Genomic DNA, 144,179 nt, shown 5'->3' on the forward strand with positions numbered 1-144,179 from the left:
CTCTTAGAGCCCACATTTATAAGGATCTTGCTTTTTTATCTGGTCTATCAATCTCTGTCTTTCAATGGAGTGTTTAGTCTATTCACACTTAATGTGATTATTGATATGGCTGGAGTTACATTTTCCATTTTGCTATTTGTTTTCTATGTGTCTCTTATCTTTCCCCCACTTACACTTCTCCACTGCTTTCTTTTTCACTACATAAATTTTTTATTGTGCATATTAATTCCTTGTTAATTTTGTAACTACATTTTTAGTTACTTTATTAGTGTTGCTGTATTAGTAAGAGTTCTCCAGAAAAACAGAGCTAATAGGAGAGAGAGAGAGGTTTATTATGAGGGATTGGCTCACACAGTTATGGACCCTGAGAAGTCCCATGATCTGCTGTCCATAAGCTGGAGACCCAGGAGAGCTGGTGGTATACTTCAGTCTGAGTCTGAAGGCCTGAGAACCAGGGGAGCTGATGGTGTAAATCCCAGTCTCAGGGCAGGAGAACACCAATATCACAAGTCAAGCAGGCAGGCAAGAAGGAAACAGGGGCAAATTCCTCCTTCCTCTGCCTTTTGTTCTATTCAGGCTCTCAACAGGGTGGATGATGCCCACCCATGCTGGGGAGGGCGATTTACTTTACCGAGTCCACAGATTCAAATGCTAATCTCATCCAGAAGCAGCCTCACAGACTCACCCAGAAATAATGTTTAGTCTGGGTACTCCACAGCCAGTCAAGTTGACACATAAAATTAACCATCATAGTTGCTATAATGATTACAATATGCATCTTAACTCGCCTGAATCTATTTCAGATTAATATCAATTTAAGTATGGTAAAATAGAGAAATTCCTCCAATATAGCTCCATTAACTTTCCCTCTTTTGTGCCATTATTGTCACTTTTATTACATCTCTATGATAGAAACCCATGAATACAATGTTTTAATTAATACTTTATACATTCTTAAGCCTTTTTAATTCAATTAGTAGAAGAGAGAAAATATATTTATGCAGTCATTTATAGTTACCTTTGTATTTATCATTCTTTGCTCTACCATCTAATATCATTTTGATTGAATTTGATTTACCATCTAATATCATTTCCTTTCACACTGAAAGACTTTCTTTAGTATATCTTATAAGGCAGGATTGCTAGCCATGAATTGTCTCAGTCTTTATCTGGAAATGCCCTCATTTCAATTTCATTTTTGAAGCATAATTTGGCTGAATATAGAATTCTTGGTTGATAGATTTTTTTCTCTCAGCACTTTGAATATTTCATCCCACTGTTCTCCATTTTTTTCTGCTAAGGAGTCAGCTATTAATCGGAATGTTCTTTCATATGATCATCATATATATCAAGAGTCTCTCTTGGTCTTTGTCTTCTAATGGGTTGACTTCGATGTTTCCAAACATAAATTTCTTTGGTTTATCCTACTTGGAGTTTGTTGAGCTTCTTGAATTTTCAGATTATTATAATATTATTTTTCATCAAATTTGGAAAGTTATCATTATGCATATATTGATATGTTTAATGGTGTCCCACAGATCTCTGAGGCTCTGTTCATTTTTCTTCATTTTTTTCTCTTTCAGTTTTTCGGATTGTCTAAGTCCTACTGATCTATCTTCAAGTTCATTTGTTCTTTCTTCTGCTGTTTTGAATCTTCTGTTGAAACTCTCTAGTGAGTTTTTAATTTTCATTATTGTAGTCTTCCACTACAGACTTTCTACTTGGTTCTTGTCTTATAATTTGTCTCTTTATTAATGTTTTCTATTTGAAGAGTCATTATCATCATACTTTCCTTTAATTCTTTAAACATGGTTCCTTTCCAATTTCTGGACATATTTATAATAGATGCTTTGAAGTCTTAGTCTGGTAAGTCCAATATCTGGACCCCATCCTGTTCTTATTTTATGGTTTTCACTTTCTTATCTCTTAATTTTTTTATTGAAAATTGGATATTTTAGAAAAAAATACTGCATCTGTTCTTAACTCTGATTTGCATCCTACCTCCTAAAGTTGTTGCTGTTCCTTCTTTTTAGTAATTTTCCTGGACTAATTATGTGGTGTCTGTCTCCCTTGTGGTATGCAGTAACTGATGTCTCTGTTCAGGTTTTTGTTTTTAAAAATTCTTACTTTTATATTTAAGCCTGGCTTTCTGGGGTCACTCTTGTGCTGGCATAGCTTAGTAGTTGCTCAGAGGTTACACTAAAACACCTTGAGTCCATAAGATTTTCATCCTTTTTCAATGAATCTGTGTGTGGGTTGGGGAATGCATTCAAAGTTTAGGCTGTTTATAAGTCTTTCTAGTTTTTACTTTCTGCTAGACCCCCTCCTGTCTCCTCCATGCCTGCACATGGCCTTACATTCCACCAGGGATATGTAGATAACTGAGGTTGTCTCCAATTTCTCCCCAGCATGCAGGCAGCCTTGCACCTGTCCAGACGACCAAGGATATGTGGGAGTTTATTATGGCCCACTATGGCAGTCTCATTTTTCAAATCTGTCTGTTAAATTTTTGGTTAGTCTGCCAGTCTGCTGTTAACCTCAACTAGGACCATGACCTCAGGCTATCTGCAATGGTGCCATTCCTTATTGGTTCCCACCAAAATTGCTACTGTTCCTGACAATGGCCAAAGGTGTTGGTATTTCAGAGTTCTGCTCCAAATCAAGTCAGACCTCTGCAGCAGTGAAACTTGCAGCTTTCACAGCTTGCCCCACCCTAGTAAAACTACTGTTGCTGATGGAGCCAGGGAAGGGGGTGTTGGTATGAGCTGCCACAGGCAATAATGCCACAGGGAACTCCCACTGTTATTGCTTGAGGTTCAGTAGTTTTCTGTTTTTTTTGTTTTTACTTCAATAAACACTTCTCGATTTGTGGATGCTCTAGTCAATTTTTAGAGTTCTGAAATGGTTGCTTTTGATAATTTTGCCCAGTTTTATCATTGCCTTTCAGGGAGAGGATTTCATGAGCTCCTCATGCCATTATTCCAGAAATCCCACCATTTCTCCTTAATTTCTCGCCTATCAAGAATGAATATTTTTAAGTATCCACATATAGCACATGCCAGACATCATGTTTCCTGTCCACCCAGACACTGCTGAGAGTCCTTCCTAGTCCCCTCTACCCTGTCTTGGGATTCTAAATCTCCTCTATGCCACACACTGTATCACCCTCCAAGCATCCTTTATGCCCACTTTGCCTTGCCTTCCAGACTCCGGTGCCCAGACACTCCAGAGAATCTCTCTAAGCATTCTGTGTCTCCAGTCACTCCAATGACTCCTCCAGATATCCTGTGGCCCCTGATGCTGCTACGACTGCTTACCAGTGTCTAGTACCTCCTGACATTCCAGAGATTCCTTCCAAGTCTCCCACACCACCAGTCAGTCCTCAACTCCAACTCTTTCCAAGTTCCTGTGTCCTCAGATACCCCTGAGACTATTTTCAAGTCACCCGTACCTGTGCTGAGTACTCTCTCCAAGTCTCCGTGCCCGGGCCCTCCACATGTCCTTCCCTGGCCTCTGTGCACCCAGACACCCCCACTACTCCTTCCAAGTCACCTGTGCCCTCAGGAAGTTCTGCAGCTCCTTCCAATGCTCTGTGTCCTAGACACCACTGACTTTCCTTCCAAGTCTCCATGCCCCAAACACTCCAGCACTTCCCTCCAGACCACCAGTTTCCCAGATATCCTGCAAATGCTTTCAAGCCCTCTGTGCTCCCAGACATTCCAGCAGCTACTCCCATGTCTCCTGTTCACCTAGGCACCATTGGGATTCTTTCCAAGGCACCTGTTCCTCCAGACACTCCCACAAAGCTTCCAAGATTCCTCTGTCCCAGATACTCCTACGGCTCTTTCAAGGGTCATTTGCCCATAGACATACCAGAGACTCATTCCAAGTGCTCTGTCCCCAGACACTCTCACAAGTCCTTCCATTTCTTGTTTGCTCTTAGAGCCTTGCACTATCCCTCTTAATTTCCCAGTGTGCCCAGACTCTACTAAGATTACTACCAGACCTTCGGTGCCTCCAAAACCCTTCTGTAACTCCTTCCAGTCTCCAGTGCTCACAGATGCTCCTGCATGTGCTTCCCAGTCCTGTGTGCCCCCAGACACTTGGGCGACACCTTCCAGATTCCTGTGCCCCCGCCCCCAGACACTACTTGGCAACCTTTCAAGTGTCCTCTATGCCCAGATGCTTCTCCAATTCCTCCTTTCAAGTGTCCTCTATGCCCAGATGCTTCTCCAATTCCTCCAAAGTCACCTGTGTCCTCTTGATTCCTCACAACCCTTTCCAAGGACCTTGGGCCCTTAGACGTCCCAGTGACTCCTTCCAAGTCTCTATGCCCTAAGACATTCCAGTAACTCCTTGCAAGACTCCTGTGGCCCTAGACACTACTGTGACTTCTTCCAATTCTCTTGTGTCCCCAGACACTCCTGTGGATACCACCAAGTGAACTGTGCCCACTATCCACTTTTGCAACTTTCTTCAAGGCTTCTGTAACCCAGACATCCTTGCAACTCTTTCCAGGTCTTCTCTACCCCAGACTCTTACATCCCTTTCCAAGATTGTTACTCCCCTCGACACTAACATCACTCCATTCAAGTCCCTTATTCCCCTAGACACTCTGTAGTGTAAGCCATGACAGTTGGTTTTTCTTTTTTGTAATGCAAGTGCCTGACTCAAGCTTTGATTGCCGAGGCATGCACTTCAAAGACGGCTATCTCGAATAACCACGTTGCCAGCCACATGACTAAATAGATAAAGAGCCAGCCCCTTCCCCCCAAAGGCTTCTTTGTATTTGAGATCTTGGTTGATTTTGACAACTCACCGTTTGGACCACTTGTTTTTCTCTTCCTGTGCTTTAAATTTCCACTCTTCTGTTCTAAATTTACCAATAAAGAGTGAGCCTGCAAAACTCTAGGCCCCCACCCTCAACCCCAATAAAAGCAGAACCCAGACCCCTGCGCTCTCTCTCTACCTGTGACCTCACTGTGGGCCCAGGGGTGCTGTGTGCTTTCCAGGACTTGTAAGTAATAAACTTTGTCTCTTTCAAAGTTTCCTGATGGTTATTGCTGAGAGTGTCTTGCAATCATAACACGCACAAGGGCCACAACACTCTTACTGAGGGGCCGAGACCGGCACATGACTCTCTTGAGACTTCTTCCAAGCCTCTGCTCACCCAGACATCTTTGAGATTCTTTGCAAGTACACTGTGTCTCGAGAAACTCCCAAGACTCTTTCCAAAGAGTCTGCTATAGCCTCTAGATGCCCCTGTGAATATTTGCAGGAGTCTTGTGCCCTTCCAGATACTCCTGCAATTCCTTCCAAGTCTCCACTTGGAAGGACAAATAAGTCCTTCCAAACAAATAAATAAACACCAAATAGAAAAGCCCTCCACCCCTAGATGCTCCTACAAATCTCTCTCTGACTCCTCAGCCCCCAAGATGAGTGTGATGACTTCCTGTTTCCCCGTGTCCCTCAGGGACTCCCTCCAGTCTCCCGTTTCCCCAGAATATCTCGTGACTTGTTCCATGTCCCTGGTTGGCAGTTTCTTTGATAAGCATACACTTAACAAGTACTCAGCATCACACTCCTGGGCAGAAAAATGAAAACTATGTCTATGCAAAAACCTGTACATGAATGTTCATAGCAGCTTTATTTGTAAATAAATATTTGTCTTCAATGAGTAAATGATCGTACAAACTGTGGTATATTCATACGCCAAATACTACTCAGCAATAAAAAGGAACAAATTGATGTATACAACTTGGAAGGATCTCAAGGGAATTTTGCTGAATGACGTCATTTATATAACATTCCATTTACATAAAATTACATTTATATAACATTTTTATGATTCTGTTTACATGGCATTCTCAAAATGACAAGGTTATAGAGATGGAAAGCAAATTACTGGTTGCCAGGGGAGGACAGATTGGTGTGTCTATACAGGGTAGCATTAGATATTGTCATGGTGATAGAACAGTTCCGTATCTTTATTGTTGTGGTGGTTATAAGAATCGACATGTTACAAAATTTCATAGAACTATAGACAAACACACAAATGAGTACATATAGAACCGTTGAAATCTGAATGAATTCTGTGGATGGCACCAATATACTAATTTGTGTTTTCATCCTATTAATACGGTCTTTGCAGAACAAAAGTTTTTAATTTTGTTAAAGTCCAGTTTATCAATTTTTCATTTTGTGGATCATGTTTCTGGTGTCATGTCTAAGAAAGCTTTGCCTAAGTCTAAATTATGAAGATTTTCTCCTTTTTTCTTTGAAAGATTTACAGTTTTATGTTTTACATTTAGATATAGTATCTATTTCGAATTCATCTTTGTATAAGGTGAGGTTTAGGTGGAGGTTCATTTTTTTTCCTTGGATATTCAGTCATTTCAATCCATTTGTTAAAACAATTCTTTCTCCATTAAAGTGCTTTTGCTCTTTTGTCAAAACCAGTTTGCTGTCTTCATGTTTCTGTGTATGCCTGTGATTTTTTGTTGCAAATTGATTATTATAACGTGGTAACTCTGGAAATAAAATTTTATCCCTTCCCCAGGGTTTGCTATGTTTTTGTGTGCATGTGTGGTTTTTTTTTATTGTTGAAGGCTATAGTAACTAGTACATTTGTTTTAAAACTTCTCTAATTTTTTGTGTGTGTGTGAGGAAGATTGGCCCTGAGCTAACATCTGTGCCCATCTTCCTCTATTTTGTATGTGGGTCGCCGCCACAGCAGCACTTGGTGAGTGGTGTGTAGGTCCACGCCAGGGATCCGAACCTGTGAACCTGGGCCACTGAAGCCGAGCACACCCAGCTTAACCACTATGCCACCAGGCCGGCCTCAATCTTTTTTTTTTTTTTTTCTGCAAAGACTATTCCTTGTTGAGTGTGATCACTGAAGTCTTTGCTCCTTTAATTCATGTTCACCTTATGTTTTGACAAAGATTTCCTTGAATTTCAGGAGCAGAAACAAATAAGTAAACACCAAATAGAAAATAAAGAGGGAACAGCCACCTCCCCTAGTTACTGCAGATTGGCTCTGTGCTGTGGCACCTGCCCACCACTCAGCGAGGCTGGCTCTGAGCCTGGGGCTCAGCCCGATGCGAAAGCTCCGTGGCTTTCTAAATATACAGGCTGGTGTTCAAAGGCCTCATTTCCCAGAGTCTCAGCCCAGCTTCTCCCCTGGGCTTTAAAGGGTCTGTTGTATGTCTCCACCCAGAATCTCTTGCTCCAGGCATCTGTTGGTTTGGAGTTGCCTTGTAGATGTTATGAGCAGTGCCTGCCATTTTCCCATCTGTGTTCTGAGTTATACAAAACAGAGAGGAGCATCTTACTTCAGGCCTTCAGGTATCCCCCAGACAGGTCAGAACAGTGGTACACAATCATTTGTAAATAAGGTCTGCTCTGCTCCCTCTGGTTCCAGGAGGGGAACTGGGAACTGGGCTGCCCCTGGCTCAAGGCTAAGATCACTGCCATGCTGGGAGGGGTGGGACAAGTGCTGATACACATGCCATAAAACTTTCCTATCTTTCTGAAGATGGTTTTTCTTGATTGGGCATTTGCTTGGTCACTGGAAACCTTTGACTATTTTCCAGAGCTCCTACAAAGTCGGTTCAGAAGCTTCTGGTTGTTTTTATGTTTCTGTGAGGAAACAAGAGCTTGGAACTTACTAGTCTGATGTTTTGCTGGGGTCAGTCTTCCTTTACCTTTTGATATAAATTTTAGAATAAGTTCATCTATTTTGACAAAAAGAAAAGTCCTATTGGGAGTTGACAGGAATTACTTTAAAGCCTATAGATCAATTTGGGAAGAATTAACATTTTACATGAGTCTTCCAATCCATGAAAGCAGTATGTCTCTGCACTTATTTAGGACTTGTTTGTTTTCATTAGAGTTTTATAGGTTTTATTGTATGGATCATCTACAACTTTAGACTCGTACCAAACATCTCATTTTGGAGGGGATTATTCTATATGTTTTAGTTTGGTTTCCTACTGTTCATTGCTAGTATATAGAAATATGATTAATGTTGTACATTAATATTTATATATGATCTTGTATTTTGAGGCCTTGCTAAAGTAATTTATTAAAATTTATTATGAGTTTTCATGTAGATTCCTTGGAATTTTCTATGTAGACAATTATGCCACATGTAGATAATGACAGTTATATTTTTCCTTTCTAATCTGTATGCCTTTATTTCCTTTTCTTGCTATACTCCACTGATTAGAACCTACCATACTAAGTTGAAAAAAGAGATGGGAGTGGACATTCTAACCTTGCTTTTGAGCTCAGAGAAGCATTCATTCTTTCACCATTAAGTAAGACATTAGCTGTGGTTTTTTGTAGATGTTCTTTATTAGGTTGAGGTAGTGCCCTCTGTCCCTAGTTTTCTGAGCATTTTTAACATAAATGGGTGTTGAATTTTGTTAAATGCTTTTTCTTCATTAATTGATGTGACTGTGTGGATTTTCTTCTTTAGACTCTTAATATGATGGATTATATTGATGATTTTTGAATTTTGAACCGAGCTTGCATTCCTGGAATAAATTCCACTTGGTCATAGTATATTATTCATGTGAGTTCTTATGGTCGGTATTCTTGTGGATTCTTGTAGGAGGCTAAATAATGGTTCCCAAAAGAGGTCCATGTCTAAGCCCTTAAATGGCAGTATGTGAGTGTTACTTTGTATGGCAAAAGGGACTTTGCAGATGTGACTAAGTTAAAGATCTTGAGAGGAGGAGAGTATCATAAATTTTCTGGGTGAACTTGATACAACCACAGGAGGAGTCAGAGTCAGAGTCAGAGAGACCAGATGATGACAGAGGCAGAGACTGAAGTGATGTACCTGTTGGAGGGCAGGTGGTCAGAACATTCTGGCACACAATGGTTTAGTTACAAAGGGGCTCTGTGTGTCTTGGGAATCCCTCTAGGTGATGATCTGTCTGCTTCCTGCTACCTGTGACTTCCTCACAGGCTCTCTGTGAGCCCCTGGGAACTGCAGGGGTGAAGCACCAGAGAGTGCCGAGCTCACAAGGAGCGTCTGCTGTGTGAGCATCATGATTCCCATATTTGATGTAACTCTAGAGTTCTGACAGCAGAGCTTTCAGCATGAGCTACTTGTCTGTGACTGGATGGCAAGAGTAAAGTGGCCGCTGCCCTCTCCTTGGCTTGGCATAAAGCCCGAGGCCAGTGTAACCCGCACTTCATCACAGGCGTGCCCACAGAGGGAGAGGAAGCACTTTTGTGTGTCTTCTGTATTCAGTATGGGACTGATTTCAACACACTTAACATTGCCCTTATGAGAACCACAGCCTCTAACAAGAATGTTCATCCAGCATCATTTTTGTGCCTATCTAGTAATGTGGCAAATTTTAACTAAAAGTGATTTAGAATTACAACGTCCACTTTGGGAAACTAAAATTCAACATGGCTTTAAACATGCAGAAGTTCTGGAATAAAAGGAGAAACAAAAATAAAATTTTACCAACATAATGCTTTTCAGTCAATCATAAAAATTTCTAGGATGTAGAAGAAAATCAATCAGTTTACAAACTCTTTTAAAATCTACAATTGCTCTTGTGCTGATTGGTTTTTCAAACCAAAAAGTTCTTTAACAATTTTACATGAACTCAACACTTTCCAAAAGAAAAACAGAAAAAAATCAATGCATAATGGCTCCTTAAAGAAAATTCCTCCTGCAGCTGCAGGGTGCAGTACAGAAGCACAGCTGTGGGTTATGTGAATGGCCTTAGACACTGGATTGCGAGAGAAGAAAGAATGCTGGGCATTCGCTGCTTTTAAACAATTTAAAAAATTTTAAGGACTTGGTCCATAAATGTAAAAGGGAGACATTTTCAACATCAATCAGCATAAATCCTTGGAAATTAGACAACTTTCATAATATATCATCTCCATGATTTTATGGCCATGTAAAAGTAATGTTAGCATAATATACTTTATGCACAACTTGGTTTACTTTCTTGCAAAAAGTCTAATTAATCTAAGCATCTTAAATTTCCTATATATCTTTTATGGTCACATAACACAAGTTACTTTTTTTAAGTTTAAGATAAAAATATAAACATGCATTAAATTAATCAGAATAACCAGCAGTTCAATAATGTGTAGAGAGTGCTGCAAATCAGATCAATCTACAGAGCTATTTACAAAAAGTCTATGTAAATTCTGAAAATGTATTTCACTGAGGATTTTAACATCAAGATTGACACATTGTTCTTTAGAGTTGATTTGAATTTAATACATAAAGTCTTTGACTAAAACCTTGAAAATCACTAATGAATATGTTTTAGCTAACATTTTCCTATAGAAATCAGAATTTTTAAATCGAGTGAACAAACATACTCAGTTGTCATGCAATAATTTTACTTACATTCTTTCCTACAAATATCAGGGGTCAGCAAACTTCTTCCGTAAAGGTCCACACAGTAAACATTTTAGGCTTTAAAGGCTATACGGTCTCTGTTGCAAACAATCAACTCTGCTGTAGCATGAAAGCAACCACAGACAACACAAAACAAACAGGTGTGACCGTGTTACAACAAAACTTTATTTACAGGAACAGGTGGTGGGCCAGATTGGACCCACAGGCAGGGGCCTGCCAACCCCTGGATACATAAACACCTCTGGTCTTTAAAAGTCTAAATTCTGGAATTTACATTATCAGTGTGGAACTGACATGATCTTAATATGCTAAGTTTAATTTTATTCATAAGCTTCAAATATCTCACATTTCTTATGTGTGACTCTAGAATGTGTACATACATACACTGGAGTGATGATACTGAGAAGAAAAGAAGCTCCACTATGAACAGAGAGGACATGAACTATGACTTTATGTGTGCCATCTGTGCTCCACATGAAGAGATAAATAAATATTGTTGTCCTCTGTATACTCAGGAAAATAAGCTTTACTTTGCCTCACTTGTAAGAATACTTTCAATTTCCAAGAGTCTTTTGTGTTTTGATGCTGCCTATAACCCTACTCCTCAGGCTTGTTTTTTTTGGGAAAAAAACAGTTTTTACTACACTCTACTTTGCAGTGGCTGTGTTCCCAAGCTATGGAGTACAATTTCAGAGATGTACTCCTGTTGGTGTAGTTTTGCAGAATGAAGAGCAGTAGTGATACAATGATAAAATGATGTAAAACATCAAATCAACTGAAGTCTACCGAGGGTCCTCTCATCAGACACATGTTCAAGACAGGCAGCTGAGATGTGTTGTCATGAAATGGTAAGTAAACCACCTCCTGTTGCGGGGAGGTGGTCAGAACATTCTGGCACACAAATGTTTAGTTACAAAGGGGCTCCATGTGCTGGGAATCCCTCTGGGTGATGATCTGTCTGCTTCCTGCTACCTGAGGTCTATATGCTCCTATCCCAGCCCCAAACCCTCCTTAAATTCCCACAACCATGCTAGCAGTAAGATTCCAGTCTCGATCACATGAATTGTGGAGACAGCTCATCAGTGGAGAGAGAATTCCATTTCCTATCATCTCTCTACATTCTAGCAATTTCCCTCAAGGATGGGGATTAATTCATAAACTTAACAAATCTCACCCCCCATTTCTTTACCTGATCTTTCTCACAAAGAGAAAAACATGGGACTGAAAGAAGCTAAGGGAGAGACAGGGCGAGAGAAAATGAAAACAAACTCATAATGCCCTAGAATACCACCTTGAGTCCAAAGCAGGCCATACAAAGTGATGAGGCAAGAGGAGGGGAAAAAGAGGGGGAGCTAGAAAGCACAGAAATATAAAGTGTATTAGTCAGGGTTCTCCAGGGAAACAGAATCAACAGGATGTGTATATGCACAGACATGGATTAAAACTAGTGACTCTATTCCATCAGGCACTCCTCCCACGTAGCAGGAACACGTGAGTTTCCACCAACTCCAATACTGTAAAACTTACAAAACAAAAAAGACCTAAAATGTATCTTAAAAATTCTGCTCTAACTCTGATGGGATTGGAGACATCGGATTATACCAGGAATCTCTACATAATTTTCATGGCTTAAAATTTACCTTTGTTCTTTGATCTCAGATGTTTCCTTTTTTAATTAAACTTTTTGAGATAATTGTACATTCGCATATAATTGTAAGAAATAATACATAGAGATCCTGTGTATCCGTCACAGTTTTCTCCAACGGCAACATCTTGCAAAACAACAGTACAAGAATTTAATAATGATATTCACATTGATCCAATCCATTAATCTTATTCAGATTTCCCAGCTTTACATCTATGAATTTGTGTGCGCACGTGTGTATTTACTTCAAGCAATTTTGTCACGTGTGTGTTCACGTATCCACCAGCAGAGTAAAGACACAGAAGTCTCATTACCACAAGGATCCTGCATGTTGCCCTTTTATAGTCACACTCACCCCTCTCCTCTCCCCTTAACCTCATCACCAACCCATGGGAACCACTAATCTGTTCTTCATAATTTTGTCATGTCAAGAATGTTATATAAATGGAATCATACAGCATGTAATCTCTTGGGATTGGCTTTTTTTACTCAGCATAAATTTCTGGAAATTCATCCAGGTTGTTGCTTTTATCAGTGGTTCTTTCCTTGTCATTGCTGAGTTCCTAATATTGAACCAGCCTAGCGTATGTGGAATAAATTCTACATGGTCATGAGGTATAATTCTTTTTATACATGCTGGGATTCGATTTCCTTTTTTTTTTTTTTTTGAGGATTTTTGCATCCATCTGCATGAGAGATATTGGTCTGTAGTTTTACATTTTACATGTTGTCTGCTTTTGGTATCAGGGTAGTATTAGCCTCATAAAATAAGGTAGAAAATGTTCTTTTCTCTTCTGTTTTCTGGAAGAGATTGTGCAAAATTGATACAAACTCTTCTTCCAATGTTTAGTAGAATATTCCAGTGAAACTATCTGGGCTTGGAGATTTCTTTTTCAGGAACGTGTATATTGTGATTCAGTTTCCTCAATAGTTATGTAACTATTCAGATTATCTATTTTTTTGAGTTTTGGTATGTGGTTTTTGAGGAATTGGTCCATTTCTTCTAAGATACAGAATTCAAAAGCATAGTAAAATTGTTCGTATTATTCCGTTATTACCCTTTTAATGGCTACAGGATCTGTAGTAATATTGTCTGTTTCATCCCTGACATTGATGATTTGTATCTTTTCTCTTGTTTTTGTTATTCTTATAAGAGGTTAATTAATTTTATTTTACTTTTTGAAGAACCAACCTTTTGTCTCCTTGATTTATTGTTTTTCTGTATGAACTACATTGATTTCTGCTCTTATCTTTATTATTTCCATCCCTCTGCTTCCTTTGGGTTTATTTTGCTCCACTTTTTCAAGTTTTTTGAGATATAAATTTAGATTACTGATTTGAGACTTTTTTATGCATAATGTGAGCATTATGTTTTATCTTCCTGGCGGATTGATTCCTATATTATTGTGTAATGTACCTCTTTGTCTCTAGTAAATTTCTTTGCTCTGAAGTCTACTGTATCTGACATTAATACAGAAACTTCTTTTTAAAATTAATGATTGCATGGTATAACTTTTCCCACCCTTTTACTTTCAATCTATGTCACTGAATTTGATAAACAGCTTATAGTTGGGTTATGTTTTTTTATCGACCCTCACAATTTCTTTTGATTGATGTTATTAGAACCAATTTTAAGGTAATTATGGTAATTTCTGATATCTTAGGTCTTAAGTTGGCCCTTGTATTATTTATTTTACATTTATTTCCTTTCGGTCTCATTGTTCTATTTCTCTTTTCTTGTTTTTCTGTGGGTTATTTTTTTATTGTTTAAGATTCCATTTGGATTCATTCTTAGTGTTTTTTAGTGTATCTCTTTGTACAGTTTTCTTAGCTGTCACTCTGGGTATTACATATACACATGTTCCTTACCACAGTCTAACAATATCTTACCACTCAGAGTGAAGTGTGAAAACATTTTCATTTAGGTCCCTTTACCTTTCCCACTTTCAAATATCACTGTCTAGCGTAACAAAAGGTATTATAATTTTTGCTTCAATCATCACACTTTAAAAATTTGCGGGTAGAAGAATAGTCTAATGTATGCACTCATATTTGTGCTCTTCTCATTGTTTTTTTCCTTCCTTTCTGATGCTCCAGTCTTCTTTATCATTTTCTTCCATTTGAAGAACTTCCTTTAGCCATTGTTTAACGGTAGGTCTGCTAGCAACAAATTCTTTTAGTTTTCTTTCATCTGAGAATGTGTTCACTGTGCCTTTGTTTCTGAAGGACAGTTTTGCCAGATAGTCAACCCGCAGTTGATGATCTTTTCTTTCAGCACTTGAAGAAAAATGTGCTACCTCCTTGTGACCCCGGTGGTTTCATATGAGAAATCAGCTGCCATTTGAATTGGTGTCCCCCTGTAGATAATGAGTCATTTCTCTCTGGCTGCTTTCAAGATTTTTTCTTAGTTTTTAGTTTTTAGAATTTTAATTATGATGTCTTGGTGTGGATTTCTTAGGATTTATTTCATTAGTATTCATTTGGTTTCTTGAATCTGCACATTTATGTCTCTTTCCAAATATGGGAAGTTGTCAGTCATTATTTCTTCAAATATTTTTTCAATCCCACTTCCATTCTCTTTCTGGGACTCTGATGACACAAATGTTAGCTTTTTTGTTCTTGTCTCAGAGATTCTAGGTTTTTTTTTTTTTCCAGTCTATTTTCTCTCTGTTGTTCAGATTTGCTAAATTCTATTGATCTGTCCTCAAATTCTCTGATTCCATTTTGTCAAATCAACTTTACCATTGAGCCCATCTAATGAGTTTTTAAATTTCTTTTCTATTTTTTAGTTCTATAATTTCCACTTGATTGTTGATATGACTTCTATTTTTTTTGAGATTTTGTACTTTTTCATTTCTTTCAAGAGAACTTGTAATTGCTTGAAGCATTTTTTATGATGCTTGCTTTAATATCCCTGTCAGATAATTCCAATGTCATATTCATCTCAGTGTTAGTGTCAGTTGACTGTCTTTTCTCACTTAAGTTGTGATCTCCTGGTATTTGGTATGACAGGTAATTTTCTATTGTATCCTGCACATTTAGCTATGATATTGAGAGACTGGGGGTCCATTTAAATATTTCATTTTAGCAGGCAGTCACCCTGTTTTTAGGTTAGCTCCCAGATCCTAAGTCTACTTTTGTGGGCTGTGTTTGTTCCAATGACAACGTAATTTTCAGAGCTCTTGCAATGCTATTTAGGTCTGCTTGGCTTATTTGATACCACTATTGCTCCTACTTTTCCCTGCTGGTGTTGTTGGAGAATGTGAAGATGCTTCCCTAAAACAGGCTGCTTGGTTCTCTCAGTAGGGGAAGGGATGCTCTGGTCCAAAAGGGAGGAAAAAGCTTCACAGGTTGAGCTGCTGCTGTGTGAGGATCCCCCTTTCCAGTGCCTCCTGGCCACCTGGTACCTGTAAGTAAGGGAGGGGAGCCTCTTCCTGGGCTGGGCAGTTTAGGGGGGATGCCCTTGCTGTGCCACCTGGCTGCCAGGTGCCTTGCATCTAGGTGGGAAGTCTCAGGTCTGTGGAGATAAAGAGTATTTCCTAGGACAGGTATTTCTGTGGCAGGATCCCCCTGACTGGTGTCACCCATCTGCCTGGTGTCTCTAGGTGAGGAGAGAGGAGTCTTAGCCCACTGAGAAAAGAAAGCACTTCCCTTCACCACTTACTGTTAGCAGGGGTCCTAAGTGATCTCACCTGCTGGCCCTGCTGGGCTCACTGGTGTTGTCAGCAGGACTTCCATGCCATCCAGGGAGGAATGAACCTACCTGGGCTTCTTTTGCTAGTTTGGGAGCTGGGAAATGCCATGTCACTTTCTTCTGTGGGGTAGGGGGATGTAAGAAGCACTGTCACTGTGGTGTTCTTCTAGTCACAAGGTCCATTCTCCAGGGGATAGAGCTGAATTCCCCTTCCTTGGAATATGGGCTGGACTTAAAGATTACTTCTAACAAATAGGGTAAGGAAAGAGAAAAATGGTATGTCTACAGTGGAGAATCCCAGAAGACACCACCTTTACCAAATGATCAAGGTTAACATCACCACGAATAAGTCATGTTTGTATCATGTACCCCTTCATATGATACAATAAGGACAGTTCCCTTCTGTGGTATTCTTCCAAAAAGTGCATAATGCAAATCTAATAATGAGAAAACAGACAATCCCCAGTTTAGAGGCATTCTATAAAATACCTGACCAGCTCTCAAGTGTCAAGATCATGAAAGAGAAAGAAAAGCTGAGAAACTGTCACAGATTAGAGACTAAAGAGCCATGATGACTAAATGCAATGTGGGATCCTACACTGGATCCTAGATCATAAAAAGGACAATAGTGGAAAACCCAAATACAGTCTGTAGTTGTTAATAGTGTCGTTCCAATGTTAATTTCTTAGCTTTGATAAATGTACCATGATTACATAAGACGTTAATATTAGGAGGAAAAATGAAGTCACCAGTTGGCCCTGGGCATTCTATTATAAGCAACAGACTTCATTTATTTATTTACTATTGTTATAGATTCATAAGTTTCTCTTTGTTTTTCCCCAATGGTTTATAAGTTATTAGTGTCCTCAGTTTGATGCTCAAATTGTCCCAGACTTGGCCAGTGGGTGGGAAACCCTTCAAACTGGCTCTGTGTCCTAGTGTCATGCTCCACCATGTTTTTTAGCACTTCCTTACTTTGGCATTACAAGATGTTCTGGGATCATCTCGTACCTACTCTACTCTAACCATGGAAGCAGCCATTAATCCAAGAAGCCATGGTTCCCACTAATGGAAAATGGCGCTAGAGACTAAAATCTGGACACCAGATGTTCTCACTGCTACTGGAGTGTCCTTGCTTCTTGGTCTTTTCAGCAGACAAAGGTAGAAAACATATATGTGTATCTACACATACACACAAATATACATACACATGCACACAAATACGCATGTGCACATAAACATGTACAGACACACACGTACAAATCTTAGGAATCTTAAGTTCACACCAATACTTCTGATTCCAGCGCATGCTCACAGGATTCTTTCTTGCTTTGTCTCATTTGTATGACTTGCTTTGTCCCATTCCACATTTGTATGACTTTCCTTCCACAGTAAGAACCTTGGGTCCCAACAACACAGAACATGTACTTAATCGCTCAGCCCTATAATGCATCCAAAATAGTTTCAGAATCGCTTCACCATACTGCTACAAGAAACAAACCTACTAGAGTTTAGGATTTGTTTGTAATTCTAACATACATATAAAAATAAACTCTGCCCAAGACTGAGGATATATAATCAAACACTATGGTCAATTATTAAGTTATTGTGAAATTCTCTCAATAAGGCTTATACCATTCCGCATTCTCACCAACAAAGTATGAAAAGACCTGTTTCTCCACAGCCCCATCAATACGGAGAATTGTCAAGCTTTTGAATTTTTGCCGAGCTGATAGGTGAGAAATGGTATTGCACTGTAGTTGTAATTTGTTTCTCTTATCATGAGTAAAGTTAAACATCTCATTGGCTTATATTTCTTCTGCTAACCTGTCTGATCATGTCTTTTGCCCACTTTTCTATAGGATTTCTGGTCTTTTCCCCTTGATCTTTAAAAGTTCTTATACAATGGGGATATTAACCTTTTATCTGTGAAATATGTTCATATCATTTTCTTCCAGTCATTTGTCTTTTGATATTACTTATATATGTTTTGCCAAGCAAAAGTTTTTAAATTTTGTTTACTCAACTTTATTAATCTTTGATTACTTCTAGATTTTAAGCCAGCAAAGCCTCTGAGCCTGGGGAAATGATCTTGTAGTGACCAGTCAGTGCCCAAGGCAAGGGGACATGGCCAGTCGTGGGCTGGGCACTTGTCAGCTCTGCGACATTTGTGCTCTGGGGATTAGAGAGAGCGAGAGGCAATAGCTAAAGGGATAGTGCCTTGGCCTGGATACAAAGGCAGGTGCTCCAGATCCTGAGCCCGACTGGAGGACTGGGGAGGGTTGTGGCTGACGGCCCTGAGTCCTTGGGCTGGATCACGGGCATGCATGCACAGCTAATGGGAGGGCCCCGGGCTGCGGGGGTGAGTACTAACAGCTGTCCTTTGGTCTGCTGTTGGGGTAGCTGAGTGTGTGGCTTGGGGACTTCAGAAGGGGGGAGGACGACGACCATTACAATACTGCTTTCCCCTCACACAGGACCAGAGTCCAGAACAAAGACATAGTGACTCCCCCACGTCTCCCAAGAGGTTGAATACCTTAGGGTTCCTGATAGACGAGTGAATGAGGTACATAACTAGTTGTGCAGCTTTGTAAAGAAGCGGTTTATTAAAACAAAAGGCCATCTAATATAGAGAAGGACTGCTGCTTAGAAAGTAAACCATAAACCAACTATCTCATGAATACTGAAAGAAAGCAACGTTTTTTTCCTCCATTCCATTTCAAGAAAGCAGAACATTTCCTAATGATTTCTGCCATCTTCACACTCACAGGGAAAGGAAAGGTCAGAACAGCCCTTGTGGCAGGAGGTGATGGCCAGACTTGGTCTTCCTATGTCTGTGGAGGTGCGACTTCTGGCTAAAGCCACGACCACACTCCCTGCACACGTACGGCTTCTCTCCCGAATGGGTCCGCTGGTGTCTGATGAGAGCTGACTTGAAGCCAAAGCCACGCCCACACTCACCACACACGCACGGCTTCTCTCCCAAGTGTGTCCTCTGGTCAGAGGTAAGGTGGGACTTCTGGCCAAGTCCTTGCTCACACACTCCGTACACATCAGCCACCTCCCCTGAGTGTGTCCTCTGGTGTCTCGTGAGGAGTGACTTGAAGCCAAATGTACGTCCACACTCAGGGCACAGGTACGGCTTCTCCCCTGTGTGCGTCCTCTGGTGTCTGATGAGGGTGACCTTCTGACCAAAGCCACGCCCACACTCGGGGCACACGTAAGGCTTCTCCCCTGTGTGCGTCCTCTGGTGTCCCATGAGGGAGACCTTCTGGCTGAAGCCGCGCCCACACTCAGGGCACAGGTAAGGTTTCTCCCCTGTGTGCGTCCTCTGGTGTCTGATGAGGGTGACCTTCTGGCGAAAGCTGTGCCCACAATCGGCACAGACATAAGGCTTTTCCCCTGAGTGTGTGACCTGGTGACTGAGGAGCAGCGACTGTTGCCTGAAGCCACGCCCACACTCAAGGCACAGGAAGGGCCTCTCACCCGAATGTGAGCTCTGGTGCTGGAGGAGCGAGGCCTTCTGGCAAAAGCCTCTCCCACAGTCGGGACACACGAAGGGCTTCTCCTCCAGGTGTGTCCTCTGGTGCAGGATGAGGGCAATCTTTTGGCGAAAGCCTCGCCCACACTCCTGACATACAAAGGGTCTCTCCCCGGAGTGTATCCTCTTGTGGTTCGTGAGCGAGGACGTGTACCTGAAGTGTCGCCCGCACTCCCTGCACACATAAGGCTTCTCCCCGGAGTGTTTCCTCTGGTGGATGGTGAGGGAGGACTTCCGGCCAAAGCCTCGCCCACACTCTCTGCAGCTATAAGGCTTCTCCCCTGAGTGTGTCCTCCGGTGCTTGATGAGGTCTGACCTCTGGCAGAAGCCTCTGCCACATTCGGGGCACACATGATGCTTCTGGAGGCTACAGAGGCTTGATTTTGTCCTAAGTCCTAATCCACATTTTCCACATAGGACTGCTCCGGGTTCTGAGATGTCTGCTCCTGTCAACATGGTGTCTACCTCCTCAGGGCTCACCCCCTGGGTTGGGTCATGGTCTATTACTCCACCTCTGTTGCCTTCCACCCAGTCTACTGGCTGACCTTGAGATGGGCTGAAGAATGTCCTTGAAGTCCCGCTCAGCCGCAGGCTCCTGAACACAGTACCAGAGCCTCCTCTCTCTCCATCTTCTACTTTTTCACTCAAGCAGTGAGGAGCTTCTAGTGGGAAGTGGCTTCCTGCAGATGAGCTTGGGACGATCTGAGGGGGGTGACCGCACAGCACATATTGTCTGAGGAACTGCGGACTGGAAAAGGCTACCGGGCAGGAGAGACAGGGCCAGAATTCTGTCCTTGGTTCTGTTGGAGAGAAAGTCTCAGTCAGAATCACCACAGGTACCTTATGGACGGTAACACTTGCCCAGCAGTCATTCCTCAGATGTTCACACAACAGAGACTTCCTTTCCAGACTTACCTTCTAGCCCACAGTGACACATTAGCACATCTCCTGTTGTAACACAGAAAATCCACATGGCAAGCCAGCTCTAAACATCAGCCTGACTAAAATAGTTTCAAGAAAGCATCACAGGCATCTCCAGCCCTATATTGCTGCCATTAGAGCTACACATTTTCCCCCATACAATGATCTCACCAGCCACGGTCATTAACACTGAGGTAAACATTATCCACAAATACATGCTTTCACTGTCAGTTAAACTATATGACTCATTACAAATTTCTTTTAGTGACTTTTCCTACAAGAAAGGGATGGGGTCACCACAGGGAGTCACTCGACCCAGAGGTGCCAGGGGGAAGGCAGTCTAAAGGAGAAGTCGGAGCCCCCTGTGGGATATGAACTGGTGTCTCCTGAAGAAGGATCTCCGAGAGGACCATGTGCTGGTTCTCTGTCAGGAAGTGGGGACTCGGCAGTGAAACACAGACACGGTCTAGGCCTGCAACCCTTTAAAGGGTTCTGGCTCCTGATGACCCCAATGAGTCCAAGACCCGCTTTTCTCAGTTTCCTACAAATTATTGTAAAAGGAAAAATTTCCGCCTACAACAGCTCTTGCCTAGGAGATGTCAAATTTGTATGCCCCATTCCATGGGGCATACATGTTTCTATCCTAGTTCTATCCACCTGAAGCTGAAGAAAAATACCCTGAACCTTAAATAAACTCTGCATACCAGGCCTTTCCAGACCTACCTGACTCTCTCCTCACCAACCAAAAAGAGATGTATTTTATGGAGCATCTATGACAGGGGTCAGCAAACACAGCCTGCCAGGTGTTTTGTCATCAAGGTCTATGGACCACAGCCACACTCACTCTTTAGGCAGTGTCTGTGGCAGCTTTCACACACAACAGCAAAGCTGAGCAGCTGAGACAAAGAACATAAAGGCCACAAGGACTAAAACACCTACTATCTGGCTCTTTACAGAAAATGTTTCCCAAAGCCTGATCCACAGCACTGACTCGGTCCATCTGGTCCAAGACGCCAGCTTTCAGTACTAACAATAACCACCTCTTCCTAACACTTACACCCCCCACTTCCTCCTCAGCAAACTACTCGATAAACTTGGTTCTCTCTGTCTGTGTGTGTCTGTGTGTGTGTGTGTGTGTGTGCGCGTACTGCTAGATCTAGAGGCTCCTGTGAAATGGCCTCGATAATCACTCACAAGTGCTGACCCCACTGGACTTCCTGATGTGAAAGTGGACATCTTTTCAGTCTTGGGAGACAGTTCTGGCCATCAGGGGTCCCACTGTGGTTGGCCTCTCATCACAAATGTGCTCTAGTTCAGCTCACTAAACTGTCCGTGAGTTTATTTTGTTAAGCTAGGCTGTCCACGTTATCAAAACTTGTGGCAGGTGTGTACATTTCCGGTGAGCAGTTTCCAGTAAACACTTTGTTATAATTCTAGAGTTCTGACAGCAGAGCTTTCAGCATGAGCTACTTGTCTGTGACTGGATGGCAAGAGTAAAGTGGCCGCTGCCCTCTCCTTGGCTTGGCATAAAGCCCGAGGCCAGTGTAACCCGCACTTCATCACAGGCGTGCCCACAGCGGGAGAGGAAGCACTTTTGTGTGTCTTCTGTATTCAGTATGGGACTGATTTCAACACACTTAACATCGCCCTTATGAGAACCACAGCCTCTAACAAGAATGTTCATCCAGCATCATTTTTGTGCCTATCTAGTAATGTGGCAAATTTTAACTAAAAGTGATTTAGAATTACAACGTCCACTTTGGGAAACTAAAATTCAACATGGCTTTAACACACAGAAGTTCTGGAATAAAAGAAGAAATAGAAATAAAATTTTACCAACATAATGCTTTTCAGTCAATCGTAAAAATTTCCAGGATGTAGAAGAAAATCAGTTTATAAACTCTTTTAAAGTCTACAACTGCTCTTGTGCTGACTGGTTTTTCAGACCCAAAAGTAATTCAATAATTGTACATAAACTCAACACTTGCCAAAACTAAGAGAAAAAAAAATCAATGCCCAATGGTGCCTTAAAGAAACTTCCTCCTGCAGCTGCTGGGTGTGGTACAGAAGCACAGCTGTGGGTTACGTGAATGGCCTTCGACCCTGGACTTCAAGAGAAGAATGCTGGGCATTCACTGCTTTCAAACACTTTAAAGAATTTTAAGACTTGGTCCATGGACATAAAAGGGGAATGTTTTCAACTTAATCAGAATTAATCCTTGGAAACTGGACAATTTTCATAATATGTCATCTCCATGATTTTATGACAATATAAAAGAAATGTTAGCACATGTGATAGTTAATTTTGTGTCAACTTGGCTGGCCACGGGTTGCCCATTTAATCAAACACCATTCTGGGTGTTTCTGTGAGGGTGTTTTTGGATGACTTTAACATTTACATGGAGGGACTGAGTAAAGCAGATTGCCCTCCCTAACGTGGGTGGCCCTCATCCAACCAGTTGAAGGGGTGAATAGAACAAAAGACTGACCCTCTCCCAAATAAGAGGGAATTCCTCCAGCCCGATTGCCTTCAAGCTGGGACATGGGGGTGGGGATTGTTTCTGTTTATCTTGCTTTTGCACTCTAACTGAAACATCAGTTCTTCCTGGGTGTCGAGCCTGCTAGCACTACACTATAGACACTTCTAGGTCTTCATCTTTCTGACTGTGGATGTTGGGGCTTCTCAACCTCTGTAATTGTGTGAGCCAATTCCTTATAACACATCTCACCACGCGTGTGTGTGTGTATGTGCATATATGTGTGTATATATATACGCACATACACACACATCCTATTGGTTCTGTTACTCTGGATAACTGTAATACTGATTTTGGTACTGAGAAGTGGGGTGCAGCTGTAACAAACACCTAAAATTGTGTAATTAGCTTTGGAACTAGCTGATAGTAGGGGCCACAAGTTATGAGGTGCATGCTAGAAAAAGCCTCGACTGATGAGAAGGGACTGTCGCTAGAAACATGGTTGTTAAAGGTGACTTTGGTGAGGACCCAGAAAGAAAGGAGCAGAACTGGTGAGAAAGCGTCCATCTTATTAGAATGTTCATAAATATGAATTGACTAGTATTCTACAGAACAGATTTTCGAATGTTAAGCCTTGCATCTGTGAATAAATTCCACTGAGGCATGGTGTGTAATTCTTTTTAAACATGGTTGGATTCAATTTGGAATATTTTTATCACATGTGTAGGTTCCTGGCTCCACCACCAACTTAATTACTTTAATAAATGTAGCATTACTCAGATTTTGTTAGTAGTATTTTTTAAGGAATCCATTCATTTCATATGAGTTATTAAACTTGTTAGTACTAACTTGTTCAGACTTTATCATCCTTTTAAAGTCTGAAGGATATGTACTGATAACTTCCCTTTCATTCCTGAATTGATTACTCATGTCTTCTTTCTTTTCTCCTTGGTTCATCTACCTAGTGATATATAATTTTGTTGATCTTTTCAGAGAATCAACATTTGGCTTTGCAAATTTTTCTGTTGTTAATCAGTGTTACATTTCATTGATTTCTGCTCTTAATTTCATTATTCCCTTCCTTTTACTCACTTTGCATTTACTTTGCTCTTCTTTAAGGTAAAAGCTTAAGTCACTTATCATATAGACCTTTCTTTTCTAATATGAGCACATAAGGCTATAAATTTCCCCCTAAGCATCTCACAAATTTTTATTTTGCTGAGAAGGATTTTAAAAGATCTAGGTAGTGGGTTGTAAAACCTGATACTGGTAAGAAATAATTTCTCCTCCAAGTCATCTGTGGATACACTAAAATCTCAATAATAAATATAAGCCAGGTTTTCTTTTTCTTTCTTTTTTTTTTTATGAGAAGCTGATCCTAAAATTTAAGCAGAAATGCAGAGAACCAAGACTATCGAAAGCAATCTTGAAAAAGAAAAACAAAGGGAAAGGAATTGCACTACTTGACTTCAAGACTTCCTATGATCTTACAGTAATACAGATGGTGTGGCTTGGTTTAACAGAACAGAGTGTAAAATAGACCCACACTTAGCCAGTCATTGGATTTTCAACAAAGTAAATCCAATGAGGGAACAGCAAGACTTTTCAACAAATGGTGCTAGAGCAACTGGGTATCCATATGCAAAGAAAAATAAGAGGAAGATGGGCACAGATGTTAGCCCAGGGTCAATCTTCCTCAGCAAAAAGAGGAGGATTGGCAACAGATGTTAGCTCAGAGCTAATGTTCCCCACCAAAAAAACAAAAAATAAAAAGAAACTCTGATCCCAGTCTCACATCCTACACAAAAGTTAATTCAACATGGATCACAGACTTAAATGTAAAAGCTAAAATTATACAGCATTTAGAAGAAAATATAGGAGATTATCTTCATGATAGTAAAAATTTAAAAAGAGAAAGAAAAATTAGACTTCCTCAAAGTAAACATCTGCTCATCAAAAGTTGTTGTTAAACAAATGAACAGAAAGTTGCAGACTGAGAGAAAAATATTTGCAAAACGTACACATGACAAAGCACTGGTATCCAAGATTAATAAAGAACTCAAAGAACTCAACAACAAAAAGAAAAACAATACAATAAAAAACTGGAAAAAGATTTGAATGGATACTTCACAAAGTAAGTTATATGATATGTAGGAATGATCAAAAAGCACACAGAAAGTGCTCAACATCATTAACCATCAGGGAAATGGAAATTAAAACCCCCATGAGATACCACTCCACATCCATCACCAGAGATAAAATGAAAACTGTTGAGCAGGATGTGAGGCAACAGGAATTCTCATATGTTGTTCATGGAAGTGAAAAATGGTATAACCACTTTGGAAAAGGTCTGGTCATTTCTTATAAAACTTCACAGTTACTCTATGACCGAGTGCACTGGGTTGAGTAATGTTCCACCCAAACTCATGTCTACCTGGAACATGTGAGTGTGGCCTTATTTCGAAACCGAGTCTTTGCAGATGTAATCAAGCTAAGATGAGGTTATACGGGACTAGGTGAGCCTTAACCCAATGACTGGTATCCTTACAAGGAGAGGGAGATTTGGATACAGAGACACACAGAAGGAAGAGGGCTATGTGACCACGGAGGCAGAGGTGGGAGGGACGCAGCTACAAGCCAAGGAAGGTTAAGGATTGCCAGCACCACCAGAAGCTAGGAGAGAGGCAAGGAACAGATTCTTTCTCAGAACCTCCAGAAGGAATCAACCCAACATTTATGTTGGACTTATGGCTTCTGAACTGTTGAGAGAATAAGTTTGTGTTGTTTTAAGCCTCTCAGTTTGTGGTAATTTGTTACAGCAACCCTAGGAAACTACAATACCTAGCATATACCCTAGGTATTTATCCAAAGGAAATGAAGACACAGGTCTACCAGAAACAAACAAAGAAACCAAAAACCCAGCATAAGAATGTTAATGGCAGATTTTTCAAAATAACTAAAAACTGGAAGTCATCAAGGTGTCTATCAAGGAGAATGGATAACAGTTGTATATTCATATGACAGGATGCTACTTGGTATTAAAAAGGAACAGACTACTGATGTATGCAACATAGATGAAACTTAAAAACTTTATACTGAGTGAAAGAAGCCTTACACAAAAGAGTACATATGATTCCATTTATGCAAAATTATATAGCAGGCAAAAAAATCAGACAAGTGGTACCTCTGAGGGATAGGTATGGGGTTTGCTGGGATGGGCCAAAAGGGAACTATCTGAGATGACAGTAATGATCTGTATTTTGATAAAGTTTGGTTTGTAGGGGGGTATGCATTGTTTGAACTCATAGACTAGTACACTTAAGATTTTGCATTTCCTGTAAGTAAATTCTACCTAAAAAGACAAAATAAACAACTCTAGGAATGATATGTATGCTATGCATTACTCCTGGGGCCAACCACCTTTAATGGGGACCCCCCCCAGCTGAGATGAACTGCCAGGGATTGGCCCTCTTAAACTGCAGTGTCTAGAAACACTCAAATGGACACCCTGGACCTGAGTTTGTGGTCCCCCACCTGCCAGACCATCTGTATGAGCCGACCCAGGAGGACATTACCCCCTGCCTCTCACCACACATTTCTGTGGTGGTGAGATCATCATCATCATCTTTGCCAGGACCACTCGATGGTCAGATCAGATCTAAACACATACTCACCCCTGCCAACCCCTCTGAGGGATAGAGATCACCTGAGGAGAATGAGCAGATGCTAAGGACATGCCATGAAGATCTCACAAAGTGACAGCAATAACCACCCATGAACAGGGCCTCATAAGCTCTTTACCTACCCATAGGGAGAATACCAGCTTCTTTTCCAAGAAGAGTAAGGCCTTGAAACAGTACACTTACTCAGATATGCTCAGCTACTCATCTCTCCCAGAGAGGAACTCCTTACTCTTACCAACCTAGGAGATGGCGCTAGAAATCTGTCAGAATGGCCAAAATAAAACATAGCGCTAATACCAAATGCTGGCAAGGATGAGAGAAACTGGATCACTCAAACATTGCTGGTGGGAATATAAAATGGTACAGCCATTCTGGAAATGAATATGACACTTTTTTTACAAAACTAAATATGTGTTTACCATATGACCCAGCAACTGCACTCCTGGGCATGTACCCCAGAAATGAAAACCTTATGTTCACACAAAAATCTGTACACAAATGTTCACAGCAGCTTTATTTATAATAGCCCCAAACTATAAACAACACAAATGTCCTCCAGTGGGTGAATGGTTTAACAAACTGGTATGTTCATAACATGGAACACTACTCAGCAGTAAACGGAATGAAGTATTGATACATGCAACAATTTGGATGGAGCTCAAGAGAATTATGCTGAATGAAAAAAGGCAATCCCAAAAGGTGACATGATTTCTTTTATATAACATTCTTGAAATGACAAAATAATAGAGACAGAGAACAGATTAGTGGTTGCCAGAGGGAAGAGAAGGGAGGGGGAGGGAGTTGGCTGTGGTTATAGAAGGGTAGCACAACGGATCCCTGTGATGGAACTGTTCTGTATCTTTGAATATGGTAGCGGTTACATGAGTCTACATGGGATAAAATGTCATAGAACTAAATAAACATACACATGAAGGGCTGAAGGTAAAACTGGTAAAATCTGAATAAGGTCAGTGCATTGTATTAACAGAAACACAAGGCTAGTTTAACAACAAAAAAACAATCAATGTAATTGACCATATTAGAAGACTAAAAAAGAAAAACACATACGATCATTTCAAAAGATGCCAAAAAAACATTTGACAAAATCCAACATCCATTTCCAATAAAAACTCTCATCAAACAAGGAATAGAAGAGAAGTCTGTCAAGCTGATAAAGGGCAGCTATAAAAAATTTATACTTAGGAAGAAAGCACTCCCCCTAAGATCAGGAACAAGGAAAAGATGTCCACTCTCACCATTTAAATTCATCGTTGCACTGGGTGTTCTCGCTGGTGCAATGAGGCAAGAAAAAGAGAGTAAACACATACTGACTGGAAAGACAGAAATAAAAACTATACTTATTCACAAATAACATGATTATTTACGTAGAAAATCCTAGAGAATCCACAAAAAAGCTACTGGGACTAAGAAGTTAAGTTTTGCAAGATTACCAGATATAAGATCACTATACATAAATTAATTGTATTTCTATGTACTATCTACAAACAATTTAAAATTAAAATTTAAAAATAGCTTAATTTAAATAGCATCAAAAATATGAAATACAGAGGATAAATCTGACAAGAGATGCATAAGACCTGTATACTAAACACTACAAAACGATGCTGACAAAAATTAAAGTCCCACACAAATAGAGAGCTTTACTGTGCTCATGTATTGGATGACACAGTACTATCTACATAAGTTCTCTGCATACTGATGTAGATTCAACTCAATCCCAATCAAAATCCCAGCAGCCTTTTTTTGTGAAAATTGCCAAGCTGATTCTAAAATCCATATGGAAATGTAAAGAATCTAGAATAACTATAACAACTTGGAAAAAGAAAAAATGTTGGAGGATTTATACCAGCTGAGTTCCAGACTTAATATAAAGCTACAGTAATCAAGACTATGTGGTATTGGCATCAAGACAGAGCAAGAGAGGAGTGGGAAAAAAACAGTCCAGATACAGGCCCATATACATACAGGTCAAGTGATTCACCACAAAGGTACATAGATAATCCAGCAAAAACAGGGTTATCTTTGCAATAAATGGAGCTGGAAAAACTGGGTGTCTGTATGCAAAAAAACGTACTTAAATCCAGATCTGGTATCAAATATAAAAAGTTACTCAAAATAGGTTATAGACCTAAATGTAAAATAAAAATTATAAAACTTCTAAAAGAAAAAATATATGAAAACCTTTTTGACTTAGTTTAGGCAAAGATTTCTTAAATACATCACCAAAAGTGCAATTCATGAGAGAAAAAATTGAAACTTGGACTTCAAAATTAAGACTTTCTCTTTGAAAGACCCTATTAAGAGAATGAAAAGAAAGCCACACAGAAAATATTTATAAATCAAATAAATGATAAAGACTTTTATACAGAATATATGAAAAACTTTCAAAACTCAATAATAAAAAAAAATAAGAAACCAATTTTTTAAATGGGCAAAAGATTTGAAAAGACACTTCACTAAAGAAGATATCCAGATGGCAAATAAGCACATAAAAAGATTCTCAACATCATCAGTCATTAGCAAAATGTCAAGTAAAACCACAGTGAGATGCTACTACACAGCCATGAGAATGTCTAAAATTAAAATAATAATACCAAGTGTTGACAAAGATGCGTTGCATCTGTAACTGGCATACACTGCTGGTGGGAATACGAAATGGTACAGCCACTTTGGAAAACAATTTGTGAGTTTCCTAAAAAGTTAAATATATACTGTATCATACAACCCAGCCATTCCAGTCCCAAGTATTGTCCAAAAGAAATGAAAACATACGTCCAAAGAATTGTCATGAATGTTCATATAGGCTTTACTTGTATTCGTCAAACACTGGGGACTACCCAAATGTCTCTCAACAGGTGAATGGTTAAAGAAATTGTGATCTATCTATATAATGAAACACTACTCAGCAATAAAAAAATGAACTATTGATACATATAACATTATGGATGGAACTCAAAATAATCATGTTGAGTGAAAGAATCCAGTATGTATTCTGTATGATTCAATATACATAAATTCTAGAAAATGCAAACCAATCCATAACGATAGAAAGCAGATCAGTGATTGCCTAGGTAGGGGAGGAGAGGGAGGTGAGGGAGGGGTGGGAGGTAGCGATTACAATGAGACACAACGAGACTTCAAGGTGATAGGTATTCTCGGTATTTGGATTGTGGTGATGGTTTCGTGGCTGTATACATATGTCAAAACTTACCAAATTTTTCACTTTAAATACATGCAGGTTATTATACTTTAGTAATATCCCTTATAATGATCCCTTACTTATTATACCATAATAATACCTTATAGCATAATAACACTTTTCTATTTTACCATAATTATACCTTATATAATAATTCTTTTTTCAAAAAGACAAAAGCAGAGTTTGCTGTAAAGTACAAGTCCAGATATATGGTTGTATTTAGAAGAAAAAAAATAACAAAACAAAAATAAAATGCCAGTAATGTGAAAAAAAAAAAAGAATGAAAAAAGATAAATCAGGCAAAAATTTATCCTTGTATCCCAAAATTCACATAATATTAATTCCAGTTGGATTAAAGACCTAAACGTTTCCGGAATTTATATGGAATTTCTACAAATCAATAACAGAAAGAAACAGCCCAGTTTAAAAGTAGGTGTTTCCTCGAGCAGTCAGATCGGAGAAGGGAGCGCCAGTGGCTGACCAGCTCGGGAAAGACGTTCACGCTCACGGGAGAGCACGTGAGGCTCTATGAGATTCACCCCAAACCGAAGAGGGGAGAAACGAGGTCTGACGATACCTAAATCAATACTGACAACAATACTGTCGACACTGACAATACCAGTGTTGGTGAGGTGTGGAACAAGAGCTCTCGTCACTGTGGGGGGCATGTGAAGTGGCCTACCAGCCCCGGAACACGACGTGGTGCAACCTAGTCAGGTTGAGTCTACACATGCCTATGAACCAGCTACTGCATCCTGGGCATGCATCTTGAGAGAAACTCGCAAGGAAGTAACAAGAATATACAGTAGCAACATTATTTAATAGCCAAAAATTGGAAATAACTTAAATGTCCAAAAGAAAGGAACTGACAATTCAACTGCATTAAAATAGAAATATTCCTATCGTGTAACAGTTTTAAAAAGTATAAACTAAACCTACGCACTTTAACATGAATGAATCTCACATAAAGTCAGTGAACAGTCATGTTCCAGAAGGAAGTGTACAATATACTATGTGCAGAGAAGTTTACAAACATGCAAAACAACACCTCTACGGCTGAAGGACCCATTGAGTAGGAAAAAGGATGAAGGCAGTCACGGGCATGCTACTGCAGAAACGGAATTCCCAGGGGCAGGTGGGGGAGCAGGACACAACCAGGAAGGTACGGGGCTGTCACCAGGTCTTACAACATTCTATTTCTCAGGCTGCAGGCTGGCACACTGGCACTCACATAATTCTCCACACCTTGTTGTAATCTTAAATAATCCATCACAAAATAAAAGAAACAAATGGGAGTTTATGGGGTAGAATCGACGTACAAAAAAGTTATCAGGTTAAGAACAGAAACTGGACAGTCTCTAGCAGGTGCCACTGACTTAGTCTCAGAGGCAAATGCTATGTTGAAGATCAGGCCGACCAACAAAAGCCCAGGAACGGGGAGATCCTAGATGCGCTGGAGAGGGGACGCCAAATGAGCGGAGGGAGGCTCCCTGGGGGAGGAGGGTGGCGGACGCCAGAGAAGCCCTGTCTAGGGTGAGCACGATGGCATGAAGGGAGGCCTGGAGAAGGCTTCCTCCCTAGGAGCTCTCAGGCGCTCCTCCTTCCTCACCTGCTGAGGACCCTACTGCCCTCTCCTTGTGCGCCCACTGCTTCCCACTCACCTGGACAAAGGTCCAGCAGACGTTCGCTCTCCTCTCTCCAGGGCTCGTCCTCTTGCTCCAGTTGTGTGATGAGTTTGGGTTTGGAAAAGGCAATTCCTTTTGGGAATTGAAACAGGGAAAGAAACTGAGGTGACCTTGGGTTAGAGGCTTAAGAGGCTATCAGAGCACTCAGAGTCAACGGGGGAATGCAATAATCCAGAAGTGGGTTGGGAAGCATGGAGGGGCGGCAAAGGCTCTCTGAACGCTGAGAAAGGATGTCTAAGGAGTGGGGGTATCCTGGATCTAAAGGCAGTGTACTGATTCTCCCCTGTGCTCGAGTGAATATAAATACTCCCCCATTTGAAGCAAGATCACTTCAGAGGAGGAGCCCAGCCTGGGGAGAAGCCTGAAAATGCAGTGTCAGATACCACACACACACACACAACTTCATTATTTTCAACTCTATAGAATCCAGACACTCTCTGGGGGTATAGGGAAAATACGTTTTTCTTTCTGAGCCAAAAGCATGACAGCTGCTACATAAAATCTTAAGACGCCCACAGGCAGAGTCTCAGACCCGAGACAGGCCATCCTTACCCAGTGACACCAAGTGGCTGTAGTTCTCCAGCATTACATCCCGATACAGGGTCCTCTGAGCAGGGCTCAGGAGCTTCCACTCCTTCTGGGTGAAGGCCACAGCCACGTCCCTGAAGGCCATTAATGCCTGTAACACAAACACATCCCTGCTCACCCAGGAGCCAGCCATGCCCACCAGTCAACTCAGCCTTAGCCACCAACCAGGGCTGAGGCAGCAAGAAGGCTGGCGTGGGGTATCCAGGTGAGATCCATAGATCCTGCTTTTAACCTGAACCCTGGTGCCATGTGTTCAAGACTATTAATCCCCTTCACATTTGCTGGTGGGTCTGTCTTGGGGTTCTCTATTCTGTTCTATTGATCTCTACATCCACAACACTGTCAAAAACACAGTTTTGATTACCGAAGCTATATAGTAGGTCTTGAAATCAGGTAGACTGATTCCTCTCACATTATTCTTCATTTTAAAGGTTATTTTAGCTATTCTAGGGCATGTGCCTTTCCATACACATTTTAGAATAATCTTGTCTACATCTACCAAAAAAACTTTGCTGGAATTTTGACAAGATTTGCGTTAAACCTGTCTATCAATTTGGGGAGAACTAACATCTTCACTATGTTGACTCTTCAAATCCATGGACATGATATGTCTCTCCATTTATTGAGATGTTCTTTGATTTCTTTCATTAGCATTTTGTGGTTTTCAGCATACAAATCCTATATATGTTTTGTTGAATTGACACCTAAGAATTTCTTCATTTTTTTTTTTTTAGTGATTTTTAATGGTATTGTATTTTTAGTTTTAGTGACATTTTCATTGCTATGATACAGAAATACAATTGTCTGTATGTTTATCTTGACTCCTGCAACCTGGCTGAACTCACTTACTAGGTCTAGGGGTTTTTTTTTCTCCTAGGTTCCTTGAGATTTTTTACACAAACAATCATATTGTCTGCATATAGGGACAGTTTTATTTCTTCCTTTATAATCTGTATGCATTTTATTTCATTTTCCTGCCTTATTGTAGAACTTCTAGCACAATAATGAGTAAGAGGGGTGAGAGCAGACATGCTTGCCCTGTTCTTGATACGAGGAAGAAAGCATTATGTCTCACAGCATTAAGAATACTGTTCTACAATGAGATAACACATCCCACCCATTAGGAGAGCTATCACCAAAGAAATGGAAAACAACAAGTCTGGGCAGGGTGTGGAGAAATTGCAACCTTTGTGCATTGCTGGCTGGAAAAGTAACATGGTGCAGTTTCTGTGGAAAAGAGTTCAGTGAAAGTTCCTCAAAAAGTTAAACATACAATTTACCATATGATCTAGCAATTCCACTCCTAGGAATTGAAAGCAGGGACTCAAACAGATACTTGTACACCAATGTCCATAACAGCATTATTCACAATAACTCAAAGGTGGAAACAATCCAAATGTCCATCAATAGATAAAGAAAATGTATAGTAATATGCACACAATTGTGTACTATTTGGCCTTAAAAAGGAAAGAAATTGTCATACATGCTACATCAGAGATTAGCCTTGAAAACATTACGCTCAGTGAAATAAGCCAGTCACAAAAAGACAAATATTGTTTGATTCTACTTGCAGGAGGTACCTAGAATAGGCAAAGTCATGGGGACAGAAAGTAAAATAGAGGTTACCAGCAGCTAGGGGAGTGGGGAATGGGAGTTAGTGTTAACGGATATAGAGTTTCAGTTTGGGAAGATAAAATAGTTCTGGAAATGGATGATGACAATGGTGGCACAACACTGTGAATGCACTTAATGCCACTCAACCGTACACTTCAAAATCGTTAAAATGGTAAATTTTATGTTGTGTATATGTTAACGATAAAAAAAAGAATGTTAGCTACAGATTTTTTGTGGATGTCCCTAATCAAGTAGAGGAGTTCCCCTCTGTTCCTATTGGTTAAGATTTTTTTCCCCACAAATAGTTGTTGAATTCTATCAAATGCTTTTACTGCATCAACTGATATAATCATGTGGTTTTTCTTCTTTAGGCTGTTAATATGGTGGATTACACTCATTGAGTCAAACATAGAACCAGTCCTGCATCCCTGGAGTAAACTGTACTTGGTACAGTACAGTTTGGTAATGGTGGTACTGGTGTATAATTATATTTATATATTGTTGAATTCAATTTGCTAATATTTTGTTAAAGATTTACATGTCTATATTCATGAGATATTGATCTATTTTCGTTTCTACTGTCCTTGTCTGGTTTGGGTAATACCTTGTCTGGCTTGGTATCAGGGTAATACCTACTCCATAAAGTAAATTGGAAAGTGTTCCCCCCTCTTCTATTTTCTGTAAGAAATTATGTAGCATTGGTGTTAAGTCGTCTTTAAACATTTGGCAGAATTCTACAGTAAAATCACCTGGGCCTACAGATTTCTTCTGTGGGAGTTTTTAAATTACAAATTGGACTTCCTTAATAGTTATAGGGCTATTCAAATTATCCATTCTACATTGGGTGTGTTAAGGTACTTTGTATTTTTCAAGGAATTGGTCCATTTCATTTAAGCTGTCAAATTTATGGGTGTAGAGCTGTTTATAATATTCTCTTATTATTCTTTTGATGGCTACAGAGTATACAGGTATATCCCTTGTTTCATTCCTGATACTGGTAATTTGTGTCTACTCTTTTTCTTAGTCTTGCTAGAGGTTTGTCAACTTTATTGTTTTCAAAGCAGCAGCTCTGTTTCACTGATTTTCTATTTTTGTTTTTCAATTTCATTGATTTCTGCCTGTACCACTATTATTTCCTTCTATTTGTTTCCTTTGAGTTTTTTGCACTTATTTTTCTAGGTTCTTGACGCAGAAGCTTAGATTATTGACTTGAGACTGTGCCTCTTTTCTAACATATGCTTTTAGTGTTACAGGTTTGCCTCTTGGGACTTCTTTAGCTGCATCCCATATACTCTGATATACTGGATTTTCCTTTTCATTCACTTTCATGATTGTTTTTATTTCCCTTGAGGCTTCATTTTTGGTGCATGGATCATTGAGAAGTATGTTGCTTATTTTCCAAGTGTTTGGCGATTTTTCTGTTAACTTTTTCTTACTGATTTCAAGTTCGATTCCATTGTGGTCAGAGAATCTGTATAATTTCAATTCTTTTCATTTGTTAGAGTAAACAAACTTTTATGTTTTATGTGTTGTATTATGTATGTATTCTGATTTATGGCCCAGGATATGTCTATCTTGGTATATGTGTCCACTGGCACTTGAAAAGCATGTGCACTCTGTTATTGTTGGGTGGAATGGTCTATAAATATTGATTCAATTCTGTTGGTTGATGGTATTGATGAGTTCCTACTGATTTTTGGTCTAATTATTCTATCGATCATATAGAGAAGGGTGTTGAAGTCTCAATTAATTGTTGATTTGTCTATTTCTCCATTCAGTTTTCCTTTCACATATTTTAAAGCTGTTATTTGATGTAAGCACAATGCGGATCTCTAATCTTCCTGGTGAGCTGACCCATTTATCACCCTCTCTGTCTGGTAACCTTCTTTGCTTTGAAGTCTACCTTACCTGACATGAATACAGCCACTCTTCTTTCTTTTGATTAATGTTTGCATGATGTGTCTTTTTAAACCCTTTTACTTTTAACCTGCCTACACTGTAGTATTCAAAGTGAGTTTCATTTAGACAGGATATAGGGTTTCTTTAATCCACTGTGTCAGTCTCTCTTTTTAGCTGGCCTATTGAAACCACTTTATTTTGTTCGTTTTCTTTGCTTTTGCTTCTCAGTTTTCTTACTATTGACTTCTTGTGGGTTATTTGAACTTTTTAGAATTCCATTTTGATTTATCTAGTGTTTTCTAGTAGATCTCTTTGTATAGCTTTTTTAGCGGTTGCTCTAGGTGCTACATTACATATACATAACTTATCAGTGTACTGGGGACGTTATCGTACCAGTTTGAATGAAGTATAGAAACTTTACATCCCATACATTCTCTCCCCTTCCTGTTTAAAATATAATTCTCTCCTCCTTCCAGAGCTGCAAGGGCACAAATGTTAGATATTTTGTCATACTCCCACAGTTCTTAACTCTATTCATTCTCTTCCCAGTATATTTTCTCCCTGTTGTATAGAATGCATAACTTCTATTGTTCTGTCTTCTAGTTCACTGATTTCTCTGTTACCTCTAATCTGCTGGTAAGCCCATCTACTACTGAGCCTTTTCTTTCAGGTATGTATTTTTCAGTTGTAATATTTCCATATATGTAATCGCAATATCTTCTATTTCTTTGCAGAGGCTTTCTAATTTTTCATTTATCTCCAGTGTGTTCTTTTGGCTGTGGATACCCAGTTGTCCGAGCACCATTTGTATAAAGACTGTACTTTTCCAATTGAATGGTCTTGGCAACCTTGTCAAAAATCAATTGACTGTATATGTGAGGGTTTTTTTTTTCTGGGTTCTCAATTTTATTCCATTGATCTATATGTCTAACCTTCTACCAGGACAACACTGTTTTCGTTACTGTCGCTTTGTACTTAGCATTGAAATCAGGCAGTGTGAGTCCTCCAACTTTGTTTTTGTTTTTTTCCGCTAAGATTCTTTTGGCTATTCAGGTTCCTGTGAGATTCCAAATGGATTTTAGGATAGGCTTTTCTATTTCTGTAATAAACAAAAATGGGATTTTGATAGGAATTGTATTGAATCTACACATCACTTTGGGTAGTACTGTCATCTTAGCAATATGAAGTCTTCTAAACCATAAGCCTGGGAGGTCTTTCCATTAATTTAGGTCTTCCTTAATTTCCTTCAGCAATGTTTTGTAGTTTTCAGTGAAGAAGTCTTTTGCCTCCTTGGTTAAATTTATTGCTGAGTATTTTATTCTTCTTGATGCTGTTGTAAATGGAATTTTAAAGAATACTTGCTGTTTGGATAGTTCATTGGAAATGTACAGAAATACAACTCACTTTTGCATGTTGATTTTGTATCCTGCAACTTTGTTGAATTCGTTTATTAGCTCTAACAATTTTTTTTTGTGTGTGGATTCTAGGGTTTTGTAGATATGAGATAATGTCTTCAGTGAAGAGATAATTTTACTACTTTACAATTTGGATGTCTTTTTTTTTTCTTGCCTAATTACTCTAGTTAAACTGCCAGTACCATGTTGAACAGATGTGGCAAAAGCAGGCATCCTATCTTGTTCCTGTGCTTCAGGGGAAAGCTTTCAGTCTTTCACCATTAAGAACAATGTTAGTGTCGATTTTTTATACATGGCCTTTATCGTGTTAAAGATGTTTCCTTGTATTCCTAGTTTACTGAATTTTTTTGTGTGGGGAAGATTAGCCCTGAGCTAACATATGCTGCCAATCCTCCTCTTTTCGCTGAGGAAGATTGGTCCTGGGCTAACATTCGTGCCCATCTTCCTCTACTTTATACGTGGGACGCCTGCCACAGCATGGCTTGATAAATGGTGCATAGGTCCACACCCAAGATCCAAACCTGTGAACCCGGGGCCGCCGAAGCGGAGAGTGCGAACTTAACCACTACATCACTGGGCCAGCCCTTACTGAATGTTTTTTATGGTGAAAGGATGTTCAATTTTGTCAAATGCTTTCTCAGCATCAATTGAGATGATCACGTTGTTTTTATCCTTCATTCTCTTAATGTGGTGTATTACAGGATTGATTTTACTATGTTGAAACATCCTTGCATTCTGGGAGTAAATCTTACTTGGTCATGAGGTACAATCCTTTTAATATGCTGCTGAATCAGGTATGGGAGTATTTTGGTGAGGATTTTTGCATCTATATTCTTAACGGATATTAGCCTGTAGTTTTCTTTTCTTGTAATGTCTTTGTCTGACACCTCTGGTCTCAGAGTAACATTGTCCTCACAGAATGAATTAGGACATCTCCTCTCCAATATTTTGGAATACTTTGAGAAAGGTTCATGTTAATTCCTTTTTTTATGTTTGGTAGAATTAGCAAGTGAAGCCATGTTGTCAAGAGATTTTCTCTGCTGGGAGGTTATTACTGATTCAATATCCTCACTAGTTATAGGTCTATTCAGAATTTCTATTTTTTCCTGAGTCAGTTTAGATATACGTGTGTTTCTAGAAATTTGTCCATTTTGCCTTGGGTAGCCAATTTGTTGGCATGTATCTGTATTCCCTTATAATCCTTCTTTATTTTTAAAAAATTGACAGTAATGTCTCCAATTTCATTTCTGACTTTAGTAATTTGAGTCTTCTGTTTTTTTGTTAGTCAGTCTAGATAAAAGGTTTGTTAATTTTTTTAAGGAACCAACTTTAGGTTTCATTGATTGCTCTCTCATTTTTCTATTCTCTATTTTATTTTACCTTTGTTCTAACCTTTATTATTTCCTTCCTTCTGCTAGCTTGGGATTAGTTTGTTCTTCTTTTTCTAGTTATTTAAGGTATGCAATTAGGTTATCGATTTGAGATCTTTCTTCCATTTTAGTGTATGCATTTACAGCTATAAATTTCCCTCCAAGCATTGCTTTCACTGTATTCCATAAGTTTTGGTATATCATGTTTTCATTTTCATTCATTTCAAGGTATTTTCTTTCTCTTGTGATTTCCTCTCTGATACATTGGTTGTTTAAGAATGTGCTACTTACTTTCCACATACTTGTGAATTTTCCAGAGTTCCTTCTGTTATTCATTTCTAGTTTCATTCCACTGTGATCAAAAAAGTTACCTTGTATGATTTCAATAATTTCAAACTTATTAAGACTTACCTTGTGGCCGAACATATGGTCCATCCTAAAGAATGTTCTATGTGCACTTGAGTAGAAAGTATATTTTACAGTTCTTGGGTGGAATGTTCTGTATATATCTGTTAGGTGCAATTGATATATAGTGTAGTTCAAGTTCTATATTTCCTTATTGATCTGTCTGGCTGCCCTATTCATTATAGAAAGTCAGATTTTAAAGTCTTCAACCATTATTGTAGAACTACTTTTCTCTTCAATTCTGTCCATTTTTACTTCATATATTTTGAGACCACATTGTTAGGTATGTACAGATTTATAATTGTTATATCTTCTTTCTGTAGTCAACGTTTTATCAACATATGATGTCCTTCTTAATCTCTTGTAACCTTTTTTTGATTTAAAGTCTATTTTGTCTCACAACACAGCCATTCCAGCTCTCTTTTGGTTACTATTTGTATGGAATATCTTTTCCTATCCTTTTACGTCCAACCTCTTTATGTCCTTATATCTAAAGTTAGTCTGGTGTAGGCAGCATACACACAGATCTTGGTTTTTTATAATCCAGTCTGCTAATCTATGCCTTTGATTGGGGAGTTCATCTCATTTACATTAAATGTGATTACTGAAAAGGATTTACTTCTGCCCTTTAGCTGTTTTCTGTCTTTTATATCTTTTGTTCCTCAATTCCTCCATTACTGCCCTTTTTTTAAATAATTTATTGTTTTTTTCTAATATGTAACACTTTTATTCCTTTCTTTCCTTTTCTGTATATTTTTCAGTATTTTCTTAGTGGTTTTCTTGCGGACTACAATTAACACATTAAACTTGTAAAATCTACCAACTTAGTTTCAAGAGTATATAAACATTCTGCTCCTATACTTTTGTAACCCTCTCTATTTTTTAATTTTAAAATTTTACCTTAATACCTACATATTTTCATTGCAAATAAGTGATCAATAAAAGGTTTTTAAAACATAAAAAGTATTACATTTGGAAAACCTTTTACGGGAGAGTAGAACATAAAATAAGTTAGGGATGATAAAAGAACAATGTGGAATTACCAAATGTTAAAGAGCTCATTCCTGTAATTTTATTTTATTCTTATTTATTTTTATTGAGGTAACATTGGTTTATAACATTATATAAATTTCAGGTGTATATCATTATATTTCTATTTCTGTGTAGATCACATCATGTTCACCACCCAAAGACCAATTACCATCCAGCACCATACACATGTGCCTAGTCACCCCTTTTGCCCTCCTCCCTCCCCCTTCCCCTCTGGTAACCACTAATCTAATTTCTGTATCTATGTTTGTTGTTGTTGTTGTTGTTATCTTCTATTTATGAATGAGATCATACAGTATTTGACTTTTTCCCTCTGACTTATTTTGCTCAGCATAATACCCTCAAGGTCCATCCATGTTGTCACAAATGGCAAGATTTCATCTTTTTTATGGCTGAGGAGTATTCCATTGTGTATATATACTACACTTTTATCCATTTGTTCCTTGATGGGCACTTGGGTTGTTTCCAAGTCTTGGCTATTGTGAATAACGCCACAGTGAACATAGGGGTGCATATATCTTTACGCATTCACGTTTTCATGATCTTTGGATAAATGCCCAGTAGTGGAATAGCTGGACCATATGGCAGTTCTGTTCTTAATTTTTTGAGGAATCTCCATACTGCTTTCCATAGAGGCTGCACCAGTTTGTATTCCCACCAGCAGTGTATGAGAGTTCCCTTTTCTCCACATCCTCTCCAACATTTGTTATTTCTTGTCTTGTTAATTATAGCCATTCTGATGGGCATCAGGTGGTATCTCACTGTAGTTTCGATTTGCATTTCCCTAATACTTAGTGATGTTAAACATCTTTTCATGTGCCTGTTGGCCCTCTGTATATCTTTGTTGGAAAAATGTCTGTGCCTATTTTTTTGCCCATTTTTTAATTGGGTTGTTAGTTTTTTGTTGTTGAGATCTCCTCTTATTTTATAATTGTCACATTACATCTTTATATTTTGTATGCCCATTAACATAAATTTATAATTACTTTGTGCATTTGCCTTAAATCATATAAGGAAAAGCAGAAATTACAAACCAAACAAAACCTACAATACTGGCTTTTATATTTACCTATGAAGTCAACTTTCTTAGTGTTCATTTTTCTTTTTTATAGTTTAGAGTTACAGTCTAGTGTCTTTTCATTTCAGCCTAACGCATTCTTTGCAGAGTGGGTCCACTGTTGATGAGCTCTCTCAGGTTTTATCTGGAAACATCTTTAATTTCTCCTTCATTCTTGACGGATAATTTGCTGGATACAGAATTCTTAGTTGATAGTTTTTCTTACAAGACCTTAAATATGTCATCCCACTGACTGGTGGCCTCCACGGTTTCTGATGAGAAATCAGCTGTTTAATCTCATTGAGGATCCTATGTAGGTAACAAATAACTTCTCACTTGCTGATTTCAAAATTCGGTCTTTGTCTTTGGGTTTTGACATTTTGACTATAATATGTTTAGGTGTGGATCTTTTCAGTTTATCCTGTTTGGAGTTTCTTGAGCTTCTTGGACGTACAAGATTTATGTCTTTCATCAAATTTGGGAAGTTTCTGGAAATTATTCTTAGAAATTTTCTTTCTCTCTCCTTTCCCTCTGCAATTCCCATCACAGGTATGTAAGTACACCTGATGGTGTGTCACAGGTCTCTTAAGCTCTGTTCATTTTTCATTATTCTTTTCTCTTTCTGTCCCTTAGAACTGATCATCTCAATTGAACTATTTTCAAGTTCACTGACTCTATTATGCCTGCTTAAATATGTCACTGAACTCCCATAATGAATTTTTCACAGTAGTTATTACACTTTGCAGCTCAAGGATGTCTATATGGTTCCTTTTTATAATTTCTCTTTACTAACATTCTCTATTTGTTCAAACATTGTTGACCTAGTTCCTTTAGTCCCATGTCCAGGGTTTCCTTTAGCTCTTCGTGCATATTTAAGATAGTGGATATAGAGTTTTGTGCCCAAACTTCCTCATGGACACTCAGCAGGCAGGAAGTTTAAAATGCTACAGCATTCTCCTGCCACAAAGTCAGAGCTTCTTTCTTCACCACATCTTCCAGTTTTGACTAGATTCCAAAGTTCTACAAAAGTTAATTCTGACAGTTTTTGGCAGCTCAATTAGTTGCTTTTGGGCTGGTAGAGAGCCATGAATTTCCCTACTCAGCCATTTTTGATGATACAAGGATTTTTAATTGTATGATCCCATTTATATGAAATATCTACAAAAGGTAAATCCAGAGAGACAAAGCAGGTTAGTGGTTGCCAGTGTCTGGGGAGAGGAGCAAATGGGGAGTGACTGCTTAATGACAACTTTGGGAGTACTAAAAAATGCTGGTATTAGAGAGAGGTGATGGTTGCACAGCATTGTCAATGTACTAAATGCCACTGAATTGTACATTTAATAATGGTTAATTTTATGTTATGTGAAAGTCACATCAATAAAATTTTTTAAGTCACTTCAAGGAGATGTGTTTCCAAGGGCACTTTCTATAACATGGCCCAGAATACCAATACTTTCAACAAATTAGAAACAGAGTATTCACAGGGCTCTCACCACCCTATGTACATTCACTGAGTATCATCAGAACTTCCCCCATGTTCCTTACTCTTCTTAGTGTTAATACGCTGATGCGGAGTCAGGCTCCATGTGGGTGTAGCACATGGAAGCTTCCTGTATGTCACTCGTATGTATGACCTATCTCCCTCTATCAATTCTCTGATACTGAAATCTACAGTTTCACATTCAATGTATTTATAGAGTTCTTTCCACATCTGTGAATTTTCACTTGTGGATTATCTGATGCTTGTAGTGAATTTTGACTAAAGGTTTTTCCACATTCAACACATTTATGGAGTACTATGGACTGAACTGTGTCCTTCAAAAATTAATATGCTGAAGCTCTAACCCCCAATAGGTCTATATTTGGAGATAGGGCCTCTAAGGAAGGAAGGAAGGAAGGTTAAAGGAGGTCATAAAGGTAGGACCCTGACACAATAGGGCTGGTGCCTCATAAGAAGAGAAACAGACTAGAGCTCACGCTCTCTGTCTCTGCCATGTGAGCACACAGCAAGAAGGCAGATATCTGCAAACCAGGATGAGAGTGCTCACCAGGAACCAAATCAGCTGGCACCTTGATATTAGACTTCTCAGTGTCAATAACTGTGAGAAATAAATTTCTGTTGTTTAAACCACTAGTTTATGGTATTTTGTTATGGCAGCCATAGCACACCAATACAGACTTTGGTACTGAGTGGGGTGCTGCTGTAACAAAACCTAAAACTGTGGACATGGCTTTGGAACTGTGTGAGGGGTAGAGGCTGGAAGAACTATGAGGTGCATGCTAGAGAACCAAAGATAGACATGAAAGTACTGTTGGTAGAAATACAGACATTAAAGGTGATTTTGATGAAGGCTAAGAAACAGGAGAACTAGAGAGAAAATATAGATAATCATGAACAGAATGTTAGTAGAAATATAGACATTAAAGGCCATTCTGGCAATGTCTCAGATGGAAATGAGGAACAGTTACTGGAAACAGGAGGAAAGGTGACCCTTGTTATAAAGTGGCAAAGAACTTGACTGAACTATGTTCTAGTGTTTTGTGGAAGGCTGAACTTATGAGCGACCAGACTGGACATTTAGCTAAGCAAAGTGTTGAAGGAACAGCTTACTTCCTCCCAACTGCTTATAGTAAAATGCGAGAGAAGAGAGATGAATTGAAGAAGGATTTGTTAAGCAAAAAAGAACATGAACTGAAGATCTGGAAAATTCTCAGCCTATCCACACTGCAAAAAAATGAGAAGGCTTGCTCTGAAGAGAACACTGAGGGCATGCTGAACAATGATTTGATAAAGAGATTAGTATGAATGTGAACTACAAATTTAATCAGCCACCTCAGCAGACTAGGAACAGAGATGGGATTATACCAGCAGAAACACTGCCAGCCGGGGCTAAAGTAAACAGAGGAAGCAGGATGGAATGAGGAACGCTTTGAACATGCATTATCCTTCAAGAAAAGGATAGAATTACCCAAGAAGAAAGAATGACCCTGAAGGCAACTCAGAGATTGTCAGGCCTGCCAATCCCACACCACAAGCCCAGGTGGCAAAGCTGTCCACTCATCGGTTTTAGCAGGGCTCTTGCAGAAAGCCAAGGAGGCAGGGTTGCCCCTCTGAGCCAGAGGGACACCGCCAACCCAGTGGGCCTGGAGAGTAGAACTTCAAACCAGAGGATTATTCTCCAGCCTAAAGATCTAACAGAATTTATCTTGCTAGGTTTTGGACTTGTTGGGACCTGTCACCCTATCTTCTTTCTGATTTCTCCCTTTTGGAATGGGAATGTCTATCCTATGCCTGTCCCACCATTTCATTTTGGAAATACATAACTTGTCTGGTTTCACGAGTTCACAACTGGAGAGGAATTTTGCCTTAGGATGAATGGTACCTCAATTCATGTCTCACCTATACTCTCATTTAGATGATATTTATATATGAGACTTGGGACTTTACAGTTGAAGCTGGGATGAGTTAAGACTTTTGGGGCTGGTAGGATGAACTAATGTATTTTTCCTGTGAGGAGGGCATGAATTTGGGGGACCAGGATTTGGAATGCTATGGACTACACTGTCTCCCCCAAAATCCACATGTTAAAGCCCTGACCCCAATGTGGCTGTATTTAGAGATGGGGCCTCTAAGGAAATAACTGAGGTTAAATGAGGCCATAAGGGCAGGGCCCTGACCCAACAGGAACGGTGCCTCATCAGAAGAAGAAGAGATCCCAGAGCTCTGTCTCCACCATGTGAGTCCACAGCAAGAAAGCAGTCATCTGGAAGTTGAGAATAGAGTTCTTGCCAGGAATTGAAGTGGCCAGCACCTTGATGTTGGACTTTCCAGCCCACAGAACTGTGAGGGCTAAAATTTCTGTTGTTTAAGCCACCTAGTCTGTGATATTCTTTTACGGCAGCCCCAGCACACTGATACATGGGGTTTCTCTCCAGTGAAGACTCTCTCATGCTGAGTAAGGTTTGCATTTTGATGGAAGGCTTTCCCACACCAATACATCCACTGTGGATTCTGTGGTGGTGAAGACAGTGGGACCTCTGGCTGAAGCACTCCCTACAGACACTACATTTGTATGGCTTTTTTCCCCACACTGTAAGTTCTTTGATGCTGGCCAAGCTGCGACTTCAGACAGCAACCCCTCCCATGTTCATCACATCTGTAGGGCTTCTCTCTGAAGTTGACTTTTGGTGTTGGGCCAGATGTGAGCTACATATAAAGCATTTCCCACACACCTTTTACACTCACAGGGCTTCTCTTTGTGAGATTGTGAGTTTGCCTATGGAGAACAAGGTGTGAGCTCGAACTAAAGGCTATCCCACACTTACTGGATTTTCAGGGTTTCTCTCCAAAGTGGATGCTCTGATGCTGAAAGAGATTTGAGCTGGATTAGAATCCTTTCTTTTCCCACATTTGTTAAATCCATAGGGTTTCTCTCCATGTGAATCTCTAACACTGAAGATAAGAATTTTGACTGAAGGTTTTTAAACATTCAGTACACTTGTAAAGTTTCTCTCCAGTACGAATCCTCTGATACTAAGTTTTGAGCTTTGAATGAAACATTTACTGCTGTTATCACACAAGTAGGGTTTCTCACCAGAAAGAATTTTCTGATGTTGCCTAAGCTCAGAATTGAATCTGAAGCTTCTTCCACAAATGACACATTTGTGGGTTCTTGCTCTTTAAGTATCACTCTTCTGTGTAGAAAGTCTGAGTTTAGACAGACATTGCTCCTATGCTCATCACATCCCTGGGTTCTTGCTCCTGCGGAATTCTTCTTGTGGAGCATGGTCACTTGCCAGGAACACAAGAGAGTTCCTCAGGGAGGGTCTTGGAGGAATCCAACCCGATCCAGTGTCACATGCTTTCCCAAAGCAGGCTCCTGAGTACCATTCCTGGAGACCATTCCCAGGGCTAATAGGAGACCAACATCTGACATTTCTCCTTTCACAAAGTAAGATGGCTTGTCTCCATCTCCATTGCAGAATTGCGCTCTGATTTAGGTTTTGTGTACACAAATATTCTCCTACTCAAACATGAGTCCACTGAAAGCAGAGCCTATGATGTTTCTGTCCTGAAGTTCTCTATCTCATTAGGCAAAGGAAGCTTTGCATTCTGGCCCTATGTGTCTGACACACAAGAAATGCAGATAAAATCCACAGCAGCTCATCAGCTGAATTGGCAAGCTAGCACTGTGCACACATGTAGTTGCCTCTATCTAAGCCTGAGAAAGCAAGCAGGTGTTGGCTCCAGGGCGGTGGTCCCAGTCACTTCCCAACTGCTAAGCCCCCTTGCCTGTCCTCAGTGCTGGTCCTTGTAACCTCACCATGAGTTGCAGACCATGAGCTTCATCATCAAGGAACAGAAAGTCAGGTGGGACGGAAAATACACGGGCCCCAATAGCAATACCCTGTCCTTCTCTCAGTCTCTCTGGGGATACCACAAGGGTCTCCCAGTTGGATGCCAGGGGTGGGGCCAGCACAGAAACCCTAGCCCCAGGTGTGGTGAAGGGCACAGCTGAAGGGCTGGTGGGGCACAACCACCAAGGTTAACCTCCTACAAGTTGTGACATATTATATTTCCATCATCATTCTGCTTGAAATATTCTCTAATTTCTCTTGCAATTTCTTCTTTGACCTAAAGATTAGTAAGGAGTGTGTTGTTTAATTTCCAAATATTTGACATTTACTTATATATCTTATTATTGATTTTGTAATATAATGTTATTAGAGTCACAGAATACTCTGCATTCTTTAAATTCTTTTAAATGTATTAAGACTTCTTTTATAGACCAGCATGTAGTCTATCTTGGTGACCACAGTGAATGTACTTGAAAATAACGTGTATTCTGTAGTTGTAGGGTGCAGTATTCTATAACTATCAATAGGGGTGACACAGTAGCTAGTTTTTTTCAGATCATCTATGTCTTTACTGATTTTTACCTACTTGTTCTATCAATTGCTCAGAGGGGGTTAAAATCCCCTGTAATGGTACAGTTGCTTTTTTCTCCCTTTAATTCTGTCAATTATTTTGAAGCTTTGTTATTAGATACAGACACATAACTGTTATGTCTTCCTGATGAAGTGACTCTCATATCATTCAAAATTGGTCTTCCTTCTCTCCATCTTAAGGTCTGTTTCATCTGATATTACTACATTTTCCTTTTCCTCATTGAGCATGATTACAATAGAGAGTTTAAAGTGCTTGTCTGATAATTTCATCCACAAGATGAATTATGGCATGTGAATTATATCTCAATAAAAAAATTTAAAATTTGAAAGATGGGTAAGATTCAGAATAGTCAAGGAAAGAGTAAAGGTCTAAGGATCTACATGAGGCATAGAGGGAGGCAGGGAACACAGATGCCATGAGCAAAGGAAGAGAGGGAGGAAGCCCAGGACATAGGTGGGCTGGAGCACCTGGGAGGAGGGAAAGGAAGCTGGTGGCGGAACAGAGAGCAGAGGTGTGGCAGCAGCCTGTGGTGGTTTTGAAAGTAGACAAAAAGAACACAGATACTCTACTATAGAGCTGTAGCTCACACCATTTAAAACACTGATGTCTCCTCCTCAGTCATATTTTGTGCTGAGAATAACTGTAAGTCCAAAATTCATTTCATGAATAAAATTTCCACAGAATAGGTTCCCAAACATTGAGAACAAGTTAAATTTCCAATAACTGAAAAATAGTGGAAATCTGTGAATGTTTTTAACCTCTAAAGAGTCATAGATTTGAATGTGAATATTAGTGGTTTCTTCATCTTTAAAAGTATGATGCTGAGGTTATCACTAGTTTTAATATACTACGATTTTACCATTAAAATCCGTCAAAGATGCACACAGACCAAAAACATTAATTTAATTAAATTCCAATGATAGGAATAATTGAAATGTCCATCAGCTGAAAAATGAATAAACAAAAGGTGGTTTATCTATACAATGGAATATTATTCAACCATAGAGAAGAATGAAAATATTACTGATTTGGGCTACAACATGGATAAACCTTGAAAACATATGCTAAATGAAAGAAAACAGACACAAAAGACCACATATTTATGATTCCATTTATATGAAATGTCCAGAATAGTCAAATCCATTTATATGAAATGTCCAGAATAGTCAAATCCTTAGAGACAGAAAGTAGATTCGTGGTTGCCAGGGGAGGGGGAAGAGAGAATGCAGAGTCACTCCTAATGGGTATGGGGTTTCTTTAGTGGGTAATGAAAACATTATGCAATTAGACAGTGGTGAGGGTTGCACAACTTCGTGAAAATACTGAAACATACTGAATTGTACATGTTAAAAGGGCAAATTTTACTGGACGTGAATTATATCTCAATAAAAAATTTAAAAATGTTTTAATTCCAATGATGGGTAAACGCCTAAATAAGTTGGGAGTCTTGTAAGCATGGAGTCTGTGCTGTAGGTATCACTGTTTGTAGACCTTCAAAGGCTCCTGCACACAGCAGACATTCAAAAAAATTTTTAAAGATTCAATGAAGGAGTACTAATTTCTTACAATAGCCTGTAGGCACAGTCCCTTTCTGTGTCACAACTTTAATGCATATTCCAATTTCTCCTCTCAGGCAAAAGCCCTTAGGAGAAATGCCTAAACGTCACGTTGGATATATAGGTCAGAATATTCTATATAATTCAGATGTGACACACAACAAACTACCTGGAAATGGAATTTGAAGAACCCTAAAATATGTAGTTTCTATTCCTCAAATTTAACAAACAGCAAAACAAACTCCTTTGTTCTTTAGTTCTTTCAAAATAATCTAAGATTGTGGTCCCTTTATAAAATAAGTATGTTATGAGTGCCAGATACTCTTACAGGTATGGAAACTTCATCTTCAAAAACTAAGCCACTCTGATGCCTGTGCCCCGGCATCAACTTTTCATGAGGAAATGAATAAAAGGAAAATAATGTATTTTGAGAGATGTTGGTCATAGACAGGGTGAGGTTCAGGCTGTGCTATGAACCCCACAGGAAGTTGCAGAGTAGAGACAGGGAAGTAATCTGGTACAATGCTCCATTTCGGCCAAGAACGCTTCTCTATTAACATCATAAATGGTAAAGTGCAACACACAAAAGAAAAACTTTCTTGGTTACCTTAGGGAACACTGCATGCACTACATGCACATTTTCTCTCAAAGGTATAAAAGATCTGACAACTGAGGGACACACAGCTCTCAATGATGTTCTGTTAACATCAAAACCAATCATTTTTAACTTATACAGTAACAGGCAAATATCCACCATATAAGCCCAGTATTAAGACCAAGTTCATATGTTCTTGCAAAAAAATTCTACACATTCTACATTTGACATATTTATTTATAGGACAGGCAATGCAAAACTGAATTAGCAAAATTGACACTATTTTGTGTAATTGATATAATCAACACAAAAGTATCCCATTTGGCACCTGTTCAGATGTAAACGTTTATTCTATTACGTCAAATTCACATGCTACCTAGTCTTAGGGATTAGAAAATCATTCCTTTTTTTACTCAATTAATATTTATTTCCAGGCCTTGATTTCAACATGGCAAATTCCTTCTCAAAATCCTTCAAAACCCAGCTTGCTCCAAGTTCAAGTCCACACTCTTCAGCCTGGCTTCCAGGGTTCTGGATCAACTGTCTCCCTCCTGGCTCAGGAGGATGAAGGCACAGCCTTCAGGCGCCAGACAAGTCATGAGTGAGTGAAGCTGGGGCCTCGGACTCAGGGTCAAGGGACACAAGGAGGTGTGACTACACTGTGGAGATGCTACTTGGCTCCAGCTACCTGTCATCTGCCAAGAGTGGGGACTCAAGCCAGTGGGGAATAAACTATTCTCAGAGAAGTTGGCAATCCAGACCTTCAGGTATAATCTTCCAATTTTTAAGTGTAGAAAACTCATTTAAATATCAAGCACAGGGCTGACCCGACCAAATCTATCCACACATCACAAGTGGACAGCACATCAGCATCCTCACCTCTACACAGAGAGAACTGATGAGACCAAAGGCCACTGGCTGCTTCAAGCTTCCCGTACGGCGAGGGACAGTCTGCTGGTTTCCCGTCTCTAAGATGCACTAGGCTTCCTGCAACATTCCCACAGGAGTGCCCTCCCTTAGCTCTTCAACTTGCAAGTCCATCAGGGGCAGCTCAGGCAACTCTTCCTTTGAAAGCCTTCCTTTGCTTTTCTGGCCTTAGGACTCGCTGAGCACGTGAGAATAAATGTCCTGTATTTTCATTTTAACTGCTTAGGATGTGCTCATCAGTTTACTACTTGGTGAATGCCTGAATCATGGATGGGTAGAGGAGTCTGAGAGAAGGCTCCAGGTAAGATGGCCCACACCTCCAAGATCAGGGCAAGGTGTGGCCTAACACCCACAAGGCAGCTCCAGGACAAGGAAAGGCATTGGGTCCATCCTGCACGAGCTGGGAAGAAAGGGCAGCACTTACCTCATCTGTGGTCGTCAGGAGCCCTGGGGCCATATTCCCGGTCTCCGAGAGAAGAGTGCTCCTCCTAGAGAAGAGTCAAATGGCAGAGGCAGATCTGGGGAAAGAGAAGAGAAGTGAGAGGGATGCTGGGGAGGTGTACCGTGCATCCAGCCTCCCAGTTCAGCAGGACGAGGGAGAGGTAAGGAAGGCAGGTTGCACAGGGCATCAGAGCAGCCGATTCTTAACCAGTGTCCTGTACATAAGGCCCCCAGAGCTGGAACAGCAGCAGGCTCAGCTTCAATCTTCAGTTGGGAAACTGAGGCCCCCAGCCCCTAGCAGCTGGGAGAGACTTTGTCACTGTGTGGACTCTATTAAGAGGAAAAGGGCCTCAGAGTGCCCACAGGGGAGCACTCACACTGAGAAATAAAGTGACCTATCCTAGTGAAAACAGCAGCTCACCCCCCATATCTACCCTGAGGCCAAAGGGCGAGACCCAGGAAACTCAAAGCAGGAAGAGCACTCCAGGACTCCACAGAACGCAGACTGGGGGGACTTGAAGCAGGGTAGAAGCCGTAACCCGGCTGCACCCTCCTCTCCACTTAAATATCCAAGATTAGGTTCCTAAGACTTGAAACCTAACTTGAAGTTTAAAAATGGGCAGTCAGCAAATGGCCCAGTCTTCAACAAGTCAATTTCATAAACAAATTTTTAAAAGGGGAGTTTTTCCTTCGTGAAAAGATACTTAAGAGATAGGGGCTGGCCCGATGGTGTAGTGGTTAAGTGCACGGACTCCGTTTCGGCAGCCCGGGGTTCGCAGGTTCAGATCCTGGGCACGGACCTACACACCACCCATCAAGCCATGCTGTGGCAGTGTCCCACATATAAAGTAGAGAAAGATGGGCATGGATGTGAGCCCAGGGCCAGTCTGCCTCAGCAAAAAGAGGAGGATTGGCAACAGATGTTAGCTCACGGCTAATCTTTCTCACCAAAAAAAAAAGATACTAAAGAGATAAACCATTCTTCAGATGTCATCTATAGGCCTTGACTGGGTCCTAGTTTGCACAAACAAACTGAAAAACATCTGGGGACTATGAAGGACAGTTCAATATGAACTGTGTCTGAGACAATGTTAGAGAATTACTGTAAATATTGTTAGGTATGACCATGACATTCTGGACATAGAGGAAAACAACAAGTCATTATTAAGAAATTATGCCGAAGTCCTGAGGAGTGAATTAACATATTTACAATTTTTTAAAAATGTGAAGCCTTCAACAAATTAACAGCATAAAAAAAAAGGAGGGCTCTTATGGAATAAAAGGAGACTTAGGAGGCATATCAATCAAATGTAACATGTAGACCTTGTTTAGACATTTTTGAGGCAATTGAGGAACTCTGAACACTGACTGGATATTAGATGGTATTAAAGAATCAATATTAGTTTTATTAGGCTTAGGTTAAGAATGAGCTGTGCTGATACCATCTGTAAATAATTGTGGCTATGCTTAAAAAAAAAAGAGAATACAAAATCTACAGCTAACATCATATTTAATGGTGAGAAACTGGATGCTGTCCTGATAAGATCAGAAACAAGGCAAGGATGTCCCCTCTCACCACTTCTATTCAACATCACACTGGAAGTCCTAGCTAATGTAAGACAAGAAAAGAAAAGAAAAAGTACACAGATTGGGAAGGAAAAAACAAAACTGTCTTTGTTTGTGGATGACTTGATTGTCTATATAGAAAATCCCAAAGAATCAACAAGAAATTTCTAGAACTAACAAGTGATTATATCAAGGCTGCAGGACACAAGGTTAATATACAAAAATCAATCGCTTTCCTATATACCAGCCATAAATAAATGGAATTTGAAATTAAAAACACTACAACATTTATATTAGCATCCAGAAGAATGAAATACTTAGGTATAAATTTAAAAAACTTTTTGTCTAAGATCTCTATGAGGAAAACCATAAAACTCTGCTGAAAGAAATCAAAGATCTAAATAAATAGAGAGGCAGTCCACGTTATGGATAGCAGGACTTGATATTGTTAAGATGCCAGTTCTTCCCAACTTGATCTATACATTCATGCAATCTCCATCAAAATCCCAGCAAGTTACTTTGAGGGTATCAACAAACTGGTTCTAAAATTTATATGGAAACGCAAAAGACCCCGAAGAGCCAACACAATGGTGAAGAAGAACAAAGTCAGAAGAGTGACACAACCAGAGTTCACAACCTACTATACAGCTACAGTAATTAAGAGAGAGTGGTAGGCAAAAAATTAATTTAAAAAATAGACAAAAAGATCAATGGAACAAAATAGCATAGAAACAGACTCACAAAAGTAAAGTCAACTGATCTTTGACAAAGGAGCAAAGGAAATTCAATGGAGAAAGGATTATCTTTTCAATAAATGGTAGTCTTGGAACAATGGGCATCCACATGCAAACAAAAATGAATCTGGACACAGACATTACACCTTTCAAAAAAATTAACTCTAAATGAATCACAGACCTAAAGGTAAAACATGAAACTATAAAATGCCTAGAAGATAACATGGGAGAAAATCTAGGTGACCTTTGGTTTGGCAATGTCTTTTCAGAAATAACACCAAAAGCACAATCCATGAAAGAAAAAAATTGGTAAGTTGGGTTCTATTAAAAACTTCTGCTCTGCAAAAGACACTGGTAAGAAAAAGAAAAGTCAAGGCATAGACGGGGAGAAAATACTTGAAGAAAAAAACTGGAAAAGAGAAACAGAATCATAATCATAGTTAAGAAAACTTGCTACACCTTTCAGTAAAATAAAAAGCAAAATGACAGTAACATCAGAGACCTGAAACCACTATCAGGCAGTACTGATCAAATGGGCATTTCTAGAACACTAAACCCCACAGTGCAGAAGGCGCACACAGAACGTCCACCAAGGTAAATGAAATCCCAAGGCACAGAAAATAAGTCACTAATTTCAAAGGACTAAAGTTTAAAAAGAGTACGTTCTTTGCCCAAGATGGAATTAAAGTAGAAATCAGTAATAGTAGGATCCCTGGAAAGACCTCCAGAATTAGAAATTAAGCAATACTGGTCTAAAAGACAGACGGATGAAAGAAAAAATTCCAAGGGACATGAAAAAATATTTTGAACTGAATGATTCTAATAAACACAACACATCAGGGGCCAGCCCAGCGGCATAGAGGTTAAGTGCGTGCGCTTCGCTTCGGCAGCCCAAGGGTTCGCAGGTTCGGATCCCAGACGCGCACCGATGCTTCACTTGGCAAGCCATGCTGTGGCGGTGTCCCATATAAAGCAGAGTAAGATGGGCACAGATGTTAGCCCAGGGCCAATATTCCTCGGCAAAAAGAGGAGGACTGGCGTCGGATATTAGCTCGGGGCTGATTTTCCTCACAAAAAAAAAAACACAACACATCAAAACACATCACAACTAACAAAATTTGTGATATGGAGCTGTTACGGGCTGTATTGTGTCCCCTATCAAATTCATATGTGAAAGTCCTAACTTCCAGTGCCTTACAATGTGACTGTATTTGGAGATAGGGTCTTTAAGTTAAAATGACATTATTAGGGTGGGCCCTAATCCAATATGAGTGGTGTCCCTATAAGAGGAAATCTGAACACAGATCCAGAGGGAAGACCACGTAAACACAGGGAGAAGATGGCCATCTACAAACCAAAGAAAGGCCTCAGAAGAAACCAACACTGCCAATGCCTTGATCTTTAACTTCTAGCCTCCAGAAGTGTGAGAAAATAAATTTCTGTTGTTCAAGCCCCCAGTCTGTGATGCTCTGTTATGGCAGTCCTAGCACACTAACGCAGCAGATAAAGCAATTCTTAAAGGCAAAGTTATAAGTTTAAATGAACGCACTAAAGAAAAGTTTTAATTATTAAAGAAAAGAAACTCAGCTCTTACCTTAAGAAGTTAGGAAAGGAAGAGAAAAAAAATAAGGAGAAAATAAATAAAGAGGAAAAAATCAATGACATAAAAATGAAAATTTATAATTGAAATAAATGAAATATAAAGAGAATTTAGAAAGCCAAGTGTTGATTATTTGCAAATAATTAAAAGTGCTAAACCCCACGACTTAAACTATAAATCTCCTAAAAGGAAACACAGGAGAAAAGCTTCATGACATTGGAATGGGCAATAATTTCTTGGATGTAATACCAAAAGCCCAAGCAACAAAAGCAAAAATAGACAAGTGAGACTACATTAAAAACTTCTGTACAGCAAAGACAAAAATCAACGGAGTGAAAAGGCAACCTATCATTGGGAGAAAATAGATGAAAACCATATACCCCGTTTTACTGTGCTTCGCAGTCACCGCATTTTTTACAAATTGAAGCTTTGTGGCAACTCTGTGTTGTGCAAATCTATCGGTGTACTCTTCCAACGGCATTTGCTCACTTTGTGTCTCATTTTGGTAATTCTCGCAATATTTCAAAATTTTCATTACTGTTATATTTGTTATGGTGATCTGTGATCAGTGATCTTGGATGTCATTATTCTAATTCTTTTTGAGGCTCCACAAACCACGCCCATATAAGACGGTGAACTTAATGGATAAATGTTGTATATGTTCTGACTGCTCCACCAACTGGTGGTTCCCCTGTCTCTCTCCCTCTCCTTGGGCCTCCCTATTCCTTGAGACACAACAATACTGAAATTAGGCCAATTCATAACCCTACAATGGCCTCTAAGTTTTCAACTGAAAAGAAGAGTCACACATCTCTCACTTTAAATCAAAAGCTTAGAAATGATTAAGCTTAGTGAGGAAGGCATGTTGAAAGCCGAGACAGGCCGAAAGCTAGGCTTCTTGCTCCAGTTAGCCAAGCTGCGAATGCAAAGGAAAAGTTCTTTTTTTTTTCTTTTTTTGTAAGGAAGATCAGCCCTGAGCTAACATCTGCCAATCCTCCTCTTTCTGCTGAGGACGACTGGCCCTGGGCTAACATCCGTGCCCATCTTCCTCCACTTTATATGAGATGCTGCCACAGCATGGCTTAACAAGCGGTGCGTCGGTGCGCGCCCGGGATCCGAACTGGCGAACCCCGGGCCACCGCAGGAGAGCGCGCTCCCTTAACCGCTTGCGCCATCGGGCCGGCCCCAAAGGAAAAGTTCTTGAAGGAAATTAAAAGTGCTACTCCGGTGAACACACAAATGGTAAGAAAGCAAAACAGCCTTATTGCTGATATGGAGAAAGTTTTAGTGGTCTGGATAGAAGATCAAAGCAGCCACACCATTCCCTTAAGCCCAAGCCTAATCCAGAGCAAAGCCCTGACTCTCTTCAAGTCTACGAAGGCTGAGAGAGGTGAGGAAGCTGCAGAAGAAGTCTGAAGCTAGCAGAGGTTGGTTCATGAGGTTTAAGGAAAGAAGCCACCTCCATAACATAAAAGTGCAAGGGGAAGCAGAAAAGGCTGATGTAGAAGCTGCAGCAAGTTATCCAGAAAATCTAGCTAAGATAATTAATGAAGGTGGCTACACTAAACAGCAGATTTTCATTGTAGACAAAACAGCCTAATACTGGAAGAAGATGCCTCTAGAACTTTCACAGCTAGAGAGGAGAAGTCAATGCCTGGCTTCAAAGCTTTAAAGGACAGGCTGACTCTCTTGTTAGGGGCTAATGTAGCTGGTGACCTTAATTTGAAGCCAATGCTTATTCACCATTCCAAAAATCCTAGGGCTCTTAGGAATTATGCTAAATCTACTCTGCCTGTGCTCTATAAATGGAACAACAAAGCCTAAATAACAGCACCTCTGTTTACAAGATGGTTACTATTTTAAGCCAACTGTTGAGACCTACTACTCAGAAAAAAGATTCCTTTCAAAATATTACTGCTCATTGACAACGCACCTGGTCACCCAAGAGCTCTGATGGAGACGTACAATGAGATTAACGTTTTCATGCCTGCCAACACAACATCCATTCTGCGGCCCATGGATCAAGGAGCAATTTCAACTTTCAAGTCTTGTTATTTAAGAAATACATTTCATAAGGCTATAGCTGCCATAGAGAGTGAATCCTCTGATGGATCCGGACAAAGTAAATTGAAAACCTTCTTGAAAAGATTCACCATTCTAGATGCCATTAAGAGCATCTGTGGTCCACGAGAAGAGGTCAAAAATATCAACATTAACAAGTGTTAGGTAGAAGTTGATTCCAACCCTCATGGATGACTTTGAGAGGTACAAGACTTCAGTGGAGAAAGTAACTGCAGATGTGGTGGAAACAGCAAGAGAACTAGAATTAGAAGTGGAGCCTGAAGATATGACGGAATTGCTACAATCTCATAAAATTTTAACAGATGGAGTTGCTTCTTATGGATAAACAAAGAAAGTGGTTTCTTGAGACGGACTCTACTCCTGGTGAAGATGCTATGAAAACTGTTGAAATGACAACAAAGAATTTAGAATATTACATAAACTTAGTTGCCAAGCAGTGGCAGGGTTTGAGAAGACTGAATCCAATTTTGAAAGAAGTTCTACTGTGGGTAAAATGCTACCAAACAGCATCGCATGCTACAGAGAAATCATCTGTAAAAGGAAGTCAATTGATACAGCAAACTTTATTGCCTTATTTCAAGAAATTGCCAGAGCCACCCCAACCTTCAGCAACCATCACCCTGATCAGTCAGCAGCCATCAACATGGAGGCGAGACCCTCCACCAGCAAAAAGACTACAACTAGCTGAAGGCTCAGATGATGGTTAGGATTTTCTAGCAATAAAGTATTTTTTAATTACGGTACATACATTTTTTTAGACATAATGCTATTATACACTTAACAGACTATAATACAGAGCAAACAAAACTCTTCTACGACTGGGAAACCAAAAAATTTGTGTGATTCGCTATATTGCGATAATCACTTTGTTGCAGTTGTCTGGAACTGAACCCCCAATATCTCTGACATATGCCTGTATCACATAAGGGGTTAATATCCAGAATATATAGAGAACTCCTACAACTCATTAACAATAAAAAAAAAATAACCTGACTAAAACATAGGAAAAAGACTTAAATAAATATTTCTCCATGAAGAGATACAAATGATCAACACCATATGAAAAGATGCTAAACACCACAAATTATCAAGGAAATGCAAATCAAAACCACAATGAGACCATCACCTCACACCTGTTAGAATGGCCATTGTCCAAAAAAACGGAAAATAACAAGTTCTGGCAAGGACATGGAGAAACTGGAACCCTAGTGTACCATTGGTGGGAATGTAAAATGATGCAGCCACTATGGAAAACAGTACGGAAGTGCCTCAAAAAATTAACAGTAGAACTACCATATGATCCAGCAATCCCACTTCTGGATATGTATCTAAAGGAATTGAAAACAGGATCTCAAAGAGCGCATACCCACATTAGCCAAGATGTGGAAGCAACTTAAATATCCATCAACAGATAAATGGAGAAAGAAAAAGTGGTATATACATAAAATGGAATATTATTCAGCCTTAAAAAAAGAAAGAAATCCTGCCGTATGCTACAACATGGATGAACCTTGAGGACATTATGCTAAGTGAAATAAGCCGGTCACAAAAAGACAAGTATTGCATGATTCCAATTATATGATGTATCTAAAGTAATAGCAACAGAGAGTAGAATGGTAGTTACCAGGGGCTGGAAGGGAAGGGAAACAGGAAGTTATTGTTCAATGGGTAAAGTTTCACTCATGCAAGATGAAAAAGTTCTAGAGATCTGTTGTACAGATGTGGATACAGTTAACAATACTGTACTATGCACATAAAAATTGTTAAGAGGGTAAATATATGTTAAATGTTTTTTAACCCCAATGCAAAAACAAAATAATAAAAGAGGGTCGAATCTCTTCCAAAAAAAGGAAAAAACTGTTAAACTCCCAGGAAGCATGATTAAATAAAAAAAATTTAAAAAATAAAAGTCAAATGATCAGTATCAGGAACGAAAGAAGAAACATCATTACAAATCTTACGGGCATTAAGAGGACAATAAGGGATTCTCATTAAAAAAACAAACTGTAGGCCCAAAGTTCTAAAAAGTTAGATGAAATGGACAAATTCCTTTCAAAACAAAACTTACCAAAACTAAAATAGAAATTTGGAATAGCCCTATATCTTCCAAACATATTAATATCATAATTTTATACTTTATCAGAAATAAAAGTCCAGGATCACAGATAAATTTTATCAAATACTTAAGTAGGAAGAGAAGGGAATACTCCCCAATTCACTTTATGAGGCCATAAAGTGGCCTCATATTTTATTTGGTAACCCAGATACCAAAATTGAAAAAGACGTTACAAGAAAGAAAATTACAGACCAACATCCCTCATGCAAAAATCCTTTAAAAATATTAGCAAGTCAAATCTACCAATATGTTATAAGGATAACATCATGAACATGTGAGATTTATCCAGGAGATGCAATGTTAGTTTAACAATTGTAAAACAACCAATGTAATTATTTTGATTAACAGAATAAAGGAGAAAAATCACCTCAGTATATAAAGAAAAAAACATACGACAAAATTCAATGGTGACGCATGATTAAGAACTCTCAGCCAACTAGTAATAGAAGGAAATGTCCTCAATTTAATAAATAAGCATTTACAAAAAGCCTAGAGCTAATACTATACTTAACGGTAAAATACTGAAGGAAAGGATGTCTGATCTCACCAGCTCTATGTAACATTTGATTAGGAGACATAAGGCAAACAGTGAAGAAAAAGAATTAAAAGACATAAAGATTGGAAAAGAAGTAAAAAACAGATAAACTTAATAACTTAATAAACTTTGTATCAACTAAAATGTCTTCAAGTCGGACAATACCAATGTCGGGAAGAGTACGAGGCAACAGAATTCTCATTTGACACTTGTAGTAATATAAAATGAACGATTTTTGAAAACTGTATGGCACATTCTTATAATGTTAAACATACACCTATGATCTAGCAATTCCCAAAGTACCCAAGATTAATGAGAGAATCAAGAGAATTTATTGGCAGTGGAGATGCACTGCAAGAAATGGTTCCTTCAGGCTGAAGAGAAATGATGCCAAATGGAAATCCGGATCTTCTGTGATGACTGAAGATCACCAGAAATGATAAATACATTCATACACAAAAGACTCTCCTTTTTTCTCTCCTAATGTTTGAAAGATACATATGACTGTTTACAGCAAAAATAAAATCACATTGTGTGATTGATAGCTTATGTAGACGCAATACATATCACAATTCTAGCATAAAGGAGGGGGGAGAGGATTGCAAGATCCCTTATTTACATGAACTGGTACAAGAGGAACTCTAAATAGACTGTGAAGTTACGATGTACACTGTCATATCTAGAGCAAACACTAAAAATAAAAAGTAAAAATGCAAAGCAGTGTGGCTAAATGGCAATTAAACTAAAATAGAATTCCAAAAAATAATCAGTTGACCCAGAGAAAGCAGGAATAGGAAAAGAGGAACAACAAACAAATAGAAAACATAGTAAAAGGAGAGACCTAAATCTAACCATATCGCTAATTAGGTGAAATAAACCCACCAATTAATGAAAAGGCACTGATTGTCAGACTGGGTAAAAGAGCAAGCCCCTGCCATATGCTATCTACAAGAAATACACTTTAAATATAAAGACACAGGTCAGCTGAAAGAAAATGGATGGAAAAAGATAAACCACGCAAACAGTAAACAGAAGAAGGCTGGAGTGGCTACGTTAATATCGGATAAAGTATATTTCAAAAGAAAAAGTATTACCAGAGATACAAAGAGATGTTTCATAATAACAAAAGGGTCAATTCAGCAGAAAAATATACCAAAGGTAAATGTATGTGCGTCTTATAACAGTGCTTCAAAATACATCAAGCAAAAATTAACAGAATTAATAGAGAAATGGACAATTCCACAATCCTAGTTGGAGAACTTAATGCCCTGTCACAGCAATTGATAAAATAACTATTGCTAAATAAACTGATAAAAATAACTAGACAGATCAGTAAGGAAACAAAAGATCTGAACATAACAATCAACCAACTTGACCTAACATATTATTAGAACAACACCCAACGACCAGAGAACATATTCTTTCCATGGGCCCATGGTACATTCACCAAGATGCAGTATATGCTGGGTGTTGAAATAACTCCCAACAAATTTACAAAGACTGACATTATATAAAACCTGTTCTTTGGAATCAAATAAGAAATCAGTAACAATTAGTTATCTAGAAAAATCCCAAATATCTGGAACTTAATAGAGACTGGGCAGAGAAAAACTGGATTTACCAAGCGTAGACAACTCACTTGATGACTTTCATTATAAAGGGGAGCGGAGGGATAAGGTAACAACTGAAGGAAGAAATCATGACCCGGCTCTGGTCAAAAACCTGCAGTGGCTCCCACTGACCACAGAATGAGATCCACACCTACTATATTGGCACCCATATAACAGCCCAATTCTCTTTTCCCACTCCCCCCACACACCTCCCTTTCCAGGCAAAAGGACAACCCCTCAGATCCTCACAGCTGGGTGCCAAGCAGTGACCCATGAGGAGCCAGGAGCCAGACAAGGTGCCTGTCCCTCAAAGAACCATATCAAAACCAGAGGGACAGTCAGACAGTCGGTGTGAGCCACATGAGCCCTGGAGTCCTCATGTATCAAGTGCTCTGGACCTAAAGGGGACAGTGGGAGAATTCTGACAGAATATGCAGAAATCTCTGCACTGGAGAAACACCTACTTAGTGAGCTAGCTAGTTAACAAGAGTGAATTTGTTAAGCATAAAGGCATGAAGGAATAAAACAGCAGGGGATGGAATATGTTCCCATTCGGCTGTAAAATAGTCCAATCAGAATGAAGGGTAAAGGACGACTCTGGAAAGGTGGGTTGGAGGGGCAATTCAGAATTGGTAATTATCATTACTACAACTCACTTTTCCTGAGCACTTACTGTGCACCAGGCACCCTAACCACATCTGAAGCAGCATCACCTTTCCACCTCACAACAACCCTGCCATTGCTACTAGCTCCATTTTACAGACGAAAAAAAAGGAGGGACCTAGAATGGAGGCAAACGCCCAAGCTCACAGAGTCAGTATGTAGTGGAGCCTTAGAGTCCGACTGCAGAGCCCACAATCAGGGACAGGGAAGAAAGAGAGGACGCTTTTTCAACAGGAAGAAGATGAACTAGAACATACGGAAAAACAATATGCTGAACTAACGCAAACGGGAGGGGAGAGGAGAAGGGCAAGAAGAACTGACAGGATTGAACAGCTCATCAAATTAGAGGGAAACCTGGAAAATGCAAGGAGGCAAGGAGAACCCTCAGGTCATGCAGCATGTGCCAAGAGGTGGAATTGTGCCATTAACAAAGATCAGCAAGGCCAGAATGGGTGAAGAAGGCGAAGAGGGTACTCAGAAGGCAGAATTCCAAATATTCTCCCACGCATGTCTCTCATCTGGGTTGTTAAGAGAGGACAATTTAAACTGTAGGAAGGAACTTTGAGACAATTGGGGAAACTGGACACAGCCTGAATATTAGATGACATTAAGGAATTTTGGTTAAGTTTTTGGGTGTGACATTCAGTATAAAGGTTGTTTTCTGGGGCCGGCCCCGTGGCTTAGCGGTTAAGTGCACGTGCTCCGCTGGTGGCGGCCCAGGTTCGGATCCCGGGCGCACACTGACGCACCGCTTGTCAGGCCATGCTGTGGCAGCGTCTCATATAAAGTGGAGGAAGATGGGCACAGATGTTAGCTCAGGGCCAATCTTCCTCAGCAAAAGGAGGAGGATTGGCATGGATGTTAGCTGAGGGCTGATCTTACTCACAAAAGAAAAAAAAAAATCTTAAAATTAAAAAAAAAAAGGTTGTTCTCTTTAAAGTCCTTATTCAAAAGAGATGCATACTGAAGTATTTGCAGGTAAAATGATATTCGGGATGCTGCAAAATACTTCAGTAGAGAACACAAAAAGGAAGAGAGGAAGAGCAGAATGTTGACAATTGCTGAAGCTGAGTGAGGGGCACACAGATGCTCTTTCAGTATGCCACTACTTTTGTCTGTATTTGTAAAATTTTCATAATAAATTTTAAATTTAATAACCCCATCTCCCTCCACATCCCCAAAATAATGAAAGTAGAGAAAACTTTAAGGGGGTTGGGGGAGTGGACTGCAAACACTGGATGGTCTGATTGCCACCTTCTGTTGGTGTCATTAATGTCACCAACAGAAGTTAAACGTCATTAGGAGATGAGATCAAGGATCAGGAGAAAGTGAACGAATGTTTTATCTTTATCAGCATTAGATATATCAGACAAACTTGAAAAATAGAGCACCTTTTTAAATTTTCATCAAAACTTTGAAAGTTAAAGAACAGCTAGCTCCAAAGTCAAAGTTACTTAACCCTCTACTACCCCACTTTCCTCTCTACAACACGAGAATTCTACCACCTAACACGCAACATGGCTGAGGAAATACAAGATGGCAGTTAACAGAAAGCTCTCAAAACAGCACTTCTCCCCCTCTGTTTTGCCAGCACTCCACCGCCCTGAGGATACAGCAATGTGAATGTAGGTGGACAGAAACAATGCTGGAGAGAATTCCCTGGAGATGTTGGAAAGCCCCCAAATGAGGGCAGAGGCACAGGTGCCCCAGGAGGACACCTGTGCAGGGATGTGCCCCTTTAAGAATAGGCCTGGCTTTCTGGGAAACATGCAGCTCTGAGCCCCAGAGGGGATATTACAAGGCAGGAGATATCAAGCAGGAGCAAAGCAGTGCACTCTCCACTATGAGCAAAAAGGACACCACAAAGACACAAGAAGTGGTGCCCACCTGAGACGAGGCTGCCAGGCCCCCAGGAGTTCTCCCCTCCCTAACAGTCCCCTCTGGGTGAGGGGAGCGCAGAGAGCTCCAGGGCAGACCTGGGCTCAGCAGGCGCAGCTCGGCCTCAGGATTCTCTCCCAGCCCAGACAGCAGGCTGGAAACCCTCGAGCCCGCAGCTGGAGCCTCTTCTCTAAGGTGAGGTATCAGAACCAGGCAGAGAAGGGAAGAACGGCCCCAGGGACAGAGTCATGGTGTGGCAGGCCTGGCACAGGCCCCTGCGGAGAGACAATGCCCAAAGACACGCACACTTGGGGTTGCGGATTTGGGGGAGAAAGGACAGGGCTCTCATAGATAAGCGGTGAATCTGAGTGGTGAATCTACGGAACTTCGCAGCTACTTCTGGGTATGTTTGCTATGTTTTCATCGTGCAAGTTAATAATAAGAACTTAAGTCTGGATGTCTTACCCCTCACGCCCTCTCCTACCCCGAATAATGCAGGAGGTCAGCCAGCAGCCCCTGGGGCTTAGGGAAAGTTCCCTGCCTCGCGGGCGCCCCTCCACCCCAAGCTCCCAGAACCGCCCCAACACCGAAGGAGCCTGTTCGTGGGAGGCGCTGATCTGGATGCAAGGACGCCCCACGCAACCTGGGATGTCCGACCCCCGCCAGGCCCTTTAACTCCCCCAGGAGCCCGCAGGCCCCGAGACCGTTGACCCGAGTCGCTCCGCCCTAGCCGCCACCCACCATCAAGGCACGTCAGCGTGTCCGCCCCAGGCCAAGCCTTCCCTCAAAACCCGGGTTCTGGGGCCAGCGGCGCCCCCATCACCACGGTGGGCACCACCCGCCGCGCCCCTATAACTCCAGGAAGGAAGCCCGAGCCGCGCGCCCCAGCAGTGGGACGTCTGCTCCGAGCCAGGGGTGCTCGTGTCCCCCAACCCCCTCGGCCGGGCCCGGCCCCTCCAGGACAGGACGCTGGGCTCCCGACCCCGCCGGACCGCGCAAGACCAGCGACCCCGGCCCACGGCCGCTCCGGGGGGGACCGCGCCCGACCCCGCCCAGAAAATCAGACCTCAAGGAACCGGCCACCGGGGCGGGCCCTCCCCCGCCGCCCTCGCCCGGCTCTCCCGACCCTCCTTTCCCGGAGCTGGCGGCCATGGGCGCTCACCACAGCACAGAAGGACGGTCACCACACGCCGAGCGACCACAGCGGGACGCGCCACCGCGCCACCTACAATACCCCGGGGCGGGACTGCGTGACCCACAATGCCCCGGGGCAGGGCGCTTATACCCACAATGCCCCGAAGCTCGCACCGCGCTACCCAGACCGCCCCACGGCGTGGGACTACACTACCCACAATGCCCCGAGGCGCAGACTCACCCGCCCAGTCGCCTCCCCACGGACCGCGACCTTCGGCGATGGCTCTGGTTGTTGCTCTGTTAGCTCCGTGGAGCCCGCGCTCGAGTGACCGAGTTACAGCCGCTTGGGTTCTTGGAGGAATTGTGAAATTCAGACAAAGTCAAACTGACTTTCGGGGACATGAGATGGGTGGTTCAGGTGAGCGCTACGAGTTTTCTCTTTTAACTTATAGGGTCCTTGTAGTTTTCCTTGAAATTACTGTTTAAAAAGAAAAAAAAAAGATGGTAGTTACCTGGACGTGTGCTTGTCCTCCAGCGTGCAGATTCACCCCTGTGTTTTTACATCTAAATAACAGCGCGTAGTGAACAAACTTCTAAAAAATGCCAAAGGTACTGCCATTTTTCTTTTTTCAAGAGGAAGAGTCTGAAGTTTATAAAAAAGAAAATAATTCAAAGAAAAATGAGGAAAAACTAAACGTGAGGACATTTAAGGCTACAATAATTAAAATTATTTTACTAATACAAAAATCGTTGATTAGATATAACAGAGTAAAAGTTCAGAAACATATCAAAGTCTTTGTGAAGAGAGAGACACCCTTTTTCTAGGAATTTGACAAAAGTGTTTTCAAATTACTTCCTATTTGCTTCTTCTCAGTAACAAGAACCAGATTTAGCCTCCTGCCTAAAACAACTTTAAAAAGGACAAAATATGAGAAACAGCGGTTTGAAGGCATTGGACATAAAACATTGAAGAGCAGTAAATCCTGAGAGATGGGTAAGAAGCCAGGTGAGCCCTTGAACTTGCTCGGATGGAGAGAAGTTTCAGGTCACAGGACAGAGAAGGGAAACCAAGCGGAGGGTCCTCCTCCTCCAGTACCTGTTGAGTGCCGCCCAACACTGGCATGTGCAGCCTCCAGGAAAGAACCACTGGAAAGGATTAGAGAAATACTGTGGGCTCACATAGGGCCAGAATTAGTGCCTGTTCCCACCAGACAGAGTGGAAACCTTCATAATGCACATGGCGTGGAGTAAAGTACTAAAAAGGGTTTTTGGCCTCAATAGTGGGGCAAAATTAGACCTAAATGCTTGATTGAGATAATTTTTATATTAAATTTGGGGTAGAAATATGTCCAATATGTTTCAGAAATCTTAAAAGTCACTTTTATTTTTGCATGAACTGTGTATGCAGAATTATGCATATTGTTATATAAATAAAATTTTAAAGAAGACTAAATTCAAGGTCTCTCATAAAATGAGCTGTATAAAAACAACAAACAATCACATAGAGACAGAGACTGGATTGGTGGTTACCAGAGAGGAAGGTAGGGAGTGAGGGGGGTGAAAGGGATAATTAGGCACATGTATGTAGTGATGGATTGTAGTTAGTCTTTGGGTGGTGAACATGATGTTATCTATACAGAAATTGAAATATAATGATGTACACCTGAAATTTATATGCTGTTATAAACCAATGTTACAGCAATAAAAAAATAAAAAATATAAATAAAATGAGCTATAAATTTAATAGAATCCAATTAAAATAGCATTTGCATATTTTCAACACAAACAGAGTAATTCTTATATTTATCTGAATGACTATATTGGTGATATTTATCAAGAAAATGGTAATAAATAATAAAGCTCAATTTGCTCTATTATTAGCATTTTAATATAAAACTATAATAATCAGTGTGATGATGATGCAAGTCAGCTGAGTGGAACTAAGGGGAAGTCAGTAAAGTAACTAGGAAGGAAGAAAGGGAGGAAAAATGAGAAAGATGATTTCAAATCAATTTGGAATGCTTGAGAATATAGTTACTTATCTGGGAAATTAAGCTAGTTCACAAAACAAATATAAAAAGAGAAATCAGAGATGTAACATGATGAAACATAAATGATTTTGAAAACCATCTTGTGGTATGGAAGGCCTTTGCATGCATTACACCAAACCAGAGACCATCAAGAAAGAATGCCTCAAGATATCAGTGCCAGGATAAGTGTGCTCATGCTCCTTGGCAGAGATCTCTCTCATCTCTCTGGGCTGAAATCCAGTTGAAGTGACTGAGTCTGCTATGGAGAGAGAAGAGGGACATTTCTGTAAACTCTTTATTGGTGGTTTAAGCTTTGAAACCACAGAAGAAAGTCTGCTATGAGCCATGGAGAAAACTTACAGACTGTGTGGTAATGAGGGACCCTGCAAGCAAAAGATCAAGAGTATTTATTTGGTTTTATAACTTTTTCATCCATGGCTGAGGTTGATGCTGCCATGGCTGCAAAATCTCATTGAATTGGTGGATAATGTTGGAGCCAAAATGTGCTGTAGCAAGAGAGAAATCTGGAAAACCTGGCACTTGTGTAACTATGAAGAAGCTGTTGGTGGAATTAAAGAAGATGCTAAGGAACATCACCTTAGAGATTACTGCAAGGAATGTAGAAAAGTTGATACCATTTCAGATGATTACTGATAGCCAGTCTGGAAAGAAAAGAGGCATTGGCTTAATTACTTTTTTTTTGGTGAGGACGGTTTGCCCTGACCTAACCCAATCTTCCTCTATTTTGTGTGTGGGACACATTCACAGCATGGCTGATGAGTGGAGTAGGTCCACGCCTGGGATCTGAACCCGTGAACCTGGACCGCTGAAGCGGAGCTCATGGAACTTTAAGCACTTGGCCATGGTGCCGGCCCTGGCTTAATTACTTTTGATGATCATGATCCTGTGGATAAAATTGTACTGCAGAAATACCATACCATCAGTGGTAAGCAGTAAGAAAGGCTTTGTCTAGACAAGAAATGCAGGAAGTCCAGAGTTCTGGGAGTGGCAGAGGAGCCTACTTTGGTTTGAGAGATTCATACAGAGGCAGTGGGAATTTTAGACTAGGATCAGGAAGCAAATTTAGAGGAGGATCTGATGGATATGGAGGAGGACATGGATTTGGGAATGGCATTAATGGGTCTGAAGGAGGATCTGGAGATGGGAGTTCTGGAAGTAGCACTGGTTACTAAGGAGGAAGATGAAGATACAGTGGTGGAGGACCTGGATATGGCAACCAGGGTGGGGGCTATGGAGGTGGTTATGACAACTATGGAGGAAGAAATTATGGAAGTGGAAGTTACAGTGATTTTGGAAATTATAACTTCCAACCTTTATAACTATGGTCCAATGAGAGTGAAAATTTTGGTGGCAGCAGGAACATAAGGGTACCATATAGTGGAGGAAACTATGGTCTAGTGAAATAAGCCAGACAGAGAAAGACAAACACCATATAATTTCACTCATATGTGAAAGATAAACAAACACATGGACAAAGAGAACAGATTAGTGGTTACCAGAGGGGAAGAGGGTTGAGGGGTGGGCATAAGGGGCAAAGGGGCACATATATATGGTGACTGACAAATAATAATGTACAACTGAAATTTCACAATTTTTATTATTTTTTTATTTATTTTTGTTTTTATTTTATAAACTCTTATGACCTCAATAAAAAGAAAAGTTTATAAGAGACAAAGACATCATATGTTAATAAAAGCTTCAATACAATAAAAAGATATAACAATTATAAACATTTACACACCTAATGACAGACCATCAAAATATATGAAGGAAAAACTGACAGAATTGAAGGGAGAAAGAGACAGTTCTTCAATAATAGTCAGATTCTTCAATACCCCACTCACAATAATGGATAGAACAATCATACAGAAGATGCGTAAGGAAATAGAGAACTTAAACAACACAATATACCAAGTGGATCTAACAGACATGCAGAATAGTCCACCCAACAATAGCATACACATTCTTCGCAAGTGCACATGGTACATTTTCCAGGCTAGACCATATGTTAGGCCACAAATTAAGTCTCAATAGATTTAAAAAGATACATGTCATACAAAATATCTTCTTTGACCACAACAGGATAAATTAGAAATCAATAACATAAAACCGGAATATTCACAAAATTGTTAAAATTTAAACAATACATTTTTTTGTGTGTGTGAGGAAGATCAGCCCTGAGCTAACATCCATGCCAATCCTCCTCTTTTTTTTTTGCTGAGGAAGACTGGCCCTGAGCTAACATCTGTTGCCAATCCTCCTCCTTTTTTTCCCTTTTTTCTCCCCAAAGCCCCAGTAGATAGTTGTATGTCATAGTTGTACATCCTTCTAGTTGCTGTATGTGGGACACCATCTCAGCATGGCCGGACAAGCAGTGCGTTGGGTGTGTGCCTGGGATCCAAACCCAGGCCACCAGTAGTGGAGCGCACGCACTTACCCGCTAAGCCACAGGGCCAGCCCCTAAACAATACATTTTTAAACAACCAATAGACTAAGAAGAAACTACAAGGGAAATTAGAAAATACTTAGAGATGAATGAAAATGAAAACTTGACATACCAAAACTTATGGGATGCAGCAAAAGCAGTGTTAAGGGGGAAATTTATAGCTATAAATGCTTACACTAAAAAAAGGAAAGATCTCAAATTAACAACCTAACTTTACAACTTAAGGAACTGGAAAAAGAAGAACAAACTAAACCGAAAGGTAGTAGAAGGAAGGAAAAATAAAGATTAGAGCAGAGGTAAATGAAATAGTGAATAGAAAAACAATAGAGATGATCAATGTAACTAAAAGTTGATTCTTTGAAAACATCAACAAAATCAGCAAACCTTTAGCTAGATAGACTAAGAAAATAAGAGAGAAGACTCAAATTACTAAAATCAAAAATGAAAGTGGGGACATTACTACTGACTCCATAGAAATAAAAAGGATTATAAGAGAGTCCTATGAACAATTGCATACCAAAAAATTGGATGTCTTAGATAAAATGGACAAATTCCTAGAAACACAAAACCTACCAAGACTAAATCACGAAGAAATAGACAATCTGAATAGACTTATAACTAGTAAAGAGATTGAATCAGTAATCAAAACTCTCCTAACAAATAAAAGTCCTAGATCTGATGGCTTTACTGTTGAATTCTACCAAACATTTAAAGAACTAGTACCAATCCTTCTTAAACTTTTCCAAAAATGGAAGTGGAGGGAACACTTCCTCCTTCATTTTATGAGGCCAGCATAACCCTGATACCAAAGCCAGACAAAGACACTACAAGAAAGAAAATTACAAACCAATATCCCATATGAACATTGATGCAAAAACCCTCAACAAAATACTAGCAAACAGAATTCAGCAGCATATTAAAAGGATTATATGCCATGACCAAGTGGGATTTGTTTCTGGAATGCAAGGATGGTTCAGCATATGAAAATTGAGTAATATATGTGCCATATCAACAAAATGAAGGAAAAAATACATATGATCATCTCAATTGATGAAGAAAATCATCTGACAAAATTCAACACCCTTTCATAGTGAAAACACTCAACAAAGTAGGAATAGAACATAATAAAAGCCATATATGAAAAACCCACAGCAAACATAATATTCAATGGTGAAAGACAGAAAGCTTTTCCTCTAAGATCAAGAACCAGGAAAGGATGTCCACTTTCACTAGTACTGGAAGTTCTAGCCAGAGCAAATTAGGCAAGAAAAAAAAAATGTCATTCAATTGGAAAGGATGAAGTAAAATTATATCTGCAGATTATATGATCATATATGTAGGAAATCCTAAAGACTCCACAAAAGAGTCGTTAGAACTAATAACTAAATTCAGCAAAGTAGCAGAATACAAAGTCAACACATAAAAATCAGTTGCATTTCTATACACAAACAATGAACAGTCTGGAAAGGAAATTACAAAAACAATTTCATTTACGATAGCATCAAAAAGAATAAAATACTTTGGAATTAACTTAACCAAGGAGGTGAAAGGCTTGTACAATGAAAACTCCAAAATATTGCTGAAGGAAATAAAAGAAGACATAAATAAATGGAAACACATCCCATGTTCACGGATTGGAAGGCTTAATATTGTTAAAATGTTAATATTACTCGAAGTGATCTACAGATTCAATGCAATCCCTATCAAAATCCCAAAGACATTTTTTTTTTCCCCCCAAAGCCCCAGTAGATAGTTGCGTGTCATAGCTGCACATCCTTCTAGTTGCTGTATGTGGGATGCGGCCTTAGCATGGCCAGAGAAGCAGCGCGTAGGTGCGAGCCCGGGATCCGAACCCGGGTCGCCAGCAGTGGAGCGCACTCACTTAACCACTAAGCCACGGGGCCGGCCCCCAAAGACATTTTTTGTAGGAGTAGAAAACATAACTAAAATTCATATGGAATCTCAAGGGACCGGGAGTAGTCAAAACAATCTTGGAAAGAACAAAATTGGAGGACCCACACTGCCTGATTTCAAAAGCTAATACTAAGCTACAATAATCAAAACAGTGTGGTATTTGCATAAAGAAAGACATATAGACCAATGAAATCAAATAGAGAGCCCAGAAATAAACCCTTCATATACAGGCAAATGATTTTTGACAAGTGTGCCAAGACCATTCAATGGAGAAAGAACAGTTTTTTCAACAAATCATACTGAGAAAACTGGATATCACATGCAAAAGAATGAAGTTGGACCCTTCCCTAATGCCATATACAAACATTAACTCAAAATGGGTTAAGGACCTAAATTTAAGACCTAAAACAATAAAACTCTTAAAAGAAAACATAGAACAAAAGCTTCACAACATTGGATTTAGCAATGATTTCTTGGATATGACACCAAAGGCACAGGCAATAAAAGAAAAAAATAGACAAACTGGGTTTCATGAAAATTTAAGAATATTGTACATCAATAGACACTATTCACAGAGTAAAAAGGCAACCCACAGAATGGGAGAAAATATTTTCAAATCACATATCTGATTACAAATTAATATCCAGAATATATAAAGAACTCCTAAAACTCAACAACAAAAAAAAACAATTCAAACAACAAAAGACCCCGAATAGCTAAAGAAATCCTAAGAAAAAAGAACAAAGCAGGAGGCATCACAATCCCTGACTTCAAAACATACTACAAAGCAATAGTAATCAAAACAGCATGGTACTGGTACAAAAACAGACACACAGATCAATGGAACAGAATTGAAAGCCCAGAAATAAAACCACACATATACGGACAGTTAATTTTTGACAAAGGTGCTAAGAACATGCAATGGAGAAAGGAAAGTCTCTTCAATAAATGGTGTTGGGAAAACTGGACAGCCACATGCAAAAGAATGAAAGTGGACCATGTGCTATCGCCATTCACAAAAATTAACTCAAAATGGATCAAAGACCTGAAGGTGAGACCTGAAACTATAAAACTCATAGAAGAAAATATAAGCAACACACTATTTGACATTGGTTTTAAAGGAATCTTTTCGAATGACATGCCTACCCAGACTAGGGAAACTAAAGAAAAAATGAACAAGTGGGACTTTATCAGATTAAAGAGCTTTTATAAGACAAATGAAACCAGAATCAAGATGAACAGACAACCAACCAGCTGGGAGAGAATATTTGCAAAACATACATCTGACAAGGGGTTGATCTCCATAATATATAAAGAACTCACACAACTGAACAACAAAAAAACAAACAACTCGATCAAAAAATGGGCAGAGGAAATGAACAGACACTTATCCAAGGAAGATATACAGATGGCCAATAGGCACATGAAAAGATGTTCAACATCACTAATCATCAGGGAAATGCAAATCAAAACAACACTAAGATACTACCTCACGCCCGTTAGAATGGCTATAATCACCAAGACAAAAAACAACAAATGTTGGAGAGGATGTGGAGAAACAGGAACCCTCATACACAGCTGGTGGGAATGCAAATTGGTGCAGCCTCTATGGAAAACGGTATGGAGATTCCTCAAAGAATTAAAAATAGAGATGCCCTATGATCCAGCTATCCCACTACTGGGAATCTATCCAACGAACCTGAAATCAACAATCCAAAGAGGCTTATGCACCCCTATGTTCATTGCAGCATTATTCACCATAGCCAAGAAGTGGAAGCAACTTAAGTGTCCCTCGACTGACGATTGGATTAAGAAAATGTGGTATATACATACAATGGAACTCAGCCATAAAAAAAGACATAATCGTCCCATTTGTAACAACATGGATGGGCCTGGAGCGTATTATGTTAAGTGAAATAAGCCAGAAAGAGAAAGACAAACACTGTATGATCTCACTCATATGTGGAATATACACCAACACATGGACAGAGAAAACTGGACTGTGGTTACCAGGGGCAGTGGGGGTGGGGGGTGGGCACAAGGGATGAAGGGAGTCATATAAATGGTGATGGACAAACAAAATTGTACAACCCAAAATTTCACAATGTTAGAAACCATTAAAACATCAATGAAAAAAAAAATGGGCAAAGGACTTGAATAGACATTTCTCCAAAGAAGATATATGAATGGCCAATAAGCACATGAAAAGATGCTCAACATCACTAATCATTAGGGAAATGCTGATCAGAACTACAATGAGATATAACCTCACACCCATTAGGATGGCTACTTTCAAAAAAAACAGAACAAGTATTGGCAAGGATGTGGAGAAATTGTAACTCTTATGCACCATTGGTGGGAATGTAAAATGATACACCCTCTGTGGAAAAAGTATGGAAGTTCCTTTAAAAATTAAAAATACAATTACCATAAGACCCAGCATTTCCACTTCTGGGTATATACCCAGAAGAAATGAAAGCAGGGTATCAAAGAGATATTTGCACATTACTGTTCATAGCAGCATTAGTCACCATAGCTAAAACGTGGAAGCAACCCAAGTGTCCATCAACTGATGAATGAATAAGACAATGTGGTGTATACATACAATGGAATATTATTCAGCCTTAAAAAGGAAGGAAATTCTGCAATATGCTACAACATGGATGAACCTTGAGGACATTATGCTAAGTGTCAATGCAAGATAACAAATAACTATTCTATAGATAAGAAAGATAAGGTGAGTTTTATTTGAGCCAGGGTGAAGATTATACCCAGGAAGGCAGTTTCCACAAAGGAAGAAAGCATTCTGGAGAAGCATGGTTTTCATGCTTCCACTTTTTAATTGGACTGTCTTTCTATTATTGAGTTGTAAGAGTTCTTTACATATTCTAGTTATAAGTCCTTTGCCAGGTATATGATTTACAAAAAATTTCTCCTAGTCCATGGGTTCTCTTTTCACTTTGTTGATGGTGTGCTTTGAAACATAAAATATTTTAATTTTGATGAAGTTCAATATATCTATTTTATTGTTGGTTGCTTATGCTTCTGGTGTCATATATAAGAAACCATTGCCTAATCTAAGGTCACAAAATTTTATACCTATGTTTTATTCTAAGAGGTTTACAGTTTTAGCTCTTTTTATGTCTTCAATCCATTTTGAGTTACTTTTTGTATATGGTGTGAGAAGAAGTTCAAATTCATTCTACTCCATGTGGATATCCAGGTGTCTTAGCACTTTTTGTTGAAAAGACCACCCCTCCGCCATTGAATTATCTTGGGTTGTTTGCCAAAAATCAATTAATCATATATGTTAAGGTTTATGTCTGGACTCTCAATTCTATCATGTTGATCTATTTGCCTACTTGATGCCAATACCGCATTGCCTTGACACAGCAGTTTTCAGGTCACTTTTGAAATAGAGAAGTGTGAATCTTGCAACTTTATTCTTTTTAAGATTTTTTTGGAACTCTAGGAGCTTTGAATTTCTTTTTTTTTTTTTTAAGATTTTATTTATTTATTTTTTCCCCCCAAAGCCTCAGTAGATAGTTGTATGTCACAGCTGCACATCCTTCTAGTTGATGTATGTGGGACGCGGCCTCAGCATGGCAGGAGAAGCAGTACGTCGGTGCGCGCCCGGGATCCGAATCCGGGCTGCCAGCAGCGGAGCGCGCACACTCAACCGCCAAGCCATGGGGCCGGCCCTAGGAGCTTTGAATTTCTATATGCATTTTAGGACAAGCTTGTGAATCTCTGCAAAGGAGCCAGCTGGGATTTTAATAGCGATTGCTTTGAATCTGTAGATATATTTGGGGACTGTTGCCATCTTAACAATACTAAGTCTTCCAATCCATGAGTATGGAATATTTTTCCAACTATTTAGATCTTCCCTAATTTCTTTCAATGATTTTTTGTAGTTTTCAGAGTGTAAGGTTTATATTTCTTCCACTAAATTTATTCCTAAGAATTTTATACTTTTGATGCTCTTTTAAATGAAATTGTTTTCTTAGTTTCATTTTTGGATTGTTAGTTATAAGTTTATGAAAAAAAATTTATTTTTGTATCTTGATCTTCTATCCTGCAACCTTCCTGAACTCACTTATTAGTCCTGTTAACTTTTTAGTGGATATCTTAGGATTTTTCATATATAAGATTATGTCATCTACAAATAGAGAAAGCATTAATTCTTCCTTTCTGAACTGGATGTCATTTATTTCATTTTCTTGCCTAATTCCTCTGGCTAAAACCCCAGGAAAATGTAGAATAAAAGTGGTAAGAGAGAGTATGCTTGTCCTGTTCTTGATCGTAGGGGGAAAAACATTCAGTTTTTGAACATTTAGTATGATGCTAGCTGTTGTTTTTTCATACACACCCTTTACCAGGTTGATAAATTTACCTTCTCCTCCTAATTTTTTGAAAGTTTTTATCTTGAAGGTGTGTTAAATGTTGTCAAATGCTTTTTCTGAATCTATTGAGATGATGTGGATTTTGTCCTTTATTTCTAGTATGGTGCATTACATTAATTGATTTTCAGATGTTAAATCAACCTTGCATTTCCGGGATAAATCTCACTTGGGTGAGGTACATAACCCTTGTTTTTAATTGATGTCATAATAGTTTATAACATTGTGAAATTTTAGTTGTACATTATTGTTTGTCAGTCACCATATAAATGTGTCCCTTCACCCCTTGTGCCACCCCCCCCAACCCCAAACCCACCAAATTGTTCTCTCCATTCGTGTGTAAGTTTATCTTCCACATATGAGTGAAATCATGTGGTGTTTGTCTTTCTCTATCTAGCTTATTTCGCTTAACATAATACTCACCAGGTCCATCCATGTTGTTGAAAATGGGACGATTTTGTCTTTTTTTATGGCTGAGTAGTATTCCATCATATATATATACCACATCTTCTTTATCCAATCATCAGTAAAGGGACACTTGGGTTGCTTCCACTTCTTGGCTATAGTAAGTAATGCTGCAATGAACATAGGGGTGCATAAGCCTCTTTGGATTGTTGATTTCAGGATCTTTGGATAAATACCTAGTAGTGGGATAGCTGGATCATAAGGTATTTCTATTTTTAATTTTTTGAGGAATTTCCATACTGTTTTCCATAGAGGCTGCACCAGTTTGCATTCCCACCAACAGTGAATAAGGGTTCCTCTTTCTCCACAACCTCTCCAACATCTGTTATTTTTTGTTTTGGTGATTATAGCCATTCTAATGGGTATAAGGTGATATCTTAGTGATTTGCATTTCCCTGATGATTAGGCCCATCTTTTCATGAGCCTATTGGCCATCTGTATATCTTCCTTGGAAAAATGTCTGTTCATATCCTCTGCCCATTTTTTGATCGGGTTGTTTGTTGTTTTTTTGTTGTTCAGTTGTGTGAGTTCTTTATGTATTATGGAGATTAACCCCTTGTCGGATATATGATTTGGAAATATTTCCTCCCAGCTGGTGGGTTGTCTTTTTATTTTGATCCTGGTTTCATTTGCCTTGCAGAAGCTCTTTAGTCTGATGAAGTCCGACTTGTTTATTTTTTCCTTTGTTTCCCTTGTCTGAGTAGACGTGGATTTTGAAAAGATCCTTCTAAGACCGATGCCAAAGAATATACTGCCTATGTTTTCTTCCAGGAATTTTATATTTTCAAGTCTTACGTTCAAGTCTTTGATCGATTTTGAGTTCATTTTTGTGTATAACAAAATAGTCTACTTTCATACTTTTGTATGTGGCTGTCCAGTTTTCCCAGCACCGTTTATTGAAGAGACTTTCCTTTCTCCATTGTATGTTCTTGGCTCCTTTTTCGAAGATTAGCTGTCTTTAGATGTGTGGTTTTATTTCTGGGCTTTCAATTCTATTCCATTGATCTATGTGTCTCTTTTTGTACCAGTACCATGCTGCTTTAATTATTACAGCTTTGTAGTATATTTTGAAGTCAGGGATTGTGATGCCTCCAGCTTTGTTCTTTTTTCTCAGGATTGCTTTAGCTATTCCGGGTCTTTTGTTGCTCCATAGGAATTTTAGTATTATTTGTTCTATTTCTGTGAAGAATGTCATTGGGATCCTGATTGGTATTGCATTGAACCTGTAGATTGCTTTAGGTAGTATGGACATTTTAACTATGTTTATTCTTCCAATCCATGTGCATGGGATAGCTTTCCATTTCTTTATGTCATCATTGATTTCTTTCAGTAATGTCTTATAGTTTTCATTGTCTAGGTCTTTCAAATCCTTGGTTAAATTTATTCCTGAGTGTTTTATTTGTTTTGTTGTGATTGCAAATGGGATTGTCTTCTTGAGTTCTCTTTCTGTTAGTTCATTATTAGAGTATAGAAATGCAACTGATTTTTGTAAGTTGATTTTGTACCCTGCAACTTTGCTGTAGTTGTAGATTATTTCTAATAGTTTTCCAATGGATTCTTTAGGATTTTCTCTATATAAAATCATATCATCTGCAAACAACAAGAGTTTCACTTCTTTGTTGCCTATTTGGATTCCTTTTATTCCTTTTTCTTGCCTATTTGCTCTGGCCAAAACCTCCAGTACTATGTTGAATAAGAGTGGCAAGTGTGGGCACCCTTGTCTTGTTCCTGTTCTCAGAGGAATGGCTTTCACTTTTTCCCATTGAGTATGATGTTGGCTGTGGGTTTGTCATATATGGCCTTTATTATGTTGAGGTACTTTTCTTCTATACCCATTTTGTTACAGGTTTTATCATAAATGGATGTTGGATTTTGTCAAATGCTTTCTCTGCATCTATTGAGATGATCATGTGTGTTTTATTCCTTGTTTTGTTAATGTGGTGTATCACATTGATTGATTTGCAGATGTTGAACCATCCCTGTGTCTCTGGTATAAATGCCACATGATCATGATGTATGATCTTTTTAATGTATTGCTGTATTTGGTTTGCCAATATTTTGTTGAGGATTTTTGCATCTATGTTCATCAGCGATATTGGCCTGTAATTTTCCTTCTTTGTATTGTCCTTTTATTCTTTGGGATCAGGGTGATGTTGACCTCGTAGAATGTGTTAGGAAGTGTTCCATCTTCCTCAATTTTTTGGAATAGTTTGAGAAGGATAGGTATTAAATCTTCTTCTGAATGTTTGGTAGATTCTCCAGAGAAGCCATCTGGTTTTGGACTTTTATTTTTTGGGAGGTTTTTGATTGCTGTTTCAATACTTTACTTGTGATTGGTCTACTCAGATTCTCTATTTCTTCTTGATTTAGTTTTGGGAGGTTGTGTGAGTCTAAGAATTTATCCATTTCTTCTAGATTGTCCAATTTGTTGGCATATAGTTTTTCACAGTATTCTTTTATAATCCTTTGCATTTCTGTGGTATCTGTTGTAATTTCTCCACTTTCATATCTAATTTTATCCATTTGAGCCTTCTATCTTTTTTTATTAGTGAGTCTGGCTGAGAGTTTGTCAATGTTGTTTATCTTCTCAAAGAACCAGCTATTTGTTTCATTGATCCTTTCTACTGTTTTGTTGGTTTCAATTTCATTTATTTCTGCTCTAATTTTTACTATTTCCTCCTTCTACTGACTTTGGGCTATGTTTCTTCTTCTTTTTCTAATTCTGTTAGGTGTAGTTTCAGGTTGCTTATTTGGGATTTTTCTTGTTTGTTAAGGTGGGCCTGTATTGCTATGAGTTTCCCTCTCAGGACCACTTTTGCTGCATCCCATATGAGTTGGTATGGTGTATTTTCATTTTCATTTGTCTCCAGATATATTTTGATTTCTCCTTTAATTTCATCAATGATCCACTGGTTGTTCAGTAGCATGTTGTTTAGTCTCTACATCTTTGTCACTTTGCCAGTTTTTTTCTTGTCTTTGATTTCTAGCTTCATCACATTATGGTTGGAAAAGATGTGTGTTATGATTTCAATTTTCTTAAATTTATAGAGGCTTGCCTTGTTTCCCAACTTATGGTCTATTCATGAGAATATTCCATGCATACTTGAGAACAATGTGTAATCTGCTGTGTTTGGATGGAGTGCTCTCTCTATATCTATTAAGTCCATCTCATCAAGTTTTTCATTTAAGTACATTATTTCCTTATTGACTTTCTGTCTAGATGATCTATACATTGATGTAACTGGGGCATTAAGATCTCCTACTATTATTGTCTTGTTGTTATTATCCCCTTTTTGGTTTGTTAATAGTTGCTTTATGTACTTTGGTGCTCCAGTGTTGGGTGAATATATATTTACAAGTGATATGTCTTCTTGGTGGAGTATCCCTTTATCATTATATATTGCCCCGCTTTGTCTCTCATTACCTATTTTATCTTGAAGTCTACTTTGTCTGATATAAGTATGGCAACACATGCTTTCTTTTGTTTGCCATTAGCTTGGAGTATTGTCTTCCATCCTTTCACTTGGAGCCTATGTTTGTGTTTAGAGCTGAGATGTATTTTCTGGAGGCAGTATATTGTTCAATCTTGTTTTTTAATCCATCCTGCCACTCTGTTTCTTTTGATTGGAGAATTCAATCCATTTACATTTAGAGTGATTATTGATATATGAGGGCTTAAGGCTGCTATTTTATCGCTCATTTTCTAATTCTTTTGCATTTCCTTTGTTTCTCGTCCTGTGTGTTTCAGACTACCAATTCAGTTTCGTAGTTCTGTGTGATGGTTTTCTTAGTTTTCTTTTTATTTATCCTATGTGTTTCTGTTCTGATTTTTTAGTGGTTACCATGAGGTTTGTATAAAAAATCTTGTGGATGAGATAGTCCATTTTCTGATGGCCTCTTATTTCCTTAGACTAGGTCGATTCTATCCCTTTCCTCTTCACCTTCTAAGTTATTATTGTCACAACTTATTCCATCTTGTGTTGTGAGTTTGTGGTTAAAGTGATGAGGTTATATTTATTTTTGGTGTTTTCCTTCCCTTAACCTTTGGTGTTACAATTGTTTGCTAACCTATTCTGATAGAGAGCTGCAATTTTTCTGGTTTTGTCTACCTATTTTTCTCCTTGCTTAGAACTTTGTATCCCCTTTGTCTTTTTTTTTTTTTTCAGGCATGAGGGCCTTCCTGAGCATTTCTTATAGTGGGGATGTTGTAGTAATGAACTCCCTTATCTTTTGTTTATCTGGGATAGTTATTATTTCTCCATCGTATCTGAAGGATATTTTCACTGGATAGAGTATTGTTGGCTGAATGTTTTTGTCTTTCAGAATTTTGAATATATCATTCCACTCTCTCCTAGCCTGTAAAGTTTCTGCTGAGAAATCAGTTGAGAACCTGATATGAATTCCTTTGTACATTATTTTTTTTGTCTTGCTGCCCTTAATATTTTTTCTTTGTTATTGACTTTAGCCGGCTTTACTACTATATGCCTTGGAGAGGGTAGAGGGTCTTTTCATGTTGATATATTCAGATCTATTGATTTCATTCACCTGTATTTCCAGCTCCTTCCCCAGGTTTGGGAAGTTCTCAGCTATTATTTCTTTGAACAAGCTCTCTGCTCCTTTTTCCCTCTCTTCTCCCTCTGGAATACCTATAATCCTTATGTTGCATTTCCTAATTGAGTCGGGTATTTCTTGGAGAATTTCTTCATTTCTTTTTAGTCTTAGTTCTCTCTCCTCCTCCATCTGGAGCATTTCTGTATTCCTATCCTTAATATTGCTAATTATTTTCTCCATGTTGTCAGCTCTGTTCTTTAAAGATTTCAGATTTTTCTTTATCTCCTCCATTGTGTTTTTCATCTCCAACATTTCTGATTGGTTTTTCTTTATAGTTTCAATCTCTTTTGTGAAGAAGTTCCTGATTTCATTGACTTGTCTATCTGTATTTTCTTGTAATTCGTTGAGGTTTCTTATGATAGCTATTTTGAATTCTCTGTCTTTTAGGTTATAAATTACTGTGCCTGCAGAATTGATTTCTGGGTGCTTGTCATTTTCTTTCTGGCCTGGAGATTTAATATATTTTTGCATACTGCTTGAGGGCATGGGCTCATTTTTCCTCATTCTGAAGATATCTGGTTGCAGCTTCTACCACTGGGTTAGGGTCAAGAGCTGTGTATTCTGAGTCCACCGTGATCCACAGGCACTCTGGCCAACTGGTTGTACTGATGCTCCAGGTGGGGCGAGGGTTCTTTCTTTTGCCTACCTGATCCCAGGGGGGTTCTTGTTCTTCCCTCACTATCTGCTCTCCTGTGATGCTAGCTTGATGGAGACACCCCCACAACAGTTCAGTCCCCTCTGTATGGGAATTTCCCACAGGCTGTGAGAGAACTTGGAGAGCTATGGTTTTCCCACAGAGGGCTGCCCCTCCCCCCTCTCTCTCAGAGAGCCAAGCAGTTCTGGTCCCAGGGTCACTGTCGTTGGGGAAGGAGAGGAGTTCTCACTACCTCCTTCCACTTCCTCCAGGGGTACCAACATTTCCACCTTCAGGTGTAAGGCTACATAGGCCTCTCAGATGTCTTTCATGTTCTGTTAATTTCCTCTGTTGGTATTTGAATGTCCTTTTTGTTGTATCTTGTGGAGGGGTGGCCCAAGGGGGAAAGCTCACTCTGCCATGATGCTGGAAAGCTCACTCTGCCATGATGCTGACATCACCTCCATAACTCTTTTTATATGTTGCTGGATTCAGTTTGCTAGTTTTTTTGTAGAGGAATTTGCATCTATATTTATAAAAAGTATTGGTCCATAGTTTTCTTTTCTTGTGATATTTTTGTCTGGTTTTGGTATCACGGTAATATTGGCCTCTGAGAATGTTCTCTCTTCTCCTGCTTTTGGGAAGAGCTTGTGAAGAATTTGCTATGCATGCATCCTTAAATGTTTGGTCGAATTCACCAGGAAAAGCATCTGGGCCTCAACTTTTCTTTGTGGGTAGTGTTTTGATTACTAATTCAATCTATTTTCTTATTATAGGTCTATTCACATTTTCTATTTCTTCCTGAATCATATTCAGTTTGTATCATTCTAAGAATTTGTTGATTTCATCCAAGTTGTCTAATTTGTTGGAAAACAGTTGTTCATAGTATTCCCTTATAATTATTTTTATTTCTGTAAGGTCAGTAGCAATATCTCCTCTGTCATTTCTGATTTTAGTCATTTGAGTATTCTTTTTTTTCTTTCTTGGTCAATCTAGCTAAATGTTTGTCAATTTTGTTAATCTTTTCAAAGAACCAACTTTTATCATTGGTTGTTGGTTGTATGACTACTATTCACTATTTCATTGATTTCCACTCTACTCCTTATTTCCTTCCTCTGCTTGCTGTGGATTTAGTTTGTTCTCATTTTTCTAGTGTCTCAAAGTGGAAGGTTATTAATTTGATATTTTTCTTCATTTTTAATATGGGCATTTACAGCTGTAAATTTCCACTTAAGTACTGCTTTAGCTGCATCCCTTAAGTTTTGTATGTTGTGGCTTCAGTTTAATTCATCTCAAAGTGCTTTCTAATTCTCACTGTGATGTTTTCTTTGACTCATTGGTTATTTAAGAGTGTGTTGTTTAATTTTCACATATTTGTGAATTTCCAAAATTTCATTCTGTTATTAATTTCGAATTTTACTCCATTATGGTCAGAGACATATTTTTTATTAGTTCAATCCTTTAAATTTATTGAGACTTGTTTGATGGCCTTGTGTATTCTCTGTCCTAGAAAATATTCCATGTACTCATGAGAAGAATGTGTATTCTGCTGTGGTTGGGTCTGGAGTGTTCTGTAGATGTTTATTAGGACTATTTGGTTTATAATATTGTTTAAGTCATCTTTTTACTTATTGATATTCTGACTAGTTGTTCTATACATTATTGAAATTGAGATATTAAAGTCTCCAACTAGGGCCGGCCCGGTGGCGCAAGCGGTTAAGTGCGCGTGCTCCACTGCAGCAGCCCAAGGTTTTCCGGTTTGGATCCCGGGTGCACACCAATGCACTGCTTGGCAGGCCATGCTGTGGCAGAGTCCCATATAAAGTGGAGGAAGATGGGCACGGATGTTAGCCCAGGGCCAGTCTTCCTTGGCCAAAAAAAAAAAGAGGAGGATTGGCAGATGTTAGCACAGGGCTGATCTCCTCATAAATAAATAAATAAATAAATAAATAAATAAATAAATAAATAAATAAATAAGTCTCCAACTAGTATTGTTGAATTATCTATTTCTCCCTTCAATTCTGTGAGTTTTTCCTTCAGGTGTTTTAGGGTTCTCTTGGTAGGTGCATCTACATTTATAATCATTATAACTTCCTGATGGAATGGTCCTCTTTATCACCATAAGATGTCCCTCCTTATAACAATTTTTCTTTAAATGTCTATTTTGTCTGAGATTAGTATAGCCACTCCAGCTATCTATGGTTGCTGTTTGATATATCTTTTTCCATTCTTTTGATTTCAACCTATTTGTATTTTAAATCTAAAGTCTATATCCTATAGACACCATATTGTTGGATCTTGCTTTTGTATCAGGTCTGAAAACACTGCCTTTTGATTGGGTTGTTTAATCCCTTAACATTTAATGTAATTATTGATATAGTTCCATATATATCTGCCATTTTATTTTCTGTTTTTCATGCATCTCATGTCGTTTTTGTTCCTTTATTCTTCCCTTATTGCTCTCTTTTGCATTAAGTGACTATGTTCTAGTGTAATATTTTAATGACTTTTTAGTATATTTTAAGAAATCATTTTCTTAGTGTTTTCCCTAGGACTTACCATATATATCTTAACTTACCAGAATCTACTTCAGATTTATACTAACTTAATTCCAATTGTATACAGAAATGTTACTCCCATATAGCTCTATTCCCTCTTTGCCTTTTTTGTGCTATTAGTCTTATACATATTACTTTTATATATGTTTAAAACCAGTAATACATTGTTATAATTACTATTACCTATAATTTTATGCCTATTATAGAAGGTGAGAAAAGAGAGAAAGAAGTGTAAATTTATAGTTTGTTATATTAACCTTCCTATTTACCATTTCTGATTCTCTTCATTTGTTCCTGTGGGTTTGAGTTACCATCTGGCATAACTGCCTTACTCCAATACAGCTTTGCACTGACCTACTGCCTTTGTGCTGTCAAATATATCACATTCCTACATGTTGTAGGCCCAACAATAAAAATATTTTTTATACATACAATTTATACAGTGGCTTTTTGAATGAGTTAATAGAAAGAGAATAAAAATGAATTTATACTGTCTTTTATAATTATATAATTACCTTTACCATTGCTCTTTGTTTTTTCATGTGGATTCACTTTACCATCTGTGGTTATTTACTTGCACCCTAAAAATCTTCTTTTAATATTTCTTGTAAGGTGGTTATGCTAGCAACGAGTTTTCTCAGTTCTTGTGAATTCACTTCTTTGAATGTATATTCACTTCTGGGAATGTATTTATTTCCCCTCGATTTGAAAGATAGTTTTGCTGGCTATACAATTCTTGTTCCAGTTTTTTCTTTCAATACTTGGAATATGTTAGTTTGTTCTGGCCTCCAATGGCAGCCCTTTGATGTCGGCACTTTGAATATGTCAATATGTTCTGGCCTCCAATGTTTCTGATAAGTCACCTAATTAAACTTATGGAGGTTCTCTTATATGTAATGAGTTGGGGGTTTTGTTTCCGTGCTTTCAAATTTTTCTCTTTGTCTTTGTCTTGCAACATTTTTACTATGATGTGCTTGGGTGTGGATCTCCTACTAGGAGTTCATTGAGCCTCTTGGATATGTACATAAATGTTTTTCATCAAATATGTAAAGTTTTCAGCCATTATTTCTTCTAATTTTTTTCTGCTCCTTTTACTGTCTCCTCTCCTCTGATACTTCTATTATGCATATGTTGGTGTGCTTAATTGTGTTCCACATTTCTCTGTTTATTTTTCTTTGTTCTTTTTTCTCTCTGTTATTCAGATTGCATAATCCCTATAAATCTACTTCCAAGTTTGCTGATTCTTCTGCCAGTTCAAATCTACTGTTGAGTCCTTCTAATGAATCTTTCATTTTGCCTATATGATTTTTTAAAAATAATTTCTTTATTGATATTTTCTATTTGATGACATTGTCATCATGGTTTCCTTTAAGCATGGTTTCCTTTAGTTCTTTTAACATATTTACAAGGGCTGCTTTTAAGTCTTTGCTAAATTTGACATCTGGGCTTTCTCATAGGCAGTTTGTTTTTCCTGCTATTTTTTCTGTGTATATATCACAGTTTCATGTTTCTTTGCACATAATTTTTTGTTGAAAACTGGACATTTTAGGTTATATATTGAAGAAACTGGATGCTGATTACCCTACCCCGTCTTCATGGCCTGTTTTGTTATTTTTTGCTTTTTTATTTGTTTAGGGATTTGACCAAACAATTTTAGTGAACTCTATTTCCCCTGCAGTTTGAAGCCTCTGATCACTCCTCAGAGGGTACAGCCCTGGCATCCACACCCTAGGAAGACAAAGGTTTTAGCAGGGCTCTCTGTCTCCTCTGATCTCTCTGTTCAGCTGCCCTCCTTTGTTGGTATTACACCCAGCTGTTAGGCTCCACTAATTGCTGGTTTATCACTCTATTTTTTCAACAAATTCCTGGGGCATAAATTGCTCCACAGTCAGATCTAATTAAATTCAGGCAGGCTTATTTTTTGAGGCCAGTCTTTGAGGTTTGTTCTAACCCTTGGAGGGTTCTTCTTAGCTGTCTTTTTCTCTAGTTCTTTCTGGTAAACTAGCTGGCCTACAATTAGCTTGTTGCTGTCATACAGCCACCAGCCTCCTAACTGCTTACCATCAAAATCTCCACTGTTTTTGAGAGTGCATTTAGACTTGAAAGTCCCAATGCTGTTCTAAATAAACTTAGTTTTGTTTCAGAGAGCTTCAGAGCTCTCTGTTCTTAGAGACTGCCTCTCTCCCTGGGTAGAATCTTTGAGTCACTGCTCTGGTCACTGTGTGGGGTTGGTAGCCTCTGGCCTTCTTAGCTTGGCTCCTCTGGCATGAAATGTCCATCCTATGACAGAGATGAGGTGAATATGATCAGGGGCCCAGTTTTCTTGGGTTGCTAGTTTTCATGACTCTCGGAGGGGGGCTGGGTGGAGGAAGGGAGCTCCCAACTTCTCAGCCTCATTTACCAGGAATTTAGCCTCTTCAATTTGGAGTTGGATAGAATGAGTAATGCTGGAAGCCTGCCCCTTCTGTGAAATGTCATATTCCTTAATTAGGAGCTGAGGGAGAGGGAGCCCTGTCTTCATGGCCATAACTACCCAGAGTATAGCTTCCAAAAGGCTGAGCTGGGGATGTGGAGGAGATATGCCATGGCTTAGGTGCCAAGACTTTTGCTGTTTTTACAAAGATTTAATAGACTTTCTTGAGTAAATGTTTCTTCATTTGCTGTATGCCCTTAGGACAAATTCCAGTCTCTCCCTTGCCTCAAAACCTTTGTTTTCTCTTCAATGCCAGGAACTCTGTCTAGATTAATTATCCTAGCATTCAAGGCTCCTGATAGTCCTGGGCAAAATTTACCAAAATTTGTCTGTCAAGCATGCCTCATTGTTATATCTTGCCCATGTGCACCTTGGCTGTGCCTTGAACGATGCGTGAGCTGAGGACAGGCAAAGATGGAGAGTGCTACTGTAGGTTGTGTGGGAGAGGGCCTTTCCAGGAGGAAAGTCATGGAGGCAAAGACCAGGGGGTGGGTGAATAAGGAGGTGTGTATGGGAGGCAGTGAGCAGGCTGTTGGGTGCATGAAAGATGCCCATGGTGGAAGATGAGCTGGAACATCATGCACAGCTGCACTGTTAGGACCATGAGCGCAGGTCTAAGCTGCCTGGTTCTTGTTCAGCAGGTGAAGAGGAGTCCACGAAAGTTGTTTGACAGGTAAAGACATGGCCATCGGCGCCCCCTGCAGGGCATCTTGCTCCTGCTTTCACTCCGACTGTCTCAGAGGTCAGGCTCCCAGTCTGGAGTAGACTCTCGGGGCTCCCCTCCCACTTCATTCCCCTCAAGGCCTCTGGGAGGCCCAGCCTCACCCACTGTCAGAAAGATAACTGTCTGCAGCCTCAGACTGCTGAGACACCAGTGTCTCAAGACCTGAGAAAGGAATAGACTATGACCACAAGATCTCAACTTCTGTTTGTCCACATTGAAATCTCTCTATGCCTCAGTTTCCTCAACTGTAAAATGGGGGCAGTAGCACCTACTTCACAGGGGTACCATCTGGATTAAATGAGATAATGTAAGAAAAGTGCATAGCACAGGGTTTGGCATGAAGCCAGTCCCCAATAAAGCCTTCTTCCCTGGCCTTCCCTTGGGACAGTCTGCCCTCTAGTACACTCCATCCACAGACATGTGGTCTGAGGATGCAAACCAGCTACTCTTCACTTGTCCAATGTGTCTTTCCAAAATAGTTTAACATTTACAAACCAAAGTGAATATTCTTGAGCATGCCTCATTTTGTACATTAGTAAGTGTTCTTTAAAGTAAATTTTGAGAAGTAAAATTTTCTGAGTCATATGGTATTTACATATAATTTTAAAATATTTTGCAAACCAGCTTTCCAAAATGGCTATACCAATTTACATTACCACACACTTAACAATTTACATTCCCAACACATGCTAGCAAACACACGTTATTCAACTTCTTTAAATTTTTGCCAATATGATAGACAAAAATTTGTATCTTATTGCTCCCTAAATTTTCATTTCTCTAATTATATTTCATCACTGGTGGTGTTGAACATCTTTTCAAGTTCATCCCTCTGTGAACTGCCTGCTTATAAATTTTCCTATTTTTCTTTTAAGTGGTGTTTTGGTTGGGTCCTCCAGGAAGCAGATGTTGAGATAGAGTTTGGAGTGAAAAGGTTTATTAGGGAGTATTTTCCTGTGAAAGGAAAAGGCAGGAAGCAGGATTGGCCAAGGGGAGCTGTCAGCACACAACACAGATGCCGGTCAGAGTGTTCCACGTTGGGCAGACATGGCTAGGCCCTCATGCCACATTGTTGCTCAGCCATTGGCGGCCCCCCAACCCCCAAAACTGTGACTTAAGCTCCAAATTTGAGGTGACCCTGAAGGAATCTGTAGCTGAAGGCCATCAGCTAACCACACTCCACAAGCTGTCTTTTTCTTACTGGTTTGTAGCTTTTCTTTATATAAAACAATTACTAATCTTTTGTTGTATAAATGTTTTCTCTTGTGTGTTCTAGCTTTTGTTTAGACATTCCTTCCTCACACTGGCATTATAAAAATATTATCCCATATTTTCATCTAACATTTAGATACTTTATTTATAATCCATTTTATGTGGTGTGAATCATAAATATAGATGGTAGAGGTGTAAATGCATTATTTTCTAAATAGACTTTCACTTGCCCCAACAGCCTTTACTGAGCTCTTGGTCTTTTCCACTTATTTGGCAGGCTATCTTAATTGCATATTACTGAAGCCTGTACTTTAGTAATCCAAAACCCACAAGAGTGACATAATAGAAAAAAATAAAAGAGAAACCACAACTTGCAAAATGTACCCTGACTCACAAAACAAACTGTACCAAACCAAAACTATGACGTTCATCACAGACTCTCTAAGTTAATTCTCTTGTAACCCCAGTTTGTTCTGACAGACCCATGTGTTCTAAGACCACAGACAAACTAGCCCACAAGTAACATAAACAGACTCATACATTCTAAAAATAAGACCACTGTTTGTTACAGCAAGTCCCTAGTTGATAAATTCTGAATAATCCCTGCCAATACCATCCTATGACTAACTCCAGCCCCCAGACCTACTCTAACAATCCCACCCTGCCCTGTACTGAGAAGCCCCACAGTTCCTTACAGTGCATGTTCTCTCTTACTGCAGAGATAAACCTGTCTTTGACCACAGGTGTGTTCCTGATGGTCTCTGGACAATGGCTTTATCAATTTTTTTTTAATTACAAATTTAAACTTGAAAACAAAAAGAATACTCAGTATCTCAGTAAATGGTGACAATTCCCTGAAACAGGAAGAGGACAAGAAGCAGTTAGTGGAAGACATGGCCTCCGACAATAGCACAGCCCAGAACCAATGCTGGAGAATTCTGCCTTAGACAGTGAGAACCACAAGAAAGGTCTTCTTGCCCTGTGTGATGAAGCCCAGAACAGGAGCAGCCTGGGGACAACAGATAGGGAAACTGGAGAAGCACTTCATCAAAATTAAAAACATTTGTTCATCAACATGCACTGATAAGATAATGAATAGGTCACAGACAGAAAATAATTGCAAAGCATATATCTGACAAAAGACATGTATCTAGAATATATAAAGATACCTTGTAACTCGATAAGAACACAAGCAGCTCAATTAAAAAATGGACAAAAGATTTGAACAGGTACTTCACCAAAGAATGTCTACAAATAGCAATAAGCACGTGGACGATATGCAGCTCAGCCAAATGTAAACTTAAACCACAATGAGATACTACTACATACCCACTATAACAGCTAAAATTAAAAAGACCAGGTAAGTATAAGTTGTGGAGAAGAAGTCAAGATGGCGGCATAGGCAGACTCTGAACTCACCTCCTCCCGTGGACACAGCCAATTTACAACTACTCGTGGAAAAATTACCCCTGAGACAGAACTGAAAACTGGATGAGAGGAACTCCTGCAACAACAGACAATCCTAACTGGGGTAGAAGAGGCAGAGACTCCCTTCTGGAGAGGAAAAACACCGCCTTCACAAGCCACAGCACCTCATGGCCGCCGGGGAGCAGCTCACAGGTCCGCAGCCCTCCCTGGAGGCGCGGGGCCCTGAGCCGGGAGCGCCCCCGCTGTGGGCATTTTGTGGACCCAGCACAATCGAGACGAATGGCATAATATCTGACTTTGCCTGCTACTAAAACATTGGGGAGTACCCCCAGAAAACCTGGTTCACAAAGAAATTAAAACCGGCTCTTAAAGGGCCCATGCGCAAACTCACCCGCTTCAGAAAGCAACCTAAAATCAGCCGAAAGGTGCATAGTGCTTTGGTGAAAAGAGACTCACCTAATAGGCCCTGAGTGCATCTCTGTGAGAGGTGAGACCTCTCCAGGGACTGGGACATTGGCGGCGGCCATTGTTGTGGCCTGGTGTGGGCGTGCTGACACAGACGCCATTGGAGTTCTCCCTGGGGCCTGCTAGCCCAGGGTCTGCCCCACTCGCTAGAGCACCGATTTAATCCAGCTCAGCCAGGGCAGGCAGCCCACCCTAGAGACTGGCCCCACCCAACAACAAGCCCTCAGGCAACTTGTGGGCCTGCATAGATTGGTGACTGGATTCTCTGCAGCCTGGCAACTGAGCCGACTTCAGTGGGGCAGGGCGTGCACAAGGAGCAGGTGGAGAGTGTGGGGCAGTGGTGGAGTGTGTGGGGCTCCCACCGTGGAGAGACTGGTCCACTTTGGGAGGTCGGGGCGCTCACACGGGGCAGGACTGTGTTGACTGTGTGTGTGGACCTGTGGGCGGCAGGGCTTGTCAGCTGCGGAAGACTTGTGCTTCTCAAAGGCCCACATGGGGGTTTGCCCCACCTTCCAAAGCCTGAAACAATTGGGTGCTCCAGTGCCTGAGGCCAGCCCCACCCAGCTGCAATCCTCAGAGAGCAGACAAGAGACCAAAAGGCTGGAGGCTTACAGCAATTGTAAGCCCCTGAGCCTAACAACCTGCCACGCTGGGGGCCTACTCACTTAAAAGAAATACTGCAACACAAATGTGGTATTAGAACTTGCAGCCAACTGTGCTGGGGCTCCCCACACCTGATAAAGAGACTGAAGGGCCCACAACAACTACAAGCAGCTGAGCATTACAACAGCTGGCCAGGAGCATAACTCGGCCTCCCTGGGCGCCTACAGGGAGAGCAAACAGGCCACAACCAGAAGGACACATGTAGACATAGGGGTCACCCCTGGAACATTGAGAACTGAGGGAAGCACACTGCAGGCCTCCTAAGCCCTCACTTACATAAGGTCACCTATCCAACATCAGGAGACGTAGCTGACCTACCTAATACGTAGACACAAGCACAGGGAAAGAGGCAAAATGAGGAGGCAAAGGAATACATTCCAAGTAAGGGAACAGGACAAAACCCTAGAAAAGGAACTAAGTGAAACAGAAATGAGCAACCTACCTGACAGAGAGTTCACACAAAGAGTGTTAAGCATGCTCACTGATCGGGGGAGAAGAATAGATGAACTCAGGGAGAATGTCAACAAAGAAATGGAAGATATAAAAAAGAACCAATCAGAAATGAAGAATACTGGAAATGAAAAATTCACTAGAGGGACTCAAAAGCAGAGTAGAAGATACAGAAGAACGGATCTGTGAGCTGGACGCAAGACTAGAAGAAATTACCCAAGCTGAACAGGTAAAAGAGAAAAGAATTAAAAAGAGTGAGGACAGTCTAAGGGACCTCTGGGACAACATCAAGCACACTAACATCCATGTTATAGGTGTTCCAGAAGGAGAAGAGCGAGACAAAGGGGCAGAGAATCTATTTCAAGAAATAATAGATGAAAACTTCCCTAACCTAAGGAAGGAAACAGACATCCAGGTACAGGAAGCACAGAGAGCCCCAAACAACATAAACCCAAAGAGGCCCACACCAAGACACATCATAATCAAAATGTCCAGAATTTATAAAGATAAAGAGAGAATCCTAAAAGCTGCAAGAGAAAGACAAGTTACATACAAAGGAAACCCCATAAGGCTATCAGCTGACTTCTCAGCAGAAACCTTACAGGCTAGAAGACAGTGGCATGATATATTTAAAGTGCTAAAAGGTAAAAACTTACAGCCAAGCATACTCTACCCAGCAAGATTATCATTCAAAATGGAAGGAGAGATCAAAAATTTGCCAGACAAGCAAAAATTAAAGGAGTTTGTCACCAAGAAACCAGTGCTACAAGAAATGTTAAAGGGACTGATTTAAGGGGAAAAGAGAAGACCACAAATAGGAAAAATTATCTATTTCCATGATAAGAGGGTAATGGATACAAATGCACAAAAAAGAGGTTAGATATGATATCAAAAACATAAAAGGAGGGAGGAGAGGAGTTAAAGAGTAGAGCTTTAAGACAGAGGTCAAACTAAAGAGACCATCAATTCTGTATAGAAGAAGAAAGGAACAGAGAAGGACTACTAAAACACCGAGAAAAAAAAAAGTTAAAAAATGGCAGTAAGTACATACTTATCAATAGCTACTTTAAACGTCAATGGACTAAATGCTCCAATTAAAAGGCATAGGGTATCTGATTGGATAAAAAAACAAGACCCATATATATGCTGCATGCAAGAGACACACTTCAGACCTAAAGACACTCACAAACTGATAGTGAAGGGATGGAAAAAGATACTCCACGCAAATGGCAATGAAAAGAAAGCTGGGATAGCAGTACTCATATCAGACAAAATAGACTTTAAAACAAAAACTGTAAAAAGAGACAAGGGCGTTACATAATGATGAAGGGAACAATCCAACAAGAGGATATAACACTTGTAAATATCTACGCACCCAATGTAGGTGCACCTAAATATATAAAGCAATTATTAACAGACGTAAAAACAGAAATAGACAGTAACACAATAATAGTAGGGGACTTTAACACTCCACTTACACCAACGGATAGATCATCCAAACAGAAGATCAATAAGGAAACATTGGCCTTCAATGACACACTAGAACAGATGGACCTAGTAGATATATACAGAATATTCCATCCAAAAACCGAAGAATACACGTTCTTTTCAAATGCACATGGAACATTCTCCAGGATTGATCACATATTAGGCCACAAGACAAGTCTCCATAAATTTAAGAAGACTGAAATAATACCAAGCATCTTTTCTGACCAAAACGGTATGAAACTAGAAATCAACTATAGGAAGAAAATCAGAAAAGCCACAAATACATGGAGATTAAACAAAATGCTTCTGAACAACGACTGGGTCAATGAAGAAATTGAAGAAGAAATCAAAAAATAGCTGGAGATAAATGAAAATGAAAATACGACCTGCCAGAATTTATGGGATACAGCAAAAGCGGTTCTAAGAGGGAAGTTTATAGCAATACAGGCCTATCTCAACAAACAAGAAAAATCTCAAATAAACAATCTAACAATGCACCTAAAGGAACTGGAAAAAGAAGAACAAACAAAGCCCAAAATCAGTAGAAGAAGGGAAATAATAAAAATCAGAGCAGAAATAAATGAAATAGAGAGCAAAATAACAATAGAAAAAATTAATAAAACTAAGAGCTGGTTCTTTGAAAAGATCAACAAAAGTGACAAAGCTTTAGCTAGACTCACCAAGAAAAAAAGAGAGAAGGCACAAATAAGTAAAATCAGAAATGAAAGAGGAGAAATTACAATAGACACCTCAGAAATACAAAAGATTATAAGGAATACTATGAAAAGCTATATGCCAACCAATTCGACAATCTGGAAGAAATGGATAAATTCTCAGAATCATACAACCTTCCAAAACTGGATCAAGAAGAAGTAGAGAATTTGAATAGACCAATCACCAATAAGGAGATCGAAACAGTAATCAAAAACCTCCCCAAAAATAAAAGTCCAGGACCAGACGGCTTCCCTGGTGAATTCTACCAAACATTCAAAGAAAATTTAATACCTATCCTTCTCAAACTCTTCCAAAAAATTGAGGAAGGGGGGAAGCTCCCTAACTCATTCTACGAAGCCGACATTACCCTGATACCAAAACGAGACAAGGACAACACAAAAAAAGAAAATTACAGGCCAATATCACTAATGAACATCAATGCAAAAATGCTCAACAAAATACTAGCAAATCGCATACAACAATACTTTAAAAAGATTATACACCATGATCAAGTGGAATTTATTCCAGGTATGCAGGGATGGTTTAACATTCGCAAATCAATCAACGTGATACACCACATTAATAAAATGAAGAATAAAAATCACATGATCATCTCAATAGATGCGGAGAAAGCATTTGACAAGATACAGCATCCATTTATGATAAAAACTCTGAATAAAATGGGTATAGAAGGAAAGTACCTCAACATAATAGAGACCATATATGAGAAACCCACAGCTAATACCATCCTCAATGGTGAAAAACTGAAAGCTATCCCTCTAAGAACAGGAAGCAGACAAGGATGCCCACTGTCACCACTCCTATTTAACATAGTACTGGAAGTCCTAGCCAGAGCAATCAGGCAAGAGAAAGAAATAAAAGGGATCCAAATTGGAAAGGAAGAAGTGAAACTGTCACTGTTTGCAGATGACATGATTTTATATATAGAAAACCCTAAAGAATCCACCAGAAAACTTTTAGAAGTAATAAACGAATATGGTAAAGTTGCAGGATACAAAATCAACATACAAAAATCAGTTGCATTTCTATACACTAACAACAAAGTAGCAGAAAGAGAAATTAAGAATACCATCCCATTTACAATTGCAACAAAAAGAATAAAATACCTAGGAATAAACTTAACCAAAGAGGTGAAAGAGCTGTACACGGAAAACTATAAAACATTGCTGAAAGAAATTGAAGAAGACACAAAGAAATGGAAAGATATTCCGTGCTCTTGGATTGGAAGAATTAACATGGTTAAGATGTCCATACTTCCTAAAGCAATCTATAGATTCAATGATCCCTATCAAAGTTCCAACAACATTTTTCACAGAAATAGAACAAAGAATCCTAAAATTTATATGGAACAACACAAGACCCCGAATAGGTAAAGGAATCCTGAGAAAAAAGAACAAAGCTGGAGGTATCACACTCCCTGATTTCAAAATATACTACAAAGCTATAGTAACCAAAACAGCATGGTACTGGCACAAAAACAGACACACAGATCAATGGAATAGAATAGAAAGCCCAGAAATAAACCCACACATCTATGGACAGCTAATCTTTGACAAAGGAGCCAAGAACATACAATGGAGAAAAGAAAGTCTCTTCAACAAATGGTGTTGGGAAAACTGGATAGCCACATGCAAAAAACTGAAAGTAGACCCTTACCTTACACCATACACAAAAATTAACTCCAAATGGATTAAAGACTTGAATGTAAGACCTGAAACTGTGAAACTTCTAGAAGAAAACATAGGCAGTACGCTCTTCGACATCGGTCTTAGCAACATATTTTCAAGCACCTTGTCTGACCGGGCAAGAGAAACAATAGAAAAAATAAACAAATAGGACTATATCAAACTAAAAAGCTTCTGCACAGCAAAGGAAACCATCAACAAAACGAAAAGACAACCTAACAATTGGGAGAAGATATTTGCAAACCATGCATCTGATAAGGGCTTCATATCCAAAATATATAAAGAACTCATGCATCTCAACAACAAAAAAACTACCAACCCAATTAAAAAATGGGCAAAAGACCTGAATGGACATTTCTCCAAAGAAGATAGACAGATGGCCAACAGTCACGTGAAAAGATGTTCAAAATCATTAACTATCAGGGAAATGCAAATCAAAACTACAATGAAATACCACCTCACGCCCGTCAGAATGGCTATAATTAACAAGACAGGAAACAACATGTGTTGGAGAGGATGTGGAGAGAAGGGAACTCTCATACACTGCTGGTGGGAGTGCAAACTGGTGCAGCCATTATGGAAAACAATATGGAGATTCCTCAAAAAATCAAGGATAGAACTACCATATGATCCAGCTATTCCACTGCTGGGTATTTATCCAAAGAACTTGAAAACACAAGTGCATAAAGATACATGCACCCCTGTGTTCATTGCAGCGTTATTCACAATAGCCAAGACTTGGAAGCAACCTAAGTGCCCATCAAGGGACGAACGGATAAAGAAGCTGTGGTATATATACACAATGGAATACTACTCAGCCATAAGAAATGATGAAATCCAGCCATTTGTGACAACATGGATGGACATTGAGGGTATTATGCAAAGTGAAATAAGTCAGAGGGAGAAGGTCAAATACTGTATGATTTCCTTCATTAAGTAGTAGATAATAACAACAATAAACAAACACCTAGAGACAGAGATTGGATTGGTGGTTACCAGAGGGGAAGGGGGGAGGGAGGAGGGTGAAAGGGATAATTCGGCACGTGTGTGGTGATGGGTTGTAATTAGTATTTGGGTGGTGAACATGATGTAATCTATGCAGAAATAGAAGTATAATGATGTACACCTGAAATTTATACAATGTTATAAACCAATGTTACTGCAATAAACAAACAGACAAAAAAAAGACCATCTGTCCCAAGTGCTGGGGAGGGTGTAGTGCAACTGGAACTCTCATTGCTGGTGGCAATGCAAACTGGTACAGTTTCTTTACCATATGAACCAGAAATTCCACTGCTAGGTATTTACCCAGGAGAACTGAAAGCTTAAAGATTCATACTTAAATGTTCATAAAAAGCTTTATTCATAATAGCCCCAAACTGGAAACAACCCAAATGTCCATCCACTGGTGAATGGATAAATTGTGATAGATCCATAGAATAGAATACTACTTAATAAAAAAGAGTACTACTTTGCTATAGGATGTATAAGAACATGGATGAATTGCACAATCTATATGCTAAGTGAAAGAATCCAGACAGAGAAATTTACATTCTGCATTATTCCAGTCATATGATATTCTGGAAAAGGCCACATTATAAGGGCAAAAAACAGATCCGTAGTTGTCAGATGCTGGGGGTGATGGTGGATTAACTGCAAAGGATCTTGAGGGAACTTTATGGGGTGATAGAAATGTAATATATCATGACTGTGGTGGTGGTTACGTAACTGTACACATTTTCAAAACTCATCAAATTGTAAATTAAAATAGTGAATTTATTGTATGTAGATTATATGTAAATAAAGCTGACTTTTTTAAAAAAGCTATTCTTTATCTCAAAATTACACACACACATATCCTTGGGCCCAATAATTCCATTTCGAGAAATTTATTCTACAAATATACTTTCACAAATAAAATAACTTGTGTACAAGGTTATGGCATCTTTGTGATGCTTCAGTAAAGGGGAATGAGTAGGTAGGGGGTGGGGATGGGAGGGAGACTCTTTGCTTTTGTATTTTTGGGATTTTAAATTATAGGAATGTATTCATTACTTAGTTTTTTTTTAAAAAGTATTATTTTAAGCAATTTTTATTGTCCAGGTGACAGATGCTGGTGGCCAAGCCAAGGGTCTCCTCACCTCAGGGCAGAAGCATATTTATCATGCGGCCCCAGGCAAGTCATTCCCCTCTCCATCTCCACGTCTTTGAAATGCCTCCTTGTTCCTAGAGTCTCTGGCTGAGTGTCATCTTGGGTTTTTCCAAATCCCAGGGTATTGTGAGAGCCTTCTTTTCTGGGACTTCGCACCCTCTGAAGACTGGTTCTTTCTCCCCTCCTTTTCTCTCACATTAGGTTGAGGGCACCCCAGGGCAGGCATAACTTCTGTGTCTTCAGTGCCAGCACAGGGCCTGGCCCAGGGTGGGTGCCCGGGGTGCTATTTGATGATCTAACCACCAGGTGGCAGCATGGCTCTGTTTCCTGGAGGCCAAGTCTAACACGCTAGATCTGTCCAATATGGTAGCCACTAGCCACATAATGGCTATTGAGCACTTGAAATGTGGCTAGTCCTAATTAAGATTGTTTTACATGTAAAATATACATGGGATTTTGAAGACTTAGTATGAATAAAAAAGAACATAAAATATCTCAGTATTTTTATATGAGTTACATGTTGAAACAATATTTTAGACATTAGTTTAAATATTTATATTAAAATTTTTACTTGTTTTCTTTCTTTTTAATGTAACTATTAGAAAATTTAAACTTACACATGTGGTTCACATTTTATTTCTACTGGACAGTACTGTGCTAGACCCTCTGTGAAACTGCCCAGCAGAATTGGCACAGGGCCAAGGAGTGGGTTACCTCCACCACCCCTCCCACCTCTGCTCCAAGATGGAGAGCCATATGGCATGTGGGTGTCACAGAACTCCTTCACCATCACAACAGAGCCAGTCCTAGAGGTCCAGCTCACGGTGAGGCCCTGAGAGCACCAAGCAGCCTCTGACCATCCTAACTGCTCCTCCCCTGGGTTGGGTCTCACAAGGAATCCGTGTGGGAGAAGGCAGCCCCCACTGGGCACTGTCAGTGCCAGCCAATATGCAGGACTTACCTGTATTCTCTCACATGCCCTTCACATCGACCCAATTTCAGTGAAAAAACAATGGAGAAGGGGAGGATGACCTGCCCAAGTTCCCCAGCGAGTCACCCAGAGCTGTAACTAGAGTCACTAGATGCAGACTGTGTCTTCCTCTGCATCACACGGCTATCCTCGTGAGCTCACCAAGGCCCCCGAGAGGTGGGGAACTATCCTTCCACATGCTCCCTACTGTTTTGGAAATCTGGACTGCCAGTCATCTTGGTTCTGTCCTGTTTGTGGATCTCCTGTGTTTTCTGAAGGCATAAACTGAGTGGCAATGCCCACACATTGCCCCAGTAGCTGGTTTGCGTCCTCAGACCACATGTCTGTGGATGGAGTGTACTAGAGGGCAGACTGTCCCAAGGGAAGGCCAGGGAAGAAGGCTTTATTGGGGACTGGCTTCATGCCAAACCCTGTGCTATGCACTTTTCTTACATTATCTCATTTAATCCAGATGGTACCCCTGTGAAGTAGGTGCTACTGCCCCCATTTTACAGTTGAGGAAACTGAGGCATAGAGAGATTTCAATGTGGACAAACAGAAGTTGAGATCTTGTGGTCATAGTCTATTCCTTTCTCAGGTCTTGAGACACTGGTGTCTCAGCAGTCTGAGGCTGCAGACAGTTATCTTTCTGACAGTGGGTGAGGCTGGGCCTCCCAGAGGCCTTGAGGGGAATGAAGTGGGAGGGGAGCCCCGAGAGTCTACTCCAGACTGGGAGCCTGACCTCTGAGACAGTCGGAGTGAAAGCAGGAGCAAGATGCCCTGCAGGGGGCGCCGATGGCCATGTCTTTACCTCTCAAACAACTTTCGTGGACTCCTCCTCACCTGCTGAACAAGAACCAGGCAGCTTAGACCTGCGCTCATGGTCCTAACAGTGCAGCTGTGCATGATGTTCCAGCTCATCTTCCACCATGGGCATCTTTCATGCACCCAACAGCCTGCTCACTGCCTCCCATACACACCTCCTTATTCACCCACCCCCTGGTCTTTGCCTCCATGACTTTCCTCCTGGAAAGGCCCTCTCCCACACAACCTATAGTAGCACTCTCCATCTCTGCCTGTCCTCAGCTCATGCATCGTTCAAGGCACAGCCAAGGTGCACATGGGCAAGATATAACAATGAGGCATGCTTGACAGACAAATTTTGGTAAATTTTTCCCAGGACTGTCAGGAGCCTTGAATGCTAGGCTAATTAATCTAGACAGAGTTCCTGGCATTGAAGAGAAAACAAAGGTTTTGGGGCAAAGGCGAGACCTTAAAAGCATGGTCTTTTGGAATATGTAACCAAGATGAGATGGAGAGCCCAGGGAAGCTATTCAGAGACCACAGAACTCAGAGATTCCAGCACAGACGTGGGCTCCAGCCTAGCCCTGATGCAAACCAATCACGTGGCCTTGGGCAAGTCACTTCCAGCAGGCCAAGTACACATTACAAACACAGCATTTAATTCTTACGACGACTCTATGGGATTATATGCTACTTTCATCCCCCGTTTACAAATAAACTGAGGCTGTGGGCTGTCTCACTATTTCTCTAACATCCCACAGCAGTAAGAGTTGGACTCAGGTATCCGTCGACCATATCTGTAATAAGGATGGCACAGATGCCTAAAGTGCTCAGCCAGGGAATCTATCACACAGTGACTCCAGGCGAGAAATGATGGGCCCTGACCAGAAAGTGTAAGTACCAATGGAGAGAAGACCTGGGTTCCACAGATACTGAGGCAGCAGAAAAACAGGACTTGATCACTAGTAAAACATATGCATGTCAACTGTACATTTTACAGAGCTCCTTCACATCTACTGTTCCAGAAAAATCTCCCAGGAGACTTGTGAGCTGACAGAGCAGGGAACTTTACCCCATTTTGCAAGTAAAGAAACAGAGGCATTTCTGGCAGGCAGTGCCACTTCCTGCCCAACATTTTCCCATTGCTGTGTTAGTCAGGACTCCTGGGCTTGCTATGAGGTGGACCAGACTCTACTCAACTCAAGCAAAAGGGGAAATTCAATAGAAGGATGATGGGGCAGGAGTGCCACTGGACCTCAGAGACAACTGGGACCGGGACTCAAAAGACATTAGGAATTTCCACTCTCGCTAAGGACCCAGAAAGTCACAGGGAGGTGTCTCTCCTACTCTAAGAACAACAAAAACAACAAAATCCAGATAACCTACAAAATCATAATTTTTAAAAAAAAATGATGGGTTAGCCCATCAGAAAGCTGAGCTCACCAAGAAAACTACTAAGCTAAAATACAAAAAGTGGTAGACCCCTCTTGAAAGAGAAGGCACCGCAGTTATTTTATCACTGAAAGAGCAACAGGACGAAGAGGAAGATGCGATAGACATGGGTAGAAAGAATTTTGGAAGGCCAAATTTGGGCTGTTTGAGAGTTTAGAATCTGCAGTAGCTCCAGATATAAGGGGAGCCTACACACACAGAGACTGCTAAAAAAAAATGGAGACAAAAAAAGGAAATGGAGAAAAAACCCACAGCAATTCAGGGCCTTGTACGGAGTGAGGCAGTGGCAGTCTACAGTTGAGGGAAGGGTAGGGGAGCTGAGAGAACTGGCTGAGGTGCAGTGGGCAGCATGTCCTCAAGTCTGGGGGCAGAGTGGGAGAACTGAGGGAGCTCTAGGACACTCTGGGTCTTAGAAGAAGCACAAGGCAATGGCAGTCTATGGAAGTCATTACCAAGAGATGAAAGACTCTTGATCCAGAGATGGTGCAATACTGGAATAACCAGAAACTTTAAAATAACTATGATGAGCAGTTTAAGGGATCTAGGAGAAAGGAAGGACAACACAAATGTGGGGAAATTTTAGCATACAGACGAAAACTTTTTTTTTTCAAAAAGAGCCAAAAGGAAATGCTAGAAATGAAAAATACATCAGAGAAGAAGAATTTTTTCAATAGACTTACCAGCAAGACACAGCAGAAGAAAGAATCAATAAACTTAAGACAGGTCAATAGAAAATATTCAAATTGAAACACAACAAGTAAAGAGTGAAAAAGCAATGTTAAGAGCAGGATTTTAAAAAAATGAATAATAATATATCATAACCAAGTGGGTTTAATCCCAGAAATGAAAGGTTCATTTAACATTTGAAAATCAATCAATATTATGCCCCATATTAACACGCTAAAAGAGAAAAAAATGATCATTCAAATACAGAAAAAGCATTTGACAAAATTCAACCCATTCCTAATTTGCAAAATCTCTCGGCAAACTATGAATAGAAGGAATCTTCCTCAACCTGTGAAACCTACAGTCAACATCATGATGAATGAAAGCTTTCCCCCTAATATCAGAAACAAGACAAGGATGTCCACTCTCACCACTTCTATTCAACACTGAATTGGAGCCCAGGGGGATAAGTACAAAAAGATAAATAAAAGGCATCCAGAACAGAAAGGAAAAAGTAAAGATGTCTTTTATCGCAAATGGCATGATCATCTATGTAGAAAATCTAATTAATTCTGATAAAACTAATAAGTAAGTATAGCAACTTGCAGAAAACAAGATAAAAAATTGTTTTCAGGGGGCCAGCCTGGTGGTGATGTGGTTAAGTTTGTGCGCTTCACTTTGGCAGCCCGGGGTTCGGAGGTTCGGATCCTGGGCGCGGACCTACACTTCACTCATCAAACCTTGTTGTGGAGGCATCCACAGCAGAGATGTTAGCTCAGGGCTAATCTTCGTCAGCAAAAAGAGGAAGATTGGCAACAGATGTTAGCCCAGGGCCAATCTTTCTCACCACAAAAAAGATTGTTTTTATAAAGTACATTTTTTGTAAAGAACAATCAGAAATTGAAATTTAAAAGACAATAATATTTACAATATCATCAAAACTATGAAATTCTGAAGGATAAATATGACAAAAGATTTGCAAGACCTGAAACTACAAAACATCACTGAGAGGTATTTTAAAAGACCTTTAAAAAAAAAGACCTTGTTCATACATAGGGAGACTCAATGTTGTTACGATATCACTACTCCCCAAACCGGTCTACAGATTCAATAAAAGTACAATCAAAATACCTGAAGACATTTTGTAGAAATTGACAAGCTGATTCTAAAATTCATATGGAAATATAAAAACCTAGAAGAGTCTGAACAAATTTTAAAAAACAGAACAAAGTTGTAAGACTAAGAAAATCTAATCTCAAGAATTATGAGGGGCCGGCCCCGTGGCTTAGCGGTTAAGTGCGCGCGCTCCACTGCTGGCGGCCTGGGTTTGGATCCCGGGCACGCACTGACGCGCCGCTTCTCCGGCCATGCTGAGGCCGCGTCCCACATACAGCAACTAGAAGGATGTGCAGCTATGACATACAACTGTGTACTGGGGCTTTGGGGGGAAAAAAATAAATAAATAAAATCTTTAAAAAAAAAAGAATTATGATAAAGCTACAACAATCAAGACAGTGTGGTGCTAACATCACAATAGACAAACAGTCAATTAAATAGAATTGAGAGTCTAGTCATATAGCCACACATATAGAGAAAACTGAATTTTGACAAGGATGCAAAGGCAATTCAGCAGATAATCTTTTCAACAAATATGCTGGAATAATTATATACTCATATGCGGAAAAAAAAAGAAAGAACTTTGATCCATACCTCGCACCATATTAAAAATTAACTCAAAATGGATCATACACCTGATTGGAAATCCTAAAACTTGTAGCAGAAATTCAGCAAGGTCATAAGATACAAGATCAATCACAAAAATCAACTACGTTCTATATACTAACAACAAACATTTATAAATTTAAAACACAGTATTATTTATAATTCTTCCAAAGAAAATGAAATAGATATAAATCTAATGAATCATGTACAGGATCTGTATAATGAAAATTATAAAATGCTGATAAAAAGAATCAAAGAATACCTAAATAAATGAACATACCATGACCATAGACTGGAAACTCAATACAGTAAAGATGTCAGTTATACCCGAATTGTTTGATGCAATTCCTATCAAAATCCCAGCAAGGTTTTGTAAATTTATTCTAAAGTCTAAATGGAAAGGCATATGACCTAGAATAGCTATAGCAATTTCAAAAAAAGAAGGAAGTGGGAGCTTCCTATAGACCTTACAGTAATCAAGACAGTGTGGTGTTGGCGGAGGGACAGATAAATAGATCAACAGAACAGAATAGAGAGACCAGAAATAGAGCCCAAATATGCCCAGATGATTTTTGCAAAGGTGCAAAAGCAACGCAATTGAAGAAGGGTAGCCTTTCTGGCAAATGGTGCTGGAGCAAGTGGACATCCATAGGAGGGAAAAATGAACCACAACCTAAACCTCACGCCTTATACAAAAACTAACTCAAAATGGATCTCAGACTTAAATGTAATCCATACAACTTTTGCAAAAACAAAAAATAGGAGAAAGCCTTTGAGACCAAGCCTAGGCAAGACAAGGCATAGAATTCTTAGCCTTGACACAAAAAGCATAATTCATCAAAGGAAATATTGATAAACTGAACCCAATCAAAATTTTAAACTTTTACTCTGTAAAAGACCCTGTAAAGAAAAAGATAAGCTACAGGCTGGGAGAAAATAATTTCAAACCATATATCCAACAAAGGACTTATATCTAGAATATATAAATATGAGCTCTCAAAACTCAAAAGTAAAAAAAATCAAATAATTCAATTTTTTAAAAGGTAAAAAAACATGAACAGGCATTTCACTAAAGAGGATATACAGATGGCAAATAAGCACATGAAAAGATGGCCAACATCTTTAGCCATTAGGGAAATGCAAATTAAAACCACAAGGAGCTACCACCACACACTTATCAGAATGGGCAAAGTAAAAGTAGTGATAAAACCAAATGCTGGTGAGGATGCAAAGTGACTAATTACGCACACATTGCTGGTGGGAATGTAAAATGATAGAGTTACTCTGGCAAAGAACATGGCAGTTTCTTACAAAACTGAATATGTGCCTACTATATGGCCCGGCAACGGCACCCTGTAGCACCTACCACAGAGAAACAAAAACTGATATTCACACAAAAACCTGTACATAGATGTTCATAGCAGCTTTATTCCTAATAGCCAAAAAATAGAAACAACCCACTGACCTTCAATGGGTGAACGTTACTCAGCCATAAAAAGAAATACAATAACTTGGATGGATCCAAGTGAAAAAAGTCAATCTCAGAAAGTTACATACAATAGGATTCCATTTATATAATATTCTTGAAATGATAAAATACAGAGTGGAGATCATATTGCTGGTTACCAGGGATTAGGGACTGGGGAGGAAAGAAGGTAGCTGTGGCATCAGTGATCCTTGTGATGGAACTATTTTGTATCTTGACTGTGGTGCTAGTCACATGAATCTACATGTGATAAAATTACATAAAACCACACATTTACACACACAAACGAGGGCATATAAAACTTGTGAAATCTAAATAAGCTTGATGGGTTGTGTCAATGTCAATTTCCTGGCTGTGATATTGTACTTACTACAATTATACAAGATGTTACCACTGGGAAAAATGAGTGAAGGGTGTATGTGATCCCTCTGTATTATTTCTTACACTTGCATGTGAATTTACAATTATCTCAGAATAAAAAGTTGGAGGAACAGTAACAACAAAAACCTTATAGAATAAAACACAAGAGAAAATCTTTACGACCTTGAGTTAGGCAAATATTTCTTAAATACAACATCAAAAGCACGATCCACAAAACAACCAATTATAAGTTGGTCTTCACCAAAATTAAAAACTTCTGATCTTCAAAAGATACTGTTAGGAGAATGAAAGAGACAAACCACTGGCTGAGAAAAAAAAATTTGCAAATCAAATACCCCATAAAGGACTTGTATCTAAGTATAGAAAGAACACTCAAAACAATAACAACTCAAACAGTTCATTTTTTTTAATGTGCAAAAGATTTGACCAGAAATTTTACCAAAGAAGATATATGGATGGCAAATAAGCACATAAATAGAAGCTCAACATCATTAGGGAAATGCAAAGGAAAACCACAAAGGGATACCACCACACACTTATTGGAATGGCTAAAATTGTGTGTTATCAAGGATGTAGAGGAACTAGAACTCTGATACACTGCTGGTGAGAATATAAAATGGTACAACTACTTTAGGAAATAGTTTGGTAGCTTCTTAAGAAGTTAAACATAAAACTACCATATGATCCAGTCACTCAGCTTCTAGTTATTTACCCCCCCAAAAAAAACAAAAAGGAAATATATCTCCATTCAAATACTTGCACACATGGGGCGGGCCTGGTGGCACAAGCGGTTAAGCGCGCACTCTCTGCTGCGGCGGCCCGGGATTCGCCGGTTCGGATCTCGGGCGCACACCGACATACCGCTTGGCAAACCATGCTGTGGTGGCATCCCATATAAAGTAGAGGAAGATGGGCACGGATGTTAGCCCAGGGCCAGTCTTCCTCAACAAAAAACAAAGAGGAGGATTGGCAGATGTTAGCTCAGGGCTGATCCTCCTCACAAAAAAAAAAAAAAATACTTGCACACAAACATTCATGGCAGCTTTATTTGTAATAGCCAAAAACTGAAAGCAATACAAATGTCCATTTACAGGTGAACGGATAAATAAATTTTAGTATATCCATACAATGGAATACTACCCAGCAGTAAAAAAAAAAAAAACCAAAAAATAATTAAACTATTGATACATGCAACAACATAGATACATCTCAATATACTTATGCTGAATAAAAGAAACCAGACCAAGAAAAAAGTATATATTTTATGATCTCATTTACACAAAACTCTAGATAATGCCAACTAATCAACAGCTACAGAACAGAGATCCAAGTGATTGTCTGGAGGTCGTGGGGCAGGGGAGAGAGCGTACAAAGGAATATGAGGAAACGTTGGAGGTGATGGATATGTTTACTATCTTGATTGCAGTGATGATTTTATGGATGCATACATAGGTCAAAACTCACCAAATTTTAAATTTTATATTAAATTTTAATGTACATTTTATTACATTTTAAATGTACATTTTAAATGTCATTTATTATATGTCAATTATTCTTCAATAAAGCTGTTTTAAAAAAGTAATAGAGCCTCTTAAGTATGTGACACAATATCAAATGGTCTCACATGTTATTGGAGTATAAGAAGAAGAAAGATGGGACAGATGAAATATTTGAAGATATGATGGCCAAGATTTACCAAAAGCAGTGAAATATATCTACTGACAAATCCAAGTTGCTCTGTGAACCCTGAGCAGGATAAATGCAAAGAAATCCACATATAGGCACATTCTAGTCAAACTGCTGAAAACCAAAAATAGTAACACAATCTTGAAAGCAGCCAGAACGAAAGACATGATCCATCTAGAAAAGTGAAAAGAAAAACGACTGACATCCCATCAGAGGCAATGGCGGCCAGAACACAATGGAACTATGTCTTTTAAGTGATGAAAGACAAAAACCGTCAACTTACAAGTCTGTATCCAGTGAAAATAGTCTTCAAAAATGAAGGCAAAATAAAGATGCTGTCAGACAAACAAAGGCTGAGAGTTTTTGTCTCTAGTAGACTAGAACTACATAAAATGCAAAAAGAAGTCCTTTAGGCTGAAGAGAAATGATATCAGGGAGAAATTCAATTCTGCAGGAAAAAATAAAAAAACACCAGATAAAGTAAAATCTTTTTGAAAGGCAGACTGTTGTGTCAGTTGGATATTCAGGAAGCAAATGATAAGATATAGTTAGGAGTGTGAGAGGTTTATCAAGAGAAATGTCTGTGAAAGATCAAGAGAGGTCAGAAATCAGCAAGGGAAGCCTTCAGACCACAATGTAAATTGAACATCTGAGACAGGAATGGGGGAGGAAGCAGGATTTGGCAGGGAGATCTGCTGAAATTTCAGCCAACCTAATAGGGAGCTCCATAGCAAACAAAGCCCATTAGAGGAGCCCTACACTTGTGGAAATGGCCACACCCTAACAAGCCTGTGTGCTTATTCCTTGGCTGGGAACTACCTGAGAAACCGTGGCCTCAGCTCTAAGCTGAGGGAGATCCTGACGGCACTGTAACGGAGGCCCTCAGGTAACTGCACTTCTCACTGCTGGACAGCACTCCTTCCTCAAAGGGAGCTCTGAGCAGCACACTTCCATGGGTGCCTCAACAGTTTCAGATAAAAACAACAACATAATATGGGGGTTTTAGCATATGAGCACAGAGTTTGGGGAGGTGGCAATTGGAAGTGCACTGCTGTGAAGTTCTCACCTCGCCCATGAAGTAGTGTAATATATTTTAAAGGTAGACAACAATAAATTACAGATGTACACTATAATCTCCAGAGCAATGGTTCCTAAACGTTTTGGTTTCAGGACTCCTTTGGACATTTAAAAATTACTGAAGACATTGAATTGGAGAAGAATTATTGAAGAATTTCTGTTTAAGTGGGTTAAATCTATCAATATTTACCATATTAGAAATTAAAACTGAGGGGATTTAAAGGTATTTGTTTTAAAATAACAATAAGCCAATTACATTAAGATAAATAACATTTTATTATATACAGAAGACCAACAAATTAACAGCTGACTTCTCATCAGAAACAATAGAGATCAGCAGGCAGTAAAAGGATATACTAAGGTTGCTGAAAGAAAACCCGTCAACCAAGAGTTCTATATCCAGCAAAACTATCCTTCACAAAATAAAGGAGAAATAGACAAAGAGTGAAAGAATTCAGTGCTAGGACACATGCCTTATATGAAATACTAAAGGAATTCCTTCAGACGCAAAGGAAATGACACCAGATGGTGATAATCACACAAACACATGAAGGGTACCAATAAAGGTATATATCTGACTAAATATAAAAGAACACATGAATATATTTTTATTATTTCTCTTAACTTTTAAAAAAATACGTAAGATTTCATTACACAATAATAACACCACTGTATTGTTGGGAATGTAATGTATGTTGCAGATATTTTATACACACACACAGATATAGCATACATAATAAAAATAGCACAAATGAGGAGGGAAGTGAATCTATATAGGACCAAATCTCCTATTTTTTACCAGAATTAGTATTTTATCAGAAATTAGTATTCATCCTAACCTCATTATGATAAGAAGCATATTGTATTCCCTAAAACAACCACTAAGAAAATAATGCAGAACAATATAGTAAAAAAGAAAACCAAGAAAGGAATTAAAATGGTACATACACACAAAAAAACCTATCTACATCAAAAGAAGGAAGTAAAAAAAGAGGAAAAAAGACATGAGACATGAAAAATGACAGATGTAAAAACCTAAATCAATGATAACATTAAATGCAAATAAACAAAATGCTCCAATCAAAAAGCAGAAATTGTCAGACTGGATATGATATGAACAAGATCCAACTATATGCTGCCTATCAGAAACATATTTTAGCCTCAAAGAAACAAACAGCTGAAAGTAAAAGATGGGAAATTGCATACCATGCAAATAGTAACAATAAGAGAGCTAGAGTAGCTACATTAATATCAGACAAAATAGACATTAAGACAAGAGACAAAGATGAACATTTCATAGGACAAAAAGGACCATTTCATTAATAAAATATGATAATTATAAAAATATTCATCTACAGAAAACATACCCCCAAAATTGACATTACTGAAAGGATAAATGGACACAACAAAAAACAGTTGGAGATGTCAATACTCACTCTCAATAACTGAAAGACTAGACAGAAGTTCAGCAAGAACACAGGAGACTTGAACAACAATTGACCTACTTTACATTTATAAGACACTACCCATTGACATCAAAATACACATAATTTCAAGTACACATGGAACACTCTTCAGGATACATCATATACCAGGCCATGAAACAAATCTCAATAAATTTTAAAATTATGTTCTCCAATCACAATGGAATTAAATTAGAAATGAACAGAAATAAATTTAGGAAATAATCAAATATTAGAATATTAAATAATAATCATTAGTCTAAAGAAGAAATCAAAAGGAAAATTAGAATGCATTTTGAACCGAATTAAAATAAAAATACAATATATTACAATGGATGCAGCAGTGCTGCAGAGAAATTCATAGCTTTTTTAAAGCTTATATTAGAAAAAAAAGAGAAAGGTTTCAAATCAATAATGTAAGCTTCCATCTTTAAAACTAGAAAAGGAAGTGAAAACGTAAAACCAAAACAAGCAGACAAGAATAAGGATCAGAGTGGAAATCAATGAAAGAGAACACGAAAACAATAGAGTAAAATAATGAAAAGTTTGTTCTTGGAAAAGATCAACAAAGTTGACAAACTTTCAAGTGAATTGATCATGAAAAAAAAAGAGAAGACACAAATTACCCAAATTAAGAAAGAAATAGGAAGACATCACTACCAACCCTAAAGAATACTATGAACAACTTTTTGCCAAAAAATTGGACAACTTAGAAAAATGGAGAAATTTCTAGAAATACATAAATTATTAAATAATTCATAGAGAAATAGAAAATCTGAACAGAACTACAATAAATGAAATTGAATTAGTAACTTAAACTGTCCACCAAAGAAAATCCCAGGCCCAATGGTTTCACTATCAAATATTTAAAGAAAAATAAAAACAGTACTTTACAGACTCAGATAATAGAAGAGGAGCGTACATCTTCCAATTAATTCTATGAGAATACTATTATCCTGATACCAAAACCAGACAAAGACATCACAAGAAAACTGCAAACCAGTATTCCTCATGTACACAGGCACAAATCCACATCAAAATACTAGCAAAAAAGAATCCAGCAACATATAAAAAGTATTCAACACCATGACCAACTGAGATTTATACCAAGAATGGAGGGTTGGTAGCACGTAAATGAAACAAAAGAGCAGCACTACAGGACTCTGGAAACTGAATTGTTATTAGAGGCACAGCCCACAAAACTAGGCCAGGACTTACATGATAAAGCTAAATAGGATTCAGTCTCATAATACCAAAAATATCCAGGACATGATAAAAAAAAATCACTTATCATAAGAAAAACCAGGAAAATCACAATCTGAATGGGAAAAGTCAATCAACACATGCCAACACCAAGAAGACCCAGATGTTGGAATTATCTGACAAGGTATAGTAAGCAGCAATCATAAAAATGCTTTAAGGAGCAACTATGAATACTCTTGACTGAAATGAAAAATAGAAGATCTTAGCAAAGAAACAGAAGATACAGGAATGACCAAATGTATAATTATGGAACTGAAAAAATACAGTAACTACAATATAAAAACTCACTGAGTGGGCTCACTAGTATTCAGAAGACAAAGAAAAGAATGACTGAACTTGCAGACTGATAGATAGAATTTACCTAATCTAAATAACAAGAGAAAACAGACTGAAAAGAAAAAATGAACAGAGCCTCAGAGACCTATAGGATAATAACAAAGAACATTCATGTCCTCAGTGTCACAGAAAGAGAGGAGAAAGAGTATAGAGTGGAAAAAATATTCAAAGAAACAAATAATGGAAAATTTCCTAAATTTGGCAAGAGGCATAACCCTACATATTCAAATAGCTGAGTGAAGTCACAAAGAGAATAAACCCAAATAAATCCATGTCAAGACACATCACAGTCAAAATTCTGAAACTAATGACAAAGAATGAATCTGGAAAGCAGCCAAAAGAAAGGATGCATTACCAATAGAAGAACAATGATTTCAGTGACAGCAGATTAGTCATCTGAAGCAAGAACCCAGAAAGAAGTGGCACATTTTTCAAATGGTCAAAGTAAATATCTATCAACCCCAAATTCTATATCCAGTGAAAATATTCTTCAGGAATAAAGGGGAAATAAACACATTCTCAGACAAAGGAAAACTAAGAGAATTTGTTACCACCAGACCTCCACTGAAAGAATGGCTAAAGGAAGTTCTCCAAACAGAAGGAAAATGGTAGAAGAGTCATGGAGCTTTAGAAAGGAAGAATGAACAATAAAATAGGTAAAAATAGGGGTAAATATATTATCCTTCCACCTGTGAGTTTTTAAAATCATGTTTGAGAAATAAAAGAAAAATTGTAACACTATCTTATGTGTAGAGGAAACATTTAAGATAATTACATTTAAAAAGTGAGAAAGGTAAAGGGACCTCTAGATTTAAGTTTACTATACTTCATTCAAAGTGGTAAAATATTGATACCAGCAGTCTGTGATAAGTCACATATATATATTGTAATACCTCAAGTTATGAATTAAAAAAAGAGAGAGATACAATCAAAGAGATTTACTCAATAACACTACAAATAAATCAAAATGGAATTCTAAAAAATGTTCAACTAATCCACAGGAAGGCAAGAAAACAGAAACAGAGAAAGAACAAACAGAAAACAAATAAAATAGCAGATCTACACCCCACCCTAACATATCAATAATTATATTAAGTGTAAATAGTTTAAATGCACCAATAGAAAGAAATTACAGAAGATCAGTGAGGAAATAAGAGGATTTGAACAACACTATAAACCAAGAACTCCTAACAGGCATCTATAAAACTCCATGCAACAGCAGCAGAATACACATTCTTCTCAAGTACATATGTACATTCTTCAGCATAGAGCATCTGTTAGGTCACAAGAGAAATGACACAAATTTTAAAATATTTAAATCATAAAAATATCTTCTCTGATTACAATGAAATGGAGCTTGAAATCAATTACAAAAGGAAAACTTGAAAATACACAAATATCTGGAAATCAAACAACACACTTTTAAAAAATGGGCTGGGGCTGGCCTGGTGGCATAGCAGTTAAATTTGCGAATTCTGCTTTGGTGACTCAGGGTTCCCCGGTTTGGATCCTGGGCGTGGACCTACTCACCACTCATCAAGCCATGCTGAGACAGCATCCCACACAGAAGAGCTACAATTCTACAACTATGACACACAACTATGTACTGGGGCTTTGGGGAGAAAAAGAGGCAGATTGGCAACAGATGTTAGCACAGGGCCAATCTCTCTGAAAAAAAAAATGAGTGACTGAAGAAATTACAGGGGAAATTAGAAAAAACTCTGAGGTGAATGAATGAAGACAACATACCAAAACTTATGGGATGCAGCAAAAGCATACTCAGAGGTAAATTTATACCTCTAAATGTTTACATTAAAAAAGAGGAAGACCTCAAAGTAATACCTAACATTATAGCTTAAGAAAGTACAAAAAAGAGTAAATTAAACTCTATAAAGATAGCAGAAGGAAAGAAATAATAAAGATTAAAGCAGAGATAACAGAAATAGAGAATAGAAAAACTGAATCAATGAAACCAATCATTAATTCCTTGAAAAGATAAATAAGATTGACAAAACTTCAGCTACAATGAATAATGAAAGAAAAAAAGAAACGCAAATAACTAAAATCAGAAACTACTACCAACTTCACGTAGAAAAAAAAAGAATTATATTGGGGCCAGGCCTGTGGCATAGTAGTTAAGTTCGTGCACTCCGCTTCAGCAGCCTGGGGTTCACAGGTTCGGATCCCGGGCGCAGACCTATAATCCACTCATCAAGCCATGCTGTGGTGGCGTCCCATATAAAAAAGTATAGGAAGACTGGCACAAATGTTAGCTCAGGGCCAATCTTCCTCACCAAAAAAAAAAAAAAATTATATGAGAGTATTATGTACAACTGTACAACAACAAATGAGATAACCTAGATGAAACAGAAAAATTCCTAGAAACACACAGATTACCAAAAATGACTCAAGAAGAAACAGGAAATCTGAATAGACCTATAAGAGATATTGAATCAGCAATCAAAAAAACTTTACAACAAAGAAAATTTCAGGTCCAGATAGCTTCACTGGTGAATTCTCCCAAACATTTTAAGAACTTATATTGATTCTTTTCAAATTCTTCCCAAAAACAGAGGAAGAAACACCTCCTAATTCATTGTATGAGACCAGTATTACCCTGATACCAATGCCAGACAAAGACACTACAACAGAAGAACACTGCAGACCAATATCCCTTATGAATACTGATGCAAAATCCCTCAACAAACTACTACCAAACCAAACCCAACAGCATACTAAAAAGAGTATACATCATAATCAAATAAGACTTATCCCAGAAATGCAAAGATGGTTCACCATAAGAAAATCAATCAGTGTAAGACACCATATTAATAGAATTACTGTATGAACACACTTGATGCAGGAAATCAATTTCACAAAATTAAACACTCTTTCATGATAAAAAACAGAAAACTACAGGGGCCGGCCCCATAGGCTAGTGGATGAGTTTGGCACGCTTCACTTCGGCGGGCTGGATTTGGTTTCCAGTCACAGATCTACACCACTTGTCAGCAGCCATGCTGTGACAGCAAGCCACATAGAAAATAGAGGAATACTGGCACAGATGTTAGGTCAGGGTGAATCTTATTCAGAAGAACAAAGAAAAAGAAAACTGCAAATAGAAGAGAATTTCCTCAACATAACAAAAGGGATTTGTGAAAAACCGACAGCTACCATCATGCTCAATGGTGAAAGATTGAAACCAATCCCCCTAAAATCAGGTACAAGACAAGGCGGCCTGCTATCACCACTGTTATTCGAAGAAGTGAAGTGGTACCTCATTGTGGTTTGATTTGCATTTCACTAATGACTTTGATGTTGACCATGTTTTCATGTGTTTGTTGCCCATTATCTTCTTTAGAGTATAACTTAGAGTTATCTTTGGAGAAATGTCTATGTAAGTCCTTAGCCATTTAAAGTAGTGATACATACTACAATGTGGATAAACCTTGAAAACATTATGCTAAGTGAACAAAGACAGACATAAAATATCACATTATATGACTCCATTTATATGAAATATAGAGAATAGGAAAATTCAGAGATAGAAGCTGACTGGTGGTCACCAGAGGATGAGGTGGGTAGGGAATGGGGAACAATAGCTTAATGGGTACAGGGTTTCCTTTTGGGGTGATGAAAATATTCTGGAACTAGATAGAGGTGATGATTAAAACATTGTGAATGTACTGAATGCCACAGAATTATTTACTTTAAAATGGTTAAGTTTACATTATGTGAATTTCACCTCAGTTAAAAGGAAAAGTCAATAAAAGGCATCCAGTTTAGAAAGGAACAAATAAAATTATCCTTAGTTGAAGATGACTGCCTATGTAAAAAATCTCAAAAATCTCAGGAAAAAAAAACCCTAAAACTAATGTTTGAGTTCAGTAATGTCACAGGATATAAGATTAACATATAAAAACCAATTGCATTTCTGTCAACTGGCAACAATCACGTTGTAACTAAAGTTTAACACACAATACAATTTAAAATGTTTAATTAGTTAGAAATGTAACAAAACATGTAGAAGACCTGTATGCTGCTAATTACAAAATGCTCACAAAAGTGAAAAAAGTTTTTTTTATGTTCTAGTTATTCAACATAGTAAAGATATCAATTCTACCTAAATCAATCTATACAAATGCTATCAAAATCCCAGCTATATACTTTGTAGATATAGATAAACTTGTTATAGAATATATGTAGAAAGGCAAAGGAATGACAACAGCTAAAATAATTTTGAAACAAACAAAAAGAAGAGAGAGGTAGGAATCACTCTACTCAATGTTAAGACTTAGTATATAGCCACAGTGATTAAGACATTGTGGTAATGGCAGAGAGATACATACGTAGAGCATGAGACAGAATAGTAAATCCAGAAATAGACCCATACATTTAAGCCCACTTGACTTTTGGCAAAGGTGTAAAGCAATTCAATGGAGAAAGGATGGTCTTTTCAACAAATGATGCTGGAGTAACTGGATGTTCATAAATTTTAAAAAAATGTATCTCGACCTAAACCTCACACTTTTCACAAAATTTAACTCAAAATGGATTGTGGATTAAAATGTAAAACTATAAAATATTACAAAAAATATAGGAGAAAATCTTTGGGATCTATGATTAGGCAAGGAATTATTAGATATGTCACTAAAAAACAATAAATAAAAGAAAAATGATAAATTGGAGTTTATAAAAATAAAACAGTTTGCTTTTATGAAAGACTCTGTTAAAGGAAGAAAAGAAAAGCTACAGACTGGGAGAATGTATTTGCAAACTATATACTCAAAAAAGGATTCCTATCTACAAAGTATTTTAAAATTCTGAAAACTCAACATTGGAAATACAATCCATCTAGAAAATGGGCAAAAGACATGAACAGGCATCTCATCAAACAGAAAATAACGATGGCACAGAAGCACAGGAAAAGATGTTCAACATTACTAACCATTACAGAAATGTAAATTAAAACCACAAGAAAACATAACTATACACCTGTTAGAATTGCTAAAATAAAAATGAGTTAGCAAGATGGCAGACCAGGAAGCTCCAGCCCCTCATTTCCCCAAGGAAACATTAAAAATACAACTAGAGACTGACTAAAGTAATGTTATAGGAGCTCTGGAAACCAGTCAAAGATCTACAGGCGCCATGTATTCTCGGGAAACTGGAGAGGGGGGGGAAATGCACACAAGTGGCCCAAGCAAGATGCACAGCCAGAAAAAACTGGAGATGTTAGCTTCACCCTGGGTGGATCCCAAGGCTGAAGACATACCCTGCTAATTACTAAAGGTCTTCCCTGCTTGTCTGCAAAGACAAGAAGTGGCTGTTTTCTCACATGCCCAATTTTTAACAAAAGATTACAAAGCATACACAGCAACAAGAAAAAAGGCCTATTCAAAGGAACAAAATAAATCTCCAGAAACAATCCTTGAAAAAAACATAGGCATTGGATTAATAGATAACATCTTTAAAACAACTGTCTTAAATATGCTCAAAGAGGGGCCAGCCTGGTGGCGCAAGCGGTTAAGTGCGCACACACTGCTGCGGCGGCCTGGGGTTCGCCGGTTCAGATCCCAGGCATGCACTGACGCACCGCTTGTCAAGCCACGCTGTGGTGGCATCCCATATAAAGTGGAGAAATATGGGCATGGATGTTAGCCCAGGGCCAGTCTTCCTCAGCAAAAAGAGGAGGATTGGCAGATGTTAGCTCAGGGCAGATCTTCCTCACACACACACAAAAATATATATATATATGCTCAAAGAGTTAAAGAAAAACCTGACCAAAGAACTAAAGGAAATCAGGAAAATGATATATGAACAAAACAAGAACATCAACAAAGGGATAGAAAGTGGAGAAAGGTGCCAAAAAGAAACTCTGGAGCTGAAACTATAACTGATTTGAAAAATTCACTAGGCAGTTCAACAGCAGACTCGAATAGGCAGAAGAAAGAATCATTAAATTTGAAGACAAGTCATTTGAAATTATTGACTCTGAGGAGAAAAAAGAATGAAGAAAAGTGAACAGAACCTAAGGGACTTATGGGATACCATCAAGAGAACCAATATATACATTACAGGAGAAAAGCGAAAGAGCAGAGAGACTATCTGAAGGAATAATGGCTAAATAATTCTGAAATTTGAGGAAAGACAAAGCTCTACAAATTCAAGAAACAGTAAATTCCAAGTAGGAGAAATCCAAAGAGACCCACACCAAGACACATTATAATCCAACTGTCAAAAGCCAGACACAAAAGGAGAATCTTGAAAGCAGCAAGAGAAAAGCTACTCATCAGGTATAAGTCATCCCAAATAAGATTATTAGTAGATTTCTCAGCAGAAACCTTGCATGCCAGATGGCAATGGGATAATATATTTAAAGTGCTGAACAAAAAAAAATAGTCAACTGAGAATTTTATATCCAGCAAAACTGTCCTTCAAAAAAGGAGAAATTAAGGAATTCACAGTCAAATAAAAAGCTGAGGGAGTTCATTACTACTATATCTGTTCTGCAAGAAATTCTCAAAGAAGTCCTTCAAGTTGAAATGGAAAGACACTAGATCTGAAAATGTAAAACTCCTAGAAGAAAATATAGGGGATAAGATCCTTGACATCAGTCTTGGCAATGATTTTCTGGATATAAAACTAAAAGCACAAGCAATGAAAGCTAAAATCAACAAGTGGGTTGACATCAAACTAACAAGCTTCTGCACAGCAAAAGAAACAATCAACAAAATGAAAATGTAACCTATGGAATAGGAAAAAATATCTGCAAACCATTTATCTGATAAAGAGTTAATATCCAAAATATATACAGAACTCATACAACTCAACAGCAAAAAGCAAATAATCCTATTAAAATATGGACAGAGGACTTGAAGAGACATTTTTCCAAAGAAGGCATACAAATGGCCAACAGGTACATGAAAACGTGCTCAACATCACTAATCATCAGGGAAATGCAAATCAAAACCAAAATAAGAGAACGGCTATTATTAAAGAAAAAAAGAAATAACAAACGTTGGTGAGGATGTGAAGAAAAAGGAACCCTTGTACACTGCTGGTGGGAATGTATATTGGAGTAGCCACTATGGAAAACAGTATGGAGGTTCCTCAAAAAATTAAAAATAAAACTACTATATGATCCAGCAACCCCACTTCTGGATATACATTCAAAGGAGACAAAATCAGTATCTCAAAGAGATATCTGCACCCCTGTGTTCATTGCAGCATTATTCACGATAGCCAAGACATGGAAACAACCTAAGTGTCCATCAACAGATGAATGGGTAAAGAAAATGTGACATTGGAATATTATGCAGCCATAAAAAGAAGGAAATCATGGGGCCGGCCTGGTGGAATAGCGGTTAAGTACGCACACTCCGCTTCGGCGGCCTGGAGTTCACAGATTCGCATCCTGGGTGTGGACCAATGCACTGCTTGTCAAGCCATGCTGTGGCAGCGTCCCATATAAAGTAGAGGAAGATGAGCACAGATGTTAGCCCAGGGCCAGTCTTCCTCAGCAAAACAAAGAGGAGGATTGGCATCGGATGTTAGTTCAGGGCTAATCTTCCTCACAAAAAAAAAAAAGAAGGAAATCTTGCCATTTGTGACAACATGGATGGACCTTGAAGGCATTCTGCTAAGTGAGGTAAGTCAGACAGAGAAAGACAAATACCGTATGATGTCACTTATATGTAGAATCTGAAAAAGTTGAACTCATAGAAGCAGAGAGTAGAATGATTAGCAGGGGTTAGGGGGTGGGAGAAATAAGGAGATGTTGTCAAAAGGTACAAACTTCCAGAGATAAGAGGAATAAGTTCCAGTGATCTAATGTGCAGCATGGTGATTATAGTTAACAATATTGTATCATATACTTCAGAGTTGACATAAGGGTAAATTTTGTATGTTCTCACAATAACAATAATAATAAAATGGTAATTATGTGAGGTGAAGGATGTGTTAACTAACTTTATTGTGGTAAACATTCTGCAATGTATACGTGTATCAAATCATCACACTGTACACCTTAAACTTATATGTGCCAATTCTATTTCAATAAATCTAGGGGGAAAAAAGCACAATGAGATAGCACCTCACTCCTCTTAGGATGGTGATTATCAAAAAGACAAGAAATAATGTGTTGGTGAGGATGTGGAGAAAAGGGAACCCTTGTGCACTGCTGGTGGGAATGTAAATTGGAGCAGCCACTGTGGAAAACAGTATGTAGGTTCCTCAAAAAATTAAAAATAGAACTACCATATGATCCAGCTATCCCACTTCTGGGAATATATACAAAGGAAATGAAATCAGTATCTCGAAGAGATATCTGCACCCCCATGTTCACTGCAGCATTGTTCACAATAGCCGAGATATGGAAACAATCTATGTCTGTTTACACATGAATGGATAAAGAAATTGTGGTATATACATACAAGGGAATATTATTCAGCCATGAGAAAGAAGGAGATGAACTTGGAGGATGTTATGCCAACTGAAATAAGCTAGATACAGAAAGACAAATATTACATGATATCACCTATATGTGGAATTTTTAAAAGTTGAACTTATAGAAATAAAGTGTAGGATGGTGGTTGCCAGGGGCTAGGAGGTGGGGGCAATGGAGAGATATCAGTCACAGGGTTAACTTTTTTTAACTTTGGTTAACTTTCGATTATGAGTAAATTCTAGAAATCTAATATATAGCATGGTAACTATAATTAATAATAACCTATTTTATATTTGAAATTTGCTGTGAAGGTAGATCTTAAGTATTTTCAACACACACACACAAAAGGTAAGTATATGAGGTGATGGATATGTTAATTAGCTTGAGTGTAGTAATCTTTACATAAGGTATACTTATGTCAAGACACCACACTGTATACCTTAAATATATACAATTTTTTGTCAATCACCTCCATAAAGCTGGAAAAAAATTTTTTATAAAAGGATTAAAGCCTCATATGCATGGTGAATTGATATTCAATTAAGGTGTCAAGGCAATTCAATTGGAAAAGGATAGTCTTCTCAACAAATGGTGTTGAAACAATTGGATATCCATAAGCAAAAAGATAATTATCTCATACCATACACAAAAATTAACTCAAAATGGATCACAGACCTAAATGTAAGAGCTACAATAAAACCTCTAAAAGAAATCATAGGAGAATATCTTCATGACCTTGGGTAAGGCAAAGAGTTCTTAAACATGACACCAAAGACATGGTCCAGAAAAGAAAAAAATGATAAATTGGACTTGATCAAAATTAAAAACTTTTGTGCTTCAAAAGACACCATTAAGAAAATGAAAAGCAACAGACTGGGAAAAGATATTTGAAAGCATATATCTGATAAAGGATTTGTACCCAGAATATATAAAGAATCCTTATAACTCAATTATAAGAAGATAAACAAGTCAACGAAATAATGGTCAAAAGATGTGAGTAAACATTTTACCAAAGATGCAAGAATGGCTAACAAGCCATGAAAAGATGCTTGACATCATTAATCATTTTGGAAATGCAAATTAAAACTACAATGAGATACGACTAAACACCCACCAGAATAGCTATTATCAAGAAGAAAGAAATTATCAAGTGCTGGTGAGGATGTAAAGAAACTAGAACCTTCATATATCACCACCGGGAATGTAAAATAGTACGACCACTTTGAAAACAGTTGGGCAGTTTCTTAGAAGGTTAAACATAAATTTACTATATGACCTAGGAATTCCACTCCTCAGTATTTCTCCTAGAGAAATGAAAACAGATGTCCACAGAAAGATTTGTACACAAATGTTTAAGAGCCAACTCTAGAAAAAATCCAAATACCCATCAACCAGTGAAAGGGTAAACAAAATGTTATCTATCCATACAACAAAATATTATTCAGCAATGGAAAAGAACAAACTCTTCATTTATGTTACAACATGAATGAACCTTTAAAATTCGCTAAGTAAAAGCAGCCACATTCAAAGGACTACACATTGCATGATTTCCCTTAGGGACTAGGTCACCCTTCCCCAATCACAAAAGAACCATATATCAACCAGATATTATTTTTCAATGGAGTTTTTTCCAGTAACTGGAATATATTTTCCCACTATTCAGACATCCTCTGCTCTGCCACTCACCATACCCTCTTCCCCCAGCCCCTATATTTGGGTACCCAAGGTATTAAAATAATCATAAGATTAGTTAGGAAAGCTTATTTACAATCTGGGGAGTATTACACCAACGTATAGGACCTCAAACCTTGTGCATCTTTTTAGATTTTCTCAACCACATTCTTTCTCCTTTTGGTCACTTCCCCACCTCTGCTGGGTCACTCCTCCACTTTGAGACTTGGTTGAAACACCACACCTCAGGATGTAGTATTTAGCTTCCTAAGCAGCTGCCAATGGGCTGGATGATACAACCTGCAAGTTTAGAGGGGTTAGCTCCCCATGAGGATTTATGACCAATGGGTCCTAGACAAATGGAAAGCAAGACATGGAAGGGAGCTGGACATATTTTAAGAAGCAAAGGGTACATATATATGCAGGTAGTTCTCACTTTGCACAGTACCCTGCTAATGCAGACTCGTTCATACTGGACCTTTGTTCTCACTTAGCATGGTTCTCTATCAGGCAAAGGAAAGAAAGGACATGATTCTTACGTGCATGAATGTCTGTTAACAACGTACCATGCAAAGCAAGGACTGGATATGTATGTATGTATGTATATGTGTGTATACACACACACACACATTGCATTTATTAAGAGCTTGTCATGTGAAACATGCTCATATTAAGCACTCTGGATAATATACCTAGGTTTACGAGATGTTGCAAGAAACTTAATCTACGTTACCTGTGAGAAATAGATAAGCTATGTAGTTTGCTTTTAAAAATCTTTCTATATCAGTATTTCACTGCACATCATCAAAGAAGCTCTCTACTTTTGAATAGTGAGTTTTGCATTAGGGTAACTGTAGGGATTCAAAATTTGCAGTTACCATTCAAGAGCATGAAAATGTAACTTAAAAATTTTTATTTCTATCTTGAGCCCCCATTTCTGCTAATGGCAGGAAACTAAAATCTCATCCCTTTAAGGTAACTGTTTTGATTTTAAGCGGTTTTAGTAGTCTGTCAAATTCAAGGTCCTCCTCCTCCCCCTTTCCCTCCCTGAGGGTGATGTTTCCAAAGGGCTACCATCTCAGCACTAGGGAGGGGTGTCTGGTCCACACACTGTCCAAGCTTGGTCCTTGCTGGCTGCAGCTTCTAAGACCGAAGTTTCTGAAACATGGTCTTTGGCCTCAGCCTTTCCCCACCGCATGCCGTGCTCATGTTCAGGTCCTGCCGTGGCCTCCCGATGCCAGAGATCCAGTCTCTATCATCCTTACCCCAGCCACACGGCTCCTTCCTAGCTGATGGCCTCAGCATCTTCACTGGTCCCTCACACTTAAGCACACTTAGGGGCTTTCTTTAGCCTTCTCTTAGGTAGGTAGGATCCTGTGAGAGGAGCTTTCTTCTACAAGTAACAGCACACCCACTCACCGTGGGATAGTTCATTTTTCTCACGTAATTTGAAGTGTGGAGGTGGGCAAATGCTGGCATGCCTCAACAGCTCAATGATGTCAGAACTCCAGGTTGGCAGTGACCCCCTTGCCTCCCTCTCGTGGTCACAAGATGGCTGCAGTAGCTCTGGTCATCACAAAACCACGTTCAGTTCAAAGGTAAGCAGCAGGGTACAGCACAAGACAGTTTCTCCTCCAGAACCTTCCTCTTATGAAACCCTCTCCCCCTCCACCACCACTCCTTACATCTCATTGGCCAGATCTGGTCACCATCTACCTTGAGTCCAGGAGCTAGGGCACCTTCCCTGAGATAAGGACCACACCTCACTGAAATCAAGGCTCTTCGGCAGGAAGCTGTCTGGGAGCTCCCACAGCCCCTCCGTCAGTAGCACAGCTCTCCTGCAGCTGTCACGGCCGAGGTGCATGCTGTACACAGGAGTCCCAGCTTTGTGGTCTGCCAGGTTATGTCCTGGGGAAGAATGCCAACCCACCACCCCTGCCCCGGGACTCCCTCCATCCATCTAGGGAGCTGCTCCACCATGCCCAGCCCAGAGGGCACTGAGCTCAGGACCTCTTCTCCAGCACTCACCCACCTGACTGCAGTCGCACTCCCTCCTATCTTACTGCTTGCTGGTAAAACTCTTATTTCTTAGATGGAGAAACAGCTCATTATGCATTTCCCTCTACTCTATTCCTAATACAATTCACTCTCCTCAGTCCTCCAGGTTTAGCTCCTGGCATGTTTATGCAAAATCCCGAAGTATCATTTTAAGTACCCGCTTCTGCCATTAATTTCCCAGAGTCAATTTTGGCACCCAAAGCGATGAACTGGTCCCTTTGTCATTGCTGAGAATTGTGTGTCCTTCCTTCCATGAGGCAGTAAGCTAAGCCTCTTGGCCTAATTTTAATGGTGGAAAAACTTCCAAGGAAAGAGAAAACAAAATGCTTTATTAAAACCTACCACTGTGGTCACAATGTCGATAGTGGGGAAGTTTGCAAGGGTGGCGACAAGGTGTATGTGAACTTGCTGTACTTTCTGCTTAATTTTGCTGTGAACCTAAAACTGCTCTAAACAATAGTTTAGGAAAAAAATGCTTTTAGTTCCAGTCCTGTACTGGTCCCTAAGCTAGAGGTAGTATACATTGTAGGGTCCATGTAAGGCCTCCTAACCAGCTCTCTGCTCCCCTCCGCTGAGATAGAAAAGTCCCATGGAGCCCTTCTGACTGAAGCTCTCCAGGCTCAGCAGAGTTCTCAAGCCCAGAGGGTTGGGAAGGGCCCTGCCCAACTGAGGCTGCCCAAGTATTAATGGCAGGGATGGAATGGAGGAATGGAGCCCACTGGTCTTCCTTATGCCAAGTTTTTTCCTAATGCCCTCTGCTGCCCTTTCTCCTATCTCCCTACTAGTGGAACCGATTCTGTTCAGCCTGGCAATTGGCCTGCTAAGCCACTTCCCAGCCTTCCTTGCAGCCACAGCAATGTGACAGCAACTGATGAGTCGAAAAAGAGTCACTAGGCGGTGTTGCTGAGAAGACTCTTCAACCAGCTTTGATGGTTGAAATGTGCCTGCCCTTCCCCTTACATCTTTGTGCCTGGAAAAAGGGTGATAGCCAATTAATAGTAGTCATGTTGTGACAGAGGTGACCTTGAGAATGGAAACCATGTGCTAGAGATGGCAGAAAAGCTAGAAAGAATCTAGGACACTGATCATGATGCTTCCATACCAACACTGGGCAGCCTCCATTTCTTTAAAACACTAATTTGTGTAACCCACTGTTCTTCTGACGTTAACAGCAGTTCAATGCATTTACTCCACCTCCCAGCTCTCATAAGGAAAAATACCTTGAAGTCAAACTAAAATGCTAAGTTATAGGTTTCAAGCAAGAAGCAGGATTTCAGATTCCCAAGGCGTCAGAACACAGCACATACTTCCTTCAGGGGCCAACCAACCACCAAACATTGCTGAAGGCATTACGTCCAATCCCCAGAGGACCCCTCGGCTCCCCTCCGGCCAAGATCCCACAAGTGGAAAGCAAAAACTGGAAACACAAGGAATGATCTGGGAAGGTAGTTCAATGGAATGGGGAGAAAAATGACAGCTGGCTGGTGTGGCCTAAATATTTTAATAAGGAAGATGGTTAGAGATGATTTAGAATACTTTTATAAGCAAAACTATAGAAAATTTGAAATACTGATTTTAAAAAATCATCCCTAATCCTACTATAGCCACTTCCTTTCACTTCCTTGTTCTTTTCCTATGCATTTTCACTCAAATCTGTGTACAGTACTTGAAACTGATGTAGTTCTGATGCTCATCAATCCATATCTGTATTTTAAAATCTTTGCTTTTACAGAACTGCACAATGTAAAAACTGCCTTAGTAGCCACACCCAACTATCTCAATTTATAGAGGAAACTGAAAGCCCCAATTGGTCAGAGGTGTAGAATATGCCTAGAACCCACCACCTCCTGACCTTCCTTCCACTGACCATGCTCTAAGAAGTGGGGAACAGGATGGTAAACTTCACTAAACTCCCATTCAACCTTTTCACCCCTGGAATCTTTTAAATATATTACTGTTCAAAATAGTTTGAAAAAAATTAAAGCTACCCCCAGGATGCTAATGCACACACATCCCAGGCTCAGCACCATTCTTCTTATGGTAAACGTTTGAACCAGACCAGGGAATTGAGGAGGCATAACGAGAAGTTTTTACAAGGTAGTGCCTGCTTGAGCAGACTCTAAGAATGAGAATTACTTTAAGAAAGTAGAATGTCCCAAGCAGAAGTAACTACACAAAGACGCACAAGCATTTACAAAAATCTAAGACTGGGATGTGGCTGGAATTAGCTTCATTAATATACATCTGTGAATGACAGTACAATCAGCAAATTACTGCTAACAAAAAATGAAAGTACTTTAACAGATCCTAAAACATGTCTAAATACTTACAAATAAAAAATGCATCTAATTCCACAAGGATGAGGGTTAAAAATGACTTAAAAAGCACAATTTTAAAGTAAAAGTATTTTTATTGCAAAGATGGTTAACAAATTATAGAAACTCTATCTTACAACCATTTTCATTTTGCTGACCTTCCAGTCCTTGTACACATTAAACAGATTAAACCACAGGGTTACGTACCATAACGGGCGCTCAATGCAATGATGGATTCCCAGAATATGCAATACTACCAGAAATGCCCCGAATTTAAATCCAGAAGACAAAGAAACCCAGAAACTTAGCAAGATAAATATTTACAAATACACTGTAGGAAAATATTTTTGTACAGCAAAATATTTCAACAGTTTTGTTAAATGCCTTCTTTCAGGTGTAACAGAGGTTACTGAGGGGAAACAGCTGGCAGTCTCTAGATCAGAAAAGGGGACTTGACCAAAGCAAAAAGCCTATGCTTTCCAAAACTTTCTGGCAACACTACAGTGAGACACACAAGCAACGAGGTAAACTTCAGAAGCCTTAACTTCTCAGTAGATGACTCTTAGTAATCAACGTTGGTGCCATGCTGCTGTTTATAAACCACGAATGCAAGCATTGCTTTCTCTGGTATTCCTGCAATGTTTTCATTTATGAGAAAACCTGCAGGAAGAACTCTGCTTACACCAAAGCAAGGCAGCAAGATAACAGGTGACTGTGGAATACTTAGGCCCTAAGAAAGGCAGCAGGTCGTATAGTTATCTCCTTGTGGGCAAAATCCCTGCCCTAAAACTATGCAACCTACTACCTCTTCCTAGGAACCCACTGTTTTCTTGCCGGTCTTCTACTTGGCAGATGCACTTCAAATTAACCTGTTAAATTAGGCCCTATTCTTTGGGTTTTATTTCAAATTCAAACCAATTAGAATTCTTTCATTCTGATGGTTTTAAAAAGTTACTGGCCGTATGATCTTGGTAAAAACCACAAATGTATTTGCTTAAAATCAAACCTCTCGTTACAAAGGAACCATAAGTAATTCAATTACATCAGAGGATGCAAAACAGAAATCTAATACCCAGCCTACCATACATTGTTGGAGCCACAGACTTTTTAAAACATTTAATTTAGCACCAAAATTTAAATGCCAGATTTCATAAAATCTTCACCTCGTGATGAACTGGAAAATTAGGTGATGCTATATATAAATATCCTGCTTGCCACCATCAACTGGTGCAAATTAACTTACTGCCTGTCCCTGGACATGCCATGTTTCCTAGTTATAGCCAGCCCCTCCTGGACCCAGGAATTTGAGTTTTTGACCCTTGAATTACAGTAAATGGAAGCAAATTCTGATCACAATTTTTGTCCCCATCAAAAACAAGGTTTTAGATACTGTCACTCTCCATAAAGGTACTTTTAAGTGTTTTTACAAAATGTAGACGTTCTCCACAATTCGATTCCATTACTAGGCTTGGCTAATAATGATATGAAATGAGTCCTTGTGTAATTAATAAAAGATATAAATTCATTTTTCTCCAGACCTTAGTTATTAGTTAGATTAGGATAAGTTTCCAAGCGCAGAGTGGTGAGGACATCCACACTGGAGGCTCAGGCGTCAGGAAACCACAAAACTCCACGACTGTACTTGCCACACAATGAGTAGGAGAGTCATCCAACTTGTCAGTTTAACAAAGACTAAGCCAGAGAGAATTTCTCAAACATTCCATTTTCATTTGGCACATCAAAAGGCAATAAATGTAAAAACGACTATTTCCCTTCAATATTTACCTGTCCAGTTCATAAGACAGACCAACTGTAGATCATGCAGATGTCCATCTATATGCCAGGGATGAAATAAAGCATAAATTCGGCCCAGGATAAATCACCTTGGTTGGGCCCATCCAAGAGAAAACTTGTTTCTCTCATGCAAAGTTCCCTGCTGCAAATGGCACTACACTGTGATTATAGTAGATATTAAGATTCACAATAGAAGGAAATATTTGGGAAGATGTGACCTCTCCCTCACCTCCACAGCTTGCCTTTTTTTCTTCTCCCAAAATAAAATAAACGGCAAGCACTTAAAACAGCAAGCTTTTAGTCTTGCTTGATTATAAGACCCAAGGCAGCATATGGTTTGGCCACTGGAAGAAAGATGAGACATGGGCCTTCACAGGTGTTATAACTCAAGTAGCCCTCTCTAGCATTATCCTCACATTTTTTTTTTTTTTTTTTGTGAGGAACATCAGCCCTGTGCTAATATCTGCCAATCCTCCTCTTTTGTTGCTGAGGAAGACTGGCCCTGGGCTAACATCCGTGCCCATCTTCCTCCACTTTATACGGGACACCGCCACAGCATGGCTTAACAAGCAGTGTGTCAGTGCGCGCCTGGGATCTGAACCAGTGAACCCTGGGCCGCCACAGCGGAGTGCGTGCACTTAACCACTTGCGCCACCGGGCCGGCCCCTCATATTTTCTTTAAAACAACAGACTATGGATTTCCCCATCTGACAGCTTCAGAGGATGACCCTTTGTGAATCAAGGACCACTTAGGTTTTGGGGGCAAAGCTAAAGTCTTCGTGACTTCCTAGGGAGCAAGGGTAGAACCCAAAGCCCACCTGTCCTTTTCCAGGCTGGAGTGTGAAGCCATCCAAAACAACACACCAATGAAGGAGTGGTCACAACACTGCCCAAGGCCACCCCCAAACCCAGACTGGAGAATGAACCCCAATCAAGCTGACTCCGTTTGAGCTCAGGGCCTTTCCAGCTGGTGTTTACCTTTACCACCCAGGTCTCGCCCTGGACATGCGCAGCAGCATGCACGGCAGTGAACCTATTCAATTCCAAAGGGGACTGGTCCCTATTAAGATTTCCTGAAGATTACCTTCTTCACTCTGAGAGTTTTGCTTCATTTCAGATTTATGACATACACCATATGTGAAAATTAAAAATTTAGATCACTGCGTCTATTACAGGTACACTATAGTTGAACAAAGAAAATACGCAATTGACATAAACTGTAAATACAAAACGATGTCAAAACTCATTCTTCTGCGTTTTAGTACCATCTAAATGACAACAACATGCAGCAAGTCCACTCCTCAGGGAAGGCAATAGATTGTATAGTTATCTCCTGAACAGGGTAAAATCACTACCCCACAACTATACAATCTACTACCTCACTCTGACAGAGCAATCTTTTCTTCTGTAACGGAGAGCACATCTCTTTCAAAAGAAAATGCAACACAAAATTATCAGCATCAATCAGTAATAAAATATACACTTATTCTGATATACAGAAATGAGAAGTAAAAAGTAACCCCACCCCCATCCAGTCTACTTGCTAAAGTTTTTAATCTCTAAAAGAATAAGCAACTTGCATACCATAAAGAAATGCTGCAATACAGCATGTTTACACAAGTTAATCTTAAATATTGTACAATTAGTTATCGACTTTCTATGAGGCTGCTGGGATGCAGATTTTTCTATCACGTTAGGAAAGACAGTAGATTGTATAGTTATCTCCCAGTGGTGGGTGTGACCCTAAAACTATACAACCTACTACCTCATCCCACAGTGAAGAGAACGTCCAGGGTGAATGCTGAAAAGGGACCACAGCTGAGCACCACAGGAAGGCTTTCTCCTGGTAATCCTGGTTCCCTGTGTGATTAAGGAGAAAAAAAAAAGTATTAGGCCGTTTTCATTCACTTAACTTGAACATAAGTTTAACTGAACAAACCTTCCAAAAATCAGTGATTTAAATTGTAGCTATATGTATGATCTATGTGATGCTTTCATTTCCTATATTTGATTAATATTATTTAAAATGCTTGGTTATCTGAATCCACTCCTAATACCATATATTTACAAGATTTAGAGATCACCTTCTTCCCACATCTCTTACTTGACTATTACCAAGTTTTGGTTTTCTTAGTTACTAGAAATGAAAAACCACGAAATCACTTATCCTTCCTTAAGAACCCGCCCCCCCAAAACAATCCATTAAAAGAAACAAAAGAGCCTCTAATGAAATCTAATGATTCAAAACCCGAAAGTCCTGTACATCACGCATAATCCAGTATTAAACGCACTAATGTACAAAGGTATGATAAAAAATATATACACAAAGAGAATCTAATTTTTAAATTAACCTAACTCATGTATTCCATGCCACCAAACACTAAGTGGTTTTATTAACAGAAAATGAAAGATAACCTGCTGGATCTGAGTCAGGATCAGGATCCTTCTTTTAGCTACAAAGGTGCTGTGATAATCAAAGGCAGGGACCAAGGTATTTAACACCTTGGTACAATATCCTCTGAACTAAGCAATATGATCAGTTTTATTTTATAATCAAAATCTTAAAACCCAAATTAATCTAAACCATATTAAATATTAACCTTCAATTTATAGACTTCATACCTCAGAGGTAGATACTATAAAGATTACTTTTTAAAAAACACACTAAATTTAATGCTGAGTAAAGTTACTAAGTAGTGACTTAGGAACCAAAATGTGTAATCAAAAACACTTATGACAAATAACTCAATGGAATAGAATTGAAAGTCCAGAAATAAACCTCATACATTGGGTCAATTCATTTTGAACAAGAGTGCCAAGACAATGGGTAAGGAATAGTTTTTTTCAACAAATGGTGCTGGGACAACTGGATATCCACATGCACAAGAATTTGGACCCCTACCTCATACCATATATAAAAGTAGCTTAACCTATTTTAAAGAAGGGCAAAAGATTTAAATAGACATTTCTCCAAAGATATGGCTCATAAGCACAAATGGCCAGTAACTATATAAAAGGACGCTCAACATCACTTATCACTTACTAGGGAGACCTAAACCAAAGCAACGGGATACTACTTTCAGAGCCACTGGGATGGCCATAACCAAAAAGATCAAAAAGACAAGTAACTGTTGGCAAGGATGTGGAGAAAGTAGAACCCTCATATACTGCTGGTGGGAATGTAAAATGATGCAAGTGCTTTGGAAAAATTTAGCAGTTCATCAATAAACAGTTACCATATGGATCCAGCAATTCCACTCATAGGTATATTCCCAAGAGAATTAAACACAAAAACTTGTATGTGAATGTTCATAGCAGCATTACTCATTTGGAGTCGGGACAAAAAAAAAAAAAAAGGACCAAGGTTCAAATCCTGACCCTGCTCACTGACTGCCACTGAACCTTGTGCAAATAATTTAGCCTTTCTAGCCCCTCAGCTTTCCCAGTTGTAACATCAATAGATTGGACTAAGTGATCTGTGAGAATAAGGGGAAAGGTTTCACGTCCAATATACCTAAGGCCCCAAGTCAAGCCCTTTGTATGTGCCACCTTATTTGACAGTCTCATCATCTCCATTTTACAAGGTGGAAACTGGTGCTAAGCAGTTTAATAACTTGCCTCAAATTACAGGAGATAGCAGTGAATCTCCAAACTTACTATACCTGCACCCATTTCAATTCTGCAAGGTATGAACACGGAGACAATCGTCCCTAAAAAGTCAAGCCTTTATAAGCCAAAATCTTTCTCCAGAACCAGCACGGTTCTTATTTTTAGAAGACAGCCAACAGTAAAACCAGCTGGTACCTCTACCTAACCCTCAATTCCAGACCAGTATTCTCGTTTAAAACAAGTCTGAATCCTCATCAAACATAGCAATATAAAATGAAATAAATGTAGAATCCAAATGTATTCATTTTTCAATCTTGTTGAGTGTGGCATGCTTACTTTGTACTATTTTCCTTGAGCAGCAATGTAAAAAGATACCATATTGGCAGAAAGCAATCTGGCAATTTTCATACCAAAGACTATTAAAATGCTCAATTTGGGGGGAAATATATACAAATAAAATCTAAACGTTGGATATGTAGGGGTAAGGGGCAGGGAGAACAGATACCTACTATGTAGCATCACTATTCATTAAAGTAGTGGTTTCTACCTTTCCACAATCCACAGTGAGAAAAATATTTTGTATTTCTAAATAGTACTCATACATATGTCTACACATACATAACACTAATACAATAAAATACTAATATTGTTCACAAATCAACACTAACCCTTTCTCTTGTATTTTCTATTTAATTACACATGATAAATTGATTTTATGATCCACTGATGGTTCTCAGCCTGCAGTTTTTTAGGAAATACTGATTAAAACAAATTTTTGGAAACAAATCTAACAGCTGAGAGGAGGCAATGTTTAATTAAGTAAGCTTTCAGAAACACAGAACACAATCCATACACTAGAATTTATGGATTATGGGGACTCATGGAAATGTTAAGAAATAAGGCTACGTAAAAATCCTAACCCGTACACTGATCAGAACTACACAATGCTCAGCTACTGGGAAAAAGAAAGGAATGGGGGTAACTAGTTAGTGTTCATTTTCAGTTCTTGAGGTTTTTCCCTTAATAGCTAAAGTGTACTTCAGAATCAGAGACCTGGTTTGAATCCTGGCTCAGAATTTACTGTGTCTTTAGACACACCATGTAATCTCTGGGCCTTTGTTATTTTAACTCATAAAAACCAGACAAAGCTTACAGTGCTGTTAAGAGGGATTAGAAATAAAATACAAAAAGAGCCACGTACATAGTGGATACTTAATATCTTGAACTGCAACCAGCAATACTAGATTTTTAACACTATCTTAGACAAGGTGCTGTTAACTAAAACCATCTGAATTTGATGTTTCAGATGCTTCTTCTTAAAAAAGTAATATACTTTCCTATCTACTTTCTGTCCTTATTCACATACTACCTCTATAGCTTGAACTACTCCCCTCCCTATTAAAAATTATGGTGATTGAAAGTCATACTTCGACTTGGACAAAACGTATTGTAAGAAACTGATTTCAGCTCGACACAGCAGTACGGGCAATGGCTTTGGGGTCGAGCAGCTACTTAGTGGCTGTGTTCTTGGGCAAGTCACATAACCCCGAGGTTTAGTTCTCTCATCTCCAACTGGGGAACTGTAACATCCACACCTCATGGGGTTGATGTGAGGACTAGGGACACATGCAAAATATCTTAATGACCCAGAAGTAAGTACTTAACAAATGGTAACTATTCGTCTTAATAAATCAATCTGAGAAACTAAGACAGTAATCTTACTTTCCCAGATAAACTTGTGACGGTCAATGTGTTTATCTTCAATTTAAAATAACGCTGTGTCAATTTAAAATGTGCTATAAAGAGGCAAATCTACTTATTATGAATAAGCTTGTTTGTCTAAATCTGTGTTTATATCAAGTAAGGTTCCATAACTAACACTCACATTCTAAAATCCACTTATGTTTTAGTAAATGACAGTGTATGCTATCATATCATGTTTAACATAGTTGTATAGTCACAACACCTTAAAGTCAGGGTTCTTAACCTGCACCCACAACGGGCTTCTGGAACCCCCGGAAATTGTATATACAAGTTTTCTACAAGGGTCCATAGCTTTTATCACATTTGCAAAGAAGTCTATGACCAAAAGAAGGTTAAGTGTCATGGTCCTAAAAACACATGTGAATATACACTGTGAAGGCTACATATTAATGAAGGAAAATATATAAATTTCACCTTTGCATTTATCAATTTTACTAAAATATTTTAAACAAACTAGCTTATAAATTCTTAAAATACGATAAACAAACTTTGTCCAGAAGCAGGCAGACTCTATCTTTTATATACTTAATACCTATAAGAGTTTGAACTTCTGAGCAAAAATGTTGTTTTCCAGAAGTCTAATATCCTACCTTTTACATCAATTTACATACTCCTATAAACAAAGTAGCTCAGCAAGTTTTATTTTTAAAAACTTTTATTCATATGCCATCTGATGGTTGTATAAATTTCATTTTTGCCCAACTTTCATACAAATAAAATGAAATATTTTCTTCAGTCTCATCACTCAGTTTCACCTGCTGATAATCAAATACAAATCAAAATTAGAATATTAGCTACTTAATAAAAATTTCCTTCAATCTCAAATACTCAGTTGAATATCAGTGAAATTATTTATCTGATAATGCTGGCTGAATATTAAAACATTACTATTAAGCAAACTCTCCAATAGTATTTTGCTTCTTTTGACAGAGCATATGCAATATTTTTAGAAGTGGATCACTCCATGAACCTAAGTTGACGTGAAATTGACAAGATCAAGTTTTTAGACTAAGTTTTGCTAATGAAAGATCTCAATTTCTTATTCTACCAAACGTTACCCTAAAAAACAGGTAAGTACTAGGTCATGTTTTCCAAAGAACCATTTCATTTACTTAGACACACAGCAGGCGCGAAGCAAGCTCTTGATTAGATCAAATTATCTAAATTCTGAGATTTTTTTTTTAAAAGGTAGCTAATCTAAGTCAACTTCCAGTATTCTTTCCTAAATTTTCCAATGCAAATTGCTAATTTGGGGCCAACTTTCCTGCTACCACAAGTGCATTCTATGCTGTCTCTGTATACCTAAGAAAAGTAAATTCTGCTACAAAACCTGTAATGCATGCAAATATTTATGGTGAAGCAGAGTATTCCACTTGGGTGACTTGTTCTGCTCAATGGTCGTGTTATATACACCATTATTTCTCAATCCTTTAAAATTTTCGGCCTTCCTATCCTTCATTATACTGATCTTTTCCCAGGTTGAATCACCACTGTATAATCTACACATCCCCCAAGAAAAGGTAGGTTCTAGTTATTTAATCTAGATTCCAGACAGTTTACTGTAATTACTATATCATTAGTAGAAAATTCACAGTCTACACCGTACAAGAGTGAATTCACTAAGAAAACTGTTTCCTCCTATGCATTAGGCAATCATGTAATTGACCAAATAAAAAATGGGGGGAGGGGGCATTCTCAAGTGAACAGAAAGATGGTGTAACTTGTATGATAATCAATACTGACATAAAGGATGACTACTTAACAGAACCACAAAATGCTCCCAAATCGTACTCATCATAATTATGTCACTTTAAAACAGATGATCTAAAATCTCTTAAAATATTCCTAGAGAAGCAAAAAGTTAACACTAACCAAAGTATAGTTGTCAGCTGCCTGAGAATACTTAACTCTAAGATCCAGAAACAGCCTAAGAAACCACCTGACGCAATTTCCTCACATTTGAGATGAGGCTACGGACAGACAGGGAACACTTTTGGCTGATAATCTGAAACTGCAAATACTCAGCCAGAGAAAACTAATTTTTGAAAAGCAGCTAGACAATCCACTAGAATTGCACTATCCACATGGTAGCCATTAACCACGTCACTACTGAGCACTGGAAACGCAACCAGCCCAAAGTGAGATGTGCTGTAACTGTAAAATACACTCTAGATTTCAATGACAGTATCAAAAAAGTGGCTCTCCTTTTACCTGGTATTTAATGAAGTCCACTCTTAAGTGATTGTGCAATGCTTAAAACACCCAGAAAGGCAAAGAGCATGCAGTGACCAGGCTTCCTTTACTCCAGTCTTGAGGTCACATGAGGCAATGTTGACAACTCATTACTGGGGATCCAGATTCTTCTACTCTCATCTACACATGGAAAAACAAGGCAATTAATATTCTGGGATGGAGAAAATCTTTTACTGCCCAGACAAAAGCTTCTAAGGCTATTAAAAATACTAAGGCTATTAAAAATATTAAGTGATTAAGATGCATGCTGGTCACTGATAGTATATTTATTCCCCCAACTTCCAAAAACTAAAGTGAGGGAGCATGTTCCACCAAATGTAAATATAAGCAAAGCTGTTTTTAATACTCCTTGGAGAAGACCAGCGCTACAAACAAGAAAAATACCCTTTAGAAGGACTGTTTTCAAACTTTTTTGACACTCATCCTCAGAAAGATATTTTGCAGGAATATACATGCATACAGCTGAATCGATAGTTTCATGTAACACACTAATATTTTCTATTCTATTTTTTAAAAATTGTGATCACCACCCACTAAAAATGGTTTCATGAGTTAATGAATCAGGACCTACAGTGTGAAACACTGGTTTGGAGCTCTTAATATTGACTTATTCCCATTATTAACAGCTATTACTTTGCTAGCTATTGAAAACAAAGGTACACAAATACCTACTGTTCTGTGATCTAAACCAAGAAATTCCAGTTAAGGCTAACAGGAATAAAAAGCCCTTAAGGAGCAAACTTTTGAGACCAACTGGTACAATGATGATCTCTTCACTCTATAATAAAGCCTGAACTCAGTGACGTACATTCTTTCTCTTTTTTATAAAAAAGGTGTTTTATTTCCCTCAAACTTGCAAAATTCCTGAGTCTCTCAAATTCAACAGCTTCAATTTCGTGAGCAGGAGAGGACGACTCACAGCCTGTTTCAACATAAAAAAAAATACCTTCGAGCTGTCCATGCAAAATAACCATCCAAAAAGTGTCACATTTCTTCCCCACACCAACTATAATTGTCTGTACCCAAGTGAAATGAGAAGAGGTCAAGACATTAGTCTACTCTAAAAAAGTTCAAAAGTTTCAAAAGAATACTTTTAGCAACTGTCTATGATAAATCAAACATCCTCCCAAAACCAACTCAAAGTAACACGTTTTTACTTCCTTAACTACACGCTCCCTGAAGATGCTGTAAACGAACCAGACTGCCCCACGGCAGAAAAACCCGGATACAAACAACTATTTTACTTTCCTAACTACATATAAATTTAGAATATGACATTAAATTTTCTTAACCTACCGCATGCTTTTTGGGTCTAGAGAAACGAGCGCAGAGAACTGCTAAATGAGGCTGTAACTTTAGGAACGGGGTGCCAAGAAAGCAACACCCGTGAGCAGAGGTACGAGAACTCATTCATTCTCCCGACGGCGCGGGACCGCCACCCGCGCCGTCTCCACCGCCTCTCCCCGCGCGCCAGCCCTCCCGAGTGAGAAGTCTATCGATGAAGAAACCGGGGAGCACGCCCCTCACCCCCAACCCGAAGGCGGGGGCCAGCCCCACGAGAAAAGTTGAGCCCGAAGGCCACCGCCGGCCAAGGACACAGAGGTTACCCCTCCTCAGCCCGCGCCCGCCGGGACGCGCCGGCAGCCTCCGTCCGGGCGCGCAGCCTCGTCGGGGCCGGGCCTGCGGGGGCCCGGGGCGCCCTGCACCAGCGTGTCCCCCGGGAGCCCGCTTCCTCCCGCCCGCCCCCTCCCCCAAGGACGGCGCCGCGGCGGCCGGCCGCACCTCGCCCCGGGACGGGGGCTCCCCGCACGCGCGGACCAGCGGCCGGAGCCAGCCAGGGCCCGCCCGCCTGCACCGGCCCTCCCCCCGCGCTCCCCACCAGCCCTCGCGCATCCCAGCTCCCAAGGCCAAGGTCTCCCCGGCCCACAAACCTGATAGCGGAAGTGACGTCAAGAGGAGCTGGTGGCGCCCGCAGCCAGCCACGCCACAGCGGGAGGCGGCGCCGGCCAATGGGCTCCGCTCGGGGGCGGGACTTCCCCCGCCCAAGTTTGATTGAAGCTGGGGGAGGGGCGAGGTGAAGAATGTGAAGAATGACCCCTCCCCCCGGGCCGTGAGGCGCTGGGCGGGAAGCGGAGGGGGTTGGGGCCGGCTGGCCACGCGGCGCCCATCCCCCCCGCGCCGCCGCCCGCGCCCCGGCCCTGGGCCCCGGCTGGCCAGCCGGCAGGGCTGCCCTTCTCCCGCCGCCACCGCCGCCGGCGCCGCCGGGGGTCCGAGGGAAGGAAGATGGCGACGGGCCCGCGCTAGCCGTCCCGCCTCCGTACCCACCTCACGCTGGCGGAGAAGGCCGCCGCCCGCCGCCGCCCTCCGCCGGGACGGCCCGGCCCTCGCGCCCGCCGCCGCCGCCCGCCGCCGCCCGCGAACGGAGACCCGGATGGAGACTCGGGCGGGCCGCCGCGGCCTGAGCGAAGGCGGCGCGGGCGCCAGGAGGCTGAAGGGGGCGGGCGCGAGGGCAGCGCGCGAACCCATTGGCCGGGCCGCCGGACTGACGTGCGCCTCGCCCTTTCGCCCCGGCAGAACCCGGCTCGCCGGGACCCCACTGGAGGGCGGCAGCTGGGCCCGCCTCGCGCGGGGCGCCAACGCGGGAGGGGCTGGCGGGTCCGCCCCCTTGTCCGCTCCCCGTTTCCTATTGGACGGCCGGGAGAGTGGCGGGGCCGCGTCCCGCCCCCCGCACGTGATGGACGGGCGTCGTCACGTGGCCGCCGAGAGCGCGCGGCGCGGTGAGTGCCGCGCTCAAGACTGGGGGCGTGTCCCGCGCGCGCCCACAAATGCCGGGCCGCGTGCCTTGGTTTACCCGCGTGTGGCTGCGCCGCCGTGCCAGCCGCTGCCCCGGGCTATGGGGAGTCTTGTCTTCAGACACTTTCAAAGCGAGCCTTCTCCTGGTTTAGACTTCACAACGGCGCGGTTCCGCCGCGCGATGGGACCTCCCGCACGAGGACCGCGGAGGGCGCCGTGACCCCGCGCGGGCTTCGGGGCCCGCGACCGCTCGCGCCCCGGGGGCAGCGCGCCGTCTCGGCGCCGCCGGCCCCTCAGCACCAGCGTGGGCGCGCGGACGGCCGCCGAGGCGCGGGCGGCGGCTGCAGCGAACGCGGAGCCGGGGGGCGGCGGGTCGGCAGGGAGGGGCCGGCCTGCGCCCGGGGACCCCACCCCCGCACGGCGCGAGGCCGTGGCCGGGACGTCGCAGGTGGGTCGGGGGGAGCGCGGTACCGACGAGGCGGCCCGGCGGAGGACGCGGACAGGAGGCGGCCGGGGTGCCGCGAGGAGCTCGGCTCAGCGCGACGGGCGGGCGTGGACAGCGAGTGCCCCGGAGCGCACGGGCCCGGGCGGCCACGGCCGCCCCGAGAGCTCCGCTCCCTGGGGAGCGGGGCGGGGGCGCACGCCGCTCTCTCCCGGCCGTGCCGCCTTTCCGGCCCTCGAAGCCACTCAGCAACCCCGAAGGCCGCAGTGGACAAGAGGAATAGGTTGGACCGTGTAAGTGAAAACCAAATTAAAACAAAAAGTTGAAAGTTAAAAGACAAGTGATAAAGTGGAAAAACAGTTTTGTAAAATCTTCACAGAGAAAACATTAACGAGAATGTCTGGCGGTTAAGAGCACGGATCTGAGTCCCGGTTCTGCCTCCTCCCGACCGCACGACCACGACGCTGGCAAGGTGCCTCCGGCGCTCCCTCTAGACGGGGCTGTGGCAGTGCTTACCGCACGGAGCCGTGGGGGGACGCCAGTAAGCACGAGAAGGCCTTACCACAGTGCTTGCTAACAGGGTGTCCTTAACATGTGAAGTGGGTTTTTCCCAAATCAGTAGTGAAGAAAGCGAATGGTCTGTTAAGATGTAGAAATGGATATGAACTGCCAATTCACAAATAAAAATGGCCAATAAAAGGTGAAAACATATTCACCCTCGTTAGTAATCAAATAAATACAAATCACAGCTGTCTTCCAGTTCGGCGTAGGTCATTGTTGAAACATGCCGTGAAAAACCATGATGGTGATGAGCATGTATATTGAACGATACGGGAAGATTATCAGGGTTGTATTAAGTGAGAAATAAGGTTACAAAGTAAAGGGTATGACATGACCCCATAAATCTTAGCTCTGGAATTGCACGTGATCTTTATTGCCTTCACACATTTCTGGATTCTTAGCAGTGAGTATGTATTGCTTTCATAATCAGGAAAATTATAAAACCTATGCCAGAGACTGTTACTTGTTCCCCAATATCCATTGTCGACTTTTTCTGTAGTCAGCAGAAGCCCGGTGTTTTGGTGACAGCAGAACTAGAGTGCCCTTGGATGTAGCCGTGTGACTAAGTTCTGGCTGGTGAGATGTGAGAAGGGGGACGGAGGAGGTTTCTGGGTTCTGCCCTCCAAGGGAAGGGCTTCCCTTCCTGATTTCCAGCTGGGTGGAATGGAGCATAGTAGAGGCCCCATGGAGTGAACCCCAGGCCCCTGCTGGCATCATAGGGCATCCTCCATCAAAGCGTGGACTTAAAGTGAGAGAGACGTGACTTCTATCTCTTGTAAGCCCCAGTTTGGGGGATCCTTCCACAGGATCAGGCGGCATGCTCCCGCAGTGTGCTCTGATTCTGCAGGTGGGTTCTTTGGAGATGGAGAGGACATTTTGTGGAAGGACCACGCAGCTTTTGGAATAGAGCAATCATGGGTTGAAGTTCCAGCTCCTGTTTCCCCGGGGGTACCCTGGGGCAGAGACGCCGTGTTCGGTTAGATCACAGTAGGGAAGTGGTTTGGAACTGCTGAGTGACAAACGACCTGGTTGTCATTACCATCATTATTTGAAGAGGTTTAGGAAGAGTGTGCATTTGAATCCTCCCTAGGTGGACAACCTGCTGGCAGTGCAAACCAGCCCACGGGAATCTTTGGGTTCGAGTCTGAGCTTGCCCCATGGCCTGGCCTCAGCCTCCCTCCCTTCCACCCCCCCCCCCACTGATGGGTGCAGCTCCTACCGCTCTCAGGCCACCTGGAGTGCTGGTCCCCATCTTCACCTGGCTGGTCCTGGTCTTTCAGGTGGCACTTAAACCTGGCCTGCTCAGAGAGACGTTCCTGCCCCCAGCCTGGGCCCCACCCCATCACTACTACACACTATTTTTATAACACCGAGGCAGCATTTTAGCACTCTGAACCCATCTTGCTTGTTTTATTGTTTTCCCCCCAAGAGAGCAAGAACTGTGACTGCATCTTCACAGCTGCGTCCTATTAAAAAGAGACAGCAGGCCCAAAATGGAGTTACTTGTGCTGGGCCCCATGTCAGCAAACCAAGACTTAACACCTAACCTAACCACAGTCTCAGCCTCTCCCAGGAATGTGATCTTAAGCGGTCAGTCTGGAATTTCCTGATCAGCACCAGAGAGATAATCCACCTGATAGACCCTTTGTCCTGTAAAGAAGGTAACCTTGCCTGAAAATAATGCTTTTTTTTTGTTTGTTTATGATTTCCTTGTCCCGCTCCCTCTCTGCTTTTAAAAACCTTTCCTTTTCTGTAGCTCTTCCGGGCTCTGCTCTACTTGCTAGAAGGATGCTGCTCCATTCATGCAAGGTTGAATAAAGGCAATTAGATCTTCAAATCTACTCAGTTGAATTTTGTTTTTTTAACAGCCCGCATCTCCTAGAACAGGGCCTGGTACACACAGTAGGTACTCAATAAACATCTCTTGAAGTCTGGAATTAAAAGCAGCGAGACCAGGGCAGAGACCAGAGACCACTTGCAGTGGGGGCTGAGCTCCAAGGATACACATGGTGGAGAGGCCACCAGCGGGAGTCCAGGTCGTGAGGGTGGAGACCAGCAGACGATGTGAAAAAGCAGAGAGCAGCAGGCAGCTGGGCCTCGAGGAGAAGGAGCTGCTAAGTCCTGAGAAGACGTGCAAACTCCCACTGCTGAGGTTCCCAGAGTAGCCAAGCCCCGCAGGACCCCAGAGGCCCAGTGTCCCCCTGCCCCCGCTAAACCCTACACCACATATATTTATTACCGTCTGGCCAAACCCCAGAAACAAGACCAAATATACAACAACGTGCAAAGCCTAATCCTCATATAAAACAGCATAAATTTTACTCCGCTACTCCAAAACACTAAAAATCTAGCCCAGGGTCCCCAAATTCCCTCACAGTGGCTGTCCCAGGTCCCACTTCCTGCCCCACCTCTCTGTAGGCAGCTTCAGGACAAAACCCTCCCTCACCTTGGTTTTCCTGCAACCAAAACAACCCCGGTAAGCAAACACACTCCTGGGAACCTCACCCTCTGACCCGCCCTCCCAGGGGAGACTGGGGCTCTGCGGCTGCTCCCTCTGGCCCCACACTCTGCACTCGGGTGCTGGGTGGAGATGGTCAGTTTGCCTCTCTGTCTCCCCATCCATAGTCCTGGGGCCCGGCCGTGGAGGGCCAATGAGGAGGGTGATGTCTGGGCAGTGCCTCCCGAGATCTCGCCCACTTGCACTGCCCGCACTCCCGGGGCCTCCTGCCTCCGTGTGTCTGCGGGAAGCAGCTGCCCCGGAGGAGTCACGGTGGAAGAAGGGCGGCCCCGGGCGTGGCAGACACCCATGCACCCCTGGGGTGCACTGGGCAGTTGTATTGTCCACCTCCACCAGAGGTTGCAAACTGGGGATGGCCTGGAGATCCCATTTGGCTCACAGAAGTGATTTGTTATGCCCACACAATGTTTTAAATCTATTTTTAATTAGCTGACAGCTTTCAAAAGAATCAAGATGTTTAACATTAAAAAAAATCTGGGTGTCTTGCTTTTCTCAAAAAAACTGGGATCTCTGGCTACACTCAGCCTACATTCCAATGGGACAACATTTTCTTTATGCACAGCGTGGGCTCTGCTCTTTGTCACAGCCCCCACCCCCCTGGCCTACTTCATATTAGGATCTGGGCTCCGTGGTCCTCTGTCCGCGTCCTCACTGCCGCTCTTTGGGGGCACTGCTCCTGCCCGACTTGGGCCATGGGATTCTGTCTAGGCCAAGCAGAGTTCTTTCCTGGGAATGTATTAAACAGGAACCGGGCAGCCGGAACCTCTTAGCCTCGGACCCCAAGCTGTAATGACGGGGAGAGGAGGTCACTGCAGGAAAGATGCAAAACGAGCATTGAGAAGCAGAGATAGGAGAGAGGGGCTTCTGACCGCAGCTGAGTCTGAGTCCTGCCATTCGTGTGGCCACCCTGCCCTTCCCTCTGTCACCTGCAACCAGTCACAAGGAACAATGAGGTGGCCGGCAGGAGGGTGGGCTTGAGAATGACAATGGGAATCCGCATTTCTGCCGTGCTGCTCCCTGTGAGGTTCTGGACACACGCCTCACCTCCATCTCAGTGTCTTCATCTGTTCAACGGGATCTCTACTCTCGCCTCCGAAGGGCGGTGTCCGTAATGTCGCTTATGGGAAGCATTAATGCAACGCTGGTGCATAGCAGGTGCTACTGAGGATTCCATAAACACTGATTGAACTTTAGAGTAGATGTTACTAACACTGGTGGGCTGGAATGAAGAAGAGTGAGCTCCCTCCTGAAGGACGGCAGTGGTGTTCTGTAAGGAGTTATTTCCACATCAGTACTGCTTCCAGAGACTGGGGCAGGCTGGGAGAAGCCAGGCCTCCACCAGATGGCCCTGGATTTGCATTGTGGTCCACCCTTTCAATGACTGTGTCATCTTGGGGTAGTTATTTAAACTCTCTGACTCTGAGGTTCTTCCTACAAAGGGGAGATAAGAATTCTCATCTCTTTCAGTTATTTTGAGAATGGAATTAACTCATTAACATAAAGAGCCCCTAGTAGTGTATACCAAGCATTCAACAAATTGTAGTTATTGTGATGGAAAAAGAAGAAAAGCCATGGGGGAGGGCCAGCCAAAGGTTTCATTTCTGGGGAGTTGTTGCTATTGTGATTCCTCGTGTCTGAGGCTCGACTGAGCTACAAGTGCAAGTAAGTCATCGGAGCACAAAGCTGTTCTGTCCAGTTGTGCCAAGAGCTCACCTCCTGCACCACCCACCACCGGCCACGCCAGCGGCCCCACGACTCACAGCGTCCTACTCGAGCTGTAAGCAACAGGCTTTTTAAGCAGATTTCCATTAAAAAAAAAGAAGAAAAGCTTTGGATGATCAGTTAGCAACATAAGATGCCAAATCAAGAGAAAAACCACACTGTGGAAAGAATCTTTTTTTCTTTTTAAGGAGTGAAGTCTAGCAACTTTCAAGTTGCAGCAAAATGATAAAAGTGGCTGACATTTTGAGGCCAAAATACTGTGTTATACAGTTGATTCTCCAGACCTGACCTCACTTCCCTGTGCAGAAGACTAGCTGATAGAAGAAGCAGGAGAGGAATAAGACGGGTTCCCGGGAGGCTGTGCCTCGTCATTTGGTTTTGGCACCGAGCCCAGCACTGCCTTGAACAGAATGTCCTTAAGTGCTGGTTGGGGCAGACGGTGCTGCGCAGCACAGCCCCTGCCAGGCCTCAAGGAGCCCGGCCGAGCGGGCCAGAGCTTGGTCAGTCTCAGAGCGGACAACGACAGTGATGTCTATTCCTTTAAAGAGCTCTTGAGAATAGTGCCTGATGGAAATACTGTCCTTGGCGGGGACCTGGGGGACATGCTGCCCTCCCTGAGTCTCTCCATCTCCGCCTGAGCCCTTTACACTCGTGGAGAAACTGCACCGCGTTCGCGTGATGCTGCAGGAGCGTCTTCATCTGCTGTAAAGCTGTCGGGGGCCTCGAGCTCCTGGGCCACCAGCCGTAACTTCTCCAACTTAGAGGTGTGCTCGTGCTCCAGCAGCTTTTTCAAGGTGGCCACCAAGCAGGCTGTCTCCGATGGCGTCACCGTGGCCCGCGTGTCGGCGGCACTGGTGGAGAGTCCCCCATGAGCTTCTCCGTGTCCTGTGGAGGCAGCGGGAATGCTTCCTTAGGAAAGACCTCCCGAGGGCCCCAGCACCTTGTCAGGGCCTCGGCCTCCACTGGGCCGGGGACTCAGTCACTGCCGGGTGCCTGCCCCGAGCCACATTTCGCCTCTCTCCTACCCGGAGAGCCCCAACTCTTCGGCCGGCAGTGTGGGCAGCTGAGAGGACGGATTCATTTCCTGCTTCCCTGCAGTCAGAGTGGCCTGGCGTGACACAGAAGCAGAAGTCGGAGTTGTTGGGAGGGGCTTCTGGGAAGGCTGCTTAAAAGTGGGCAGGTGTCTATGGGACAGCATGGACCCTTGCCCTTCCCCTTCCTCCCTCCGGGCCGCAGGGTCGTGCCCACAGGGGCAGCCGCCTGAAACCATGTGCTGACAAGAGCACACAGCACTGCTGAGCAGAGGGCGGAGCATCGTGAGGCCACCAAGCCAGCCAGCCTCGCCTCCCTTCCTCCGGGCACTTCATTAGGTGAAAAAACAGAACCCTTAATTTTTTTAAAGCCACTGCTCATGGGTTTCTATTACAATCAAATGCAGATTCGTATTGAAAGAATAGCCAAATGGAAGAATAACTCAAATAATTTTGAGGGGAATGAAATTTCAGACCCACCCATTGTGATATTTCTAGAAAAAGCCAAGATCTCCCACTCTGGACTGTCCACAGCCTACAACGCCCTTCCCTGTCTGGTGACTTGTCTGCCTCAGCTCCCCATCAGCTCTGTGATCAGCTCTCCCTTCACGGGAGGCGCACAGTGTAGGAGAAATTGCTCAGATGGAGAGGTCATGCAGACCCTGCATGTAAGCTTGGCCTCAACATCCGAACGGTCCTGTATCTGAGATTCCTGCCTTGTGAAAAGGGGATCGTGGTTCTGCAGAGAACGAAATGAGGTGATGACCACATGGTGCCCAGCATCGGACCAGGCGCACAGTGGGCACTTAACACATGGCTCTTGCCTCCTCCCCCTCATGCAACGAGAGGTTCTTCCATTCCACATGCTTCTACAGGTCTTGTACATGTCACCATAGGTCAAAATAGTGCAATATAAAAACATTCTAACGTTACGTGCAAACTTTCAAATAATGCGACTCTCCCCCAGCTGAAAATTCTTCAAGAATCACCATTTGCAAAACCATGTTTCTAAGTTGCCAATTTAGCTGGTAAGTAGTTATGCCTGCCGTCCTTTACCACCAGTGCCTGCCGGCACGTGTTTGGGTGTCCTGTTTGACCCACTAGACTAACCTCGAGGGCAACAAAACCAAACAGACATAATAAAAGTACAGCAGCACCGCATGGTACTGACAAGGGATCTGGAGAAGGGCAAAGGAAGATAGAGCAGGGGTGGTGCAGTGCCCGAGGGCTGAGGGAGGAGGCCACTCTTGATTTTGGGGGTCTGGAAAGGCGTCTCAGAGAAG

The 144,179-nt window shown here is 40.1% G+C and overlaps 1 protein-coding gene, 1 long non-coding RNA gene and 1 pseudogene across 2 annotated transcripts; 1 reads left to right on the forward strand and 2 right to left on the reverse strand.

Moving 5' to 3' along the window:
- Window positions 1-18,173: 18,173 nt before the first annotated feature.
- Window positions 18,174-64,173, reverse strand: ZNF169 (zinc finger protein 169). The gene is made up of 5 exons (XM_058566069.1): window positions 64,085-64,173; window positions 50,122-50,215; window positions 31,824-31,950; window positions 31,248-31,343; window positions 18,174-20,085 (listed from the first exon to the last, which is right to left on the reverse strand). The coding sequence occupies exons 2-5, from the start codon at window positions 50,152-50,154 to the stop codon at window positions 18,527-18,529; spliced, it is 1,815 nt and encodes a 604-aa protein (XP_058422052.1). The 5' UTR covers window positions 50,155-50,215; window positions 64,085-64,173; the 3' UTR covers window positions 18,174-18,526.
- A 2,115-nt stretch (window positions 64,174-66,288) lies between these two features.
- On the forward strand, window positions 66,289-67,606 carry LOC131420214 (heterogeneous nuclear ribonucleoproteins A2/B1-like; annotated as a pseudogene).
- A 56,878-nt stretch (window positions 67,607-124,484) lies between these two features.
- On the reverse strand, window positions 124,485-135,935 carry LOC131420215 (uncharacterized). Its single transcript, XR_009223503.1, has 2 exons — window positions 135,761-135,935; window positions 124,485-128,063 (listed from the first exon to the last, which is right to left on the reverse strand). It is a non-coding gene; the product is annotated as an uncharacterized LOC131420215 (long non-coding RNA).
- Between the last annotated feature and the right edge of the window lie 8,244 nt (window positions 135,936-144,179).

This window comes from Diceros bicornis, chromosome 22, assembly GCF_020826845.1.
Source record: "Diceros bicornis minor isolate mBicDic1 chromosome 22, mDicBic1.mat.cur, whole genome shotgun sequence".
Taxonomy (NCBI): Eukaryota; Metazoa; Chordata; class Mammalia; order Perissodactyla; family Rhinocerotidae; genus Diceros; species Diceros bicornis.

Excerpts from the sequence above, each read along its gene's own strand:
- ZNF169 (XM_058566069.1), bottom strand. The coding sequence starts at position 50,154 with ATGGCCCCAGGGCTCCTGACGACCACAGATGAG. Across the intron at positions 31,951-50,121 it reads TCCTGACGACCACAGATGAG|GCATTAATGGCCTTCAGGGA; the intron begins GTAAGTGCTGCC and ends TTTGTGTTACAG. Across the intron at positions 20,086-31,247 it reads TCTGCTGGACCTTTGTCCAG|AACCAAGGACAGAATTCTGG; the intron begins GTGAGTGGGAAG and ends TCTCTCCAACAG.